Source organism: Tyto alba, unplaced genomic scaffold, assembly GCF_018691265.1.
Source record: "Tyto alba isolate M040663 unplaced genomic scaffold, T.alba_DEE_v4.0 Super-Scaffold_1000006, whole genome shotgun sequence".
In the NCBI taxonomy this organism is placed as follows: Eukaryota; Metazoa; Chordata; class Aves; order Strigiformes; family Tytonidae; genus Tyto; species Tyto alba.
This window is the reverse complement of record NW_024881272.1, coordinates 22,980,883-23,102,778: the sequence shown is the minus strand read 5'-3', so window position 1 is coordinate 23,102,778 and position 121,896 is coordinate 22,980,883. Positions and strand designations below refer to the sequence as shown.

Sequence of the window (121,896 nt, the reverse complement as noted above, 5' to 3'; positions counted from 1 at the left end):
TGCTTGTGGTCAGCATGAGTATGTGGCAGGTAACATACATACATGCCTTAGCTGGGATAGATACAGAAGTACAGCTGTGGCACAGCATCCTTCCCTCCTAGGACTTCAGGGCTGTGCTAGGCTCAGGGTGCCTGAAACTGGCCCTAAAGAACAAGAGCTCCACCACCTGCCCAGATCCTAAACCTCAGGGAATCACTTGGTTCTGTGAGCCACAGCCTTTTCTTCCATCAGGCTCCATAAAGAGTCAAAGCATTTTATTAACTTTTAAAATACTGTACAGTGTGCAAGCTAAATACTCCCCACTCCCCACAACAGCCCTGTGCACTCATCGAATGCCCTGGTGAATAATGCTACTTTTGGCACTGTTTGCCTTTTCCTTCTCCTTCTTCTTTATGGGGTCCAACTCAAAACAGCGCCATAGCCGCAGTGTTTCATCAGCAGCTGCTGAGGCCACTGTTGCACCATCGGGACTCATAGTCAGGTTCAAGACTCTGGCAGTGTGACCTGAGGAGGAGGTGTGCAGTCAGGGCTGGGCTGATCACCACTTGCCCCAGATCCTCTGGTTCTGCCAGAGGTCACATTTATTCCCACATGCCCCATGAGCCCCACCAGTTTGCATAGCTGTCCCACACCATGCTGAACAAGCAGTATGAATTCACACCCTGGGTGTGCATTTGGGGAAACAGTGTTTCTTCAGCAGCCCACAGGAATGCCTCCCCCTTTCCAGCAGCATGCCCCTGGGCACCATTCTGCATCACTGATACTTTAGGCTAGACCACCAGTATGCTCAAACCAAGGGTTACATCTGACTTCAGCTTCTGGCAGCCCTCCCTTCCTCAGGCAAAGGGCCCAGCTTACCTCGAAGCTCAGTGACCTTGGCCATCGTTGGATACTTCCATATAACCAGCTGGTTTTGTGCAAAGCCATGGCCCGAAATGAACTCCTTGTAGTTTGTTGACCACAAAATAGAACAGACCTGGAAAAAGGCAGTAATGCAGTAAGACAAGCTGCTTATGCTGATGCTTACCACCCAGAGATGAGCATGGTCCCCTCCTTTCCCATGCCTCTGGGCCTCAGGAGGCAGTAGTTCTGTATAGGTGTCCTACCAGAAGGTGTCCATCTCCATGCTGATGTTCATGTCTCACCTGGGAATGGGCATCAACAGCAGTGAGGCAGGTGCCAGAACACACATTCCAAATGCGGATATGTCTATCACTAGTCCCACCTCCGGTGGCTAGAACATTTGACTGCCAGGGACACCACGCCACAGCCTGAAAGAAAAGGGTTAATTCCAAGACATGCAAGAAGCAACCTGTGCACAGCCGGTGCTGTGTGTCTGTCTTGCACAGACACATGCCCACAGCAGCCCTGCACTCACCTTGACAGCACCCTGGTGCTGAGTGAAGGTCTGTACAGGTGTAAAGTCTCCACTGTCCCCCTGGGTGCATGGCCAGATGTTCACCAGGTTGTCATTGCCACCACTGGCCAGGTAGCGGCCATCGAGAGACCACTTCAGTCCACACACCTCCTGTGTGTGGCCAGCAAGTGTGGCCACATGATGCTCAGCCACTCTGACATCGTGGTGGTGGATGTGGCCAGTCCGAGCCCCACTGCAGAGAGAAGGCTTGCAGGGTCAGGCTGGCACATATTTTCACCAAAATCCATTTTTGTCCTGTTGCAAGAATGCTGTACCTGCCACTGGGTTTCAAACCAGTGTTACCAGCATCACTACCCTGTTGGTGTGAGTGAAGCAGCCACAGAAGCTCTTCACAACTTCAGCACAAAGGGCAAGAGAGAAGAGAGGCCTTCTCCCCGCAGTCTCAACAAAACAGGCTAAGTAAGACTCCCAAGCTGGGACAGAAACTTGTCTCTGCCATCCCTCACCTGCACCACTCAGTGCTAGGATAGGAATCTGCAGCAGCTGGACACTGCCACTTTACCTGGAGAGGATGTAGCTGTTCCAGCTGAGGGTCCCCACACGGGAAGAATGGCTGGTCATATTTCGGAGACGTTTCTGCTGCTGTATGTCCCAGAGCTAGAGAGGGAGAGCAAAAAGTTCTCCAGAGGATAAGGAAACCCAGCCCTGTTGCTTTGCCCTAGGAGCCTCACTTCACAGGCTCTGGCATTCAACCTCATCAGTATGGGAGAAGAGATAGCTTCTATCACATAGCCTGCAGAACAGAAGGGAACTCCAGGTGCCAGGAAACCCCAAAACCAAAAACTGCCTAGCATGCTGCAGTTGGTCACTGGCTGTGGACATTTCCACTTCACACCAGTCAAGACAAGTCAGGGTGCACTGCATCCTTCTCGTGCTAGCCAAGCCTTTGTCCCAAGGCCCCACAGCTCCAGCAATCCCTAGACACCTCTAGTTTTACTCCTGCACTCACCTGGACCTCAGCATTACTTGTGCCAACAGCAAGGTAGTTTCCTTCTTTAATCCATGACACTGAGGAAATGTAATCATCTGGATGCTCCATCTGCAGCAGCTGGATAATCTCCCCAGAAGCATGATTCCACAGATAGACAGAGTTGTCCAGAGCCACTGCCAGGAAGTTCTGAGAGCTCCAGTCAATGAGATTCAGATCTACAATTTGGAAGAACAATGCAAGTCACACTGCTTACCCGGCGAGCCCTGCCCTTCACTAGTGTTTTTGCCAGATCTTCCACCTGTACCAGGTGTGTGTGTGTGCGCACATGCACTTACAGGTAAGGGGCAGCCTTCTGGCTGTCACCATGCCCAGCTATGGGATCAGGTAGCCCTCATCGAGTCACCTACACAGCACTCTGGACCACTGTTTTTATAAGGCTACACAAGGACACTCCAGAAGCGGTCCATGCCAGCCTGGGTGCATAATATACTGAAACAGCCCAGTTACACTGTCCTAGGAACTGCACTCCAGTGCAGAATGATCTCAATGCCCAGCACTCAACATTGCAGCCTACTTACAATAGTCATTGCGGATCTCTGGTGCATCCAGGATCCGGTCTGGCATGGAGGGAATGTATCTGCCGTTCTTCTTGCTGGAGCCAGGGGTCATTTTCTGACTATAGAGCACTTTCAGGTTATTCTGATAGCCTGCGCAGAGGAACAGATTTGATAAGCTGAGTTACTGTTTCCTCCCAGCTGAGCACTGCTCACCCAGCTAGAAATCCGTTCCAGTGAAAATGAAGTCCTGAGAGAAGAGATAGTTCAGAAGAGCACGGTGTGCTAACATCACTGGCAGTATGACGTGCTGAACCACGGTGAGCTCCAATTCCGTAGTTCACAGGAACAAGTTTAGTTGACAAGCAGTTGGTTTTCTGTATCCCATTATATTTAGTGACAATGTACACAGCAGAGAATTTGAAGTTTTTGCAGACCTCAGAAAGGTTTGCCACCTACAGTACAAGTGAACAACTGGCAGTCATTTCAACTTCTGTAAATTCACTGTAGCCATCACGCAGCCCCTCAACCTTAGGAACCCTAAGAAGGGAGATTCCAGTGTGCACAGGAGCTCTGAGAAGACACCAGTTGATGTCTCCCATGTCCACACATAGGGCCTCTGTGTTGCTGTTCCCCTATCCAGATCTCTACAGCTGAGTCAACTCCCACAGGCTCTGTATCATACCTTCTGGAGCATTCTGTGGCTTTCCACTGAGGCGGAGGATCTTCGCCTCTTCTATATCAAAGCCATTCAGATTCACTGCCCAGGCTTTCTGTTGCTCCTGCAGAGAGAAACCACCCTCTGTGAGATACATTTGAAACACAAAGTCCATGCTGCACTTAAAACTGCAGCTGGCAGAGCATAGACTTAAGCCCCCTTCTAGAATCAGGAGATGTACAGCTATGCTGGGGGAGTCAGCCACAGACAGTCAGGTCAAAGTAGTTTTTCCTCATAGATTGGCACACTGTCCTGCTTACATTTTCAAACAGAAGAGTGGCAAGTTCGGTGTCTCATGGCCAGTGGGGGTAGCCACAGCCACATGGGATCAAATGCTTCATAAACAGATTTCAGAACACAGTATACACATTCCAGAATAGTTCCCCATATAGACATTGTCCTAGAATAGCTACCACCAGCAGTTTGGCTGTGCATAAGCTCACAGCTTTATGTCTCCATAGCCTGCTATATTTTAAAGCCTCATTAGCCCAAAGTTGAATTTTGCTACCTGAAGCAGCACAGGCTAGTGAATAGAAGCAGAGGTGCAAGGCTCTTCCCTCTGCCTAGGGAAACAACCCTACAGAGCAGCTATGCTCAGGCTCCTACATAGCAGCTGTGTACCTATTCCATTTGCAGGCTCTACGGCCTCCACCTCATCCTAGGCTCCTGAAGCCTGAGCTGGAAGTAATGATGGCTAGGGCCATCAACCTCTTCATAGAGCTTAGTTTGCTTTTCTGAAAAAGGCCAGGAAGGATTAGGTGTTTGGTAGTGATCATTGTAGTAATTGTAACTTAGCAACATGCTCACCTTCTTGGTAGGGGACTCCTCAGCAGGGTCATTCTCTTTGGTTAGGAGGAAATTGGCCATATCCATCTGCATGGTGCTTCGGCTGGGAATGTAGCGATCACCCCCAGCCTTTGTTGGGGTGCTCTGGATTTTGGATCCAGATTTACCTGCATTCAAATGGATAAATATTGTCTTAGAGCTATTAAACAGCCTGTATTAGAGCTTTCAAGAGACAGCAAACCCAGCACTCTTCCACCTCACACCTACCAGATAAGTAGGACTCGGAGAGCTCATGTCATCCAGCCACAATTAACTCATATTTTTGCACAATCCCCTCCCCCCCGTGTAACTGCACTAAGCTCTGCTTATGGACTGCCAGGAGACAACTCCTTGGGTCTAGCGCAATAATTCCAGAGTTCACAGATGAGAGGAGGATACAAAAATACTGTTACAGCATGTAAAGCTGTCAGCAGACAGTCCTACCCCCACTCATCCCAACGCAGCTGTGCCAGAAAGGCTCATCTGGGGCACTAGCAGGTCACCTAGCCCCAGTGCACAGAGCTCTGTCCACCTCACGCTGGGGAGAAGGTGGGTGGCTTCCCCAGCCAGGCAGTGTAGCCCACCTCCTCGGGCCTGACCAGCGAGCCGGCTAGGCCAGCCTGGCAGAGCCCCCAGTTACAGGCGAGCAGCCCGGGCGCCGCTCCCCCCCCAGCCTACGCCGCCGGTCGTTGCCGCTCACCGGGTGTCCTGGACGGCGTCTTGCTGGAGCTGTAGGAGCGATTGGCAGGCTTCATGGGCGACAAGCCGGCGGCGGGGCTGGGCCCGGGGGCGCCACTCTCCTTGGCCTTGCGCTGCCACCGCGCGGGCGGCGCGTTGGGGATCGGCGTGTCCAGCTTCAGCAGCCCGTGCAGGTCCGCCTCGAACACGAACTGCGCCATGGCGCTGCGGGACGGGCCGGTGTCAGCGGGGCTACGGCCCTACCGCGCGGGGTGCGCCCCCCCGCCGCTCCTCAGGGACCCCGCCACCTCAGCACACGCCCTCCCCGCCCCCCCCGCCGCTCCTCAAGGGCCGCTTCACCACGGCCTTTCCCCCCGCCAAGGCCTCGCCTCAAAGGCTCCCTTCGCCACCAGGGTCTCCCTCACAGCCCCGGTCACCTCACAGCCCCGGTCACCTCACAGCCCCGGTCACCTCACAGCCCCGGTCACCTCACAGCCCCGGTCACCTCACAGCCCCGGTCACCTCACAGCCCCGGTCACCTCACAGCCCCGGCCACCTCACAGCCCCGGCCACCTCACAGCCCCGGCCACCTCACAGCCCCGGCCACCTCACAGCCCCGGCCACCTCACAGCCCCGGCCACCTCACAGCGCACCCTCGGGGTCCCCTGCGGCGGCAGCAGCAACCGCCGCCCCTCACCTCCGCTCCACGGCTGAAGCGCTCGCGCAGCCCTCACCCGGCGGCACCACTTAAACCCCGCGCGGCCGCCCCTCCCATTGGCTGCTTCAAACCCAACCGCCGCGCGCTGCCATGGCGACCACCGCGCGTCGCGCCGCGATTGGCCGGGCCGCGGGGCGGGGCTTCTCCCTCAGCGGGAGGCGGAGGGTGCCGGTCAGTGGGTGGGTGGGTGGTGGGTCTCGGAGGGGGAGCGCGGTGCCGCTCCGCTTCCCTAGGGGGCCGGGGTGCCGCCGCGAAGGAGAGAGGAGGCCGGGTGGTTGCCAGTCTAGTTTATGTCGGGGCGGGGGGACGCAGCTCAGGGCGGCCCGCGCGGCTCCCAGCCGCTCATGAGCAGGTAGGACTGGTTGGCGATGTCGGTGCCGGGCAGCCGGCCGGAAGCCTGCTCCGGCGGCGGCGGCGCGCCCGCCTCCCGCCGCGGGCCGGGCAGCACCTCCAGCAGACAGGGCAGGACGGCCTCCTCCGGCGGCTGCTTGTAGAAGGCGTTGGCCTGGGGGGGGCGACACAGAGGGGGCGCGGTGGGGGCTGCGCTTGGAGCTGCCCTCGAGGAGGCTCAGCCGCGCGGGGCCCTGGCCCGGCCCCCTCACCTGGCCGTGCTTGCCGCTTTCGTGCAGGAAGCTGCCCAGGGCGCGGTGCAGGTCGGGGACGGGGGGCCAGAGCTTCTGCTTCACGTTGCTGGGTGTGAGGAAGGGGGCGTCGAAGGCAAACCCTAAGTCCCGGAGTGCCCTGACGCCCCCGGGCAGGGTGCTCAGGCCTGGTGCTGGACCCCCTCACCTGCCCTAGGCCCAGCCCTTACCTGTAGAGGGAGGGGAAGGTGCACCTCAGCCCCAGGAGCACTCCTGTGAAGAGCAGCGGCACCACTGTAACACTCGGGATGATCCAGCCTGCATCAGAGGAGGAACTGCAGACCTGCCACCACTGAGCCCTTTGCAGCCCTGTCACCCTCTGCCCGGCGCTTCCCATCCCATTTCCAGCACTCGGTCTCCTGTGTGGCTCCTCCGGCCACAGCCCTCGGTCCTACCCTGTCCCTTACCCGCATCGGCCGCAGCATCAACCACGACAGGTTTGGACCAGGCGCTCCAGCTGCCCTGGTACCACGGCCCGCTGGGCTGGGCCCGCACCTGGGCATGGTAGCGGGCGCCCGGCCGTAGGTCCAGGATTTCTTTCCTGGCTGCCCGTGGGACCTGCAGGACCTGTGGGGCAGAGCCGAGCTGGAGACTATGGCTGCTGCAGGGTGGCCGAGGGGCAGTGCTGGGGCGTGGGTCCATCCTGCTTGACCCCATGCGGGCCATGTGCTGGCAGCGGAGGCGAGTGGGGCTGCTCGGGGGAGCCCTGGTCTTGTCTTACCTTCCAGTCACGACTGTTCTCCACGGCATAGCGGACCTGGTAGTCCAGCTGCTCGGCCAGCGCCTCCAGGGGTGGCAGCCACTGCAGGCTCAGCCAACCCTGCGACACTGTCGCCTGCACGAGCTGTGGAGCGTCTGTGAGCACTGTTGGGCACGGGGAGGTGTCATTGCTGTGGAATGGAACACGGGACGCTACGTCCCCCCACCAGCCAGGCATCGGCAGGGGCACGGGCCACAGTGGCACTGGGACTCACCGGCCTGGTGCAGCCAGAAGGGCTCCTTGAAGAAGCTGAGCACGGGCGGTGTTTGGGGCCGGGTGACGTTCACTAGGACGGAGATGGCGCTGCCAGCCCTGGGCTGGAAGGTGCAGGCGTGGGTGCCCTGTGCCCCCACGCTCTCCTCCTCACAAAGCTGCCATGCATCTTCCCTGCACGAGGAGTGGGGAGCCAGTCAGCCCCACCGTGGTGGCCTCGCTTCCCTTGCCCGGTGCCAGCCCCAATCTGGGGCCACCCTGTCCCCGCAGCCAGCGCTGCCTCGCTCCTTCTGTGTTTCCCGGGAAAGCCAGCGCTGCCCGCAGTTGGAGGGGCTGCGAGTGGCAGCGGGGAGGTGCGAGGTCAATGGTGGCAGGGCACAGCATCGGGTGGCACAGTGTGGAATGTGGGACACTGAGCAGGGCTGGCGGTCCCTGGGATGTGCCACCACCTCTGCCTGAGCCCCATGTGCGCACCATGCCCCTTACCTTGTGCTGGCCTCGCTCGGAGGTGGCCGGTAGAAGAGCTGGTGGGAGCTGCGGGGCTCTGCGGGGTCCCAGCTCCACTCGCAGCGCACGTGCCGCAGGTCAGGGGTGCTGCAGCACAGCCCGATGTCTCCTGGGCAGGCAAGAGCCAGGGCAGGGAGGGGGCTGCTTCCCCCTAGCCTCCTAAAACCTGGGTGCTGCACCTCACCTACCCCAGGACCCCCATCCCTCGTGGCCCCGGGTGTGGGTGCCTTCCCGCTGTGCCTGCCAGCACCCCGGTGGTGGGGGCGGCTGCTCACCGGAGGAGCGGGGTGTCTCCGCAGCCACTGCCTGTGACCAGGGCCCCCAGACGCCGTCCAGGGAGGTGCCGTCGGGCTTGCTGCGCACCTGGATGTGGTACCTCACCCCTGGCCGCAGGTCCCGGAGGACCACCCAGGTGTTGGCCTGGACCAGCCCCTGCAGGAGAGGGGCCAGGCTGAGGAGCAGCTGCGGCCCCCAAATCCCCCTGCCCATCCCTGGCCCCCCTGTGTACCTGTCCCGCTCCCAGGGAGACTGCAGCTGCCCTGGCCGTGGGTGCATGGCTGCTGACTGCTGGGTGGATGGAGGGGTCCCCGGGGTGCTGCCCACTGGGGTGCTGCCCACTGGGGTCCAACGCGGGGCTGCAGGGCGTCTCTGGGGAGCTGGCAGGGCAGCACTGCACCTCGTAGAGGAAGAAGTTCAGGTAGTCGGCGAGCGGCGGCTGCCACGACACGCAGAGCTGCCCCGCGGCCCCAGCCCAGCGGGCCGTGATGTTCGCCGGCGGGGCGATGAGACCTGCAGGGAACGTGCCAGGACGTTTGCTCTCCTGCGGCAGCCCCTGCCTGGGCACCCCCTGGTCCTGCTGAGGGAGGGACACCCGGGCGTCTCCCCAGGGCTGCCTCTGTGCCTGGTGCATGGGCAGGGGACCTAGGCCTGGGGACTGTCCCGGTGTCCCAGAGGTATCACCCAGTGGGAGAGACTCACCCACCGCGTCCACGCTGAGCTCCCGCCAGTACTTGGTCTGATTGGTGGTGGCATCCAGGACACGGAGGTGGAGCTGGATGAAAAGCCGCACGTCCTGCCCGGGGAAGACGCAGGCGTGCCGTGTCCCGCCAGCCCCATGGTGCCACGTGGCGACCGCACACGCTGTGGGCACATCCCTGAGGAACGAAGAGTGGGGTCCTGAAACTCCCCACGCCTCCTACCTGGGGCCAGGCTGGAGGAGAGGGGACCTGGGACATGGCACCAAGACCTCGGTGTCACCAGGTCTCCCTTCCCTGTGCCCCCATCCACTGCAGGGCACCATCCCCATGGGACTGAGGGACAGCCAAGGTCCCAGCCCTGCCGCAGGGGGTGAGGTGGCTGCTGCCTACCTACCGTGTGTTCTCCACCATTTCTCCTTGCAGCGGGGAGCCATGGGGCTGGCACAGAGAGCTGTGGCACCCCGGCCCTGCTGCTCTCTGTGCGGCAACGGGGAGGCAGGGCTGTGTCCCCACCACCTCCTACCTGCTGTACCAGTAGTAGAAGTGGTGCATCCCGCTTGCCGCCGCCTCCTCCTCCTCATCCCAGAAGCAGGTGAGGTCCTCGAAGGAGCGGGAGAAGCAGAGGATGTCCTCAGGCACCCCCGCCAGCAGTGCAGCATCTGGGAGGAGCGTGGGCATGAAGGAACCCTTGGGCACAAACCTGTCCCCACGCCCCATGCCCACTGGCCTGCTCGCCCCTGCGGCCAGTCTGTGCAGGCACCTGGCCAGCGTGGGCATGGCCGTGGACACAGCTGTGGCACAGGTGTCCCCCACCAGCTTGGCACAGCAGGGAGGGACACGGCACGCGTGCAGGCCGCTGGCTCACGCCGGGGTCCTGGCTGGCTGCAGGGCTCCCCGCCGGCCGGCCTCACCGCTCCCCCCAGCTCGGCACGCGGGGTCCTTTGGGACAAACAAACATCCCGAAATAGCCCTGTGGTCGGAGCAGGGCTCAGGGCCCGGTGATCGGGGGGAAGCACCCTTGCCCTGCTCATGCCGGAAGGTGCGCGGAAGTGAGATAAGGAGGAGCAGAGCCCCGGGGAGAGGGAAAGGGCCTCGGGGCTGGTGTGGGGGTCTGTGGTACTGAGCAGGAGGGGATGCTCAAATCCCAGCCTGGGGACCACCTGGGGGGCTGTGGGTTTCTCTGCCCCACTCAACAAGCTGCCATCCCTGTCACTGCAAGGAGCATCACACTCTGCAGGATCTCGGTCCCAGCAGTGGTGGCTTTATTGGCACATGGGTGCCTGTCCCTGTTGTCAGGGAAAAGGGGAGAGCCCCAAGATGCAGAGGTGTGATGCGCAGGGGTGGCCTTGCTGCCCCAGCATTGTTCCAGCACTCCCTTCTTCCCCACTGCCTCTGCCCTGAGCCCTGCTCCAGCTCCCTTCCTCCTCTTCCTCCTGGGGTGCACCCCCGTTCCCAGGGGCTGCCTCCAGCAGCAGGACCCCACAAATAGCCTGCTGCCAGTGCCTGGCCCTGCTCCCTGTGCTGAGCGCATCTGTTCTCTGCTACGCACCTTCTGCGCTGCCCTTTGAGACCACCCTGGGCAAAGAGTAAGGGACAGTCCCCAAAAGTCCTTGCCACCGTTTCAGTGTCCCCTTGCACTCCCAGTCCCCTCCCTTGCCCTGACCCCCCCAGCCCTGTTCCTCCTTTCCCAGCCCTGTGTTGCCTTCCTCCCCCAGCTCATGTCCCCTCCCCACAGACCACGGCCCCCCTGCGTGCTCTTCCCTTTTTGCACCCCATTACCCCCACCCCAGAGCTCATGCTGGCTCCGTGACCCCCTCAGTTCCCAGTGCCAGGGGTTGGGATGGCTGGGTCCCAGCAGCCTGGTGGCACAGGGACCCATGGCATCAGTGGGAAGCCACGTTGTTCCTGTGGGCTACCAGATCATCTTTTCTGGGCGTAGGCTGTTTCCTAGGAAGCGTGGCCGCGCAGCTCTGCAGCCCACATCAGCCATGCTCAGGCAGCGTGCTGCCAAGCCGGTGGTGGGCTCGGGGCAGGGTGATGTCGCAGAGGCTGCGGGCAGAGGGAGGATGAGCCCAGCCCCAACCTTCCTCCCACTGCCCCTACGGTGGGTGACACAAAATGTGCTCCTGAGCCTGCTGCGGCCAGAGACCTGGGGTGGGGCTGAAGAGCCAAGCAGATTGATTTTGTTCAGTTAATGCTTTTTATGGTGTTATATAAATGTTAAAAGGGCTAAGGAGGGTCTCAAAGAAAGTGTGGACAAGCCTGAAATGGGAGAAAGCTGGGAAGCGTCTCTGCCAGGTGCAGCAAGCCAGGTGGGGGCCAGCTACCAGCTGAGCTGAGGATGCTTGGCGGGGCAGTAAGATCACAGCAAGGCTGGCGCGGGAGCATTGGGATTAGCCTGTTAGTGCCACCGTGTCACCTGCAGTGCACAGCCACGCCATTAGACATTAGCCTGAATTTTGCTCAGACCCTTGTCATTGTAGCTACAAGAACTTTTGGTAAGTGCTACCTGTGCAGGACTGGGAGCCCCAGATTGCCATCCCAAAGGAGCGCCCAGAGGCTGCCAGGTCCTCCCTGCAGAGAGCAGGGATGTCCCTTTGCTCCAGGCACCCCGGGGTGTCCCACGAGTGAGAAGGGTGCTCCATCGCCCACCCTGAACACCCCCCGCACACCCTCCTGGGACGCCCCTCTCTGCAACCCTGCAGATTTTGGCTGCTGTGGGGTGCTCACTGCCCGTGGCCGGCGTGCCAGCTCCTCTCTGTCCCTTCTTTTGGGGGAGAAAACGGCCCCAAGGTCCTACCTTGGGATGTCACCGGCTCAGTGGCCGACGGCAGGCTGCGGAGGCTGAGCAGGACAGCAGGGAGCAGGGAGAGCAGCCAGCCCCGGCGCAGGCAGGCTGCCATCCTGCAACCTGTGTGCCAAGGCCATGCGTGCCGCGCTCGGCCCTTCCGAGCGCCCTGGGAGCTGCTGCGGCTCCTCCGGGCGATACCTTTATCTGGGAAGTGGCGGCTGTGCAGCTCAGGAAGCCTGGCTGGAGGCTCCCCCCCGCCCCATCGCCGGCACTTCCCCGTGCCCGAAACCACCGTGCTGCGGCTCCTCCACCACCAGCCACAGTGCCAAGAGAGGCTGCTCCTATCAGATAGGCGGCACGTCCTGCCCTTTGTGGCTACCGGCATGCCAGGAGGCTGGGGTAGGAAGAAAAACAACCCCTGAGAAACCAGGGAGGCCCCTGTGTGGGGCAGGGAAGGCTTTTGGGGGCTGCAGGCATGTGGGGGTGTGGGACACGGGGCGGCTGCTCCTCCTCCATCACACCCTGTGCCACCTGGCACCGGTGTGCACTGGGTCTGCTCTGCATGGCCCAGCAGCCCTGTCCCCGTGGCGGTGCCGGGGGGAGAGCTGCAGGCACAGGGGCATGGGCAGGGCCCACACAGGTGCTGGTGGTGGTGGGGTGGGAGCAGGGCTACCACAGTGGGGTCCTGCAGGCGTGCTCAACCCCATCAGTCCATCACCACCGCTCGGTGTGAGCGGCCGGAGGGGGGTCCTGCCCTGCCGGGGCACAGCTCTGTGGTGCAGCCCAGGGAGCACCAGCCAGGGCACGAGGAGCCACTCGCACAGGCATCCCCACACCGCCCCAAGGGCTTCTCCTTGCCCTGCAGCCGGGGACAGCACTGGGGGCACTGAGGAGAGACGGGAGCAGCCAGCAACAATTTGTCACAGTCAAATTTTGTCAAACCAGTCCCACTTCCTCCTCCATCCGGCTACTGGGCTTTGCCATCAGGGAGGCAAAAAGCAGAAAGCCCTTGGTTCGAGCAGGACTGATGACGATGCTCAGACGCTGTTCCCAGCCAACAGCAGAGGTGCAGAGGCGGTGGCACGCATTGGGCTGCCAGTCCCCTTCACCACTTCACCAGGGACCTCAGTGATGGGGCAGAGAGGCTGCTCACAAATAGCTGCAGTCAATACCAAAGAGCACTGGAGGCCAAAATGGGAAATCAAAATGGTGTTGACAGGGTTAAAACAACTTCTGGGGAAGAAAGACTCTTGCCTAGCAGGGCAAATGCAGATGTCCCTGCCTTTGGCTGGGATACCAGGGTCCAGAGGAGCAGCCCTTGCTTCCCACGGCCTGCAGAAGATGGCTAGATGGGCAGCTGGATGTCACGCCTAGGACTTAGCAATCTGAAGCCAACAGAGGCGAAGCCCATCCGCTTTTTAACCCATTTGTTAAAACAGCAGCAGCGCAGGAAGAAGGGCTGCAGCCTGGGGCAGAAGCTCCCATGGGATGGTCAGCCCAGGCGATCCTGGAGGGACCAGCACGCATGAGAGCATCACCCCAGCAGTACACGTTCGAGCAGGCTGGTTGAACACAACGGTCCCTTTGCAAGATGCCTGACGGCTCGGTGCAGTGCTGGGCAGGCACCGGCTGGCCAGGGAGGGAAGGAGGGTGCGGAGCTGCACAGCCCTGCAGGGACCAGCCTGAGGAGCGGGGCCATCCCTGTGAAGAGTGGCCCACCAAGGGGAAGCTGCAGGAACAGGTTTCAAGCATGCAAAAGGCAGGGAGGGACTAGACAAAGTCTTAAACTGCAGAGGGGGAGATCGCAGTTGGATACTAAGACAACCCATCCCCACGGCACGATGAGACCTGGGGCTTGTCTGGAGGCGCTGGAGTGTCCTGGGGATCATCAGAGGAACCCAACAGGGACAGGATCCCAAGGAGTGCCCACCACAGGACCATCGGGGCCCCTCATCCTCTTCCCTGGTGCCATCAGGGAGGTAGAGCTGGGTCTCCACCTCCCCTCCTCCGGACTCGGCTGCCTGTTGCACTACATTTATTGTCCATAAGGCAGAGCTGGCACCTCTGAAGGGTTACTGCAGAGCTGGAGGCTACACACAGCCAATGCTGTCCCTTGTCCCTTTGCACCCACTGGGGTGGCCCCATCCCATGCCGGCAGTGGTGCTCACAGCCTCGCTGGCACCACTTCAGACCCAGAGCACCCTGAGAGCTGCAGGGCAGGCATCTGCCGGGTTGCTGCTTCCCCTCTTGCCCCAAACCTTGGGCATTTGTGTCCGCGGGCTCAGGCGGCAGCACCCTGGCTCCTGAGAGAGCCCCTCTCCTGCCCACTCTGCTGCAAGCACCCTGCTGCTGCTTGTCCTTGGGGGCCACCCCAGCATACCCCCCCCCGCCCCAGCAGCATGGGACTGTGTTGCTGGCCAGTGGCATGCCAGCATGGCCAGCACACGCTGGGTGGGTAGCCAGAGAGGGGATGGCAGAGTCCTGCTGCGGGGAAGCCACTCTTGGGAAGGAGCACCAGCGTTTGCCTGCTCAGCCCCGAAGAGGGATGGGCAGCCTCTTGTCCCCACACCCAGCATGCTGGGGCCAGCGGTGCCCCCCTGCACGGTGCCAGCGCGGCCTCACGCCTCCTCGGCAGTGGCATCGATCCCCGCATAGGTGAAGTTCTCGAACAGGGCCATGTTCACGTAGGCCTGTGGGGGGAACCCCAGTCAGGAGCTGGTTGTGACAGTGTCCCCATTTACCTCCCGCCCCTGTTGGCACGCTCGCGGGCGCTGTGCCCTGGGGGGAGGCAATGGGGCTCCCCACACCCAAAAAGCGATGCTGGAGTTACCCCCGTGCGTGGTGGGGTCACACAGCTTCTGCTGCTGGATGTCCCCCCCCCACACCCAAGGGATGCTCTGGCATTCGCACAAGCCCCGCGCGGGGCAGGCGTCCCTCCCGCTGAGCCCCCTCCGCTCACCTTCCTGGCCTCCAGCATGCGGATGAGCTGCATGGAGATCTGGGCGAAGGGCGGTCGCTCGTAGGGGCGGTCGCGCCAGCACTGCCGCATCAGCTCGTACCTGGGGACAGAGAGCCGCCGGTGCCTCAGCATGCACGGGGGGAGAGGGGGCAGAAAAACTGTTTGTGGGAGCCGGGGGGAAGCAGGTGGGAAACTAAAGCCCAGGAAGGGTGTTTGGGGTGTGGGACCACAGCTCATCCCCCAGTCACAGCGCAGAGGGGAACCAGGCAGGAGCCGGAGCAAGTTGGTGGGAGTCCCGTGGGGCAATGGGGTCAGGGGAACGTGGGTGCCACCATCTGCCAGGGCTCTCTGCCCACTTACACCTCGTCGTCACAGTTGCGTGGCTTCTCCATGCGGTAGCCCTGGGGCAGTTTCTCGTAGAGCTCGGCACACGTCATCCCGCAGTACGGTGTTCCCCCTGCGGCCAGAGACACACAGCTGGCTGTGGTAGGGGCGGTCCCCAGGGTGTCCCCTCTGGGGCTGCAGGAGGACCAGACCTGCAGGGACCCAGGTGGAGGCAGGGGACACAGAAGAGCCTTACCCAAGCTGACGATTTCCCAGAGCAGGACGCCGAACGACCACCTGAAAGGGCAGGAGCCGAGGCTGTGACGGAGCACCCAGCCGTGCCCTGCTGATGGGCACGGGGCAAAGCCCAGGGTGGAGCAGGCAGCCAGGGCTTGGGCTGAGCTGGCAGCTCCCCAGGGAGATGCATCAGCATCACCTCCTGCCCTTGCAGCACCCAGAGCAAAAGCATGACCGCACCAAGCACCCCGGAGACGGATGGAGGCAGCCATGGCCATGCCCCAGCCCCGGTGCCCCTGCCTGCAGGACTTACACATCGCTCTTGGTGGTGTACACACTGTAGTTCAGGGACTCGATGGCCATCCAGCGAACCGGCAAGCGGCCCTGGGCAAACAGAGAGTAACTGTCAGGGGAGGGGGGATGCCCCATGGACAGAGGGGCAGCCGTGACCCAGCCAGTCCTGGCATGGTGGGTCGCTCCCACCAGCGGGCCCATGGAGATGCTTCGCTCTTGCCTCACCATTGTTTTCTTCACATAGACCTCCTCCCCTCTGGAGAGGCCGAAGTCGGCAATCTTGGAGGCCAGGTTTTCTCCCACCAGAATATTCCTGGCTGCCAGGTCCCTGTGAATGAACTGAAAGGGGCCAGCAGTCAGCAGGAGCCACACGCTCCCTCCTGCTGGCCCCAGGGGTCTCATGCCCCGATGGTGAGTCCGCAGGGGAAGGGTGCTCTGAGGGGCTTGCTGGGGATGTACCTGCTTCTCACTCAGGTACTGCATCCCCTTGGCCACATCTGAAGCAAACTGGAGGAGCTGCTGGGAGGTGAGAGTGGAGGCAGTGCCATGCTCCTTGGCAAAGGCAGGGTCCGTCTCCAAGACTCGGCTTTTGCGGAGGAAGTCGAGGAGGTTTCCGTATGGAGCATACTCAATGGCAATGTACAGGTAGCCTGGGGGGCAGGAGGAGGTTAGGTTCGTGGGGGTCTCCCCAGCAAAGAGGAATACACAGCCGGGCAGGGGCCATGGGGCTGGAGAGAGGGAAGAGGGGGACAGCCCTCACCCTTGTTCTCACAGGCACCCAGCAAGTTGATGATGTTGGGGTGATGGCCCAGTTTGCAGAGCACCTCCAGCTCCCCCGCAAAGTCCCGATGGTCATTCTCTGAAGCAAACTCTGGAAGTAAAGAAGGGATGGACACCTCAGTCTTACAACAAGGGCCCTTCCTCTGCTCCTCTGCCAATGGCTCCTGCCCCTCCTCAGCCCCAAGCGTGGCCCAGGACACAGCCACATCCCTAAGCCCACCCTGCCTGCCTGTCCCCACACTCACCTTTCAGCATCTTGATGGCCGCGTTCATTTTCAGGCCGTCCTTTTTGATCATGGCCCTAATGACCTGCCCGAAGTTGCCCTCACCAATCATGTCCTCAAACTTGATGTCTTCCCACTCCAGAATGGGGTAGCTGAGGGGCTCGGGCTGCGGCTTGGGCCGGCGTGTCAGGGTCAGGGTCCCCGAGTTGAACTGCAGGATGGTCTCTTCTCCCTGGGAGATGGGAGCGGGTGAGGTTAGAGGCACCAGGCACCCCTCTGCCCGCACAGCAGTGCTGGCAGGGCAGGCGTTGTGGGCAAGGGCAGGCTCCGCACCCTCTCCGCGTGGAAGTGAGGTCTGGCTGCGTCCGGACTGGAGGCTACAGAGCGTGACCTGGATCGGGCTGGGACGTGGGGAGCTGGGGACATGGTCCTGGTGGGGCAGACGGCACTCACCGAGCCAGACTGGTAGGTAAAGGTGCGGCGCCGGTGGAAAAAATTCTTCTTGATGAGGAAAAGTGCCAGGAGGGCAAAGAGGATGGTGAGGCAAGTGACGGACACGGAGCCAACGATGGCCAAGAGCAGCTGCTGGTCTATTCCCGCCTGCTCGGTGCTCTGGCTGCCCAGGCTGGGTGGCACGCTCAGCGCTCCTGCCGAAAGGAGGGATGGAGGGTTGTGGTCCACGGCTGAGCCCTGCCCAGGCTGCCTGGGTGGCCAAACACTAAGACAGCAGCCCTCCCCCAGCACCCTGGGACCCCACGAAGACAGCATAACCACGTCCTGAGCTCCTATTGCCATGGTGGCATAGGGCTGAGGGTGTCACTGCCTGGGCCCTGCCACTGAACCCACTGGTTTCTGGGCCTCCAACCAGCTCTGGTTGCAGCCACCAACTCCTCCTGTGCCAGCTCTTCCCTGCTCCTCTAGCCCCTCACGCACTGTGTCACCCTCTGGCCAAGTCAGAACCACTCTGTGGGTGCCGTGCTGTCACCATGCCACCCCTGCCCCATCAGGACTAGGAGGAGCCAGGGAGCCGGATTTCTGAACACACCCACAAGTGTTTTGGGCTTGGGCTGCTGCTTCAGAGCCACTTTCTGACGTTACCACAAGCACCCCAGTCACCGTTTGCTGACCCAGATGCTGAGCCCAAGCTCCAGCAGAGCCATGAGCCCCCCACCTGCTGCGATACCCCTCTCACCATCCCCCAGGGTCTTGGCTTTCACGGGCTGGCTCCATTCCCCTGGGACGTGGGAGTTGGCACGAACACGAAACTGGTAGCTGGTGCTGGCGTTGAGGCCCCCGACGATCTTGGTGGTCTCGGCACCGCTGTCGGTGTCGATCCACTGGGGCTCACTGGTGCCCCCCACCTGCTGCAGCTCCACGATGTACTTGGTGATGCCCCCGTTGGGGTACTCGGGGACCTGCCAGGAGAGCTTGACAGCGGTGTCGGACATGGACTCTGCTGAGAGCAACCGTGGAGAAGAGGGCCCTGGGACAAGGAGAGGAGAGCGTCAGTCCCAGGACAGGGCTCCTGGCGCTGTGAGGGCTGAATGCTGCTGTGAGGACCAGACCCCGTGGATGGCAATGGCAACCAAAGCTGTGAGAGACCTCCAGGGCCCACCGGCCCCTGCTTGGAGGAGGTGCAGGAGGAGGTGGACCTGCTCTCCAGGTACAACAGTGGGGCAGGACCGTACCCTCAAATGCTCTCAGGCTCAGGCACCATCAAGCTAGATGTCTGTGTATTGACTAACCCTTGGAATATTTTCTTTCTTCAACCTTCCCTCACACACAGTGTTTCCACTGCCTCCTCTGAGCCTCCTCCAGCCTGCCCACATCTCCAACCCCAAATCCCCAAATCACACAAAGCTCTTACAAGCACCAAGCAGAGAAAACCTCGCATTCTCCAAGCCTGACACCCACTAGCCCTCCCAACACGTACCAGCACTCCTTCTCCCTTGGCTGCCAGAAAGGTTGGTCAGGCTGATGCTCCACCTCCCCACGGTCTCCCACCCACGTGGGGGGCTGCGTGCATATGTGCATGTGCCCACAGGAGGCACAGGTCTCCCCAAGCCCTACTGACCATCCAGCAAAATTACCAGGCAGCACGGTTAAAGTGTACCAAAGGGGAATAATTTTTTCACACAAAGCATAATTATATCGAGAAACTTGTTGCTACAGGGTGTTGCAAAGGCTGTAAGTATAGACAGGCCCATCAGGGCTTGGGCAAGGGTGCAGAGGACAGATCTGTTTGTGGGCATCACTCACGATGGCCTGAATGTCATGTTCAGCCTAGGGTGTTTCTCAGATGCTGGAGGCTGCAGGGTCTAGCAAGGAAAGGAGGACCCATTTTCCCCCAAGCAGCTGTTCATGCTGTATCAGAGATGAGATACAGAAGCCAGACCTGGGGATGGTCACTGTTACAATTATAACTGATTTATCATGGTAATTCCCTGTGTTCTGCTGGACCCACCTTTGCTGTTGATCATGACCTTGTAGAGGTCGGAGGGGGGCCCGAGGCTGGCACAGTGGTACACCAGCACCTCCAGCCCATACTCCTTGTTGAACTCCAGGTCCCCAATGCGGGCAGAGAGCACAGAGATGGACGTGATGTTTTTCTCACAGACCAGTCGCCTTGCAGAGTCAAAGAGGTGGACGATGAACCCGTGTGCTGGCTCATGGTTACTTGGCAATTTCCAGTTGACATGGAGTGTGTTTTTCTCCTCTATGGACCAGCCTTCAATCACAGGCTTGACTGTGGGCTCTGCAAACAAAAAGGCAGCAAAACCTCGTGGTGTATCAGCACTGTGCAGGGTCAGAGGTAGGATCAGGGTTAGGGTCAGGGTCAGGGTGAGGGAGATGGAGGCTCACCAAGGCACTCAGTCACCATGACAGCCTCGGGCCCCTTGCTGCCCTCCCCGCCGTTCCCTGGCCGGCTCAGCTGCACCTTGACGATGTAGGCTGTCACAGGCCGGAGGTTCATGAGGGTGATGTTCTCGCTGTTGTCCACTGTTGGCCAAAAGGACATATCAAAGCCACACCCATGACACACAATCTGCCCTGCCACTGGCATCCTCCTTGGCATCACCACAGGGGTCCTGGGATGGAGACCTCTGCCCACCGCAGACCCTCACTGGCTGGGGCAGCCGTCCCCTCCTGCCCAGGTCCTACCTGTGCCCCCCATACCTGCCACAGGCACGTACCCACAATGGATGACCATGCTGAGGTGTCATCCTTGGGCTTGTAGAGCAGCTTGATGGAGGTGATGGGTCCATCGCCAGAGAAGCAGTCCACGGGTGACACCACGAGCTGGCGGCTCTGTTTGGCCAGCAGCCGGGGAGGGCTCAGGGGTGCTGGTGGCACTTGGTGGGGAAGAAGGGAATGACACCCGTTGGACTGGTAGCAGAGTGTGGGTACATCCACCACCTCTTAGCTCCTTCCAGCTTTGTCAGAGAAGCCTTTTATCACCACCCAAACCTGTCTGCTGGCACTGCAGAGCACAACAGGTGGCACCCAATCCAGTTCAGGGGGTTTGGCATTGCCACTCCGTGCTGCCAGCCTCCTCCAGCAACCCCAGCTCACCCCGATTGTGCCACCACCCTTTCCTCACCTCGGATGTTGACCTTGACTTTCCGGCTGTCCTGGCCCCCGGTCGTGGAGACCCGGCACTCCCAGAGCCCCGTGTCTGCCTTCGTCAGGCGCTGCACCTGAAACTCGCAGGTGATCTGCCCCGGCTCGATGATGGCTTTGATGAGCTGCAAGCACAGAGGGTGCCTCAGCCCCCCAGCTCCTCACGCTGGCCTGAAGCTGCCCAGCAGCCCAGAGGGGAGACGGGTGCTTTTGAGGGAGCTGGCAACACAGGGATGTTGGTGGGGCAAGGGCACGGGGGCAGTACCTTAAGCACCGTGCCGTCAGCCTTGCGCAGCTCCACGCTGTCACTGGCAGGCAGTGGGTTGCCAGTGGCCACGCAGCTGACAACGGGCTCTGAGCCCAGGTTGAACTCCAGCTCCGAGGCCAGTTGGATGATCTGGGGGAACCGGTCTGGCACACAGAAATTGGCATTAGGGCTGACCCCGCTCCTCCCCAGGCGCAAGAGAGGCTGGCACCTTTCCCTGGGCCTGCCTGCAGCCAGACCCTGGCACTGGGGGGCTGGTGCCAGACACTGTGATCCAGCCCTGATTCCCACCCCACGCGCCGGGCTCAGCAATGCTATTGACACAGCTAATCTGGGGGGGGGGGCAGACTAGATGGTCCCCTTGCAGCACCCTGGTTTCCATAGTGTTGGGGACTATTTCTGCAGGCAAGGGGGGACTGCTGAGCCGGCCGGCAGTAGCCAATGACCCCCCAGTCACCGGTGAGGAAGGAGCCAGAGCCCACCTGAGTGTGGGGGACAGAAACCTGCCACAGCCCCCTGCCAGCCTTACCTGACTTCTCACAGTGCTGCCCGTGCCAGCCCGCCGGGCAGACGCAGCCGCTGAAGCGGTTACAGCTGCCTCCATTTCGGCATGCACACCCCAGGGCACAGTCGGGGCCGTAGAATCCTGGGGGACAGGCTGCGGGAAGAGGAGAGCTCCTGCTACCCCCAGCCGTGTGCGGGAGCACAGAGGCAGAGACCACGGGCTGCTGGTGCAGGCAGCTGCACTGCTCAGCCTGTGCCAGCTCTCAGGCTGGGAGAGGTTTGGATGGGTGCTGCTGCTGCTGCTGGAGAGCAGAGCCAGGCCCCGGAGGAAGCCCAGGCTGGATGGATGAGCTGAGGGATGCCCACGTCCCCGTACCTTGGCTGCAGCGGGAGCCACTCCAGCCCGAGGCGCAGGAGCAGCCGTAGGGGTCCGGCAGGCAGAAGCTCAGCCCCCTGCAGCCCTGGGCTCTCTGGCACGTCTCCTGGCAGTTGCGCCCAAACTGGCCTTCCCGGCAGGCTGCAAAAGCAAGCACGGTCTGTCCTCACCCCCCGTTCACCCATGCACTGCTTGTGCAGGGCATGGTGCCGGCTCAGGTGCCCTGAGCCCCGTATCACCACCCCGAGCAGGCACAGGAGCCGTGTCCTGCTGAGAAGGTGGATGGTCCAGCCCCGCACCAGAAACAGGGGCCACGGAGGGCAGAGAGGTGCTGGGGATGCATGTGGAGTTTCCGGCCACGGTGCTCAGGGCTGGGGGTGCAGCGGGGCCCCCCACGCATGCCCTGGGCACAGCCCCCGCTGCTGGGCAGCCCATCACCTACCTCGCTCACAGCGGGTGCCCATGAACCCCGGAGGGCAGACACATTCGCCAACATGGTCGTGGCAGATGCCGCCGTTCAGACAGTTGGGACAGTCCTTCTCACAGGACGGTCCCCATTTCTTCGCAGGGCAGGCTGAGGAGAGAGCGGAGGGGGGCACAGGGTGGCACCAGGCCGGCGGGCAGGGTACGGCTGCCTGGCCCCACGTCCCGGGGAGCCAAGGCCCCACTCACCTCTCACGATCAGGCGGTAGAAGGCGCTCCACAGAGGGCTGTCCCCCATGAACGTGGCGCTGTACACACCATTTTCAGTCACGCTGACATTGGGGAGAGTCAGGGTGACAAGGTCGCCCCGCACCTCGCCCCGGTCCGTGGTCTGGTAGTAGGTGCCTGCAAGGAGTCAGGGGGTGGCCCGGGGCTCCTCCATGCCCCCCCAGCCAGTGCCAGGCACCTGCTGGGAACAGCCCCAGCCCTGTGCCGGCTCTTGGGGCCACTTACCATTTCTTTTCCACATAACGTCTGTCTCCTTCCTCTTGAGGACCCTGGCAGAGAAGGTGGCCGGCTCAGCGATGTTCACAGACTGTGTGGCCTTCACTGGGAAGAGGTGGGCTGCAGAGGAGGAGGAGGAGGAGGAGGAGGAGGAGGAGGAGGAGGAAGAAGAGCCGCTGAGCAGTTGTTGCTCCCCAGGGCACTCACACCCAAGGGCAGTGCCAGCACCCCCAGACCAGCCACCCCAAAACGCAGCCCTGGCACAGCCCAGCACCCACCACACGTTTCTGCTGGGACATCATGACACTCTTCCCCATCTGCTCCGTGTAGGAGCTGGGACCCCCCCGAGCCTCTGCAGGGACAGGCGCTCCCTTCCCAGCCCCTCCAGCCCCCACGGGCAGACACCAAGGAGTGGGACGAGGCACCCTGCCCTCTGGCCAGCCCACCAGCCCTAGTCTGGCATGGGATGCCAGTGGCAGCAGCCTGGGGAGGTGAGAGCTGGGATAAATCTGCACAGTGCACCGTTTGCTTTCAGCTAGGGAGCTGCAGGGTGGCTGCAGGCAGTGACAGCATGGGCAGGGAAAGCAGGCGTGCGGAGGGACCAGTGGCCCTGTCATGGTCATTTTCCTGATTTCCCAGGTGTTGGGGCATACAGCAGCAACGAACGTTCTGAGTATTAATGTGAGTCAGCCAGAGTCCAGCTTTGAGCACAAACTGGGCTATAAATACACTGAGGCCTGGGAAACCAAACCCTGGGCGTGCCAGGACAGACACAAAAGAGGGCACAGGCAGGCGCTGGCTCTCGGAGCCTGCCAGCACGCCAGCTTGCACACAGTAAAAGCAGCCACGCCAGGCTGGAGCTAAGGTACGTCCTGCCCCGGCGAGGCCAGGGGCCAGGAGGAAGCAGCACATGCTGCAGACACCCAGGGAAGGACACCATGGGTCACACATCCTGGTAATTCTGCAGAATCACCTCCCCACTTATCCCTCCAGTCGGGGTCTTTCTACCACAGACTTTTCAACCCTTTGTAAAGGGCACACAGATGTGGCCCCCTGTCCTGTCTCACTCTGTCTCACTCACTGGAGTGAGAGCCTGACGTGTCTCCTGGGGATCCCCAAACACAGTGCTTTGTGTTTACCTACACTGAATTTCGTCACTCCTTTCAGCAGTGTCTGCAGCCCCCCAGAGCTCATCTCTCTCCCTGTCTCTCTGGGCAGTTTGGGGACAGCAGCCAGCACAGCCGCTTGTTCAGCTCTTTGTAACCACAACCGGTGGCACAGGTTCCTGTAGAGACTCTGTGCCACGCCAGTGGGGACTTCTCCATGTGACAAGAACCACAAATTAACTCCTATTCTTTCTCCCTTTCTTTTAGTCAGTTATTTACCCATGTAAAGACCTCCCCTGCCACCCCCCGGGTGCAGAGTTTTTCCCAAAGAGCTTTTGAAAAGGAATTTTCCCAATTTTCTTCAGGAACCCGAGCAGTCATCCACAGCATCCTCATGGCTGCTGCCCCAGAGACCCCCCCACTGCAAAATCACGCTGCCCCTTTCTCAGGGAGCACATAACCACAAATTCTGCTCTTTATTACAGTTTTTACTAATTTTCTCAGTTCTGATTTGGGCTTACAGGCCTGTAACTCCCTGTGCAGAAAGCCTTTAGGAAAGTCTGATGTCCCACGAGCCGCCTTGCTGCCTGCCCTCCGCTCACAGCCCCGGGGCCGTGGCACAGCTCTGCTCATGGCTGCTCCGTTTCGGTTATTTGTCTCCTGCTATCAGTGCTGGCATTTTAGACAGATTCCTCCAGCAAGTTTCCCCAACTTCTGTATTGCGCACATGGATGCAAAAATAAAAGAATTTTGGGTTTCTGCAATTGTTTTTTCTCAGCATCTTTCTGCTCTGGATATTGTAAAAAGTAGTTTATTGCCAGATTTAATCCCTTCTGAAATTGCTCCTCAGGATCTTTTTGGTCTGATTCACATTGTTTTTACAGCAAAACTTCCAAAGTTTATCATCTTTTCTATGTTCTTCGTCATGCATGACCTTTTGGGAGGTTCCAGCTTTCCTCTAACAGCATTCCCCACCCGCTGCTTCATCTCCCTGGCCTGCTTTGGTGTGCTCTTGGGCTTAACAGGAGAGACGCTGTGCGCCAAGCCCCCCTGGTGGATTCTGTACACGGCCCTCCTTCCCCCTGCAAAGACGTAATTTTTTTGCTTACTTTTTCCTTTATTTTTTTTACTTCTCCTTCTCTAAATTAAACAGAGCAACAGCAGCTTATTTGGCACTTGGGAGAAAAGCCACTTTTTTGGCACTGTAACTCCCGCAGGGGCATGGACCCAGACACCAACCAGCTCCTCCACAGTGCTATTTTGGCCTGGTTTTGTCAGCCCAGGAGTGGGGGGAGCCCCCCACCATGGGACACCCTGTCACGCCAATGGAGCCCCAGAGCTGTCACCTCCCTCCCCGAGGTACATACAGGGACATCTGGGGGTGCAGGGTGCCCTGTGCTCCTCGCCCCCTGCCGCCAGCCCTGCCCCCGTGCTGTCTCCTGGTGCCTCTGCCTCCCTCCCTCGGCACCTCTGCGCCGCTTTGCTTGCCCAGACTGGCTGGCTCCGTTTCCGATAGGACCGCTGCCATGTTCGGGTTGAGCCTCTGGCCGAGGACACAGGCTCTACTCCTTGGGGGATGCTTGGACCTCACTGGCAGCCTCTGTTCCCCAGCTTGGAGACCTTCTTGCTAAAGCTGTGTTTTCACACAGGCAGGGAAACTCCTATCCCCCTTGCTCATTCTCGGCAAAAGATCAATTGTTTCAGCCTAAAGGTTTTGAAAAAGCTAGAAAGCCTCCTGAGACAAACACCTATCACAGAAAATTTGTAGTCCTAATAGTTTTGCAAAGTCCCAAGCACGGGGGGAGCGGAGGTCGGGGGGACAGTGTGGGAGCGTGTTGTCCCGAGCGGTATCCCTGCCACCGGCCAGCCTGGGGAGGCCCTTTCGGCTTATACGGCCCAAAATGGGAGCGGGAGACAAGAGCCCAGCGCTGCCCTCGGCTGCGGTGCGCCCTGGCAGTGCCCCGCCGCCGCAGCGTCGTGCTGCTGCAGCGCGGAGCTCGCCAAGCGCCTGGGGAGGCTGCCAGAGATGCACCCCAGCACTGCCTCCTCCCTGGGAGCCTGTGGACGGGGGCATGGGGCTGGCAGGGCCCCGATGGGCTGCCCCTTGCCCTGGTTAATGATTTCCAGACCCCACTGCCTCCTCCAAGGGCGCCCGACTTCCTCTCGGACCTTGCCCTGCTCCCGGGCACCATTCCCATCCCAGCCGGTTACCCGTGCTGCCGTCCATCCCCGCGCACCTCTGCGGGGCTCGGCCATGCTCCTCTAGCTGAACGTCCCTCCCCCCTCCACCCCACTGGTGCTGGTGGACCCCAAACGTAGCCTGTGGGTCACCACCATCCCCACCCCACGCTGGCTGGGACTGGGATCGCGACGCACGGGGCAGGTAGCTCCCCTGTAGACCCAGAGGGCAGGCGGGGGGCTGCCCGCCACCCCCCCAGCCACTCACCGTTGTGGCTGTTGTGCACGTAGACCACCTGGGCCTGCTCAGTCGGGGTGCGCCCCAGGCAGTAGAGGATCCCCACCAGGTCGGCCATGGAGAAGCCCCGGGCCTGGACGTGGTTGCTGCGGTTGCGGTAATTTTGGAAGCCCGTCTTGGGGTGTGTCATCACGATCTTGTTCTCCCGCTCGATCTGCAGGTAGCTCACGTCACGCTCCCCCATGACGCAGGAGAGGAAGAAGTCGGAGTGGGACAGGCTCTGCACATTGGCGATCAGGGTGATGTCCAGGATGGTCCCTGGGGTGGGGGAGCACGAGGCCATGTCATGGCTGGGCAAGGGCACGGCCGTCCCAGCCCTGCCTCAGGGCCAGACCCCATCACCCAGATGTCACCCCCTTTCCAGGACATTTTTGCCACCCTCAGCCCAGGAGGTACAACCGGGTTGGGTGCAGACCCATCGGGATGACACAGTGGGCATTTCCACTCTCCTTTTGGAGACCCCCATGGGCTCAGCCCCTCGCCATGAGCCGAACGTGCGGTCGGATGGGGGTCTCAGGGCCCCTCTCCTCCCACAAGCTGCCCGCATCCCAGCCCCGTGCTGCGGAGAGGCAGGCAGGGGAGGGCACTGCTGGCCCCTGAAGTCTCCAAATGGCCGATCACAAAGGGATGTTTCCTCCCTCCAAACCCTGCTCAGATGGCGCCACTGAGCTCCCACAGCTGCGTGGTCCCATCAAGCCTCCCCGGGGCAGGGGCTGCTCCCTGGGGCAGAGGGAAAGCAACGATTTACCTGCCAGCCGTGGGAAGAGAAGCAGAAGATAAACCTGGAGTCCCATGTCCTTGGAGCGTGTCCTGTATCTGGCAGAGGTCAGAAAATCCCCAGCATGTCCCAGCCACAGTGGTCAGTGCCGGAGGCCGTGGCTGCCTAGGGGCTCCACGTGAGCCGCAGCTCAGGACCCATGCTCCCTGCCCGTGCCACCCATCTCGCCTCCACCCTGCTGCTTGGCATCCGGGGCAGCCAGGACCACCTCCTCTGGTGCATAGCCTGGGTACAGCGAGGAAGACGCCCCAGTCTCCGCTTGTTCGGTGGCCACCCAGCTGCTCAGTAGCGGGGCTTGGTGGCAAAGAGGCCACTGAGGTCTCCTGCCTGGTGGCAGCTCTCCTGGGGAGCAGGCGCACACCCCCACAGGGCTAGGTCTGCGTGCTCAGGGCTCCCCAAGCCATGCTGAGCCCCTGGCCCAGCTGGGAGGTGTCCCGACCCCCCTCCTTGTCCGTCGTGCAGAAGGTCTCATGCCCGAGACCGCCTGGGTGGCAGCATCCCCGTCCCCTCGGTGTAGCCCTGTGGCTGACGGCTGTGGGAAGGGCTCTCTGGAGCAGGGAAAGGAAAGGGGCCAAGGGGCCGTGGCTGGCGGCGGCGGCGGAGCCAAATCCTGTTTCCCATGCAGCGTTTCCTGCTCTCCACCCATTGTTCAGAGACGGCCCTGACTCCAGGAGCTGGCAGGAGCTGCCCTGTGCAGGCCCTCCCCTGGCGAGCGGCGTGCGGCAGCGCTGAGGCCGTACACACCTTGTGACACCCCGGCCTCCCGCCGCCACGAGCCGGGGTGCCGAGGCACGGCCCCGCCTGGGCTCCATGCTGTGCCGGGGCCTGATGCACACCAGCAGCAGCCCATTGGAGGGCTGGGTTGAAAGGGGCTGAGTGGGAGCACAGGCAAAAAGACGGCCAGCTCACACGGGAGGGTGGCCGCTGCTGGGGGGGAAAAACCTCCATGTTGCAGCAAACGTGTCTGGGAGGAAGTGGAAAGCAGCAGAAAGCCTGGCTTTCCCTGAGCACTTTCCCATGCACAGTGCCGGAACGGGCATCGTCACTGGCAAGCGAAAGGCATTCTCCAGGAAATCACTGTAAGCTTCACCCATCAAACCTCATACTGCTTCACAAATCGAACTGTTCCCACGTGAAAGCCAGGGCTGCCGGGGAGCAAGCCTCATGTTTTGGTATGTCCCGAGCCCGTGCCGTATCCGGCCAAAAATCTAAAGCACACATGGAGAGGAAGGGGAAATCCATTCATCGCTTCCGACTATTTACAGCGCGCTCTGGGGTCGCGCGGTGCCCACGGTGTGCTGAGGGAGGGATGGCAGCGGGCAGGGGCTGCCCCAGCACAGCCACCCCACGACAGGAGGGATGGAGAGGATCTGAAAAAGAGGGACACCAGATGCAGCTGCCCCCGTTTGCCTGGGGAAACTAAGCACAGTGCTTTGCTGTGGGCTGTGCGTAGCCGAGGGTCTCTGGTTTTGAGAGAACCCCCAGGGTACTTGAAGCACAACCATAATGTCAGTGTGGAGCACGAGGCTGTCCTGCAGCAGGGCACGCAGGGGCTGGGCAGCCAAGGCTGGTCCCTCCTGCCATCAGTGCTCTCCTGTGGAACCCCACATCCCCATTTGCCTGGCCAACCCCAAGCTCATTTGCAAGCGCATTGGGTCGGGGACTCATCTGTGCACTTAGTACAGCTGCAGGAAGGGGACAGATACACAAATAGATAAATAAGTGGCTTCTTCCTTTAGTTCACTGGCTGCAGAGGCCAGTCACGCTCAGAACTGTAATTGCCGTCGTGCCGCCGTGCGTGTACGTGTGCTGTGCCCCGGGAAGTAACTCGTCCTGTGTTCCCCCAGCAGCACACAGAGCTGTGAGTTATGATGCACTCTGTGAAATGTCCTCTGACACGAGGATCCATTTGAGGACAGGATTATTTGCACCGAACAAACACGCTGTATGGGAAGGCTTTGCAACCTCAGTCCCTGCAGCGTGCTCCTCCAGGGAACGCAGCATGGATCCTCTTGCTGCCTGAGGGGAACCGGCGCGTTTCTTCTCTCCTTTGGGGAATGGGAGCCAGGTGAGGTCAGATCTTCACACCAGGTGATGGCCAGGAGATATCAGGGATCCACTGAAGGCTCTGACCCAAGCTGATTTGTCCCCTTGCATTTTTTCTAGGATCATCTGGATAAGAGGTGTCTATTTGTGCAGATCTCTTGGATTAGAGGTGGATTAGGAAACTTCTCTGGGAGGTCTTGTGGGGACACCGAACTAGGACCCTACAGCTCCAGTTTAACCTTATGTATCTCCAGAGGAGGGACCAGGGAGCCAGGTGCAGCCGAGCCCAGCCAAAGCAGCTCACCACACTTGCTCTCCTGTAATACAAAAAGCTTCAGCTGCCCAACCCACAACACAGTGAAAGCACCTGGATTTCTGCTGAATTCACAAACCTCATCTTTTTTTGCTGAATCATGACAGACTAAAAAAAAAAAAAGGTGACAAAAATACCCCTTTTTGTTATCATTTGCACATTCTAATGCATGGCACCGCATGCCAGAAACCATAGCACACCGATACATTTCCTGTTAGGAAATGCAAACGCCCTGCAAATCCACCCATGAGCTGGGCTGCTTCAGCAACATTTTCTAGCCTTGCTCCTCTGGCCATTTGTTTTGTTTTACGTGCACAGCCGGTCCTGGGGACCCTACAAGGCTGGGTTAAGGGCTGCTGCCACCAGGCATAAGAGCAGCCCAGGAGCAGGGTGGCCGAGCACCCTCAGCCCTCCTGGTTGCATCAGCAGGGTAGCTGGGGAGCAGGCAGCTGCCCGGCTGTGTTGGCATCCACCACACACTCTCAGGATGAAGGACAGGCTGCTGAGAAACCCTTTCCCCGAGGAAAGGGTGGGACATGCGGCGGCAGAGGAGCCCCTTGGCAGCTGGGGGAAGCGGGGCCGCCCTGTCCCGGCTGCCACCCGCGTGGAAACTGCAGATCCGAAGTGCTCTTGTCGGCAGGCGGCTTCCTGCCACTGAGCAGGAGTGGAAACAGGGAATGGGGAGTGGGGAAGAGAGCTTGGGGCTCCCTTCTGCTGCAGAGGCAAAGGTGGGAGCGGGCACTGCCAGCTCTTCCCCTGCCCGGGCTGCGGCTCTGCCAGGCCTCTCCCACTCACCCACCCCAGCACCCGTGGGCAGGGGAGCATATCCCACCCAACTGTGTGTCAGCAAACACCCACAAGATGCTGCTCTGACGTGATTTCCCAGATTTTCACTGACTCCACAGCAGGGCTGGCGGGGGGAGCACTGCTGATGAGCGGTGGGGCTGCGTGTGGGGTGCCAGAGGTGGTGGGGCACCCCCCATTCTCTGGGACCTTCACAGGAGCCCTGGGTGCAGCTCAGGGAAGTCGTATTTTTATTAGCAGCTCCCTGATCCTGGAAGGCCAACACTGCTGAGCCGCTGCCAGGCCCAGGGACCTGAACATTTGTCGCATGTTTTAAACACCTTTCTGCCTGAATCCCAATAAAACTTTTATTTTCCTGTAGGACACTTTCCTGCTGCCTCAGCCCCAGCTTCTCTGGCCCAGGCTTGCGGCATGCCCCTGTCCTGGGTGCGTAGAGCTGGGCCCAGGCTGCTCTCCTCGAGCACGGCCATCTCAGGGCGGATGCCACAGAGGTGCCCCCCTCCTCCTCTGGCCCCCCCCCCCAGCACCTCCTGGTGCTCTACTCCCACTCAGGCAGCCCCCACGGCACCCCGCGGTCCACCAGGCAGTACCCTGGTCACCCGTCACGGGAGGCAGCGGGTGGGAGGTGGCGGGGCGCGGCGGTTAATGTGTAACCGGTGCCACCACCTTCCACCCGCGCGCAGCCGTGGGGAGGGAGCGGGGCTGGCTCGCAGGCGCTGGTGGTCCGTGGGGCCGAGCGGCCGGGGCGCGGGGGGCTCGGCGAGGGGCCCCCAGACTGTGCGGCTGCGGCCACACCTCGCCCGGCACAGCCGGCTCCACCGGCTTCCCCAGCTTTCCCTGAGACTCGTTTTTCTGCCTGGCGGTTTCCTGGAGCCAAATGGCTCCTGCCTGCCTGCTCGGGGTCTGCGGCCTCCTCGGCGCCTGGTCAGTGGTGATGGGACACCCCTGCGGTCTTGACCACCAGGTAGGGGGGGCTGAGGGGGCTCCCGTGCGGGCAGCAGCTGGGGGTGGGCAGGGACACCCCGCTCCCCGTCCTGCCTCCTGCGGGGCAGCAGGACCTGGCAGGCAGCTCCTGCTCCGCACAGGTGGAGAGGCAATGAGCAATGAAAACCCACGGGAGCAAGCAGAGGTAACTGGGAGATGTGCTGTGCCAGTGGCCACCAGCCACGGGGGTGGTTCACCCACACGTGGAGCCTGGCTGTCCCGCTCCCAGCCCCACGACACCCCTGCTCCCAGCCTCGGGCTGAACACCTCATGTTGTCCAGCCCGTTCACTGGGGCATGGCAGGGCTGGCGAAGCCTTGTGTGGCGTTTCTGGCTCTTGGGGTCTCTTGGCTGCAGCCATAACACCGCCACCCACCAGGGGTGCAGGGTGAGCAGCGGCGAGGCACATCCCCGAGGGGCTCCCAGCCCCTCACTCCCTTCTCCAGTGCAGAGTGATGCAGGGACTGAAGCCAGGGGCAGGGCAGCCATGGGGTCAGGATCCCTGTGTGCCTGGCGAGGGGCAGGAAACAGAACTAACCCATCCCGCCGGGACAAGGGCTGCAGCCAGCAGCTCGGCTGTGCCGGGCAGGAGCCGGGAGGAGGCAGGAAAAGCGGCTGTCACGGGCGGATGGCACAGGGCAGCGCTGCCCACCAAGCTCTCAGATACTCCCTCAAGAAGTTTACACTGTTTTCCCCAGCCTCCCTGAACCTAGCCCTGTTTGAGCTTAAGACAGGACCTGTGTGGTCTCCCAGTGGCACGGCCCCGTTATAAGCCAGTCCTCAGCAGCCCAGGTTTATAAGTGCACATCTGTTCCTCCAGCGAGCAGAAGTGGCAGGGCCTGAAAGGAGATTTAGGTGAACAGGAGGATGAAAGGAGAGGTGATCACGCAAGAGGCAAAGAAATGGAAAGGCCGGCGAGCTGGAAGGCAGCCAGACCTAGAAACCCAGGACTATGGACTGCAGCAAACTTCCAGCATGGCCTCTCTGCCTGCAGGGCCCAAACACAGCACTGAGGGGCCCATGCCTGCCCAACCAAACTTAAATTAATGAACTTAAATTTTCAGAGAAAAAAAAATATCCCTGCATGCGTGTTGATCGATCCATCCAGCACACATTGCTGGCTTTTCGGGACCAGCAAATGGTCCCTGGTCTGTTTTGTTTAGTAGCCTCTGCCACTCGCAGTGTATCCTCAGAAATGCAGGGTGCAATATCCAGCTCTTGGCGTGGGGGCCTGGTGCAGGTGCCCACCGCTCCGCAGCCCGGCTGGCCGCCGCTGCCTGCCTGCCCCTGTAGTGGGCAGGGGTCTCACCTGCTGCCCTGCCCCTGCTGGGAGGATGCCCTGGGGGCTGGAGGTGGGCATCTGGGGAGGAAGAGGAAGGGCCTCTGCAAGCTGACCCCGTATAACAGCTGCCCTGTAAGGCAGGACAGAAGGGTGACAACCTGGTCCCTTCGCACCCGCCTCGTCTGTTTGGGTTCCCCCAGCTCTCCATGCTCCTCTTTTACTCCTTCAGTTGACTGCTCCCAGTCCTGCTCATCTGTCTCCAATTACCATGGCCCACACTAAACTGGCAACTCATGTGTTTCTTAAACACGTGTCTTTGCTATTTTAAACTCTGCAAGGGCAATTAATTAAGAGATTTGAACTTCTGGGGAGTCTCAGTCTACAGATAGCCCAGCACAGAGAGCCCATCTCAGACAGCAGCTCTTTTCTCAGGGATGGGCTGACTGCAACAGGAAGAGCCTCCTGCATGCTCCAAGTTCCCTTCCAAGCAACATCACCGGTTTGGACCTCTCCTTCAACTCCTTGGTCGTGCCCCATCACGGGACTCTCTTGATGCATTTCCCTTCCCTGCACTCCCTCAACCTCTCCAGCAATGCCCTGCTGGTGCTACGCCCAGCAATCTTCTCCAACCTCAGGGCACTGCGTCTGCTGGACCTGAGCAGCTGCAGCATCACCTACCTCCACACGGACGCTTTCAAGGGCTTGGGAAACTTGCACACACTGCTCCTAAGAAACAACAGTCTGCAAGAGCTTGAGGTCCCTTTCTTCCTGCCGCTGAAGGCTCTTTTCCACCTGGACCTGCAGCACAATGTGATGGTCTCTGTGGACACTCGGAGCCTGCAGCTGATGGAGGCAGTCCCGTGGGTCCAGCTGGAAGGGAACCCCTGGGCCTGTGACTGCGGCGCGCAGCCTCTGCAGCAGTGGCTGCAGCGCAGGCAAGGTGAGCGGACAGGGGCGGGTGGCAGGAGGGGTGTTGGGTGGGAGGGACCCTGGGAGCAGGGGTCCCACTGCATTCTTTTGCTCCAACCCCTGGGCAGGCTCTGAGATGGCTCTCCAGGGACCTGTCCCACCCTGTCGAGGGACAGCAAACTGAACGGTGATGTGTCTGTTCCTCGCTTGCAGTTACACGTGATACCAAAGATTTCTAGGAATGACAGCAGGATAATTTAGCCACGCTTCTGGGAAAGGGGCTGCATGTGCACTTCAGCCCCTAAATCCACCTGTATGTGTCTATGTGGAGTGACCACATTTTCAAGAGCTGCTGAGCACTTGGCAGCTCCTCCTGTGGAGCCAGATCAGCTCCTATCCTGGGAGCTCAGCTCCCAAGTGAGAGCAGCCCTGTGACAGTGGTGTTTCTATTAGTATCCATGAATTTGGCATTATCCAGTTAAAAGGAGACTGCTAATCAGTCACACACTTGCACGATTCCTTGGTCAGGGACTTTTTTCTTTGGTTGTGCCTTACAAAGTGCTGAGGGCTGGCGAGTCTGGAGGGCAGAGCCAGGAGCACCTTGTGATGTGTCCCATCAACTCAGGAGCAAGCAGGGATAGTCTTCTCTAAACTGGGGAGGAGATGGGCAAGGACCCCCCCGTCCCACCTTAGCCCATGTGTCTCCCAGCTGTGCAGGTGACCTGCGCGTCGCCCCCGGGGCTGCAGGGCCGGGAGGTCGCAGCTCTGGATTCCCAGGACCTGGGCTGCCCGATGAAGCGGCGGTTTCCTCGGTGGGTCAGCACGGCGCAGCAGATCACAGTGACCCACAGCAACAGTAAGTTGTGCAGCTGTAGAGGTGTCCGCAAGGTCTTGCTCCCTCCTGCCCTCCCTCACCCCAGAGGAAACCGCAGGTGGAGACCCCCTGCTCTGCCCCGCGGTCCCAGGGGCTCAGGCTGCCCGGCTGCTGCCGGGGCAGTGGCTTGGTGGGGAGGGTGGCCCCAATGGTGGCGTGGTGGGGAGGGTGGCCACCACCCGGAGGTCTTTGCTGGCTTTGCAACAGAGGAGTCAGCAGATGCCACAAAACCACACAGAGCACAGACTCGATGGTGATGGGCACCAGTATCGGAGAACCGCCCAACAGTTTTCCCCGCAGTGTTCACACGCCCTTGGTAACTAGCTCTTGGTGAAGAGCATTTATATTACTCCTAACGAAAGCAATCCAGAGCTGGCTGCACGCTGCAGGCATGCACAGGGCTGGCTGCTGAGGAGCCCTGGGTATGCCGCAGGCTGACCCGCCGTGCCCTGATGTGCCTTTCCTGCGCCGCAGCCACCACACCGCCCGCCGGGAAGGGGGGAAGGAGCTGGCCGTACCTGGTGGGCTTCCTGGTGGCAGCAATCGGCATCTCCATCCTGATTGCGCTGGCTGCCAAGTGCAAGCTCTTCCACAAGAACTTCGCCAGCTACCGCCACCGGCCGCTGCCCGAAACCAGCTCGATTGGAGGCAGCCCCATGGAGGATGGCAGCAGCTGGGACCGGGGCTCCTCAGGCCGGGGGGACTGCGAGAGCCATCCCATGCCCCGTGCTGCTGACCTGCAAGCTGAGGATGATGACGGCTTTATTGAGGACAACTACATCCAGCCAAGTGAGCAGCTGCCGGAGGAAGAGGAGCGGGAATTGCACCTCTCCATCTGAGCCTGCAGCCCAGCCTCCACCCCCTCACCTCCACCCTCTCCTGCCCTTTCCCACCCTCTCTCAGCTTTTGGCCCCACCAGGCTGTGGGCAGGAGGAAAGGAGGGGACAGAAGGGGTGGGCTGGGTGTGGTGACGGAGGCTGAAGGCAGCCGGCTCCACAGTGCCCCAGTGTGATGCCAGTGGAGCTACACTGGCACGGGGACGGCAGACCCGCTGCTGCTCTCCCAGACCTGCTTGGATGCTGAGGATGAGGGAGATGGTGCCTATCCCACCTGGGCAGCCTGGTGGGGTGGGAAAAACAGCCTGCCCTGGTGCTCCTTGCGAGGTCTCAGGCACTGGCCCCGCTGTCCCACGGTGCTAGAGCCAGCCCTGCTCTGTCCCTCAATGTGTTGTCACTCAGGGGTGTGATTAAAGTATGATTTAACCCTGCCTCTGCCTGTGATGGTTTGTCAGGGCTCCCCAAAGGCGGTGCTAGGGGGGAGACTCGCCAGCCCCCCAGCTGGGGTGCGGCTTTTTTTGCATGTGCTTTCAAGGACCATAAATACATTCCTCGTTAACTATGGCAGTGAGAGAACAGGTCTGTGGCACGACAAATGCTCTTGTACAAACAAATCTGTCACCTGCTCTGGTGCAGGCAGCCCTGGTGCGTCGTTGCAGGGTTTCCATGCATGTCTCTCCAGCGTTGCTTCCCGCCACGTCACTTCTCTCTTTTCCCTCTTCCCTCTCCGGCAAGATGTGCTAGAAAGGCACTTACCTTTCCATGTCAGCTCTGCAGAGCTGAGCAAACTTGTTGGCGGTGCCGGTCGTGGCGTCAGGCAGGCACGTGTGCTGGGGTGAGACAGCTCTGTCCCCCGGCACCCATTACAGAGTCCCGGCTGTATCTCTAACTGTGGAGTTATACGAACATTGTAATTTTTGCATTCCTGTCATCTTTGTGGTACGATAAACAGCTCATGAGATGTAGGTATCTGCAAGTTGTTTCTGCTGTAGCCGGTCGTGTTTGTGTGGGTCATGCTGGAGTTAAAAGCAGGGAGAAGCAGCGGCATTCACCCTCCTTAGTAAGTGTTTGACAAGGCTGGTACCACTGAACTGGGAAGATTTTCTAAGGCACAGCCCAGTTGTTACAGCCCCTAATAACCCAGGAATCTCTCCATCATGCTCCAGAGCATGAAGTGTCATCATAGGGACAGCATTTCTTGCAGCCCTGCTGCATGACTAAGCCCTCCATCTCCTCCAAACCTCCATTTCACTGTAAAGTGCCTTTCTATTTCCCTCTTTATTAAGTTATTTATAGAACACACTGTACACAAAAGTAAATAATACACGTCAGAGAATGTAAACTAAAGGGAATGACGGGGTCAGGCGTTGGATGGGCGATACAGGCCAGTGATTTAAAGCAGCTTCCAGAGAGGGAACGTGCCATTTGAAGCGAGGAGGAGGAGGAGGAAAACCTGCTGGCTTGTTTCGGTGGTCAGCCAGTTTTCGCTCCTAAATGCTGTAGTTATAAACTGAGCTTTACTTGTGCAGTCACTACCTCATGTTTTGCCTTCCAGCCTCATCTTAACAGCTACCAGTGAAAATACAATATATGCTGTAATTTTGGGAAATTTCTAATATTTTTCAGGTAAGATAGGAGACAAATCTGAGGGCTGGGAAAATGCATTTCAGTTATCTTTTGGAGGGTATTTTCTGGGCTTTTTGACATGCTTTTCAATCACAACAACTTGTGCTAGATGCAGTATTTTACTTTTGGTTTCAGCAATGTCTTAAAAGAGATTAAAACTACAATTGCCCAGGCTTATTTATGCAGGATCTCGCTCACTCTTGTCCCTCAGTACATAGTGGTGGTTTGCTTGTCTACTTTGATGCTGCTGGGAGGCCTACCTGTTTCTTTAACAGAGCAGAAGTGGCTGTTTTTCTGGTGTGCAGGGGACCCCAGTCCTGTAGCAGTTCCTCTGCCTCCTCCCCAGGCAGCTCCAGTGCAAGCAGGCAGGAGCCTGGCAGCTTGCAGAGGGGGAAATGCATCTGGCAGGCAGAGCTGGAAATACAGGGGGGTCAGAGCAGAGGAGGAGAAGCCTTCTCGAGGAGGAGTCCCCTCAGGAAGCTGCTGGAAGGACCGTGGTTGGGGCTGGCAGTAGCAGGCATGCGGGCAGACTGGTTCCCGGCTCCTTGCAGGCATCAGCCGCAGCCGCCAGGCTCAAGGCTTGGCCCTACTGCAGGGCGAAACAGCTTCTCCGTAAATAACCCAGCCAGCACTGACATATTCAGGAGGCTTTGCGTGCTCCACGTGAGCATCTTTCAGGGGCACGAAGAGGTCTTAGGTTCATAGAGCAGTAGTAAGGGGGACCGGCTATGTTTGGGTCCTTAAGCAGAAGGAGATGCACACGCATCTGGAGGTGGGAGTTGTATATCAGGAAATGAGTACATGTGTTTGGGGGCTGTGGTGGTGGTGGTGCCGCACTAGCTGAGGAGCCAAAATCACAGCCTCAGGAGGGACCCTGGGCTGTCATGGTTTCTGCCCTGGGCTCAGCCTGAACAGAGGCCAGCTCTGCACAGACCTGCCACCTCCTGCTCCGCCGAGGCCGACGTTCAAGCATCAGCCTTCAGCACAGTTGGCTTCTGTAACACTTTATTATGTGTTTCCACACACAACACAGGAATCAAGAAAGGAACAAGCCAGTACCGCTGCTGCAGGGGTGAGTCAGTGACTGGGGCAGCACCGGCTGTTGGTCTGAGCAGCTGGACACCCAAACCGCCATCTCTGGGGACAGCCTGTTCTCAGCCATTATTTCCCTGGGTTGCTGACACGCCCCACGAGCATCCTCTTCTGGCACAACTTGTGGGCACTTTGGGCACATTTTGAAGGGGCTACGGAGGGGATGATTCACATTGGCATGCAGGCAGCACGGAGCTGCGAGCTGGGCACAGTCACACACCTTCACAGAAATGCCCAGATGTGCAAAACAGCTGGTGTGCAGGCAGCTGTGGCCTGTCCACACATGCAGGCTGGGGGAGCTGGGCGTAACTGCTAAAGCACTGATGCAGGTAGAGGCAGCGCAGCTTGGCTTAACTGCACATGCACTGACACCGACATGCGGGACAGCAGCAACAGTGATGGTGCAAAATTGTGCAGCTCTGGCCTGTCCCTCCCTGTGCACACACAGGGGTCCCTGCTGGACCTGGGGTGAAACAGCCCAGAGGGGAAGGACAGCTCTTTGCTTTGCAGAGGATTTAGCACAGAAGGACCTGAGCTTAGTAACACTTTATGAACTCTTGGGCAGATTAAGGGAAGTGGTGCAGAGAGAGGAGGAAAGAGCAGTTTAAGAAAATCTATGGGTGATGTGAAAGTGGCAGAGGAAAATGTAGAAATATCAGACATCCAGAAAAAAAAGCCAAAATGATGTTCCTCTACTTTGAGGAAGACAATCCAGGGCTTTGGTGGAAGGAAAGCCAGCAGGAGCCGGGCAAGAGCGGACGAATACAGAAATGCCCTCATGCTATCTGAGTGCATCGGAGATGGTGTGGTCTGGAGCTGCAATGGGATGAAGACCTCATTGTCCAGCGTGTAACTGGTGGGGTTCACTGATGCTGAACTCTGACACTGCCTCCAGGTGCAACACGGACAGTGATTGATTGGTGCTGTTACTAAGGGAATGAGCAACATGAGCTACCATCCTCTTCGAAATAAATTTGCTACCAGGCACCAAAAAACAATAGCTCCATTACAGAGGGAATTTAGCTAATCATGAGCAAAAATAACAGCTGGGGCAGAGCAGCTCAGGTGAGGAGGAGATGGGAGCAGACAGCAAGATGAAGAGGAAGAGCAGGGTGCACAGGTGCAGCTTTGCTAGGAGGTAAGGATCAGTGTCTATGGAAAGGTCAGTGAAATCGCTCATGGGAGGAGATGAGAATTTTGACAGGTAAATTAGCCTCAAGTCACAGGAAAAGCTCCCGGAGGCAAGTTGTTAGTCTGCCTCTGGGAAAGACACCTCAGTGATAGACACCTTGTAGAGATAAAACATCAAAAAAGCTCCAGGTAAGGCCCAAGTGGTAGGAGAAGACCTTTTCTGCCCCACACCAGCTGCAGCACTTGAGAGACAGAAAACTCGTGGGAGCAGGCAGGGACTGGGGTGAGCTCCCGTGGCAGTGGGGGTGCCCCTGCCTGGGGTACTGCTCTGGGAGGGCGGCAGCGCTGCCCCCTCGCACCGCCCCTGCAGAGCGGCAGCACCGGCCCCGGGATTCGGGCATCCCGTCACCATCCCCCCTGCCACTGCACCTTGGTGTTTGTGACTCGTGTGACTGGAGCACACTGGCATGACAACAGAGCCCCAGCACACAGTCCAGCACCGATAACCTGTCAGGGGCTTGATACCAACACCCTTTGATCACCGCTTTGGTAAACCACAGAAGGTGGTGGGCTGCAGAAATGCAATATTGGAAAAGATCCTGGCGTGGCAAACACCAGTGGCATTTCACGTGAGGTCCAGCCATGCTGGGGCTCTGGCACACAGAATCCCATGCAAATCCCACAGACACACAGGTGCTTTCTCCGGAGCAGCCCCTGCAGCCGTACCTCCCACCAAGCTCCCGTTGCTTGCACTGCCTGTCTGCTGGCAGGCAGAATGCTTCCTGCCATTCATCAGCTGCTAGAGGCTCTACTTCGCTCAGGAGTTGGCAGCTCTGCACAGAGCACGGGGTGGTTTTATACCACCTGCAATTACAGCTTCTCTTGCCAGGAGAGTGCACGACACAGCTCCGGGAGCTGCAGGAACTAAGCAAGTACTGGGATCCCCAGGGGTACAGGACAGGCTCACCTTAACTCTGACAGGGGTCACAGCTGGGCAGGCAGGCGCTGTCGCAGGAGGCTTTGTGGAGGTAAAACACCAACCAGGCCAGTGCTGCGCTCCTAAGGCGCCAGGTCACAGAGCTCGACCAGGCACCCCAAGTCTCTGCTGCGCCGTCAGCCTGGGGCAAAGCAAATGCCAGTCATCGCCGAAAGAAGCACAAGGCACACCGCAACGCTCGCCCTTCCTGTGGGAAAGGCCGGCACAAGCCCTGCCAATGGGTCATATCCAGTGAGGCTCACGCAGGGGTGTCCTGGGTCAGATCAGGTTGGCCATGCTGGAGGTGGGAGGAAGCCGCCTGTTTGCAGCGAGGCGGCCAGAGATGGTGAAGACACGGATCTCGCCGGTCTCCAGGCTCCGAGGAGCAGCCTGGTGACAGGAGGTGCAGAGCAGGTAGAGCAGCAGGCAGAGGAGGATGGCACTGCCAGCAGCCAGGAGGACAACCCCGCTGGTGAACATGCTGGCCAGCGGCCGCGCGGGGCTCGGCTGCATGGTCGTGGTGGAGAGGATGGTGAGCACGACCCCGCAGACCACCAGCACCAGGGCGCTGAGCAGCAGCACCAGGCAGTCCGAGAAGCCCCCACTCTTCAGGAGCTCGATCTGATCCCGGCTGCGGATGCAGTTCATGTCCTGTATTGCAGAGCTCAGCAGCTGCTTCAGCAGCACGAGCAGGGCCAGGAGGCAGAGCGTGGTGCCCACAGCCAGCCGCCACTCCCCAGAGCGGCTGCTAGTGCTATACAGCAGGATGATGCCCCCGATCCCGCAGGCCAGGATCAGCACCACTGCCATCCCATAGCACAGGATGGACTTCTTGGGGTCCTGGAACCACCAGAGCTCCACATGCTCCTCCAGGATGTTCCTCTGAATGTGGCCCGCGTCCGCGGGGGTGCGGGGGCTGCTCAGCTCTGCCAGCTCCGGCATGGTGGGCAGCTGGGTGCGGAGGGCACAGCGGGGTGGTTGCACAGGTGAATCTACACCCTTACAGTGAAGTGGAGGGTCAAGGCAGCAGTGGTTGTGAAGGCAGCTGCATTTCTCAAGCAGGGATGACTCTGTCTCATTCTTTAGAGCCTGGTGGAGCTCCCTTCTGCAGCAGTGCAGCCTGAAGAGCTATGGTCCATACGCTGGGGCTGAGCCCACCCCCCGGGCAGGGCTGCAGGACATGGTGGAGCATCCCCAGAGCAGCACCATAAGGAAAGAACCAGGGCTGCGTCCTTCCTTTCCTGTGTCTTTTGTCTGAAAGAGTCAAGAAGAGAAGATATCATTAAACAGAGACCCTGCTCCCCTGTACAAAACAATCCCCTGCCAAACCCTGGGCCTTGGTTGCTCCAGGCTGCCTTGCGGACCTTCCCCTGCCTCCCTCACAGCAGTCCCATGCGTTGGAGCAACAGATCAGCCACACACGTCTTCCCGGGAGAGCTCCACGCACTTCGGAGAGACCTCAGCCTGCCCCAAGGGTGAGTCTCCTGCCTGCCCAGCCCCGAGCGCCCCGCTCAGAGGCTACTGGCACATCGCTGCCCATGGGACTCTGCCTGCAGCTGGTGCTGGCAGCAGGGCAGGGACGGAGCAGAGGCAGGTCCCTCTTGGGATAAAGGCCCATTCACAGCTGCGGCTTCACATGCTCCCTCATCAGCATCAGCCTCTTGTCACCAACTGGCTCTGCTGCCCAGAATGACAGCAGGAGGTGGGGGTCAGGACCGGGGCTTAACCCTTCCAGTCCAGTCACTGGAAAAGCAAGAGCTGACCTTGCTGAGTGTTCTCAGACCTGTCCCTACGCTTGCACTGCCGGCGGTTCCCCATCCCAAGTTCCCCACAGAAATATGATGGTTACATCTCCAATAGTCTCAGCACTTCCCTGGAAAGAGCCCCCAGACAACGAGGACCTGGCACCCCGCAATTTTGCTCTCCTCTCTGCTGGTCCCTGAAGCACTTCACCACGGGAGGGGAGCAGGAGAAGCGTGGCTGTGGCTGCAGCGTGGAGGCAGGCTCCGTGGTGCTGTGCTTAGCTGGGCTCCCCCCGGCACAGCACCTTGTCTCAATCCGCAGCCTGCCTTCCCAGGCTTATCACCTCCCCAGCAGCCTGGCCCCCCTCCACCCTTCTCTGGGTACAGCTTTACACCAAGAGTGGAAACCACTTGCATTTCTCTCACATAATATCCCACCCCAGCATCTGAGTGCTCCGGCTGGTTCTGCAGCACCAGAGAGAGCCTCCAGTGCAGCTAGTGCCCAAAACAAGGAGAGGTGCTGGGGGGGACAGCATGGGAGTATCTCAGGCATAGCGGAGCCTGGAAACCCACGAATTGCCTCCCTGGTCAGGACAGGACAAGGCACCCTCAGCCATCACGGGCACACACACACACAAACTGCTCAGAGTCCCCCAGGAGCCCGTGGCGGGGACAGGAACTGATGCAGATCCCCTGTGTCAGAGCTGTGTCATTTCTCCCAGGCAGGGGTACAGCCACACAGCACCCTGCCTGCTAGAAACAGCTCTCCAGGAGCCTGTCAGCCCATGCCAAACACACTCCGTTTGTCTTTGTGCCCTGCTCTGCATGGCAGCGGGACCCTGAGCTCATTACTGGACTCTGGGTGGGGACGGTTTGTGACCTCCACGCATGGCAGCTCTGCACACACCAAGGATCTTTCCTCCCACAGCAATCTGCGTCCTCAGACAGTCTCCACAGTCCGCATCCCCTTATGGCAATGCCTTTGCTACCAACAAACGCCTGAAATTCCCCCTCCACCGGAGACACGCCAACATGGGGTGGGGGGAGAGGGAGGACAATAGTGTGGGGGGTACCCGAACCAGCCACCGCCTGACAGTGTCAGGCCAAGCTCCTCCTGAGTCACTCCCCGGCTGTGATGGAGCATGAGGTCACTTTGGACGTGGCTCGGGGCATGCTGCCAGCTGGCAGCACGTGTGCAGGAAGTCTCCAACCACCGCGGGTTTGCTGGCGCTTGAACCGCCTGGGCAGGGAGCGGGACGGGGCGCAGAAACTCACCCGGAGGCCCGTGGGAGATCTGCAGCTCCTGGCTAGAGCCAGAAAAATCAGAAAGCATCAATTAGAGAGAAAAACTACAGCTGTGGTTGACTATGCTGATTTATGCCTGCTGGGACCCACTTTGATTTTGCATGAGACAGCAGATAGCTTGTGCGTCTGCATGTGCCCAGGACACAGGTCCCCGAGGAGGTGAGGATGTCACCGGGCACCTTCAAACTAGAGGGGTGAAAAGACATTGAACCTGGAGACATTTCCCCAGCCTATGCAAACCAGCTCAGTGCTAAGCACTACTTCCTCCTGCCTTTCCTTCTCCGAGCACAGAGCTGCCTTATCTCCTTACCAGCAAATGAGTGAGTCTAGTAGATAGCAGGTTTGTAGATTAGATTGAGATTTTGGACTTAGAAAACAAAAAGCTTGGAGAAGTGCAAAGTCTGTGGCCTTCTGCTGCTTGACCGAAGTTGCGCACACAAGTTGTGAGTCAAACAGTAAGAAAAAAAACCACAACAGCACAAATCACAATGACGGAAAATGTGACCAAAAATCAAGCTATGTCACTGGATTCTTACATTACTTTTTTAAATTTAACCATTTTAATTTTTATTTGCTCAGAAGAACGTCAGGGAGCAAGATAAAAATGTTAGGGTATCTGGCTGCAGAACAAAATACGGTGTGACCTCTATGAGCATGTATTTTCCAGTGTTATATTAACTTCTGTTAAGCAAATGATTCAGAGAGGCAAAGGCTTCCACTGAAATGTGCCTCCATGTTTCCTTGTGTCTGTTTTAAAATGTTCTGGGAATATAATTTTTTTGCTTTATAAGCAACCATACTTGCTTGGGCTTCTCTAGTCCATGAGGGTTTATGCAGCTAATAACAGTATTTTTACTCTTAGAATCACAGAATAATTCAGGATGGGACCTTGCACAGTCACCTAGTCCATCTACCTGTTTAAAGCAGAGTTAACCTCAGAGTCAGACTGAGCAGCTCAAGGCCCCATCCACTTGGGTGCTGGATACTGCCAGGGATGGAGGGTCCACAGCCCCTCTGGAATCATTCCAGTGTTTAACCATCCTCATCACAAATCATTTTTTCCTTAAATCTAACTACAGTTTCCCATTGCTCAGCATGGGTGCATTGCCTTCCATCCTTTTAAGAAAAATCTGACTGTCTTTATATGTTAAACCAAAGGAACCCTATCCTGGGCTATCACCCACCACTCCTTGGAGAAGGAATGAAACTAGATCTCGCAGCAACTTTGATGATCTGGCTTCTTGGCATTATGCAGTACATCAGTTTGCCCAGATGAAATTGAGAGAAAGGAAAGGGTGTGGATCCCTGCTCTGCCATGAGGGAGAAGGACAGCCTTTCCACAGCAGTTGCCCCGTCTGTAGCTCTTCTTTGGGCTACCTGGTCTCACTGGTCTGGGATAGACCATAACACAGACCCTTTGGGAGCTCAAGCCAGTTAGCCCACCAGAATAGACAGCCTGATAATGTGTATCTCAGGTCATGAATCTCTACCATTTACTTACTACCGAATCCAGTATCTTTAGTGCTCCCATCTTTGTATACAAGAGAAAAAGGAGGAGAGGACCAGCCCAGTCACACAATGCTTTCTGACTGAAGGTCGCATTTCAGGAAAAAATTGACAGGCTGTCCTTCCCCACTGCTGACTGGCAGCTGGGGAGGAAGAACAGAAAAGCACTGGGAATGCAGGAAAACAAAAAAATGTTCATGTTTTTCCTTTTTCACTCTTTTTTTTTTTTTTTTTTTTTTTTTTTTTTTTTTCCCTACTCTAACAGTGTTTAACTGGGAATTGAGGGTCATTATCACCTGGTTTCTGGCCACTCCTGGTTGCAGGTGTGGGAGACTCACGCCTGATGACTGCCAGAGAATGGTATATGCATTTATTTACTTATGGACTTTTTATGTCTGACTGTCTAATATCTGACATATAGACTGTATGTTAATTAACACTTTCATTTCAGAGCCACATACAACTCAGCTGTTGAAATGCTTCTCAATTCACTTGTATCCCTGAACCCAGAGTACACCACAAGTCATTGCTTACCCACAATGTTCAGGAGGGGCAGCCTGGGGGTGGGACAGGCTCCTGCAGCACTTCCAGCCTTGGAAGGGTTTTAGGCAACTATGTGGACTCTGTGAGCATCATGGAAACTGGGACAGTCAAACAATATTTGCTGTAAAATAACAATACATGAAACGATTTGCATGAGTAATCTAGATGAGAGCCAACAGAGCCTCACAACCTCAAACAGATACAAGCCATCTCCTTCCCCTGCTTCTCCAGTCCCTCACAGCTTAGATGCTTCTTGGCCAGGTCTGGCCATACCCTGTTTGGGATGGACTTGCCACCACTCTGTGCCTCACAGAAACCTCTAGTCCAGAATAGGCATATTTTCCCATCCTTTCATGTAATTTTTCCAACTTGGTCAGCCCTGAATTGTTGTAGGTCCCTTCCAACTGAAATAGTTCTGTTCTATTCTATTCTATTCTATTCTATTCTATTCTATTCTATTCTATTCTATTCTATTCTATTCTATTCTATTCTATTCTATTCTATTCTATTCTATTCTATTCTATTCTATTCTATTCTATTCTATTCTATTCTATTCTATTCTATTCTATTCTATTCTATTCTTTCTATTCTATTCTATAATTTTAAATTTCAGCTGGAAGGGACCTAGAACGATCATCTAGTCCAACTGCCTGACCAATTCAGGGCTGACCAAGTTAAAGCATGTTATTAAGGGCATTGTCCAAATGCCTCTTGAACACTGACAGGCTTGGGGCATCGACCACCTCTCTAGGAAGCCTGTTGCAGTGTTTGACCACCCTCTCAGTAAATAAATGCTTCCTAAGCATATTCTGTTCTATCCTAACTCCCTGGTAGGCTCAAAGAGAATGAAGCTCATATATCTTTATTTATGACTGAATTACTGCCAATACACAAATCAGAAGCTCTGAATGTTGTAGTGCTCAAGGCCTGTCTGTGCTCCTGGGAGCAGGGACACTGCTGCCCTGGGATGTGTGGGAAGGTCCACTCTCTTCTCCTGTGAGATCAGGAGTGGGGACAGAGGAACCCACTGGGAATGGGGGTAATGGGGCATTTATGTGGCATCAGTCTGTCTCACCCAAAATCTTAGAAAGAGATCCACACTCCTTTGGCTGCTACATCAACCACCAGTTCCCAAAGCTCCTCCTTTCTGGGGCTGTTCAAAATCCAGGCAAACATACGCTGTCTAATCTGTATCTTTGGGGAGAGTCCACCCTCTCTACCGTGCCAGAGGGATAATGCTTTCCCATAAACAAGCATCTGTCCCGCCAGCACTCCTGGTGCTGGTTCCCAGAAACAAGCATCTGCCACCAGACATCTTTCAGAAAGCCTCGGGGAAGCCCTGGGTGATGGTGGACCGTCCCTTCCTCTCACTAAGCCTAGGAACTCTGGGGGTAAGGATGGTGGAGGGCTTACTGTAACAGAGCAGCATGCAGCTGCTTTTTACAGAAATCTAGATAGTTTGGGCATGCTCCATTATAAAGTTTCGTGTTCCACTTCCTCTCTATATGCATAACAGGCATCCGTCATCCTGATCCCCCAGAGCCTGTCCTGATACACCTCTGCCGAGGGAGGCCTGGGACTCCCGAAGGAACAAGAAACTCCCAAGCCTTACGTGCCGAGAGGAAACATGATGGTGCAAGGAAGAAATGATGTGGAGGTAAGAGGCAGGATCTCTTAAGAAGTATGTCTGAAGCAGCCCCCAAACCTGCCCGCAGCTACTGATGAAGTACGGCCCTTCCCGCAGACGCCCAGGTCCCGGGGAGGGCTCACTCACCTGCAGCAGACACTGCCCACACACCACAGCCCGGCACTGTTCCCTGCTCCTGGCTGACAGTAATGGTTTTTCCTGGCTCTCCTTCCACTGGATCAAGCTAACGAGGGAGCTCACGGGGATCTCTTCCCTTCCTCCAGCAACCGCCTGCCAAGGAACAGGTACTGCTGCCGGCTCCCCTTCCTGGTGCGGCGCGGGCAGCACCGGCGATAGGCTGCGAGCCCTCACCCCTGGCCCGGGCAGGTGCATTCCCCAGCAGGGTGGTGTCTCAGCAAACCTGCTGCTGGCCTTGGAGAGGCTCCAGAGCCGCGCCGGTGCGCAGGCACTACCCCTCCCTCCCCGGGCAGGATCTGGCCGCGCACCAATCCTGGAGGGTAGCTCATTTCCCCCCAGCTGGAGGTGAAGGGGTGCCAGAGCCGGGGAGCAGCTCCCAGGCAGCAGGTGAGAGGAAGCCTGCAGCCAGGTCGGCAGCGCTAGGGAAGATTTGACACATTCGGCAAGTATTTGGCATTATGTGTTATTAAATAAAATAGCTCCTGCGCTACTGCATAGGCTGGGGCCATCTGGTCACATCAGGACTGGATCTCCGTATGGCCATTAGTCCAGGTAGGGACTTAAGTCAGGCAAGATGTCACCGCGGTGCCATCTCCCCATCATCAGGCAGCCGCAGTACCACCCTCCCGGGAGACAGTGGCATCAGCAGAGCCTACCATGCTGCAAAAGAGCTGACTTCCCGGTAATGCAGCAGAAACACAAGGGTGACCACTTTGAGAGAAGTTAGGGAAACAGAAAAGGATTAATTTGAGAGAGGAAGACGAAAAAAGGGAGTAGCAGGAACATTGAAGTCAGCAGGGGAATGGGACTCCCAGACTGAGTGTATGCCCCCTCCTTTGTGGCTGGGCTTAATGACAGCAGAAGGGACCACTGCTGAGTCTGAGAGGCTGGGAAATCTCCTGGGAGATGTCAGGAGAGGAGAATGGGGCTGAACAACAGCTCTTTCCTGAATACTGGGAAGGGAGGCTCAGTTAGAGTTGCGTGCTAGTTTTTTAGCAGGCTATGAGAGGGGAAGCTTAGGATATGCTAATACAGTAGACATGGATTAAGGTGACAGCTTCGGGAATTTGTCTGAGTAAAATCTGACCGATCTTTTGAAACATGTGAAATATCACCTGTCCAGTGGTTGGTGCCCTAAACCTGAAATAACAAATGGGATGTGCTGGATTTCTCTATATAAACACCCTTGAACAATGAGCTTGCCCCTACTCAGAAAAACCTTGTCCTTTCAGTTAGGCCAGTTAACATACAAGTCATCCAAGGGGAAACCTTACTCAGCTTTAAAGATAGCCATATATTCACTTTGAAAAGTGGGCTGTAACTTTATAAGAGCATGAGATGTTTACCAGCTCCTTTAGAGAGGTACCAAGAGGAGAAACAGACAATGCAGACTAAGAGAGAATGAAAGTGGAAAGTGCCTGAGAGAATTCAGAAGGCACCCTGAGAGAATTCAGAAGACCATTAGAATACAAAACCATAATCCAGTTACAACTTAATTCTGAAAACATTTCTACAGCTCATGTGTGGGAGATTGACCTTGGTGTAGTTTTCCCAGTATAGAAGTGGCTTGTACCTCTATTTTGCTTCCACCAAGTCCCTGATAAACCGCAGTTGTAACACTTTGCTGTGCCTGAGCCTGACTTCTAATGTTCTCCCTTACAAAAAATGTTTTAGCTGCCTCTTAGCCACCAAGATCAAGTTCAAAAATCTTCCTGAACCTAGTTTGCCAGCTGTCTACCTAGGCTTCATCTGACAGGCCTTGTATTGCCTTTAAAATCTTTCTAATGAGGGTAACACAGGCATACTTTTAAGCCACTACTAATCAAGACATAGAAATAATTCTTCACCTATATATTCTTCTTCCTCTTACTAGGACAAGGTTCTTCTTTTTCAGAAAGATTGATTCAATTTCTCTAAACCACAGCTATTAAAGCAGTGGCTTCTACAACTCAGTTTATTCTGATAGAGAGAGGGGGAAATTATACCACATGAGAGTCTAGCAAATTAAAATGGGTGTGCTCTGAAAATTTAAGAGGGAACTAGTTTCTAAAATATTTGCTAATTACATTAATTACATCCTCTTTCTGTACAGGAAGTATCAAGATGATTATATGGGGAGGGGAGGATGAAGAAAGGGTGTTAAGCTATCATACTGACAGACCGATTCCATCGTAACTTCTTTCCTTTGCTCCTGTGAAACCTATGCTTCATACACATTAAAGCTGAAAAATGAAAAAAGTAGGACTAAAGAATCTTAATTCCATGTTCATGGACAAAGCACTCAACTGAAGTCTCCCAGGTCACAGGAGCTCATGGAACCATCTGCTCTGCCATGGTGTTAGCCTGCAAATGAATCTGGTACCCCGAATGGTAGTAATAGCTTACACATTATCCAGTCTTGGCACCACCATCTTCTGTATAGTATTATTATTAGTATGTAGTCACTTCTCTACAATTCAGGATAGGAAACGGAAACAGTAATGTACTGTCTGTTATAATACCATATAGTTCCATGCTCAGTCAGCAGCTTAAACTTCTGATATAGGTGAAGCATTCCTCAGTAAGACAGTGTGTCATGCACTGACAACAAAGGATGAAAAATTTACTTTTTTTCCCCCTCATTATTAAAGAAATTACTCCCTGCCTTTTTCTACACATGAGTACTTTGCAGAGTGAATTTTTAGGAGAATTTCACTGAAAAACTGAACTAAAGGGATTGCAGATGTTGGAAAAAAGACAAGCAAAGATTAATTTATCGAAGTTATAGGAGAGTTATGACATAAGGTTTGGACTTTATTCCAGATTTCAGAGGCTGAATCTGAGCTGCCTTTTTGTCCTGCTGAAATGATTGTAACAGATGAGACAACACATCTCTGGACAGGAGGCAGAGACTTGAGCAAGGGCTCTAGCTTAGGTGTGCTTGACCACTTGTAAAAGGTTGTTTTCACAAGGTAATTTTTAGTTTGTGACTGGATACCTGCTTGGAATAATACTGACATCTGTCTTAAGTGCAGGCAGTCCTTTGTATGGACACAGGCAATTCAATACTGGAAAATAAAAGGCTGATGTTGATTTTTGCAGCACAATGATACCAAATAATTCTAGCAGAAAAGGCTTCCAGAGTTTGACCAGCTCTTCAGAACTAGGACACATTATTTTTCAAGAGAAGGGTGCATACTTGCCCTAGCATGAAGGCACAAAGATCAGTTTTGCACTAAAACATATTTATTATTTTTTCTCTTGGCTCCTAGGCCTCATGGAAAGGGCAGATTCCAGGAAAGTAGAAGGGAGTGAAGGTTGCTGCCTTGTGTTCAGAGCAGTGAGTGTTGCACAAATGCTTCTAGTGGAAGAGTATAGGATCATGGAAGTCTAATCTATGCTGTTGCATTTCTGATCTTGACAGAAGAATATAATAATGTAAGGCATCCTTGAACCAGCTCACTGTTGCTGTGTCTTGTGGCTTCTTTCCAGGTTCAGATTAGGAAGATTTCCAACTAAGAAAGGCTGAACTGCAAGGACTTGCCCCTTCTCCTGGATTTGGTCTCGCAGGTATTGAATTTCTAGCTGCTGCATTTCTATGATTTTCTCACTTTCCTTCTCTGCATTCAACCTTAGCACAGCTGGGCTGGACTGCAGTTCACTGGAGGGAGCTAGAAGATAAAATCAGAGAGGACAGGGCAGAGTAACAAAGGTCCAGCTGGCAGAGTTCTTTAGCATAATCAAGGAAAGGCATCTTTCAGGGATGAAGGAGTAAAGCTAAATAGTAAGATTCTGCAATATTTAGCAGTTTCTACAATTAACATTAAAATATAACAGGTACCAGCAGGCAGACAAGCTGGAATGATATGGAGACAGTAATAGAATTGTTCACGAAGGACAAAAAGGGCTTCTGGAATGAGAACAGACAATATGGGAAACATACAAGAAGCACTATTCACCTGTGTCTTGAATTGCTTGTTTTTTCTTGGTTAATCTTAGTGTTGACTGAAGGTCATGTACCTGGGTGTGGGCCACCTTCAGTTCTTGCCGCAAGTCATTAATTTCCTTAATTAGACTCACATTTTCCTGCAAAAACAATATACCCTATGAGGAAAAGCACAGGTACCATCTGGCTTGGCAATATGTATCTTCATATCATTGGGAAGGACACTGGACAGCATAGAATCACAGGCAGAAGATACAGGGAAATCAGTATAATACACAACATTTCAGCTAATGCCACAGTAGATTTGACACAAAATATGACAGTATTCAAACCATGTTAGCTCAGTAAGCTAATATTTGTTTTGCTTTTCTGACTGCAGCTGCACCCCAAGGTATCATCTTCCTTGCCAATTCCACAGGGAAGCTCAGGTCCTTTCCTGGATTAATTAATTCAGAATTAATATGGAGGATTGTAATTTCTCCTTCCAGTGTTTATTATTTTGCTTTTCATTTGCCATATTGTGTCTATTCACTTGTTATCTGTGTCTCCTTGCAGTTCTTCAAAGCCTTCTTCATTAGTTCTGACAGACATCACTTTCCAACACCCCTTTCAAATTATTAAGAAATATATGAAGCATATGGAGATTTGAGATACCTACTGCTAACATGCTGTTATGAGGAAAAGTTAGCCATGTATCCATCTTCTGTTATTTTTTTAGTCAGTTTTCAACCCATAGAAGTTCAATCCTCTAATTTTTGTAATAACCTACCATAAAGCATCTTGCTGCAGGAGTTGTGAAAGTACAAGTGAATGTACTTTATCCATTGTTGTGACTGATTCAAAGACTTCAGCAAAACCAGTATGGGATAATACTCATAAAGGGTGATGAAACTGTTGCTCATGATTCAGAAACAGGAGCACCATTAACTAAATATTTATTTTCTCAAATCAAGAGAAGTGGAACTGTATATTTGCCTCTTACAAAGACACTGAAATACCTTATCACATCAACAGCTAGTGCAAATGTTAAACAGCTGCCATTATACTCAAGAATAGCAATGATTTCAGCTACCTGTGGTGTTTTTTTAGAAGTGTTGGAGCATGGCACCATTCCAACCCCTGGAACTTCATCATAAATGGAAATATTTTAAAAAGACAAATGGCCTTTAGGCATGCTTTGGGTACCTCACATAATACCAGTCTCAAGCAATAGGGAACCCACTAAAACAACAGGAAATAAGAACAAGGGTTAATGATGTTTTCCTACGAAAAAGGTGTCTTCAAATTTTGATTTTTTTAAAAATTGTAATTTTGGTTGGTAGAGATAATTAAATTGTCATGAGATTTATGCAAGGCATACGTTTGGGTTCTGTACAGTATATTTATAAAGTATTGGCACCACACACCAGAAAACAGGAGCAAAATGCAATGCTTACAGCAATTATCTGTATATAGATGTTCTCAAGGAGTTCAAGTTGGCAGCAATAACTCAAGGTGTATGTGTGTGGCAAGAGTCTCAATACTTCACACTAAGACAAGTACACCAACTGTGCTTTAGTTTCCCCTCAGCTGAAAGTCACTGACTGGAGGAAGACTGTGTGATGCCTTAAGGTCTGAACTTGTTGGACAAGAACTGTTGTTCTTGCAGTGGTTGTGTTGCACTCTAAAAGCAGCACAGGTTGGTGAGCTCAGGCAGCCTGCTTTGAAACCACAGTATTTTGTTGACTCTGACTTGCTTAATTCAAGTCATTGAACACAGATTAAATTTGACTGCTATGCATTTATCCCAGAGCTTTATCCTGAAAGGAATACATGAAGAGGATAACTTCCAAGAATGAGTCAAGGTAATTTTCTTTTGACCAGCTTTCAGGGTTAGGTCACAAAATTTCTGTTTAGGTGTACACTTTAGTCATGAACTACTTTAGTCACGAATGTCTTTGTAAATTCACTCCAAATGCTTGAATGCTGCTATCAAATTAAGATCTTGCTTTTGGTCTATTAGACAGTATAATACATAGTATATTGTGTGAGGCAAAATGGGCTATGTAGAAATGTCTTGTCTGGTTTCCTGGGTTCTAAGAGGCTGCTGGTTGATACTGATAATATTTTTCTGAAGAGGCATGCTATCCAGAGAGATTAGCCTTTAATTCAATCTTTGCATTCTGACAAAACACTTGCACTGCTATGCAGTGATATTGCAATGGATTAAAATAAAGGTTCATAGTAAAACTCATTGTCATGGGATGTTGTGGCAAAGTACCAATTGTTTCAGAAAAGGGGTTGATCGAACACATGGAGGATAAGGCCATCGGGTACAACTGCATATGATGTCTGGATGCAATCTACAGCCCAGGAAGCCCCTACAGTGATGACTGTCAGAGACAGGTAGGACATATTATAGAAAAGATCATCCTATACATGCTTCAGTTCAAGCAGCATTACTTCAAGATTATTCAGTGTGTCTGTTCTTATGTATATCAGTGACCAGAGAAGCCATTACAAATACAGAGGGCTGGAGAGAAAACTAAGAGTCTAACAACACACAACTTGCCAACTAGTAAGAATAATTAAAATTATCTTGACAGTTCTAATCATCTGTTGCAGCAGTCACTAGTGTAATGTACCTATGAATAGTCACTCAAAGAGGAATGCAAAGCTCTGAAAAAGTAAGCACAGCTGAGAAATAATAGAAATACAGAGCTAGAAGGCCTCCAAGATGTCATTTACTTTTTCAAAGCAAGTCCTGACAGGAGTTTGTCTAAACTAGTCTTAAAATCCCCCTATGAAGAACTGGAAGACCTTGATAATTCCTCCTGGCTGTAAAGTCTCATTAATCTACCAGACTTCAGAGAAATGCTTTTTCTTTGAAGAAACCAGGCTGGTTAGAACCTTTAATATCTTCATCTTCCAGATGTTTTATTAATTTGGTTTTAATCATCATTTCATGTTAGGTTTACTGATCCAAGACATCAAGTATTATCATTATGAGCACCATCTGTCACTATATTCCGGCAAGGAAATTCTTCAGGTTATTTTCTGAAGCCATCTCCTTCTGTGCCAAAGGAAACCTCTAACTCACAGAAGGAGTCAAAAAATTAAAAAAGGGTCAGGGAAGAAGATAATTGCTGCCTAGTTCTGAAGAAGGACTATAAATAAATAGCAAAGAACAGATGACTTAGGAGGGGACTGAAGTCTAATGATCCTGAAGAAGCATAATAAAGTAACAATGAAGAAAGGGCTAGTGAGGGGAAAAGGAAATGCTGACTGAGCAGAAGGAGATCATGGTAAGAAGAGACTGTAAAAGAGCTGTCTTCCTAGGATATTTGCTGTGGGGCTTTAGATCTTTTCACTCTAGATGAAAATGAATTGTACCTTTGGCCCCCACAGTCACAAGTTTGCCTTGCCTTGTAAGAAACAAAGATTCTGAGCAAGAGATCTTGGTACAAATAGGCACATTCGTCATGCGTTTTTGAACTTCCTTGAAAAACCTGGATGTGAAAAGCAGAAAGTTCTGAATTCAGACCAGTAAGTGTGGGACTATGTGGCTAAAGAAACTAAAGAAAGGTTTTAGTTTTTTTTTTTCTTCCTCCAAACTTACTTCCTAAACACTACCACACAGCAAGTACAGCTTGTCACTCAGACAGGAGCAAATTGACTATGATGGCAATTATAAACAGTTTGAAATAAAAAATAAGTACACTAATTGCTTAAAAAATATCCAGACAGCAAAGGTCCCCTATTTCCTTTTACATTAGAGTGGGAGATAAACAAACGTATCCACAAAACAGCAGCAATTTCTGACTTCAGATATCTTGCTCTTTCTGTACAGAAAATTATAGAACTTTAGTAGCTCAATTAATATTACCTTGAATGGAAGCACCTGAAACACTTAGAAATTTCTGGCAAGGAAGCAAACCAAAACTGTTTCAAAGTCCTAAGAAACCATAGTGATAAGGCTAATAAAGTCTTTTTTGTGCAGCTGCTTCCTTTTCCCCCTCTCCATACCACAAGGAAAAAGGCTTATTACCTGCACGATGCGCATGTAAGCAGCTTGGTGGATTTCCTGATCCTTCACCACCTTCTTTTTTAAAGCTGCCAAATTCCTCTCAAGATACTCTCGCTGTCTCATGTACTCCTGCTGCAAATCTGTGTCTGCTGCTTCAGTCTCCACCTGAGGGGGCACAGCATGTTGCCTCAGTAATTACACTACCAGAGAAGTTAACCTGCAAGAAGAAGGCAAAGGCCCTGACTCACCAAGTCTGATTGTTGCACGTACTTGCTGTAGAGCTCACGGATCCCATCCTTCATTTTTTTTGAATCCTGAATGAAGCCCACGCAATTATGAAGATCTGTTTTAAATCGTTTGATGAGAGTTTCCATATTTTGTTTCTGCAAAAATGATGTAGGTACATTCTTAACTGGCTAAACAGAGCACTCTTATCATGTGCAATTTCCTAGAAAGACTAGTAGAACTGGTGAAAGCTCTCATATACTTTACTTCCCTTAATTAAAAAAATAAAATTCCACTGGGGATATAAGCACTACGTGTTGAAGAGCAGTGATAAGTTTTAGCAGTAATAATCCAAAATACTTGCACTAGATAATGCAAGTGCCAGCATCCAGAGATCTCGTCTGAAAACCAGTTGTTCATTAGCAGGAATGCTATCTCCCACTGTCCCTTCCCAAACAACCTACATTCTTATTTAGAAACAACATGCAAGGGACAAAGCACATACCAGATACATGCATAGCTTGATGATTTCACATCAAGATTGCCTTCTCATTCTCACTTGGTTTCTACCAGGCTCCGCTATCTGTCCTGCACTGCCTGCTAAGCTCCTTCACCTTCACGTGCAGTCCCTTTTCCTCCCTCATGACTGACATGCTTGTTGTGAAACAAGGGGTCCTTGTCTCCTCTGTTGGTAAGACCACCTTTCATTTCATACGACTAATGCCTACATATCATTGTAGGTGGTAGCCTACATGCTGCTCCTGTTTAGGCCAAGTGTCCCCACATCTCAAGCTTGGGCAGGAAAGGGTAGTCAGTTAAACATTTGCCTCACTGCTCTGTTAAACCCAGGAGAATATGTACTGATTGAACAAACTGACACATAAATAACTGGATTTTTTTTTTAAATATCAACTCTCTAACCTGGTTGCAGGCTTGGAAGCTTTCTGTCTTTGTCCCCACTGTTCAAAGACTCCTGGCCCTTGGACACAGTATCCCTGAAGTACCTGTTTGCTCAGATTAATGCTTCTGCAGTGTCCTGTCCCCACAAACTTTGATATGTAGGACCTGCACAGCGGTTGTACCCCATACCTTCTGCCTCTCTCTGTGCATCTCACTATCAGTTGCCTTTAGTCTTTGTTGCAGTTGTGTGATGTTCAGCTTCAACTGTGTGCTCTCCTTGTGGAATCGTTCCAGCTCTCCTTCCATCTGAAAGGAAGCAGGAGGAGGAAATCAGGACTAAAAGGACACATGAAAAAACAACACGTAACAGGAAAACCAGACTGGAAATACAGACTTGGAGTAGATCCCCCTTCAGGTTGAATTACAACACGAAAAATGTCAATTTTGGAACAATACTGCCCTCTGTCACAACATACAGAAAACACAAAAATGGATACTCCGTTTTGAGTTACAGGCATTTAAGTGACATGATGCCCCTTAATTTCCTTGAGCTAAACTGGAGCTTTACTGTTTCATCTGAATAAAAATGGGTGAGATGGAAATTAACAGTCAATACTGGAAAGAATAAGTGTGATAAGAGCAACCTCATACTGAAAAGAAACAAATACATCGAAAAGCTGTGGTTACATATGTAGGACACAGGGAAAAAGCAGTAAGGATACTACAGCATTTACTGGCATAAGATGGTGACCAGAAGAGAGAACAGGTCTTTCATCATGCTAGTCTGACGTACATACAAATAGTTCATTAGTTTGCATTTTATTTAAAAGGCTTTTGTTCTGAATAAACAGACTTATGAAAACTATTAGGTCACTGATTAGCTATGTCACTATAGTCCTAATTTGGTTGAGTTAAAGGTACATCTATGGAGAGATAATAGTAAGTTTCTATCATAAGTAAGTTGCCTCAATTAATTTGCTGCAAGCTAAGTATGATTACATGGAAATTTTCCACGGATCAGCTGATGAACAGTATTTTGTCTACATACTAACCCTGAAACAGAGTTATGTGTGTATACATTTGCAGCTTTCTGAGAGAAGTTCACTCCCTCTTCCTCCAGATCAGTAAAGGCAGTGTCTTGCAAACTCTGCAGGGTATGGGGAGGGCAACCACATAAGGACAAGATCTGTTTTTAAGCAAACCTGGTATTACACTGAGTCTAGAATTAAATACTGAAGCAGGAACTTAAATAACTGTGTTGATCACTGGTAGCAAGTGATAGAAACTTAAATGGCTGCTGCTGTGTGCAAATATTTTTATTAGCTGTAAATATATTGAATCAGTGCTATGTATCCTTGAAAGAAGTCAAGGAACAAACAGGGTGGAGTCTTCCATGGAACTTGCCAAGTCATCTTTGTATTCAAACAAAGGGCTTAGTAGCAGAGGCCAAATGAGAGTTTAACTCACCTCACAGATCTGCTCCTTCATTGTTTTAATATCATTTTCACGTGACTCTATTTGCTTCTTAAACTCCTCTATTCTGTAATCCAGTACAAATTTGAACTTTTCCAGTTCCTGATTTTTCTTTTTTAGGTCATATATATTCTTCTCCTGGGACAAATAGGTACAGAGATCTGAATCAGACACAGGACTCTCAAACAGATCCCTGGGACAAGGCACAAATATGGTAGAGGCAGAAACAGTAGTCACAGATCTAGTGGAAGACTGAACTTCAATTGCACAACTACACAGACTGAATGGGAAGGAACAGGGCAAATAATGCAGAGAGCCATCTACAGATCCCAGAACAGGGGACAAGAAACTCAACATCCTGAGCTTGAGCTCCCCAATAAAAGCTTAGAATGTAAACAAAAAAATAAAATCCCAAACTAAAGATCGCAAATTCTTTAAGTTAAAACTGAGTTTCCAGTCATGTGATACTATCACAACATGCTATCATTAAAATAAATATCTGTATTAAATTAAGGGAGGGTGACTTTGATTTCAGCCAATTGTCCAGTTTCTCACCTTGTCTTGGATAGTGTCAGCTCTCTCTTGAATTTCTGTCTTCAGTGCCAAGATGTCATTCTCCAGTGACTTAATGATGCCTTGCAGCTTCTGCTGTTCCAATCTCATTTCCTCAATGTCCCCGTTTCGCTCCTTGAGCTCTTTCTGCAAGCTGTTCAGCTAGAGAGGCAAACAAGTAAGAATAGTCTCCAAAAGCTGTGCATTACTTATCCATCCTACTCTGCAAAATACCTTGTAGACAGTGTGGGAAAAAGGATATCAAACTGAGGTATGATGAAGGAGCATCACATCACTTAAATACCTGTAACACAAAAAGGGGTTGAATATCCATTTTTACATTTTCTGTATACTCTGACAGAATACTCACTGCACTACAAGGAATCAAGGAATTTGCATCCAGAAGCAAGAAGAGTATGGATATTATACCCAAACATCAGCTTCAAATAACACTCAAGCCAGGGAAATTTTTTAAGGTTATCATTTGTCATACATCTCTAAAGATATCAAAAGTAGACTCGAAGGGTGCCTAGTTCATAGCTCTTGGGTACCCTCAAAATCACTGCCTCAATACTAAGATCTGTGAAGCCAAGAAAGTCAGAACCAAGGAATGGTGCTGGTCAAACTGTGAGGACCCATGAAAAAATTCCTGGTGTCTAAAAGACAATGAAACTGAAGACAGTACCATAATAATAGAGGCTATGAAGGAAGAGAACCTCTCTGTCTCCAGATAGATATTGAAGGGACTGAAAAGAAAAAATGTCTCTCTAATATCCCGAGGCAAATGTCATACCCAGTCAATAAAAGAGCTGAAAGGTTTTATGTCTCCTTAAAAATCCTAGTAAAACCAATAAAAAATGATGATGCACACAAAACACATAGTGTTTATTGCATCAAATGAAGTAGCAGTATTTTTCTAGCAAACACACTAGGTCTTGCAAAAATGAAAAGGTTCATTTCTTTCCCATCACAGAATGAACAGTATTATTATTTATAATTTAAAACTATGTAAGATAAAAGAAAGTGTCCTAATAAAAACACACCTCCTCTATCATCTATCTCTAATCATATCAGCAATACAATCAGCACACAGTTGCTTCTTTTGCCCACATATTCTAAAACAATCAAACTGATGTAAGAAGGGGCTATTATTCTCATATGAAATACCACATATTTACAGACTAAATTAAGACTAAACTGACATGCCAGTAATCACATTCAATCCTCAGCTATAGGTCTCCACATGCAGGTTTGGTCCTATCACAGAATAAGAGATACCCTTTTATTCATGACTCCTATTTCTCCTTTCAGTTGCAGGTTTGATTCCTTTTCTTCCAAGAGCCGTCTCTCGTACTTGATTTTGATTTCCAGGATTTCTCGGTCTTCGTCTTCTTCAGTTTGTTTCTGAATTTCTTCATGGGCTTGAAGCTGCCGCTTCATATCCTCCTCTGCCTGCAGTTAAGGAAAGCAAACATCAGAGAAGACAACAGTAAGAGACCAATAAAGAAGATAATTCTTTATTTGTAACTGTGTTTCTCTTGGAAAGATCTATATTTAGTGGACTCTTCAATTGCAGCAATATCATTTAAGGTAACTTAACTTCTTAGGGGGTTAAAGTAACTTTAAAAACTGTTAAGACAAACAAAAAAAATTTTCTTGAAAAAAATTATTCTTAAGTCTTGGATGCTTCAAGTTAGGAACCTGGACCAAATACTAACATCAGCAAACTTGTTCTGGCTGCAGAAAATGCAAACATGAGTAACACCTGAGATATTTTAAAATTGCTGCTTCTGATGCATTAGGACCAATAATTGCTCAGGTTTGCATTAGTCTCTATACACCTCTCTTCTCACATTCATTCCTCACATTCTTTATTTTATTGACTTTAGATATATGAGTATCAGTATCAGGTATCTGGCTGCCCTTTCTCAAGCCAAGTCTTTGACCTCAATGTGCAGGAGTTTTTGAAGTAGACAGGGTATTTCTCTTTGTTCCCCAAATTATGCAGGTGGGAACGTCAGGGACTCAGGAATGGAAATCACCATTTTAGAAATGTTATCTCTTCACTGGAACGAAGTGATTGAATCTTTCTTTCTTCAATTATAGTAAATGTATCATCTAACCCACATTAATAAACAGAAATTATTGGATCTAGGAGAAAGAGAGGTGAAGCCGAGAATGCCCAAGGATATTTATCCTAGCAGGTTACTTACTCAAGGTATGAAGCCCAGAAAAGTTGGTAACTCAGCTAGGGTTTCCTCATTACTATTCAACCTGTTAATATATTTCCCCAAGTTCACAGGCAGATTAGGATTTGCATGGAGGGAGCCAGCCTCTCCTGTCCTAGGGAACATTTTATCACAGTTGGAGAAAAACTTAGTCAATAATTCAAACTGCAAATCAAGTTTCCTACCTCTTCCAGCAGAACAGATTTCTCATTAAGTTTTTCCTCATAATATTCTGTTAGCTCCTTCACAGTCTTGCTTTTGCTTTCCTCCAAACTGTGCAAATGTTTCTCATATTCCTCCTGCATCCTCTGGGATTTCACTTGCAGCTCCTGGTATTTCTCATTTTCCATTAAGAGTTTCTGATTACTGTCAGATTCTGGTAACAGGAAACATATGGAACGGATAAAACTAATAGAAAAGAGAGGTGTATTCTACCCTTCTACAGTCATCAATGTCTTATTCTCTATTGCCTTTTTGGCAGCTGGTTGCAATTAAGTTACGCTAGAAGCACTTCATCACTTTCTTCATCAGATATACAGGGGTTTTAGACTCAGTGGCCATACAAAATTTCACATCAGAAAACTATCTCTTGAGTTTCCTGCTCTTCCTTTTACTTCCCACTTCACTAATAATGCCTGTTCCAAATCTGTTATTCACCTTTCTCTGTTGTGTCTCTGAAAATTCTGCTATATCCTTGATTGCTGCATCAGGACAGAATGTTGTTCTGTTCCAGCTTGAACAAGTCTAAAACCTACACCAAAATCTCCTACTCTGCCATTACAACAAATGAACAACAGCTAAATTAGGCATTTCCTTGAGATGACAACCATGACAGAGGTGTATAAGCACAACTGTTACAGAGTATGAGTAAGCAGTGGACTCATTTATGGGTGGACCTGCTTTTTGGTACTAATCTGCAGTATTTCTGTTTTATCTTGATTACAAATCTGGGGTCCAGGTATTTCCAATGTTGTACATCAGCCTCCTTGCTGAACAGTATGACCTCACTATTCTTGCACAGTGAGCTATAAATAAATGAAGAAATTACTAATTTTGAAACCCAAACATCTAAGATACAGTGCCCATGTGCAAATTCTCATCATGGTCATGTGTGTGGTGCAGTTTAGACAAATGTTTGGTCTGAAATACCTATATGACATACATGCATTTTTTCTCGTACTCTAGTAGTCAATCCCTGTCACATTACTTGCTATGAATCTAATGCACTTCTTCCAGATTTTAGTTACAAACACTTCTTATAGTCTAACCTAGCTGTTGCACCTCCCTGGCCTGTTTATTCATCAGCTCAGACAGTTGAAACTGGTGTTGTAGCTCCTGTTTTTCTTTCTCTGCCTGTAAAATCTGGGAAAAAAAATAAGAAAAATACATTTTAATTTGAAACTAGGCAAAGCAGTGTTCAAACTGTTCATGCTCTTGCTCATGGTGGGGAACGCATACACAACAGAACCTATGTTTAAAGTCTCTCACCAAAATTCAGATGTCACATGTCACCAGGCCAAGTTTTCCCAGAGATTAGTTTGTTACAAGTTACTATGGAAAGCTAAGGGAAAGTAGCAAATGGAGTTCATATAATACAGGCTACAAAAGTGTCCACTTTTTTGTGTGTGCCTGCTTGAGGAGAATTTGCAGTTCCACAAATTGTTGTCTAGATATTAAAGTTAAAACTGCTTCCTGTCTCATTTGAAGGAACCTTGAGGTCCTAAAACACTGACATTTGCACCGAATGACATAAACCTAAGCAAAATTGAGTTCTGAATGCCATTTGCTTGGAATGTCTGACTATCACTACAAATGACTTAATCTTCTAAAAAAGCACAAAGAACTGAAACAAGAAAATGAGTGACAAATTTCCCAGAAAAGTTGGGAATTGCACCATAGGTACAATTTTTTCGCTTTATTCTCGTAACAACTGTATGGGTTTTGCATAAGCAGAAATACTCCATTTACCTGCTGGACACAACAACTAGAAAGGTCAGCCCCAAGCCGCTCCAAATCTGTCATTCAGTTTAATCTTAACATGTACTGACACTCGGACAGGAAGTACAACTTGCCGGCCTAGAAAACTTTTATTCACCTTCAAAGGCATTTGCCTGCAAACCTATAATCAACAAGTCTAAAGAAGTTTCAGTGTAGCTGAGATTATTATAACTCTACAGTCAAGTGCTACCTATGAAAAGACCTGAAGAACTGCAGAAGAAAACCAGCACAGATAAAACACAGGTAGAGGAATCTATAAGTAGTGAAATGGCTTTCTTGTAAAAAGTTAAGCTGTACAAAAATGAGGAAGAACAGAAAGGTTAAAGCTCAGGTTACTTCAAATGCAAAAACCACAATGAGAAAAGCCAAAAAGCCTGAGGAACTACTTGGAAGAAAGCATTAAAATGAATAATTAAACTTCCTCAAACAAATCAAAATCAGAAACCTGCCAGAACATTTGTAGGGCCAAGAGAGAGAAAGGTATAAAAGGAGCACTTGAATATTACAAGACCAAAAAACAATAAAATTCGTAAGTAACTTGGCAAGCTTTCATACTTGAGTCCTTCTTTATGTGGAATCAAACTGAGATGCTGCTTGAAAGGACTATGTACAACTCAGCAAAATAAGCAGTAACAAATCACCAGGGCAGGATAATATTCATCCAAAAGCTCGAAAAGAACATGACATTGACAGAATTGAATCATGTGATATGTAATCTCTCATTTCAAGCCATCTAACTGCCAGAGAAGTTGCTATTGGATCACTTGCCTTCTAACTCTAAAAAGCGTCCAGTTGGTGTGTGCACCAGACAGATGGACAGAATAGAATTAATACACACAGATAAATAAGACACTGGGAAGAATTATCGTGGCTTTTGCCTTTCAGGGAAGTCCTGCTTCATGACCACAGAAAAATCAATGAACACATGAACAGAAATATATTTTACTTTCTATTTTATATGGCCAGGGCATAAAAAAGGCAGCATTTAGAAGAGTAATTGTTGGACCCTGCAGCGCCTTAACCTTATGTGATAGAGCTTTTAAGGCATGGTCCCCTTTCTACTGAAGGGTGATACAGCTTACTGATCCTTGGACTCGGGCAACATTTATTGCTGTAATTGTTTTTATGTGAAGATACTTACAGGCTACCTAGGAGAACTCTTGCAACCTCTTGTATTTACAAGATACTTGACTCAAAGGTAGCTTCATGCTTTACAAGTATCAAGAACATCTTTATTGGAAAGAAATGCTTAATTTTTCAGATGCTTTATGGCATTCATACATATATAATACAAACTTGAATTCAACTCTTCGGTGAAAGATTTCTTGGTATTTGGTTCTCCAATATGAATCATACCTGGTGTTTGGTTTTAAGGGAGCTTATTTCCCGAGTGAAATTCTCTTCTAATTCCTTTATTTTTTCATTACAGTATAGGTCCTTGAGATGTAGCTGGTAATCATTTTCTGTCTGTAGCTCTTTCACACGAATCTGCAGATCTAACATTTCCTGATTCTGTTAAGACATGGATGAGAAGATAGTTTTAACAGAGAGATTATTTGCCATTAGCAACAGCTTGTTAACAATGTTTTATTTACATGCATATATTTATGAAAGACAGCCTTTGCAGAGGATTTTCAGACAGACCAAGAAGCAGTTCCAAAAGTAAGGTTCCTTTGTTATCTTACAAGATGGTTTACAGAAATGCAGCTTCTGACTTCTCTACTCCAATAAAACTGTTTTCAAAGGATTGGGGAAAGTACTAGAGAAAAGCCTAAACTTTTCTCCACACCCACTGTTCATACAATGCAGTTTCCATATTAACAAGCAACTGCAGCTACTTGCTGTAACCTCTTTTTATGACAAAAGCCATGCAAGCCCTCTTAAACAGAAGGCCATATAGGAACAGCTAGTCACAAACATCACGCAAATGTAATACATAAGCTATACACTAGGAATCCTACAGTTAATGTTCACAAGTTGCTCCTCCTACCTTCTCTTCTATATCTGCTCTCGTGATCAGCACTTCCTCAGCATACTCAACCTCCTTTTCCCATTTCAGTATCCCACCTCCTTTATCATACACTTTCCAGATAAATATAGAGCCGTCCTCTGAGGCAGTCAGCAGAAATAGGTCATCATTTGTTATGGACATCTTCGAAGGAAGAGGCAACAAAATAACAGTAGAGACAAGGAAAAATGGAGACACAGTTTGATTTTGTACCAGATTTTTCTCCCCACTCACACTCCCTGCCATTTCTACCACAGAAAGTCAGTGGAAATATTAATATATCCCCACTACCAACATTTTTACTATGTTCTCTACTCTTGCTCCACCCTGGTCCAGACAACAGGGGAAAGGAAAGTAAAGAAGAACATGTAAAGAAGACACTGGATCCACTTCTGCTCTCAAAGCTGTAGGAAGATTTTTAAAAACCTAGAACAGAAAAGACCTTCTAGACTGTTGTAGCACAGACAGGCAATTTATATGACAATTACAAAGTCTCTAACTTTTTTAGTTGAGAAGTTGTTTGAACAACAGATGGCTAAACATCTTCTTTTGAATCTGCAAATAAGCTCACCAAGAACTATCTAGCAATAACTGCTGTCACCTCCCCTGTGACTGGGCATGGCCTGGCATAGAGTACCTGGGAATTGACACAGCTTATGAGCGAGGTGAAAATAGAGTTCCAGTAACTGAAATTCATAGACTAATTCTGGACTGGGCAGCTTTGAGTCAAGGTGCTGTATTTGACAGTGATACTTAAAATGCCAAAATTACAAGCAGTTTTAACAAGACGGAACATGTGGCTTCCTGGAGAAAGTGCACTGAAAAGTTCCATGGTTGCAGGCTCTACTCACCATATCCCCACCTTTCTGATGCTGTTCATTAGCTTTTTAGAAAGACACTCTGGTTAGCAGACCAGCACTGCGATCTCTTCTGCTCTCTACCCTGGCAGCAAGTTGCTGAATACTTTTATCTCATTCCTCCTTCCACTCTTACAAGAGATTTTTCAAGCCTGCATAACTTTATCTTCCTCTTTCCAGAAAGAGCTATATCAAAGTTCTCCATCAGGGATATGCCATGTTACATATCCTGGTGCAAGTCACTTTTTAGCCACCAACAGCTTATCCAGTAACAACTATTTCTAGAGACAGGACTTCTATGAATGCTGTAACATTCATCCTCCACATGCAGGCTCAACCTTACGTTAACATATGCTATGAAATGGGAAGGAGAATCGGTGCTATAGGAAACATGTGCAGCTGGTATCACAGGGAAAAGAAAGTACGTTACCTTTGTAACAGCACCTGCATGGGCCTGATACTCGCTGAAATCCCTCGTCAAAGGTAACGGGTACTTCATAGCTCGGATTGTCCCCAGAGATGTACCAACAAATACTATGTGCCCAGAATGAGAAACAGCCACTGCAGTATAAACAACACCAAAAGCAGGCACTTCCAGCTGGATCTAAAGAAAAAACCAAAACAAAACAGAAAAAAAATCCCCCACAAAACCCTCCACTCCATTACATTAAGTTCCCCAATACTATTTAATTACTTATTGCATGAGCAATTGTCATGCCTCTGCCTGCAGCAAAGAATGCAGTTAAAAGAATCTACATGCCTATAGGAATAAAGCCATGAACATTAATTAGTATTAAGCTTTAGAGATACGCACTCTTCAAATTTCAAGCCAAGTTCCACACATTGAGCACTTCTGAAAGATGTAATGGTTATCACATACAATTTACTACTTTTCTGGACAAAAAAAAAAATGCTTGCAGCTTACAGTGGTAGATTCAATATGCTTTTATTTCAGCAAAACAGCTGATACATTATTTCCAAGTTAGTTTGTTAGCTGGATTAGAAGATTTCTAGGTAAATCCAAGTAAAGTTATAAAAATACAAAACTACAACAAAATTCCAGGTTTCACAGTGAAGGACATAAAAACATAAGAAAAGTGTCAGTAAATAGCTCAGCTATCTAAACCAGACTGATTCCTACTTACCAAATGAATGATAAAGAAACCGAAGCGCTAGTATAGTACCTGACCCAGAGAATTTAGCAAAATCCCTGAGTGCTTGTTAGCTCACCGAAGACTCTGAAATTTCTTTGAGAGTTTGGTCAGATCCAACAGCAAAGATGATTTTGGCATCAGAAGACAGGGCAATGCTGCTGTAGATGCAGGACTTGAGCACACACTCTGACTCCCTTTTGCCTGTCAACAAGTTCCACTCATACACAGCACCATGTGTGTCACAGGAAACAAATTTAGTATCATCTGCACTCCATTTAACTGCATGTATCTGGCAAAAGCAAAACATACCAACGAGCCCGATGTGTAGGTTACAGACATACAGCATGGAGTCATTTTACTGGTAAGTCCATGTCAACTTTGGAATCATACTTCTAAGTCTTGCTTGAAAAACCCTAGATGTTTCTCAACTAATTCCACTTCAGCATTTAAAAAAAAAAAATAAAAAAAATCAGTAAGAACTACTTTATGAACATGTTGTCAAGAAAAAGTTAATTTCAATAGTGTGTAGCACGTTTTATTTTTATAATTTATTACTGAGATATTTTTCCTGGTTCAGCTGCCTGCAATCATTCACCTTCAATTTAAGGACAGACTCTTTAGATGTATCTAGTGCATACATACATTGGCTTCTGTATTTCTATTTTAAATTTTTGGGCCCATTTCTAATCCAAAATCACACTTTACCTTTTCAAAATGCATCTTACCAACTAGTTCATACTTTAATGAGTTGTACAGTATAGGATTTGTTTACTAACCTTCCCACTATGCCCTTTCAGATTATTAATTTTCTCCAAGGTGATGCTGGAATAAATTTGAATCACATTTCCATTAACTGCAGCAAAAAGATGGCCACCATTACTGAATGAGCACTGCAAAAAGAACATAACAACCCTTTACTGTAGATGCAGTAGGTAAGAACATTCATGCATTGAATTCCAATGACATCATCTGATATCAGAATGTTACACAAAAAGAAAACTCCATAACATAATTAGCCTCTTACTCCTTTCTTAACTGGTGGTTTCCCCTGTAAAATTCAGTCCTTCAGTATTTCTGAGCGAACTACCCCTTCTGCTGCTTCCCAGGTCCACAGTTATGCATCAGTCTCAAGGCTTATTTTCTGATAGTCGGAATCCTTTTCTCTATGCTTTGATAACCTAAATCCTACTAGAATCTATTGGAGAGATTTCTATCTTCCTTCATGTTCTTCACCACTCTGCTCCCTGCAACTCCCCAATTTCAGTTTTACATCACTTCTTACCTCTCTACACTTTCTCACAGAAAACTCCTTGAAAACATGCATGTCCTCATACAGTAGACTTATAAATCGCAGTTTATCAGAAAACCCAACCAAACAGAAAAGGCCAGTGGGATGAAGTGATACTGCGTATGCCTCCTCCCGATATTCCTTACACAGCTCCAAAGTGCTGAAAGAGAAAACCATTGAGCAGTATGGAATAGTACAAACTCCCTATGCATGCCTGACTGGACATTATCTGGCTCGGCAAGGACACTTGCAGCTACAGTCTGACTCTGCCTTGTCCTTGAGGAAATGTGTTGTCATTCAGTTAAGTAATGATCACACAGATGTTACAGGAAACAAAGGCAAATCTGAACTTTCTGCTTCACAGAGGAGTTGTGGAAGGTGCAAGGGTGCATACTTGTTTGCTGTAATATAATGAAGAAGCTAAATGAACTGCTGATTGCAAACCTACACAAACTTCTCTTCTGAGAGTTGTTTTTCTCCACCTCTCCCCTCCATAGAACCTTAAAAGCTGGAGTCATTTTGCTTAGGGACTGTAGTTATGAAGCAGGAGATGGGACAACAGTATCTTAAGACAAAGCTGAATGAAACATTCCTGAAGATTTTTTTTTCTGACACACATGAGAAGTCTGATGCAAATATGGGTTAATAGAGAAGGCTCTGGATTCTTTTGGCATGGGTTTTAAAGCACTGCATATTTACACTCCCCAAATCATGTCAGTAAGACCATTTACATCCCACACCACACAAGAATTTTACCAGAACAACACTCTCATTCATACAAGATTGCTGCTGTTGCCTGCTAAATACAATATACAAAAAAGCAAGAGGTAATAACAAACACAAACAGCTCTTTACTTTGTCTTGTAATTCCAGATGCGGACAGATCTATCCAGGGAACAAGTCGCAAGAATGGGTTTCCAAATACAGATGTCCAGACCAGTGATTGAAGCAGAATGCAATGGGAAATTCAGATATGCAAAATAAGCTGTCTTCTTCTGAGAAGCAATGAGAATGTAAAAAAAATCAGATATTTCACTGCAGGCAGTAAGTCAGGTAAGAAATCTATCATAGCTCTTTGCATACAGTAACTAAATAGATTTGAGGAAACCACTTAATCCTCTCACTGCACCAGTATGAATATAACAATGTTAGAATCAGTTTTAACTTTATAATTAATAATCAAGAAAAGTGATGCAGGGAAGATTCATGCTCCATAGTTCTCATACACTAGTGAGAGCAGAACATAATTACAAGTGACCAAAGAAATGCAAGTTAAGTAAATAATTAAAACTGGACCTGCGAGAATTCAGTTAAAACCATCTGGTCAGGCAGATATTGAAAAATAATCAAGTGCTGAGTGATAAGTAACTTAACCAGGATGTTTAGTTAGTACATGCTGGAAATGAAGCACCAATAAAATTTTAGGCTGCATGCAGAAAAAGGACCCTTAATTACAAAACCCCTTCCTGTAAAGATCTTTCCTTACGCTTGTACACAGGCTATGTAACTCCATACAAATCTATTTAATGATAATACATTTGTCTTTGTACTATTTAATTCCTTTAGAGTAGGGAATGTTTTTCATTATGTTTGTCCTTCACAAGGAGGTTTCACTTCTAACTTGGACTTCAACAACTATTATTCTAGAGTAACATGAGTAACATGAGTTCCCATGGCTGTTTCAGCTTTATTGTTGCATTAAAGTTTCTGCTATTACATTGGGGCATAACGACTAGTTACAGCAAAAATCTCTCTGTTAAAGCCTTACTTAAGTAGTTCAACAGTGACACACACCCTTAAACAGTCTTAACAGTGTCCTCTATCATTCTGCTGCATAACATCAGGTATTCATATAGAGGGATGTTTGAACAAGGGGCTACTGAAATACAGCTCTCAGAAGCATGCAGAGCATTTCATATCAGATGCTATTTCATAGATTTGTGAGAATGAATCATTGAAAGTGACACTGAATAGCCTGTGCCATAACAATACACCCCTTACTGGACATGTTGTCTGTGGAATGTGATAAGTTTACTCACCTTCATAAGATCAGTGGAGAGCATAGTAAACATGTAAAGCTGACTTTTATTTGTGTTAACGACCATCATTTCCTCAGAGGGACTGAAGCATATACATATAATGTCCTGTCTGCCTGACTTTTTTGGCTCACTGCTGAACAGGTCCTGAGGAAGCTGCACAAGAAATGAAACCCATGGGATATTCCAAGTCTCCATGTATTAGTAGTAGGCGTGTACACACACACAAACTTTTGCTGTAATGCTACTCTAATAAGCATATTCATAATATCAGTACGACAACTTGGATATTTAATAGTACATAAGATAACCTAACAGTATCTATAGCATTACAGCTGAAGAAAGCATCAGAGGACATTTCAGTAGTAATCTTAAGTACTGCATTAAACATAAATGAAAACATTTTTCAGCAGAAAACATTGAGAAAAAAACCTAGCAAGTGTCTGAATGAAAACTGCCTGAAAACTGTGATCTCAGAATAACAGTTCTTTACAGTGTATCACTCAGGTTGGTAACGGTCTTATTACAGGGTCTCATGCAGAGGGCAGATCTGACCTTTTAGGCCCAGAGTATGAAGGTGTGACCCACTCATCAGAGTTAAATGTTCTTATCCAGAGATTGCAGTAAGCCAATGCATACAGCTCGCTATAGAAGTTAGAAATCTTACTAGATTACTTAAGAGCAAGAGTGCACAAGTCCCATGACAGCTATAATAGCTGAGGGGAGAAAAACTTTGCCTTGGAAAAAAACTAGCAGCCTAGTTCTTCAAAACTGACATAGACTACTTCTTAGCTCCAAAAGTCTCCGTGAAGTTTCTTAAAGGTTTCCTGGAGTTTAGCAGCCTCAAAGTACATTTTACATGTGTGAGCATGAAGATCTACCTTGCAAAAGGACATCTGCCACTGACTTTAAGTGTGACCTCTGACAACTCCCTCCCTTTCGACATCACCAGGAACTAGCTAATGCTTACAATGTAATTTAGAGATGTGCTAAAAATTATTAATAATAGCTGAATCAGAAGCACTCCCACCCTTCTAAACAGCCCTCTGCTGCATAATTGCTTGGAAAAGCTTTTTTCTTCCCACCCAGATTTCTTGACTCTCCTTGTAGACTTCCTTTTCCTTGGTCTTCTCAAACAGAAGGACAACTCCTGGGCTACATGAGCACGCAAAGCCTTTGGAATAAGCTGCAACTGCAGATATTTGAGGCAATGAATCCTGTTGTGAACAATTATCTTCAGAGGCCAGTCCACAAAAGACATCAGAACTACAAGCAGGAAATTAATAAAGAAGGACAAAACAAAAAATTCTTATCAGCAGCAATCAAAATATTATAACCCATTTGTAAACTGGCCAAGAAGGAAATAAGTGAATGGTCTGCAACTAATCTGCATACACAAACATGAAACTATTAGCAATAGTATTTAAAAGATTTACCTCTCATATTCATTTGTTGTTACATCTTCTAGTTCCCTGGGTGGTTTTTTGTAGTCTACACTTGTCTCCCAGTGCAGTTTTCCAGTTTCAAACAAGATAAGCTTGCCTGTGTCAGTGCCACATATAACTTCCTCCTTAGACAACCAGGCATGGCACAAGTAGTTTTGTGGCTCTCCCTTTTGTAAATTCATCTGCTTCAAAGTTCCTTCACTGTACTTAAAAAGTTTAAAAAAGCCATTTCCAGTGATACAAACCTGTGTGTTGTCTTGAGGACTAAAGCTCACCTATGGAACAAAAAAATTATTTTATACAACTATGTTCATAAACAAGCAAGTATTATACCTGTTTTGAAGACTTTCAATTACCAAATAGAGGAAAACAAACAAGGGAAGAAGGTTCACAGAAACGTATAGGAATATTGAAGAGACTAAGAAATAACCAGGGGCTCCCAGCCACTCTTCCTGGGCTACTCCTCCGATCTGCACATAGTACAGACTGCAGGAAGGAAAAACCACATGAGCATGCCAGGAGCTTCTGAGATGCATGTTACATGTACCGAGCACAGCCAATATATATGAGTGTTTCTGCAGGGAACACATTGCACACTCACTGGCAAGTGGTACTGGCCCCATACCATAGATCTCATGTGATAGAAGAGGATTTAATGTGATACAAGAGATGCGGACGTGTCCATTATGGGTCAAAGCAAAAATTTATTAAGCCCAGTGTCCTATTGCTGAGGAAGGCCAACAGCACATGCCAGGAAAGGCTGCACAGACTATATAAAATCTACACTGGGGAGCCGCCTCTTCCCTCTCTTGCCCTGGATAGAAGCCATGTGGCCACGGGAAAGCGTGCTGGGCACACAGCCTGCAGACTGAACTTAGGCTCTACCTGGTACCCAGTGCTGGTTGAACTGAAGTTTGGTCCTTTTATCCACCTCCCTGAAGGAGTGCAATAGGCTCCCTGAGAGCCAGTCAACCGTGAATCAAAACCGTTAAAAATAAGCCGCAGAGGCGCAGGCCCAGCTCCGTTCTGGAGGCCGGCGTGTGCACCCTTGTACCCCGGCGAGGCCGGGGGGTGCCGGACGGGCCCGGCGCGGGCCCGAAGCCCGTGAGGGCGGCGGCCGTTACCTGGCAAACGCCGCAGCCCGGGGCCTCGATGCGGACAGCCGCCATCAGCCGCTGCTTCTCCCACAGCCAGAAGGTGAGGTGCCCCTCGGGGGGGGCCGCGGCGGCCGCCAGGTAGCGGCAGTCGGGGGAGAAGGCCAGGGACACCGCCTCCCGCGCCGGCAGCCTGGCGGCGGCCAGCGTCCTCCGCCGCCGCGCCGACCCCGCCGACAGCTCGCAGACCGTCAGGACTGGCTGCTCCGCTACTGTCTCCGAGACGGCCAGGTACCGCCGGTCGGGGCTGACGGCCAGCGCCTGCACGCCCCGGCTCTTCTCCGTGCCTGCGGAGGGGAAGGGGGGGGAGAGGGGTCAGGGCGGGCGGGGGCCGGGGCCGGGCGCGGGGTCGGGGCCGCGGCCACCTGGGATGAACTTGTGCCATTTCTGCTCGAGGTGCAGCCGGAGGCAGCCCGCCCCCGCGGCGTGCAGCACGACCTGGTCCTCCACAAAGCAGACGCCGCCGGCGACCCGCGGCCGGCAGCCGAAGACGGCCACGGGCTGCACCGCCACCGTCGCCATGCTGCCGCCGTGGTCGCCGTGGCAACCGCGGCCCTCACACCCCCGGAAGCAGCGGCGGCGCGCACGGGCGGCCGGAAGCGGCGGTGGCGGCAGCAGCATGGCGCGGCGCGGCTCCTTCTCCGACTCAGACTCCGGCTCGGAGGATTCCTCCCTCTCAGACTCGGAGGTGAGCCCGTGGCTGCGGTGGCGGGGCCGGGGTGCGGGCCCGGCGGTGAGGTCTCCCGCGGCAGCAGCCGCGGGGTAGTGCCACCCCGGGGCTCCGGCGCGGCCTCACCGTGCGGCCTCACCGTGCGGCCTCACCGTGCGGCCTCACCGTGCGGCCTCACCGTGCGGCCTCACCGTGCGGCCTCACCGTGCGGCCTCACCGTGCGCTCCCCGCAGCTCCAAGCGGCCTTCTCGAGGGGCGAGCTTCAGCCGGGGCTCAACGTGGTGCTGGAGGAGCGGCCGAAGCCACGGAACGACGCGGTGAGCGGGGCGGGACCCCCCCCCCCAGCGCCCGGTGCGGGGCAGAGGAGCCCCCGCGGGGGTCGGGAGTGGGGAGGGGGGATGGGGCTCCTGCGCTGCCGGGGTGACTCGGGGTGTCGCCCAACGACCTTGGAGGAGCAGCCCGTGGGCAGAGCCGGACACCCAGCCGGGCCAGGCGGTTCTGTGCGGTGGTGTGCGGAGCTGTGCTTCCTTCCCAGGGCGGCCTGAGGCAGTGCCTGTCCGAATTCAGGCAGCAGCTGGATTGGGTGGAAAGGTTGGATGTGACTCTGGGCCAGGTCGTGGATCCCATCTCACAGAGTGCTGAAAACAAAGATGCTGTTGATCCTGAGAATGATTTCCAGAGAGAGATGAGCTTGTAAGTCTCAAAAAAGGAGATTTCATGCAGGGTCTTGGCGTACTGCTGCGTGCCTGGAGCCATGTTTCACAGGTGTGCTGCAAACGGCCATGCTGGCTGTCACCAGTGCCAGGTCACTCTTGAGCCACGTATATTACATTTGATGGCCCTGAACGTTTTCCAGAATAACTAGAAATTAATGCTAGTTTATTTAACTTGTCTTGTGACTAGAAATAATTTCCCTCCTTGCAGCAGACTTCCATCCTTTGCTGAAAAGCTTGTTTAAAAAGTTCCTTGATGGCTGAACTCTAGCTTTAACACAGGATATGGATTTTTTTCTTTGTGGATTTGTTTTGGTATCATTACAGTTCTCTTATTTTACCTTGCATTTTATAATCCAACATATAAAACTGTAACTGAAAACTAGATAATTGTATGCATGCAAGATGGAGGCATTAATATTGTACTGGTACCTAAATTGCTTTTAGTAGTGCTGAATGCTTTAGAGCACAGCATATTGATATAATTCTAGATCAATGCTAGTTAGGTCTCAGTATCAGCTTACTTGTGTGAGCAGAGTTTCTGTCAGCACTGTGAGATGCCCGGCAGCCAGTGACAGAGCTGGTGCTGTGCTGTCTCCCCAGTTACCGGCAGGCTCAGGCAGCGGTCCTGGAAGCCCTACCTAAGTTGTGTAAGCTGCAAATTCCTACTAGAAGGCCAGATGATTACTTTGCAGAGATGGCCAAATCAGACCAACAGATGCAGAAGGTACGTGCTTTTTTTCCTGTGTTATGTGTTGTTTTGAACCTGTGTTAAGGGTTAGCTTTAAGGTGTGATATGTGAATACTTGCCTTCCTCTGTTTGACAAATGCCTCTGTGACTGTCTTTGAAATTTTATTTGTGGCAGGAGATTTCTTCCTTTTTAGGTATTTCAGTGCAGTGTGGGGATTTCCATAGTAGGTTGGAACATAAAGTAGAAAAGCACAGTTTATATTATGTCCTGAATGTATTTAATATTAAAAATGGAGACAACTTCTCCATATGTGTGACAATGGTTGTGAAGTTGGCAGTGTTTATATTCTTTGGCCTAAGTCAAGAGTCAACTGTGTCATTAACATGATCCTTTTTCCCTTTAAAGTATCACCCTTTGTTTATACTTAGTGTGTTTTGATTCTCTGTGATTTTAAATGGTGTGTTATTGAATTAATCTATCAAGGATAGTGTAGGAAATAATTTCATGAACTTACTTCTTGATTGTGGTTGTTATTCAAAACAAAACCCGAATTTTAGTTTTGGAAGATAATACTACATTGTATAAGTTAAACAAACATGAACTGGAGTTTAATTTGGAGGTTCATGTATGACTTCGTCACTGTTTTAATGGCTAATTGTCTTAGAGAAGATGGAGATTAATAATTGTCTTGTTCTGAGGCTTAAGTCAGTCCTGCATGTTACCATTACCTTCTTTTGCTGGCTTCTGTTTGAAGAACATAGTTTTTATCACTTAATGGAGTCACAGACTGAATCCAGCAGATATGTGTTGAAATCTTTGTAGTCCCTTGTAATGCAGCATCCTTACAGAAATGTTCATGAACAAGGAAGGAATGAAAACTATGTTTTTTATGGCATTGAAGGATTGTTGACTCTTCTTCAGTGCTTTACTTTTAATACAGGAAAGAAACTATCAAGTCTTCTACAGTAGACTGACGAGATGTGACAAGATACTCTTGTTTAGCAGTTCCATTAGAGCCCCTTATAAGGCTTTGTCTTATCTCTGTGAGTTTTGTCTTTTTAACCAGATTTTGGCTATGGATCAGTTCAGAAGTTTCTGTAATAACTGTTCCAGCCTCAAGTTGAAACAACTTTATGTCTTATAAAGCATTATGTGATTGAGAGATGTTTTTGTTTTTACACTCATTGATTATTGATTTCAGGAATTCACAGCAATCGTAAAATTCTCATATTTTCTTTTGTGTTACTGATAAATTTTGTCTTTTCTATCCCCTAATAAGATTCGACAGAAGCTTAAGAGTAAACAGGAAGCAATGGAGAGGTCTGAGAAAGCAAAACAGCTCCGTGCAATGAGAAAATATGGCAAGAAGGTGAGGGGGAGCTACAAAAGGGACCTGTCTGACAATCTAGAGACTGAGTGAGGAGTTTAGAAAGTGAGACCACAGGAGTCTGGCTAAAATGTATGGAATCTGTCTAGCTGCTTTGAAGAAAAACAGAAAAAGATGGGATACCTTAAAAAAAAAAAAAAAAAAAAAAAAAAAAGACAGGACACTACAGGGAACAACACTAACATTATGCTTCTGATCTCAGGTGCAAATTGAGATTCTGCAGAGGAGACAAAAGGAGAAAAAAAATATGTTGAATGCAGTCAAGAAATACCAGAAAGGTAAAGTTAACTTGTCTAAGAGAGAATATTTGTAATGGGAATAGTGACGTGTGAGCAGTGTAAGGCAGTGTGATGTGTGATGTCAATCTGTAGTGCTGGACAGTGAGCTTGAAAGGCTGCTGTGGTGCAGAATCATATGCTAGTGGCAGTGAAAATCCTCCCAAGTAGCTGTTCTTCAGTGAGGGTGACTTGTTATTACTTGCTTAGACTGAAAATTTGTATTTTCTGTGGTGGTAGCTGAGCAACTATTATGTCTTCACTCATGCAGGTCTCTCTGACAAGCTGGATTTTCTAGATGAAGAGCAGACGTCTTCTCAGGGGAATAAAAAAGGCAATGCAAGTCAACAGATAAAGAAGGGGTGAGGCCAGAAAAGAGTGGTATTTAAATGCAGAATCTCTAATTTTTTCAGTCTTTTGTGGATCATTTTGTGGAACAAGAAAGCTGTTCTGATTAATGTTCATTAAAATAAGTCTGAGGTGGCTTTCTGTCCCTAGAGAGGAGGAAGACCGTGGTCAGAATGGAATGGAGACTGAAATGTGCTAATTTCTGTCTCTTCATTAAGAGGGGAAAGGTTTATGATGGCTGATGGGAGTCTATCAGCAGATACATGTGCCGCCTTTAGAGCTTCCTGAGGAAAGGAGTATAGGCAATGATGCTGTTTGATTGTTTTTCAGGCCAAATGCCAAAAGGCGATACAAGAATCAGAAGTTTGGTTTTGGTGGGAAGAAGAAGGGCTCAAAATGGAACACAAAGGAGAGTTTTAACGATGTATCCAGCTTCCGGTCAAAAGTGGCTCACAACAAAGGCCCGGGAAAAGGAGGGAAAAAAGCTCTCAACGTAAGTTAAATGTCACATTCAAATGACCCTGGTTGGCTAGGAAGCCAGCCCTGGTCTGCGAGGGAGAAATGAGTATATGGTGCGTGCCTCCAGCACCTGGAAGTGACAGTGTCTGTCTCTGGGAACCGAACATAATTCAGTTGCAGAGTTAAGGACAGCAGTTTGGTGTCTGAACAGGGAAACGAGGTGGGGGAGTTAACAAGTACTGTTTGTTGCTATCTGTGTCCCAAAACCTCCCTCTCCAGAGGTACTGACAAATATCCTCTCCTTGGTATCCCCCCAAGCTATAAAGCTAGAACAAAGATTGAGGACATGAAAATAAAGATCTGAATCTGTCGTTTTTTTTGCAGAAGAGACCTGGAAAGAGAGCAAGGCAGAAAATGAAGAGCCGAGCGCGATAAGAGTTCTGTGCTCCCTAGTGGGCTTCCTGTGTTTCTGCGTGTTGCAAGATGTGTTTCTGCGTGTTGCAAGATGTGTTTCTGCGTGTTGCAAGATGTTTCTGCTGTCATCAAGCAGCGAACCATGGAACAAGCTGGATGTTTCCAAGTGGCTAGAAAAAAAAAGTCAGTGGAGACTAGTGCCTTATCACTAATTTCTTCTTGCTGTCAGTTTTGTGAAGGATTGTTTCCTTCTTAAACATTTGGTGTGTGAATGCATTAAATGGTTTGCACAGAACAATGTCTCATTCACATTTAGCTGTGTTATGAATGGTGGCTGAAGCCTGCCCTTTGTTTCCTTCATTCTGACAGTTTTTTCCACAGCTACTGTTGACGTGTACTTGGTGAACTTGAGTTCTGGGTCGTGTTGTCAATGTCAAAATAAGAACTCTGAAGCCTTTCAAGATGTTAAAGTATTTTTTAAAGTATTTTTGCTATATAAGTGGGCTTATATAGCAGTGAGACAAATGCAGCAATCTTATAAATAGGTTTACTTCTGTAACTATGGTCAGGCTGCAAACCTGGACAGACTGAGGTCCTCTATTGCCTTTTCTCGCTATCTTCTCTTGACAGAAATCTACCGGACTGGCCTAACGCCCTTAGATGTCATTAACTGTACTGCCAATCTGTTCCTCCCCGTGCCCCATGGCAGCCATTTATTTAGTGATCTCTGTTCTCCGGCATGGGAAGTACAGTCTGCGATCAGTACGGTCCATAGGAATCTGGGAAAGAAAAATGATTAATAGTCATGAGCTTTTAGTAGAATTAGTAGTAGTAGCCCCTCCTGAGAAGTGACACATGGTGTTCTTGCTGCCGAGAAATGCCCAAGTGAAAAACGAGCAGGGTACCACTCATTTGAGAATATACTGCTTGCTGCTGTGTTATGATAGAACCTGGTAGAAATGGAAAACTTGACATATGAAACAGCATCATGAGTCCTGACTCTATAAATTTAACTCACTTCCCTACACATGAATTGAGTTGCCTCTTCCCAGTCTAATCCTACCACCCGTATCTAACAGTGTGAAGCCCTGCTGGGATGTCTGTCTCTAGCCTTGTCACGAGTAACTAGTTTACCTGAAGCGTAATATGAAAAGTTGTAGAAGACAGTCTTATTTTCTTATTTATCTTAGTTTTATTCGTAAAAGACCAAAATTGATTAGGCCCTCATTTGCCTTTCTCGAAACACTAATCTAAAGTCAGTCATTATCACAGCTATTTGTCATATACAGTTGATATTTCTGCTTGTTAATAAGATTTCTTTTTCTCCTCACACTTCCCCACATGACTACTCACTGGTATATTCTGCCTTGGGTATACTTTGCTGATCATTAATTTTATGGTTCTTATGATTTGTTTGAAAGATACTGTACAGCAGCACGTTTCTTTCACAGTATTTATGCATGTCACTTCACATTGCTCGCTACATCATTTCTCATGGCTGAATGCTTTAATAAACAGCCATGACTACATATGTGGTATTTGGCAATATGCTTGGGGCTGACTGTCACTGTAGATACTTTGCATACAAGTTTCTCAGGGGAAGTTTACTGTTTCTGTGTTCACAAGCCTATGTCAGTGTGAAGAGTCCTCTTAGGTGTAAATTTTAAAAACTTGTTATCCATGAACAGCTGTGCTCATTCCTAGTCATTCCTGTTTTCCATGTTTGTCACAAAATTAATTTCTTGCATGAATATCTCTCAGTGTGATGGGTGAACCTCTCTGAATCCTACAATGAGCTGAGTCCTTAAGCACCCTACTCACCAAAGGTGTTGTATTCCAGCCAATTTCTTGGCTTTCAGTTTGTGGCTCTGAATATTTCTTTGTTGGCTCCAGTGCTGCATGGTGAACAAGATTCAGAAACTTGGCTGTTGGTTTAAGAGACACAAACACAAATGAGAGAAAACATGTTTAAAAATCAGTCACCTGTGGATGTGTGTTAGAATGGGACATCCTAACGCTGTCCAAGCAATAGCAAGAAAGCCAACCTCTGTATTTCTACAAATGACCTGGTAAGAGGATGCAGGGTGACATTTCTACTCAGATTTATTGTGATGAAGTTTCAAGATTTGCCTGCCTATACTGTCCTGTTAATTCTGTCATCCCTGTTTACTCTATTGCAGCATCTTAGTTTTCTTATACTGCATCTGCTATCAACCAGTGCTCCATGTGAGCTCTCATCTTTCTCAGTTGCCTGAGACCTGCTGCCTTTCCCTGTTTTGGTTTTCTTTCACCCCTAATCCTTGTCTAGAACAGGCCAACCTTAACTGACTATTAAGGTTTTTAGATGAAAATGATGTGTTAGAAATAAGGGAGCAGTTGCTATATGGGTTGCTGTTAGTGCTCTAAAGCAAGACTCAGCAGCTATTTTAGCAGTTTACCTTATGTGGTGGTTAGGTAGAATCTGCAATGACTGGCAACACGTATGTATAAAACATGTTTCTAGATTTTTTTTTTTTTTGTTTCCCCTGAAAGAGGTTTAGATTCTCAAGCAGGATTTTATAGTATGATAACTAAAACCCCAAAACCATAATTGCATGAATGCAAGCTTGTATTGATAATGAAAAGTAACGGGAAAGGGCCTTCAAGTGGGAAAAAACCCTGTCTTATGTTTAAGAAAAATCATGAATGAGTTTAACTTTCTTATATTGTCACAGGAGTGTTTATGTGTGTGTCATCTTTTAGACTAATTGGAATTTTATAATCTTACTAGTCATTTTCTTATGTAATTATCACAAGTTGTTGAGACTTCTTACCATCTGCTGGCTCTTCTATATTATCATGCCAAGACATAGGTTTCCTGGTGATCGTGTGAACTGGAAGGAAAAGATGTAGGTAAATTAATGTGAATTTAGCATCACAGCCAGGTAGAGGATATATATCATTTCAGGTGTTCTTTCTGATTATTCCCTGGTCCGGGCCCAGCTCTTTCACTGAAGTTGTAAAGGAAGAACAGCCTGTGAACAGAACAAAATGAGGGTTCTGACTAATAGCAACTTCCTAGAAAGGGAAAGGGGGTTAAGCATGCTAACGGCCTGTCTACTGGATGCTGCCTGCGTTCCTCACAGCAAAGTTCCACCCCACCCAAGTGCTGGACTGCAGAGTGCCAAATTTCAGGAAATTATTTTCCTTTGGTTTGTTTTATTGTAAAAGCTAGACCTGAGTGAATCTATTCATATCACCTGTCCATCTCAGCAGGTTATGATACTCTGTGACTGAATTGGCTGGTAGAAATCAGCCCAGGGGCTGAAGAAACTTAGTGTAGCACTGGGGCTCTCTACCCCATCTTAGCTCTGTTGTTCGCTTAGGATCCATGGATTCCAGATCCGAGATAGTTGCCTCACTTCTACATGTTTACTAAGGCACCATCTAATCTGAGCAGATTGCTCACGTCTCCATTCTGTCTTTGAGGGTGCAGACTGGTTCCTTAGTCAAAGCAAAAGCCCACTGGTCGCTCCTTCCAGATTGACCCCTCTCGCTAGCCACTGCTGGCATTCTTGGGTGCGGCTGCTGGTCACGCAACTGAGTGTGCGGGACCTGCCGCTGCCCCACGCAGCCGGGCCCCAGGAGCCGTCCCTCAGCCCTGCGGCTCGCTGCAAGGCCTGCCTCGCCCCTTTGTGGCCGTGGGGCCGCCGGCGCGCCGCCTCACCGGGGTGGAGCGGGTTCACGCTGTACTGCGTGTGCAGCCTCTGGCACTGCAGCTCCTTCCGCACCCGCTCGCACAGGAGCTGGTTCTGCCGCACCGGGTCCAGCGGCTCCTTCTCCCCGCGGCGGGCGGCCATGGCCCCGCCGGGCTACGCGGCGTCCCGTAGCCTGGCAACGCATCACGTGGTCCCCCGCGAGGCTGCTGGTTGGCCCGGCTGGTGCTCCGCCCCGCCTCCCTGGCAGCTTTCCTTCCCGCTTCCTATTGGCCGCTGCCTTAAAGCCCCTGTCGCTGATTGGCGGCGGCTGCGTGCGGCGGGTTTGAACGGCCGGTGCGGCGGCGGGGGCAGGATGGCGGCCGCGGAGCTGCGCTGCACGGTGGCCGTGGAGCAGCCGCTGCCGGGGGGGCAGACCCCGCGGCGCCGGGTGATGCGGGGAGCGCTGGTGCTGCTGGGCCGCAACGAGCTGCGGCAGCCGGTGCTGCGGGTGGTCGGCGGGGGGGCGACGGCGGCGACGCTGAGCTTCGCGCTGGCCGGGGATGCCGTGCGGCTTTTCACGCGGTTCGCGGGCGAAGGGCGGGCGGCGGTGCGGGTGGGGCCGGGCGGCGCCCAAATCTTGCTCTCCGACTGCCCCCCGGACGCGCTGCGCCGCTTCCTCCGCCTCCTGCGGCTCAAGGTGGTCGCCGGGCCGCGGGAAGCGCCGCGCAGCTCCCGCCTGCTGGACCGGCCGCCGCCGGCCTTCGCCGCCATCAGCCCGCTGCAGCAGCGGGACCTGCTGGCGCGGAGGGAGCGCCCGGCGGAGGTGAGTCCCGGGGTGAGGGGGGTGGCCCAGGGTCCCGGTCCGGCCCCCGTTCATGGCGCGCCGCCCCCCGCCCCGCAGGTGCCCGGCACGGAGCGGCGGCCCACGGCGAGGCTCTCGGCGGAGCAGGAGGCGGTGCTGGGCGCCGTACGGAGCGGGAAGAGCGTCTTCTTCACCGGCTGCGCAGGTGAGGGGGGGCTGCGGTGGCTGCCACCGAGTAAAGCCCTCGGGCCTTGCGGCTGAGCCGCTGCTTCTCCCTCCGCCAAGGGACCGGGAAGTCGTTCCTGCTGAAGAAGATCGTGGGCTCCCTCCCTCCGAAGAGCACCTACGCTACCGCCAGCACGGGAGTGGCGGCGTGCCACATCGGTGGTACCACTCTCCACAGCTTTGCAGGTAATAGTCTGCCTGACAGCGAGGGGCTGGGACCTCTCACTCCCTTCCCAAAGAGGCAGGAGCTTCTCGTAGCTTTCAGTTATTAGCTTCGAAGGTTTGCTGCTTTCTCCCCTGCCAGGGATCGGCTCTGGGAAGGCACCGCTGGAACAGTGTATTCAGCTGGCGGAGAGGCCTGGGGTGCGCCAGCACTGGCTGGCCTGCCAGCACTTAATTATCGACGAGATCTCCATGGTGGATGGCAAGTTCTTTGACAGGCTGGAGGCAGTGGCGAGGTGAGTGATCGTCAGGTCAAACAGCTAAGAGAAATTAATACCCCTACATTTCCAGGCTGTTTCCTTCCTCTGGTTATGTGCCTGGATACAAGGCAACTACTGGCATGGGACTGGAAGGAAGCATGAAATCATATCTAGCATCTGGGCAGATCTTTATCTTGAGATAGGTTTTGATTACGTCCCCTGCTCCTTAGCTGTGGCTGTTCTGGTTGCTGTTTCTATTTCTGGAGCCAAGTGTTGTCTATAGAACTGAGTCCAGAATCCAGCTGTTTATTTATGCTGTGACCAGCAGTTCTCTCTTGCAGAGAGAAGCAGCTGTGGTACAACAGCTACCAAAGAACCAAGACTGGTAATGACATCTGGGGTGGGTAAGCAAAGCAGATTTTATGTCTTGTGATAGCATTGATTAATTATTTGAGCTCTTCTGACATAGCTGAGGATAATAATCTTTTACTGCAGGTGGTATATGCTTGAATATGCTGACAGACTAAGAAGTAACTTCTGAGACCTGACTATATCCAGGTCCTGGAGGGCACTCAGAATTTCCCCTCTCTTCCCTCCCTTTCAGGGCAATCAGAAAGCGGGATGAGCCTTTTGGAGGAATTCAACTAATCATCTGTGGGGACTTCTTGCAGCTACCCCCAGTCTGTAAGGCTAATGAAGAAACCAAGTTCTGCTTCCAGGTGCGAAACTGTCCCTAAACTCATTCTCATACTTGAATTCTGCCTCTTTCTTAACAAAACAATGATTTTCCAGGCAAAAAGCTGGAGGAAATGCATCCACATAAACATGGAACTGACTGAAGTGCGGCGGCAAACTGACAAGACATTTATCTCACTCCTGAGTGCAGTCCGTTTAGGCAGGTGAGGAGAAATGAGGGTCTATTTGTAACTTCTGCTCCCTACTGATGGACCAGAGGAAAGAGGGGTTTGTTACTTCTCCAGGCTCTGTCAGGAAGGCGTGGCTGGGGACAATAGCTATAAATGCTTTAGTTAATGTAAGCATGTTTCATATATGCTACTCTGGGGACCCTCTTTGCAACTTCTACAAAATAATTCAATGGGTCCCAAGCTGGTAATGGCCAGGGCAGGGCTGGGGCACACACTTGCACTACTCTCCAACTTTGTGTAGTTAGCTTTCTCTGTCCTTCTCTCTAGAGGCCTGGGGCTTGCACAGCCTGATCCAGCTGTGCGGAGGTTACTGCTGCTCAAAACCTGTTTCTGATCACTTTAAATAATAATCCCCTTTTCCTGGTTACCAGGTGCACAGAGGAGGTTACCAGACAGCTGATGCAGACTGCTGCTAACAGGTCTGAGCGTGATGGGATCCTGGCCACAAGACTCTGCACCCATAAAGATGATGTAGAACTAACTAATGAGAGATGTTTGCAACAGCTGTCAGGTGAACTACTGGGAGGAAACTGCTGGCTTCGGGCTGAGCTCTGAGTGGATGCAGTGGGGATACTCTGGTGTCATGAGGAACTGGAGTTCTGTCACGCACAGCAGCACTAGTCCAGGCTGTGTGTGTTGGAGTTGATCTGCCTAGGGAAAAACTTCACAGCTTTTTGCTTAAAAATCCACACTATTACTTCTTGGTGTGTAATAGACAGCAAGCTCCTTGCTTGCTGTGAGGTAGGGAGAGTCATTTATTGCTTTCATGCCTCTGCTTTTTTTTTCTCTAGCATCTCAGAAAGGCAGTGCTTTATCCAGCCGTGACCTGAATTAAGGGCTGTTTAATTTCTGCCTCCCTGTCTGGCACTAGGATTCTTTCTTAGTCCTCTTCAGAGATCTAGTGTTGGCAGCAAGTGAAATTGGTCATATGTTCAAAATGGTGAATGCTCCGTTCTTCTAGTGCTCTGGGAGTTATGCTGGCAAGAGAGGCAATGGTGAGCTTTCTGCTGTTAGATGTGGCAAGGTTTGTGTGAAGATGTCCTACCAGCAGAGCAGAATGGATATTAAAATAGGAATTGCTCTTAAAAATAAATGCAGAGCCTCCTGAAATGCTGTGTAGAATACATTCAATAGTTGCAATTTGTTATGTCTTTCTTTCCTTAACAGGAGAAGTGCACACTTTTGAGGCTTTGGACAGTGACCCAATGCTAGTGAAGTTAATTGATGCTCAGTGTCCTGTGGGTGGTAGAGTTGAGCTAAAGCTTGGAGCTCAGGTAAGTGTATGAACATACATTTATGAAAGACCAGTGGATCAAGTGGCATAAGAAAAATAAAGGAATAGCAGATAGATGTAGTGTAGGTTAATATATAGAATGCAGATTCTGTATAGAACAGCCATGTCAGGCCAACAGAAGACTATCCCAATCTTGGTATCCTTTCTGCTTGGAATCTTATCCAGAGAGAGAATTAGTTTGATTTGAATGCAGGCCCATGTCTTGTGGGCAGTGGTGACTGCTATGACTTTTTGGCTGTTTGGTGTTTGGGGAAGGAGACTCTATTCCCTGGATCTGAGCTCACAGCTGTGGACAGAAGCAGCTCAAGTGTTCAGTACTGCAAAATGATGTAGTTGGGAATCCTAGGGAGGAAAGGCTGTGAAATAATTTCAATCAAATTGGAGAAGGTGCTCTATCCTGCAGCAGGATGATGTGGTGTTTGCTTATCCTTCCTGGCTAGAAGCTTAGCTGCAGGTGGCTGAACAGGCTGTAAAACCAGTGCATTTAGGAATTTTTCTTCTCTGTAGGTGATGCTAGCTAAGAATCTGGATGTGTCTCAAGGGCTGGTGAATGGGGCACGAGGAGTCGTTGTAGGATTTGAAAGTGAACAAAAGGGTAAGTAAGATTTTTTGATCTCTTGTTTTGTTTTTTCCTCCCCTTTCTTCAACAACAAAAAATCATTGATGACTGACTTGTTCATTTTATTTACTGCTTGGTAAGAATAATTTGATGGAAAGCAGGAAGGTCTTCTCTGCAGTGAGAGGATTGTGGCTCTCATGAGCTGTGATGTCATGTGCTGCATCAGCTGTAGCTATCTAGCTATCTGTAAGGCCTCTTATGTTTGCTTCTCTTTATTCTCTAGAAGTGTATGCTTGGTTGTTATTCCTGTATGTTCTGTTGAAGGAGGTCTTGGTGGTTGGTTGGTTTGTTTGTTTGCTTTTCTCAGAGAATAATGTTCTACCTGCAACATGTATTTTTCTTTGCATCTCAACTGACAAATTACCTGACTTCAATTCTCCTGCTTAAGTAGGTCCCAAACACCATTTTGGGGCATCCTATTTACTGTGTGTGGATTTAGGTTTTTGTTGTATATTTGTTTGTTTGTTTTTTTGTGTTGGTGTTTTGTGTGGTTGGTGTTTTTTTTTTGTTTTTTTTTTTTTTTTTTTTTGTTGTGTGGGATTTTCTTTCTTTAATGCAGCCCTAAAAGTTATGAAAGACTATTATGGGGAAGGCAGGGGGAAAAAAAAAGTGTTAGACTTATGTCTTTCTGGCTGTTGAGTGTCAGGAATACATCCTTGTTTCTCTCCTGCTCCCATTCCTACAGGGCTGCCTAAGGTGAGGTTTCTCTGCGGGGTCACACAGGCCATCAAAATGGAGAAATGGGTGTTCAAAGGACTGTCAGGAGTTCATCTGAGTCGTCAACAGTTGCCTTTAAAATTGGCATGGGCCATTTCCATTCACAAGAGTCAAGTGGGTGTTCTTATACAGCTGTCTGTAGACTTTTACACCATCATAAGCCTTATTTCCTGGGTGAGCTTGCATTGTTGCTTAAAACAGGAGGGAAAACTGAAAGGCTCTTGTGGGGGACCTCTAGAATATGTGTGTGTAGCTGCAGAGAAGGCAGCATCTCTTCTGCTTATGATGCTTGTCTATAGGATCAAGGATGGGCTAGCAATACTGCTGGAGTTTCCGTAAGGGTGCTACCATCTGCATAGTTGTTGTTAGACTCTAAGCAGAATTATTTACCTCTGTGGGCTGATCAGGGTAGTGCTTCCCTGATAGTTGGCATTAGTGACCTCGAGGCTTGCAGTGTACCTGAGGAAGCTGTAGGAGTCACAGCTGTGCTCTTTGGGCTGAAATCCCCCTTTGGTGATGTGTGGTGAGTTTTTTCAACGTAACTAATACAGTTCTTACCTTTCCAGAAGACCTCATACACTTTGATAAAAACGTGTCTTGGTGTTAGACCCGTGAGTTTGTTCCCATGCCACTGCTTAAACTGAGCTACGTTGTAAATTCTGCTGCCTCCTGGGATGTCTCTTGGTGCAGACAGGGCTTGCCAGGCCTAACTGTCTCAGTTGGTCTGCCTGAGGACTGCTTAGAGGCTGGTGGCTGTTCCGGTTAATTACTGGGAGTGAAAACAGCAAGACTTCTTTCCCTGCTCTGTTGATTATATGGGATTTGTGGAGCTTCACACAATGAGAGGCTCACTGGAATGACTTTGGACCCTACTGTCTGCTAGCAATTCCATGACAGTGGAAAACTGTCCTTTTCTTTCTACTGATCCCTATGTTTTAATCAGTTACATAGTTAAGCAAGACACTTCTTTTTTTTTTTTTTTTTTTTATCAAGTCCATATGCCAAGGATGATGCCTTTGACAGACTTACAGGGCAGGTTAGTGTTGATACAGCACAGTGTTCTTTGTTCTTTAACAAACTTCTCCATGTCTTTGATAGGGCATGTCTTTAGATTGTGTGGAAATCTCCTTATCTCGCGTCTTTGAAAGTGGGCAGGCATATGTAGCCCTCTCCCGAGCCCGTAGCCTTGCAGGTCTCCGTGTTCTGGATTTTGATCCAAAAGTAGTGAAAGCTGATCCTTCTGTGTTGCAGTTCTATAGACAGCTGAGACGTCATCAACTAATAACCCAGGTAAAGAAAAATCCATTTCTATCAAAGCCTGACTTGTGCAACCAGGATGAGAGATGCTTGCATTGAGATGATATTCTTTCTTATTAAGCAAGATAAATCAAAATAAAGCTTGTAGTGACAGGAGAGAGAGAACTGCATAGAGGGAATGTGGTGGGGCAGCTCTTGGTAAAATATCTATTGTAGTGCTGGGATTGTATAATACTACCTGCCCATGTGGGTGAAAGGATGGGTTTGGATTCTTTGATCCTTCTTTTCCAGTAAGGACTGAAGGGGAAGTGGGCACATAAGATATCTCTATCTTTGATTTTTTTTTTTTTTTTTTTTTTTTTTTTTTTCTCTCTCCCTAACAGGATTCACTACATACCAATTCAGGTGCTGATGAGAAGGAGAACTGGAAATGCAGCTGAGAATGCTATTCTGGCTTTTGTGACATATCTGCACAAACTGCTGAGTTGCAGCAATATTGAGTATATTTGATAACAGATAAATTCAAAGGAACTTTTTTTTTGGTGTTTGCTCCATTCAGCTGACTTTGGATGTGTAGGAGTATCCCTGTCTTGTGCCTCTGAAGTTTGGAAGGCTTATGTAGTCCCTCTTCTGGGCCCACAGCCTTGAGTACTTCTGTGTCATAAAAGCAACTCTAGCAAATAAAATGACTGAACAAGGATGTGCCTGAGGGACCTTCCTATGGTTCTATTCTGTCTACCTTGTTGCATTTTATTCTCCACATATGTAGACTGAAACTTGTGTGTCTTTCTTCAAGTACAGTTGGAAGGTGTGTGTCCTCTTTGCCTGGATGAATTGGATCTGTTCACAAGAGCTGCTGACACACGGAGAAGCAATGCTAAGTGTCTGGAGTTCATGCCCGATTCTCCTGCAAGCGAGGAGCTGCCAGGAGCTGGGCTATCACTTCAGAGCATGCTGGCATGTTCTTGCCTTCCAGATGCTTACCACCAGGAGGCTTTGCATAACTTCTCCCACAAGCAGAACTATAAGAGTTAAACATTGCTTGTTATGCTGATGCATAGCCTTTTTATTAGTCTTCATATAATAACATGCGATTTTTTTTAATTATTATTTTTTTAACCTTCCAAGATGAGCTGGCACTGTTTCAAAATAGGAGGAAGTCCTACATCCTGTATCCATAGTTATGGAACTACAGGAATTGTGAAGATCCATTACCCCATTAGCAAGAAGGGATGAGAGGAAATGGGTGCTGATGGGAGCCCATCTCATTTAAACACGAGGCTTGCTCAAATGGGACAGAGCTTCTGCTGAAAACAACACATCTGACCAATAAGATGGAAGTTGAATGTGCAATAGAGAATACTGGCCAAGGACATGGGAAGTGAGCTGTAACTTCACCTGTTTCAGCAAAAGCAGAGATGAGCAGTACTAATATACTGTCTTTTTGAAGCTTTAATAAAGGAGAAGCTTTTTAGCACATTGCTTAAAGCTTAAGTGACATATATATTTTAAAATGTTTAACATGCAGGCGTAATGTGAAATACCAACACTCAGCTGGAACTTGTCTTTTGCAGGGGAGTGTCTCTGTAACAAAGTCTCTGTAGTTTGGGCAAGTTAAAGGCCACTTGGCAGCTTCTCCCCTTAAAATGAGGGAAGGATGTTGACTAGCCAGTGGTTAGCATAACAGAAAACAGATTTTAGTAGGATTTCAAAATGCATTTTTTTTAAGTGGTGTTTGTTTTATTTTGTTTGTTGGTTTTATGGGCTTGAGGGGTAGAGTTTTAGAGGAAGCAATATTAGAAGACAGAAGTGCGAGAATTATTTAGAGGTTGCTTACTGTAAGAAGGGATTTTTAATGTATTGGCACACTGGTTCTTCAAAGAAGTCTGAGTAGATAGAAGTTGCTGAAGCTGGGGCTGGAGTCTGGAAGGTGAGACCCTTCCCCTCACTGCGGGCTGTTCCTGGCACTATCTCTGGTCTTTCAGACTCTCCATGTGTGTGTCAGTTATTTTTCTTTTTTTAAGCACCACCTTCTAATCCTTTGAGCTGGACTTAAGCTGTTTGTCCACCATGGGGAGGAACTGAAAAATGACTTTTCTGTGCCCATATGCCTGGGAAAGAGGGTGCTGGCAAGCTAAAGCAGGCATGCTAAAACATCACCGCTGGGGCAGATGATCACTGAGGTGTGATTCCTTGCTCTGTGACTCCCAGAGCCTCCACCAGACCTACTCCGGGCATCCTCACCCAGCCTGCAGGCTCTGTTCCCCAGTGACTGGGTGGCAATACCCAGCTGGAGTGGCTGTGAGCATAGGGGGTGATCAGGTTCAGCCCTTTCCTCCTGTGGTAGCACACATGGAACGCAGGTTTTGCAGGCTGGTCCCAGCCTTTCCTTGGACACCTTGTTCACGGGGCTGTCCATCAGCCCTACTCTGCTGTGCATCCCCATCTCACAGCACTCTTGTCCTTTCTTCATGCTGCCATTCCGCGGTGGATGCCCTGGCTGAGCCTTTGTGCTGTGCAACTCATGCTTCCTGCATCATTCCAGCTGGGCCTCAACATGCATCTTCCACCTTTGTTGTGGGTTGAGTTCTTGCTTTAGCTCACCTTGTTCCATAGACCATTTGCTGTCTATCTTCCCCTTGTGCAGGTGGTCAGAGGCTGTGGGTGCCCTAATTGTCATGGGCAAGGCTGGCTGTGCAGGCAGTGCAGCCAGATGAGTGACCTAAAGGCCAGTATGCTTGGCCAATGGGCTGGGGCCAGTTTGTACTCTCGTGGGTTTTTAGAACTAGGATGCTGCAGTGAGGGCTCTGTGTTGCATTGTCAGTTGAGGTGTGGGACCTGAAATGCTTGAGGATGTTAAAGTGAGTTTTACTGTTGGGGTAGACAGAAAGAATATGCCAGGTACTTCCAGTTAGATGCAGTATGTTGATTTATTGGCAGATTGTACACGAGTAATGAGATAATGTGGGCTCGAATCCTTTAACACTTCTTAAAAAGTTCCTGTACCACTGTAATGACAAGATAATTTAGCATATAAGACGGTTGATTATGTTCAATGCAAATAAACTTCTAATTGCGATCTTGTGAAACACTTCACTTATCTGCAGTTTTCATGGGTTTAGGGACTGAAATCTTTAGTTGTATAGGAGTTTTTTGGTGCCAATTTGAGGTTTGAGATAGAACACTAAACAACTTAAAGCTGGAAAGGGTAATTAATATTTCATGTTTAATATTAAATGTACATGAAATATTGTGGTTGCCTTCTCAGAGGTGGAGCAGTGGGAACAGAATAGCAGTGGCTTTTGAAGGGTTGGCAGCTGTCCTAAGGTCCAAAGGGGTGGGTCTGTGTAAATTTTGGATGTTCTTGCTCCCTTCCAGCTAAAGCACATGTTGGGATGGAGGCTGAGGCTGAAGACTGCTATTTAAATTCTAAAAAGTGCAGTCAGGACAAAACTTGAGTTGTCAGGGTCTGTCATGGCTCCCATGCAGTCCGGATTGTGACAAGGTCTTTTTTTCACAGAACAATGCTTCCATGTATATGAGGTAAAAATATCTTGCAATACAATAAGAATCTCTTCTTCTTCCAAATACTCCTTAATATGTTAATTTACCTTGCAGAGGGATATTAGTCTGTAGCTAGAACCCAGTACAATAACACAGGGTTTTGGTGTGGTGTGTTTTTTTTTTTTTTTTAACTTTTTTATTGCAGTGACTGTACTGGAAAAACAGAGTTGCTCATCCTCTCTTCATGATTAAATAAAATGAAGAAGAATCTGAAGAGTAAGCAGCTTTTTACATGATGCCACCACAAGCTGTCTTCAAAATGTCTGGTGATGCTGTTGCTTTCACCTGCTGAGGCACGATGGTCTTAGCAGGTTGGATTTTTTCAGGGACATTTCACATGGCTTGTGATAGACCCAGTATATGTACTATTATCAACTTATGTAACCTAGAGCTCATGATTTTCCCCTGCCCCAGTATGGATCTTCTCCACAGGCTGCAGTCCTTCAGGAGCAGCTCTGCTCCGCTGTGGTCTCTGCAGGGGCTGCAGGGAGTCTCTGCTTGGGCACCCAGAGCTTCTCCTTCCTCTGACGTGGGTGCTTGCAGGGCTCATTTCTCACTTTTTTTTCCCTCACAGCTGTGCAGTTTTTTCCCCTTCTTAAGTCTGTTACCACAGATGTTCCACTGGCGCCAGTGATGGGCTCAGCTCTGCCCTGCAGTGGGGCTGCTGTGGAACTAGCTGCAACCAGTTGGAACCAGCTGTGTCAGGTGTGGGACCGCCCTGATCTCTCCTCACAGATTCCCGCCAACACCTGGGCACAGGCACCTCATGCACCAAGTACCAAGTGTGTTAGCTTCTTTCAGAATTGCCTCTCTGCTCTCTCTTGTAGATGCTCATAACATTTGCATGGTTGGATACCCTGGGATACAGAGGTAAGGCTGGAGGTGCTGTGGTAGGTAAGAGGGGAAATGGCTGGTGACGGAGGAACCGCCATTTCCGTGTGGTGGATGGCGGGAGGCAGAGGTAGGAGGTGGCCGGCAGTATGGCTGGAGTCCAGCTAAAATGGGAGGCACACCAAGAGGGCACACGGCAGTGCAGCAAATGGCTGGGCTTTCATTACTGTACTACAGTAAGTATGAGAAAATGAATATTGTCTCTCCACTTGCACAAACTGAAGGAAAAGTATTTAAACATGGCTTTTGCCTTAACTTAACTGCATCTATAATTAAGTGAATTAAACTACAAGTTTGATTCATAATCGGTATTTCTGTTACCACAAAGTACAGCCATTCTCTTTTCAAATACATTAAGCCATAAGAAACTGCTTTATACCAGCTAAAGCTTCATAATACATTTATGTGTTATTGGAAGTATAATTCACATGCAGAGCGTTATTAAAACCTTACCAGCTTCCAGTTTAAATTTTTGTACAGTGATTTACCTCCCTTCTTGTTCTTTATGTGACATTTTCATAATAATTAAACATGAATGTGTCCTTACAGTCTATACCCAGAGGTCCTGTGGTGGACAGGAAAGGCAGCAATAGTCCTGTTGGTCTCAGATGCTGTAATAAGATTGTGTCTGTGAATTAGATCTTCCTATCCAGAATTGCTCTGCGTAGATCAAACAAATGCTACTCTTAAGTAATGGAAATGCAGTACGTTATAGGCTATGCTATGAATGCTAATAATGTCATTTTTCTCACAGATATTAAAAGTTTCTCATTTTGTATTATGCTGCTCTGTGACATGCAATTGTCTTCTGCTGCTAAATCTAAGCAGTTCTATTATTAGCATGAGAAAAACCTGAATTACTAGAGATTGCATTTAGATGTGTAAAACCTCTACCTTACTATTTCCTGCATGATTATTTTATGCTTGTTTCTATTACAGATTATAAGGATGTTAGATGGCATTTTTTAGCTAAACTACTGACTCATATATAATTTATGAAATCTGGTTATACAAGTAAAAGTTGATAAGTCTAAGAGTAAACTTCTTCACTTATTATTGAATAATGCACTCTTTGGTTTATTTTTTAACAAATGTGTTATGGTGTTGATACACGGGGTTGTCAGATGTGACACAGAACCTTTAAGTGGCCTTTTGGGATGGCAGCTGGAGGCTGGGTAGGCACCAAGAGCATCCTAAGTGGTACCACATGTATATGTGCAGGCAACAGAATTAAGCCTGTAATGTTCCAGATGTAACCATAACACATGTTCTTATTAAACTGTTTATTACGGCCTTTTTGCAAGAAGGTAGAGCTATGATAAAGATGCCACTGACAGAAATTTGATTAAATTTTTTATATTTTTTTTTTATTATATGAAGTTTGGCACTTCTGAAGGTTTTTTCTAATTTCTTAAAATATATAGTTTTTATCAGTAAGTAGGTGAATATGCATATAAATCACACCTTCCATATACTCTTCCCCTGTCACTAGGTTATATTAGTTTTCTGTAGGTACATAATATTTTAATTATTTTTTAAAAATTATTATTAACACCCTGAGAATTATTGGGGGATTTCCCCAGACTTTCAGTTGGGGTCAGGAGTTAGTCCAGGTCTTCAAAGATTCTGGGTCCTGCTTTGTTTGTTGAAAGATCTGTGATTCTCTATCATCAAATATCAGTTTAGATAGGATATAATGTATTTTGCAGGTGATGGTAGTCATTAAAGTAAAAACATAAGTAAAGCTTATTAAGACTATTCCAGTAGCTATTAATTAACAAAAGCAAGGCAACACATCTTTTAGTATAGTATCTCCAGCACCCAGCTGAAGACTGGACAGACTTATTGAATAAAATAAATCAAATATGAAAAACACTTATGTGGATTAATATAACAATAACTTGGTTTAAAAAATAGCTTTTAAAACTTTGTAATTTATCTTGGAAGTAGTACATAATTATCATCTTGGTCTTTAAGTTGTTCTGTGAAAACATTCCAGGTAAACTACCTTCATGTTTATGTTGGATTAGTGGGATACCTTGTAATAAAATATTTTACCATAATAATGCCAGGTACTTTCAAATGTCACTTTGCAATACAAAGTAAATTTTTAAAATAGCTCATTGCTCAAGATTCAAAATCTAGTATTTAATTGCCATAATTTCAATGCATAATGCATTAGGCAGAGGGATGTTACCAGAATGAATTTAATAGTAAAGAAGGAAGTTTTGAAATTGTTTTGCTTTTATATGTCTTCTCTCCAGATGAAAGAGACTTTACAATAACCTTAACCACTTTACTTGTGATAGTAGCAAGTTATGGCTATTTTAACATAAAATCCACACTGAAAATAGAATATATCAGTTGACTCAGGTCAAAATGACAAACTTCCATAAAACGTTGTCCCTTTTCTTCATTAACCATAATTGTTGCTGCCAGCTAAACTTTTAGATAAATATTATGTCTTCCTTTTGTTTTTAAAACAATGGATAAAAATTACTCAGTGTACAAAAAGGTTAAAATTCACGTTAGAGATATAATATTACGTTTGGCAGATTGCTGTGTAGTCTAGTGCACCCTCAGATCTCAAAAGTACAAGGTTAAAAATATTGTTTCTGATGGCCTATCCATTTTAATAGAAATAGTGTCAAAAGAAATGATAATCAGATTTTGACACTTGTCGTGGGAGTGTCATCAAGGGCCTCCATAAACCATAACACATCAGAAACATCAGGCAAAAACTCTTATGTGTAATGCGCATTCAATACTTCTGTAAGGTATAGATCATATTACAGTGCTAAATTTTGGGATCAGGTCACTAATATGACAAAGAAGTATCAGCCCCTTGACAACCTTTGCTATTGGTTTCAGGAGATGTTTATAAAAATAAAAATTAAAAAATGGAAGGCCAAAAACTCCCCCAAACAAACAAAAACCAAAACAACAAGGCCATTTCTCGTCATCAATGTGACTCGAGGCATTTCACTGTCAACAGAAACTAGGGCTTGAGGAAGCCTCAGGCATGCAGACTGCACTGGATATTGCTTTTCCTGCAGTAGAAGGAGGCCTCAATGAAGAAAGAATTCAGCACTGTACCAAGTTGTAACAATACCAAGTAGGGTGCTGGGAGCAGGATGTCAAGCTAAGGTGAAAGCTGTGTCAAAAACTGAAGATGAAAAGAGCACATGACATCTGAAGGACTCTGTCTAGAACTGGAGAAACTGAATCATAACCTCTCAGAGAGAATATGACATGCACTAAGGCTTGTACAGATGCCAGTGTGAGACAAATCATGTGGACTGCCTGTAAGATATAATAAATATTGCATGCAATGCAAATTCTGTTGACAGAGATATCTAAGGTAGAATGGAATTCTTATCTAGCTATTTGAAGGACTTTGCATGGAAATGAACTACTAGTAGTGCTGTAGGAGTTGCCATATTGTTTCAGACCATCAAGTTTGATTTCTTGCCCTTAGCAATGCCTACTGTTTTATAATCTGGTTATTTAGAGAATGAAGGATTACCCTTTTAAGAATACACCCATCTAAATCACAGAGTGAGAAGGGATACTTGTTCAGGGAAGAGGGGTAAATACCTTTTTTTTTTTTTTTCTTGCAAGCTGTAACCTCCTTCCCTGACAGATGAGATTGCAGTATCCTTGAAACACCTATTGACACAGCTATAACAGGTGTAATTACTGTACTTTAAAAAAAACAAACAAACAAAAAACAAACAAACAAACAAAAAACAACCAAAAACTTTCTGAAACCATTTTGTGTCCAGTTTCTTTAACTACAGTTAAAATAACTTTTTACCTGAGCTATCTTAAATATTCTCATTTTCTAGTTTATCATATAATTTCCATGTACGCTAACTGAAGAGGAGCATAATTTTCTTATCACATTTCATTTTCAAATGCATCAGTTAAACCCCTTTATTTTAAAACCCTTTTTAAAATGTGACTAGTGTTTAGAAAGACACATGCATTCTGGGGCCCTAGCTACTGGGCAAGGTAGATCAGACCTCTATGGACTGCAGCTGGGAGCCTGGATGCACAGAGTAAGCTGCGCTATCTTCAGTCTGGTCAGAATATAACTAGTGTTTAAACATTTACTGCTTGTATTTTAAGCTAAGCAAGCATAGTCCCAATGTAGTTTATCAATTTACTGATTAGCTCCTCTGCAAAGTATGAATGTTATGACTAAATGGCATGTAAACATCCCCTGTAGGTATCAATGGGAGTTTTGCATAAGTGTTTGCATGCAGTTTTATGATCTGCAGTAAATATTCATCACATGCAAACAGTAATAGCACCACTATTAGGTTATCTTTTATCCTAGAGAAAGTTGTTTATTCTAAGTACCTTTACTTATGTTTATTTTCTGATTGTTCTTTTTCCTTCAATTTCTTACAAGGAACATTCAGGATGTGTCTGCAGTCCATTTCATCCAAGTTTATGTCAAAGCATGTGGAGAAGCTATATATATAAGAATTAGACTATCAGAATATAGCTTTTTCTTGCAGTTTTCACTAACAGCTGTTGAAAACAGTAATAGCTAGTGAAAAAATAGAAAGACATGTGGGTCTTAATGCCCACTAAATACAACGTTGATTAAATTCATAACAAGATCACTTCCTGTTCAGGAAAGCTTGCTCATCCAGCTGCAGAAAAGAGGAGAAGACATAGATATCCACCCTGGCTTTATTTTCAGTACTCAAATCTTGTGTGTTTCATCCTCAAGGTTCAGCAGTGTGTTTATACTAAAGCTTTGTTGGGATCTGTATTAATGAAAGCCTGTCCTGGAGAGAAGCTCACAACACATTACTGCAGAAATCACCCTTGGCAATAGAAACTTAAATGCAGCTTAATTGCATAAATATAGGGAAAACTCAATGCATCTACATGCTGCATCAGGGGCAGTTTAAAATAACATATTCACAAACTTCTCAGTTCTGGTAATGACTGATAACCAGCGTTAATGCATAACACTGCAAAACAATTATTTACATTTATATCCATCCCCTCTCTACAAGAAACTGAAAATGTTGTTCTTTCAAAATGCTCTACTACAGTGTATGCTACTTGACCAGATGTTGCTGTGAAGAGATAACTGTTTAATTGGGGCTTTAGCACACTAGCAACTTACTTATCACAGTATTTAGGATTCGGTGACTAGGGAACCATTAAATATTATCTTTCCTGAAGAACTTGAAAATGGCATGGCCTTTCTACTCGCTTTCCTTTAAACCTCTTCTTTTGAATATGCTATTTACCTTTTGGAATATCCTTGTTTTCTTCTGTGTCTAGTCTCCAAAGGGAAGCTTATCTTGGAGTTTTTTTCCTAGGTTAAATATATTGCCTCCATCTATTTCTCTAAATAGATGAAAGCCTCTACTTATCTAAAGGGGTTTGAGGCTGTATTAACTTGTGCTTTTTCTCCCTCTACAATATATTGCCTGCATTCAGAAGGCAGCCACAATCAGGGAAGCATTGGGAGTTTACTGCTTGGAAGGTTTACAGTGTGGATCATGCTGAAAAAAAAAAAAAAAAAAAAAAAAAAAAAAAGGAAGAGTTTTGTGTGGATGTCTAGTGATTCTCACAGGTTCTAGGATCTTCTCAGTTTCCAGATGTATATGATCCAACTTTTCTTATTAAGTGATAGGAAAGGTGAAGACAATAAATTGGAAGAGCTACAAACTAGTTGTCTCTCCCAGTTTTATATTCTGCATCTGATAGAATGGGGCACTTTGTTACTGCTGCATGCTGGTTATGGTCCAGTTCACTCAGACTATCTTTGTATTTTCAGAAGTAAAAAAAAATTATCACAATAGGGAATCATCAGCAGGATACAGGTGAAGGCAGTGCTTGCTGCTATATGGTCTTGAGGATGAGGAACGGTAAAGGAAAAGTTTAAAAAGAAGCTAAGCATTGAAACTCTCCAGTCTGACAAAATAGTCTGAAATACGCTGCTTCATTTTCACGTTTATGGAGATTGGTGATCCTGTCCTGAGCCTGCAGTTTGACACAACTTGGAATGTGCTAATTTACAAACTGAAAGTGCTTGTAATTTTTTTGCTGGTGTTTAAAATACATGTGTTCAATTCCTCCTTCATGGTTATCAAAAATACAGAGCTTTATTCGCATTTCCTTTTGGTTGGTAAGGGGGAAAAGAGTAGAGGGTCACAAGTTTTTAGTATTTAGCAAGTGTTTAGTATTTTAACACTGTATACGCTGCATAATGAATATCACTAAGATTGTCTTGATAGAGCTGTAGCTGTTGTTGAGTGAGGCAATTACTAAGTGAGGGCATAGAAATACTCTTGAATCAAGACTCTGCAGTAAGCTGTCATATTTATGTGTGCTCGAGATAATACATTTCATAGTAAAATATAATTTATTATATTTATGCAGATTTGGAAATTGCTGAACAGATGGGCAGTCAAGTTACAGGGCTGCGTGCATGTATCTGCTTGTGCTTTATCCCCTGCAGCAGTAGAAGGATTCCGACACCACCCGTTTGCAGAGATGGGTTCTACCAGTTGGAGAACATAATGGCCTTCCCTTAGGTACTCCCATCAAGCATCTGTTCAGCAGTCACTCTAAAAACCCAGCTTTGAAATGCTACTTCACCACTTACCACTTTTTTCCTCTCCACAAATATTTCTCACCACTGGATTCTTAGAGTGCTGAATTTTATGCCTTTCTGAGGAGCGGGACATGGAGAAGATAATTTTGTTGACTTTAACATGTTTTCCCAGAATGCTTGACTCTTACTGACAGTCATTGTTTTCCATTCTTTCATCCCACTGGTAGGCTTTCTGTGCCTCAGGATAGTCTTTAAATCAAAGAGCCTGATCCTCTGATGTGCTGATCTCCTACAATTCCACTTGGCTTCAGCTGGCATTGTGAGTGCTCAGCACTAATGAAAATTAGCCTCCAAGTGTGTAACTGGTAGCATGTGTTCTTTGTTAGCACTGGATCTGGCTCACTTGTGCTGATTTGCTGCTTTAGTAGGTTTGAGCTTTCTTAGGTCACTGAATCACTATTCATTTCCTATTGGAATTTATAATTGTATGGGAAAAGCTTTGCCTTGTGAGAGACAAAGGGAAAGGATATACTGGGTTTGAGTTTCTATTTGTTTTACCCTTCCCTTCCTGTTACCCTCTGTGTTAGTGACCTGAAGGGTAAAAGTAAACTGTTATACAGAGGAAGCAAAATATTTTGTTTTAAATTTTGTTTCCACAATGTGAAGAGTTGCTCACCACTAACATTTCTACAGGCTTATCGAATTTGAATTCAGAGGGCTAACTGGGGTTGAATTTTTCATCCTGTGTTTTCCTAACAAAATTTTCCTAACTTCTTTCCAGTTACCCAGATCAGCGCCACATATTACCTATAACCTAAAGATGACCAAGACACTTTCTAAATCATATTGGCTCAAAAGTGTAGCTGCTTATATGAACAAAGATCAATGACATTCTGCAGTGGACAGGCCTAACGTGTCAAGACCATCTCTGTAGTCACATAGTGATGTTAAATAAGCTGAAAACTAGCTATAGGTCTGACCTTCATGTAACAAATATGGCAAGATTCACAGGAAAGCTACCAGCTTGCTTTGAAAAAATCTCTTTGCCATTTAAGACACTGAACTTCTGCCTCTAAGCAGGCTGGTAACTGGAGGCAGCTAAGGGTGCTGGCTGCAGCTACCTATGCTTGTTCTCAGGGGCCAGCATATCTCAGCTGGAAATTCAGTGCAGTGACAAGTGCTAAAGGATGAAAATGGATCCTACTAAATGTCCAAAAATTATGCTGTTGAGAGAAGGACACTCAGACATTAACACTTTACAAGGATTTTTGGAACACACTGAATTCAGCACAAGGAGGAATATTAATGGGTACAGTTTACCACGACATCCTTCTGGGACACATGAAAGAGGCCCTTGAAATTGACCCAGGATAGGCCAACTTGCTGGTCTCCAAATAGATCTTTTAAATAGAACACCACAGCAGTTGTCCAGCAGATTATTTCCTTTGGGACAACCTGTACACCCAATGGTAAAATTTGCATGGTGAAAATTTTCCTTGATCTGTGCTTTCAGGTAATTTGACAATTAAGAATGCAAAAGGCAAGAATATAACATTGCATTACTAAGGTTCTTGTGAGCAAAGGTTGCTCATGATGTATGCCATCTAAGCTTGTTTGTCTGCCTGTTCCAGCTATGTGCTCCTGTAACCCAGCACCATTGCTTCTGCAGGAGTTAGTTGTTTTGGCACGCTACGTGGCAGTGTTTCAATCATGTAGCACAGAGGATGTAAACTAATGGGATTTTACATTCTTTCAATAAGGTGTTACTGGAACTGGAAGACCACAGTGGAATGGCAGTGGGGCAACTATCTGTAGCTATATAAAAGAGATGGTGGGATGCACAATAGCTGTAATGATTGCCTGCTTAGCATACACTAAGATAATTCATCCTCACAACTTTGTCCTATGATAAAGGCAGGTTAAATGATGTTGCAAACATTGCTTGGACAGAGAGATGGCACTGTAGTCTTCTATCTGCGAGTGCCAGTAAAGACAAACTGTGTGTGTAAAAGCTGGGGAAAAAGCAACTTTTAATTGTTATCCTTTGTATTTATCTATTTCAGCTGAGAGTAGTGCCTTCTAACTGAACCAAGATAATTTCAGAATGGAATAACACCAACATGGACTCAAGCGAATACATAAAAGGTGAGCTGAGGTTTCTACACCATAGAAACATATTTTTTTTTTTTTAAAAAAAAGCTCCATTTCTGCCCTCTCTTAATCCCCCCCAACATCCTTTATTTGCACTAGAATGGCTTTCTATTGTGTAGTATCATGTGATCTGTGATTATCTATTGAAAGAAAAAAACTACAGATCACTCAAGTCACAATCTAAAATCAATGTGTGAAGTACAGTGGTTGGACTATTTCTCATCCTCCATGAATGTTTGTGGTGGTAATGATAAAAAAACCTTGGTACTTCCAGAGCAATTAATGTTCTATAAAAACAATTAATTAAGCTTCCCCAGGAAAAAACATCTCTGTGTCTTTTGCCTCCCACATCTTTCCCTTTTGCAGTCAAGTTTTCAGCCCTGCAGATCAAGGAGACAGTTTGTATGAAAGAGTTTGGGAGACATTCTTTTATGTAGCAGATACAATTCTCAGGGAGGGTGAAAAATGTCTTTATGTTAATTTTTCCACTTACATTTTAGCTATTGAATAGACCAAAATAAGGTAAGTTAGGGGCTGGTTTGGTGCATGGCTGACGCCACAGTGATTTTCTGTGGTTGGCTTTGTGTTTAAGAGCAGCATTCAGCACTGCAGATGCAGCCCCAGATGTGCCAGCCCTGTTTAGTACCTGACCCTTCCTCTCTGTGGCAGGAACTGGGTAGGCGTGTTTAAGCTGTCCTAAATGACTCATTTATAGAGGATGTTTTCCTCCTGTGTAGTTGAAGCTCTCTAATATCCTGTTATCTTTTCAGAGTGACATGTGAGGGAGTGAGGTGGCCTTGCTATGTACAGAAAAGTTGCCTTTGCTAAACTCGGGCAGTTTCTGAATTTAAATTTGAAATAAGAGTTTCTCACAGTATCTGTAGGAAAGTAATCAACTGATGGCATCAGAAGCATAGTTTGGTTACCTAAATTAGATTCCAATTGTCCACCTTGGTTTTCTAGCATCTACATTAAAATTAAATTAAGGGTGAAATGCGATATCGAATGGAGTCGCAGCAGTAAGCAATAAATGGCAATGGATCTGAACTATGTAAACCTAACATGATGGAGAGAATAAGTCAGTACATACAGAGAGTGCCACGGAAGGAAAAGAGATCCTGATTGAAGGAAGTGACACAAATGAGCTGTTTGTATCAAATCCTTAGAGTAAATCTAACTGGAATTGGCAGATGATAGATTGCACAGAATTAAGGCCTAGAGCCACAGAGATAGATGTCTGGCTCTGATTGTAGTAAATGAGTTATATGCCTAAATATTTTTGAAAACCCAGTCTTTAAAATGCTGAAATGTATACAGCTGTTGTAGAATTTGTAAACCTCCCATAGTTACTAAAGAAGTGAACAGGTAGGACAAGACAAGTACATTGGCTTTGGCAAAACAGCCACAGAACAGAAGCTAGTCACAGCTGCCTTGTGATTACCCAGGAAAGGGTGAGGTGGTTTCTTTACAACTGAATGCTTAACAAGCAGGTTGACCTCCATGGCCAATATAGCTTTAACCCAGGTGAAAGAGCTGCTTTCTAAATGGACAGCTTTTCACTGGCATTTACACTAGGGAGAGCAAGCTGAGAGTTTGTCTGATGGAGAAGTGTGGAAGGAGTAGAATGTGCTCATTAAGGTTGGTTTGCATTTGAAGATGTACTGAGGTGTTACTAGTAGTCTTTCTGTTCTCAAAATATGTGTGTGCAATGCTAGCTTTCTAATGCTAACACATTTTAGAATATCTTAATTTGTGTGGGCTTTGCTGTCTCTTAAACAAGCTTAGTGCTTTATGATATCTGCATGTTCAGGATAGTGAATGAATGATGTATTTATTTCCTTTTTGGAAAGATTTTTTTTTTTTCATACTTAGTAGAAATCCTTTCTCTTTGTTTTAAGTTATTGGACTAATGTGGACCTTGAAGTGCTACGAGGATTAGTTTAAATATTTGTACAGTGCTTGCTTTGAAGATGGAGAATATTCTTTAAGTGCTAAGATTTAAATATGGGCTGTGAAGAAAATGCTGCTGATTGGATTTTCAGAGGCAGTGTGTTAGATAACACCGAGTTTGTTATTCAAAGGTAAAATGAAAGCCACAGAAAACTCTTCCAAAGTATGAACAGGAGAGAAAATATCTTAATGACTGTAGAAAATAATATGCCTCTGTTTTTGTTTTATGGATGTTTAGAAACCTTTAGGGATCAATATGGATTAGTAGATTTATACAGAATATGTAAAGGATTGTGGTTGAAATGGCAGTCAAAGCCCCTCACAGTCTGGGATTATCTTTTGTGTCACTACTGATGCCAAGAATAATTGACACTTAATATTTTTTTGTTGTTTTAAGTTTTGATCCATGTATGCAAAACTAATGGATAAACAAACAAAAGCTTTACTATGTGCACTACAGCCCAGAGAACGAGGAAATACAGATGAGCAGGCCTTAGACAGCAAGATTATAATTTTTTTCTCCGAATGAAATATTCTTCTGTAGAATTCTATAGCATAGATATGAAGGGGTTAAGGCATTCTGTTAAACATATTGTTAAGGCTATGGAAAACATCACAATTTAATTCCGATTTTCTTCAGGGGGGAATACAAGTACATAGATTTTGGTGTTGTATTCTGTGCAGCTGGCATAAACCCCATCCTGTAAATTTCCTTTCATTAATAAATAATTATAATGGAAACTCAATAGTATATGCGCATAAGGATTGATGTGTTTCTAGTTTTTCTTCTTTAAACAGTGACCATTTCAAAGTCTGCCTGAAAAACAGTATTGATGACTCATTTGCAGAATGTGCAATTAAACATTTAAAATGTTTCCTCTCTTAGCTTCTTATGCACCCACATTTCAGAAGGTTAAAAGCTTTAAGTATGAAATGCTTTATTCTGACTTGACTGGCTACTTTTTTGTTTGTTTTCTCCCCCAAGAACTGAGAATATATCAGACTAATCTGAAATGAGTTTTTGTGTTCCCCAAGCAAACTGCAAAATCAATTATTTGCATAGCCCTAGTCTTAATGTGTATCATCTGCTATTGTGTATTCTCAGAAAGACAGTACTCCTCTGATGTGCTGGCACATTTTCAAACAGCATAAGTGATAGTTTATACCAGTTTGATTCTGTGATTTATTATTTCAACATAAAGATGGAAGCAAATCTATTTTCTGTTTGTTTCAGCAAGAAGCTTTGTTTCACATAACAGTATTTTACTACACTTCATCTGACAGAATAATCCTTGTAACACATTCTGAGTAGTATGCTGGACAGATGTTTTAAAAGAAAGGGAAAAATATGTTCTCAAAGGGACAAGCACTTCTAAAGAGAATGAAAGGCCAATAAATAGTTAGTATTTCTGTCTCCTTTTCATTTACCTTTCTCAAGAGATTTAACAAACATTTTGGTAGAATACAGTTACCAGCACTCTGAAACACAGAAAGCCCAGATCTTGCCAAAAATGTGATGTCATAGTGCAGAATCTGTCAATAACAAGATGTACTTTCTATTCTGGAGGACTCCTTAAATCATGAAATGGAGTGAAAAATCTAAATCTTTTGATTCAGTGCAGGCCTGGACATAATTTAAGCACTATTTTTGCCGATTAGCTAGAGAAACAGATGCTTCATGTGCAAGTGTGCTGAATTTGTAGAACGTGTAACTGTGATAAGAGTGTGGCTGCATGAAAACATCTAGGGATGGCTAGTACTAGGTAGAAAGCATTATATTGGCTAGCAAAGCCAGATATCAAAATAAGGAGGACTATATACAGCATGTATGTATTTTGTACTTGGTAAGCTAATCTTTGATCTTTATGATACGATGGATATTTTTCCTACAAATTGGGGGTTCATTCTCCCCCCCCCTAATTTCACCGCAAGGTTTCAGTTTGAAGTCACAAGACAACACAGATGATCTGACTTGCTGTGCTCTGCATCTGGTAGGTAGGTACACCCTTTATGAGGCTTTGGCAAGGGATATCTGGAAAAGGTGGCCAGTATTAGGAGTCCATTTTATGTACTGTCAAGAAACTAATTCAGAAACTGGTTGAAACAGGCTGCTACATGACCTGGAGCAGTGACAGGAGTGTACCATTGTGATAGATGGGCAACAGTGCAATTGGTTTTTTTCCAGGGTCTTGCCTGGCATTGATTACCTTAGTATTCGAGTGCTTCCCAAACATTAAGTGACTTGTATGCAACATTCATTGATTTGCCAGCTGGAGCCAACAACAAAAGCTCCTACTGTGGAAGCTCTTGGTGGAGAACAACACTGTCCAAGCTTCGCTGATGCATGTGAGTGACTTTTACACACATTCTAGTTTAACATTTCAGAGTAAAGCAGGTAGGCATCAAACTCAATTTGCAGAATTTTAATTTCTAATTCAAAAAAGTCTGCAGAAACACATGACCACCTTAATATGGTACAAAGAATCACAGTAGATATGAAGAGTGTGAATTTTGATTTCTTCTGTTTATTTGCTTATTGGCACACTGTGCCATTAAGTTGATGCATGTGAATTTTAGCTATCTGCATTCACATGAATATGTTTAGGTAATTACTTAGCCCTGTATGTAGTCACATCACTGTTTTGAGACTCAGTTGTACAAATATTGATGTTCTGGTACATGTCAAATAATGCATCAAGATTGGTATGGTGAAGACCCTTGAGAGTTAAATGTATATAACAGAAGAGATGTTGTTTAATGGCAACACTGAGAAAGGATTTCACAATAAATCATCTTATCTCCTGGGGTGTACAGGGAAAATAGAACTGATGAATGGTGACAACCAGAAGCCAGCCTTGGTTTGATTTGAAACTGAGAGACTTTAGTATAGAGAGGAATGTTACAGGTATACGCCCACATGGAATACAATGCAATTGTTTGTAATCTTGGTTATGAAGTACCTTATAAATTGCTTTACTATTGGATGGTCCTAAGTTAAAAATAAGGTATTATGGTAAAAGTCAAATCAAGTTGACAATAGCTTTTACAGACTTCAGAGATGATCAGCCTTCAACTCCAGAGGTTTAGCTGAAAGTGCTGGATCAGAGTCATGGGAAGCTTGAGTGCACACTGAGTGTCTGTCAGCCTGTGCTGACTGACTGGTCTGGTGTTTGCATAGACTACAATGCAGTACTGAAAGCTAGAGACATTTGGTGTTCTGGTGGCTAGCCTAGAGCTAGACCAGAGAACTTTTTGACCTGCACTGTTCTTGAGACATATAAAAATTATTTTGCATTTGTATTCCTATGTTACCTGTGGCCCCAGCCAACGTGAGCAGGGACCCCTCACCAACAGAGGGATAACTTCACTGGTCTCCACTGATATCCTTGCCACATGGTGGCCAAGTTCAGCATGTGAGATGGAGGATGCCCCTGCTGAAGTATACCTTAAAGCAAGGGTTGCTTTTATGTCCTCTTTGAAGGTTTGAATAACCTCTGGCTGAGGAGAAAATTGAACAGAGGTCTCATATTCACTAGCAGATGTTCTGTAGCTGGTTATTAGGCAGGAAGTAGGCAGCAATACCTCTCCTTCCCACGTTTTTAATGAAACAGATTTTTCCAAGATAAGTTGTAAGTATCTACTCTTGGCAGAGGGATGCTGGATTTGGAGTGACGGAGAGATGTTCTGTGACTACAGAAAGTGCTTGTAGGAGATCTTCAAAGGCATGGCTTATGAAGTTTTGTAGCAAGCTGAAGGCATTGTTTTTGCTAAGAGTGGGAAGCTCATTTAGGAAGTAAAACAGAAGCACACTGATTTCTGCAGTAATCACTGTCCTATGCCAGCTTGATTCTGGAGGCTAACATCAGTCAATTCAAGATTGTGCAGCCTCTCAAAATAACAGGAAAACATGTAACTGATATAAAATATTACCTCAAAATTCAGTAGTAGGAGAAGAGAAAGTGCTAAGATTCAGTCTGAGGCTTTGCTTTCGGGTAAGGGTGACTTGATTACTGGGAAGCATAAGAGCTGTAATAGGTAAAGGCAGTCATCTTTCCAAAGAAATACATTTTTCAAATAAATAAACACTTTCTTACGGGGTTATGAGTGTTAAGCTAGGGGAAAGGAATTCTGGAAGTAATTAAAATAATTATATAAGCATACATGAGTATTTATTGTTTTCCTACAGTGAGTATGCTGCAAATGGAGTCCATCCAGCATGGCTCAAAGGCTTGTTTGTTTTGTTTTTATCAGCTTGTAAGGGTCACTTGTGAACTCATAGCTTCAGAAAGCAATCACAGAGAGGGTCTCTGGTGATCAATGGGAAGCCACAGATCACAAATCTGAAATTGCTCATCAAAGGCAGTTTATTTCTGATCTATTTCTTAAGAGGACATGAATCTTCAACTGATTTCAAGTTTCACTCTCCAGGGTGTGTGAGGGACAGCAATGGGGGAAACAGGGACAGTATTCTTCTCAAAAATACCAGGGAAGATGACAAAAAAAGTAATTAATTACAAAGAACAATTTCAGTGAAGTATATCACTCTTCTCCAAGAGGTTACCTATATGTACATTATGAACTGCTGCCACACCAGGACTGTGGGTGATGGTAGGTATAAAGTCCAAATGACACAATAGATCAACTTAAGGAAATTTTGAAAAAAGAAATGGAAAACTTACGGAGGCAATATGAATGCCTCCTTAGTGTGAGGAGCCAGACTACAGCACTACAAAAGGGTGGTACCTTCTTTCTGCCCATCTTGCATCATGTTTGGCTAGTCGCAGGCAATGGTATTGCCATGTTTTGTATCCCCCCAGTTCTTCAGAAAAGGTGGTCATCCTTCAAAACTGAAGGATAATTTGAAACATGACTCTGTTGAAGGCTTATTCATTTCTTTTAAGCACATCTATTTTTCTGTGGTTTATCCCATAATTACTGAATACTTTAGTGGACAATATCAGCTATTTCCAGCTGTTAACAGAAGTTGGAAGTTCAGATAGACAAGCCCACTCCATTATTTCGTTCCAACAAGAAATAGTAGACTGGCTCTTGGTCCATATTTAATGTGCTATTGGTATTTGCTCTAGGATGCCTGATATCTGTTTTTTCTTTATTTGTTTTCCTCCTGAGACTGATTTCAAAGAAAGAAAAGATAGGCCTAGATGATCCTGCTCACCTTAGTGTGTCCCAGACAGTTTTTGCTTTATGATCTTCTAGCTGTATAACATAACCTGGTCCATATCATTGAATGCCTATAATTATTGTTTGGTTTTTTTTTTTTTTAATAAAAATAAATTGGTTTGGCCACAGGTAATACATGAATACAAATGCAAGATCTGTTTTAATTATTATTCTCTAGATTTGTGGAACTATCTGAAGATATAAAAATACATATAAAAATACATTTGGATAAATCAGGCTGAGTTCATGTCTTCTGTGCTATCAGAATGCTGAGCTTGAGACTAGTAGAAAGGAAAGGAGAGCAGCAATGCTACAAAGGGCACGTTAGAAAGCTCTGACTCGGAAAAGTAATTCAATCTTCTCACCTGGAGCGTGTCTGTTAAGTACAAGCTATGAATTGCACCGCTGTAGTTCTGAATGGTATTTAAGAACTGCAGCGAGCTGTTGTACCTAACCAAATACCATGAAGGGGAAGGGAGGTCAGTGTATGTGCTTGGGTGCCTCTTGAATTTGTCATTTTAAAAGTGTAAATTCTCTGAATACTACCACATGCATGCCCCCAAGCAAAAATCATCAGTGGGAATCGGAGTGTTTGATGCCAACAAGTTTATTCTCCAATGTTATTTTATGTTTTATTGCCCTTTTGCTGAAATCTTGACCAAAATGTACTAGTTTTTTTCCATGGCAGCGGTTTGTCTTTGAACCCACAAGAGGAAGGCCATGGCTATAGAAATTTGGGTTAAAGCACTCAGTCTAAAAGCACAGCATAACTGCATCACAATCTGACTTGGAGGTCACTAATGCCAGACTCTAGTATTGTTGTTGTGCTCTGTTATTGCTAGAGTGCTGGTTGACTACAAATGCTGTTTATTATACTTTCAGAAAGGTTTCTTCTCTTATACTTCCCAACACAAACAAATCTAAGCATTCGCTTTTAAGCTCTTTCCTCATTAGATAACTAAGCCATTTAAGTCTGTGACACAAATATCATAAAACAATTTTGAAGACTTATGTGAGGAAATTTAAGCATGTTCATAGCCACAGAAAACAAGATAATAATATGAGGATTTTATATACATATACCCACAGATGCACACATGCGCACGCACAGACACCCACACTAGTGGCTAATTGTGTTGAAGATTATTTAATAAGCTTGACTCTTTTGGATCCTTCCCTAGTTCTCTGTTGCAATGTCCGTATAGGAATATCTGATGTGAAATATGCCAATCCAAGGTGAAGAAAGAAACCACTCTAGCTTGTCATGACCTACACCTAGTAATATTGTTACATGATCATCTCATCTGTATTTCAAGTTTCAAGACATTTTTCCTTAAAAAAATGAAAGGCTCATAGCATTTTTTCTCACATAGTTCTCTTAGCATTTGCAGAACAACCCTGGTTGAAGTGTTGTGTAAATGTAGATGTTGAGCTTTCAGAGCTTTGTTTAGTGTATCGGCCACGTACTGTTGCACCACATAGTCATAGCAGTGTGTTCAACCTCTGGTCAGGAGTCCCTGTACTGTGCCCCAAGTATTTCATTGCAGACCAAAAACCTATCATAATGCCACTTCATTTTTATTTTACAATTATTTTCCTGGCTTTTTCCAGATGACAGATGCGATTTTAACCGTTATTGTGTTAGTTTCTTTCTTGTTCTCTTAAATCCATACACCAAAATTTTATTTTGCGTGATGCTGGATCTCGTGAGGCAGATCACCGTCTTGGTCATGTTGCTGTGACCCCACTATAAGCTTAATAGTAAAACGTGTTCTGCTTTTTTTCAAAAGTGGACAAGGAGACACTAATGTTATCCAGCAGTGTTGGCTGATAAGTCTACTAGAACTGAGAATAACTGACATTTAGGCCAGTGTATTTTTTTTTTCTTTGGAATTTACACTGTCCCAGTGGTCCAACAATCATGACTGCTTATGCTGGTTGGATGACTTTGCTTCCTTTTCTTGCATGATTCTGGGAAAGTATTTATAGCTATTATATCACATTCCCTGATGCCTTCATGTTTATTTTATATCCCATTTTCTCTCTGTCTGATAATGTCATGTCTTGTCCTAATCTGAGCATTAAATATATTTTGCTGGCTTGCACTGTGTGCTCTTCTCTTACGTGCAGAATGTCATCTCTGGATCATTGTGCAACTCCTTTATATGGCACTCTTACTCCCCTTATCACCTGTAGCTCAGGTGACCCTGTACTCAGAATACTTTCCATTATCACAGTTCTCCTCATAATTCCCATGAGCGCTACCCTGCATTTAGGTTTCCCTCCTATTCTACATTGTATTTGTTATCAATTTTTTTCATATTAATTTTTGTTCTTTCTATGTTTTTTTTATAGCTGGTAAATTAATTCTCTGCTCTATTTATGCTCTTCACTTGGGATGTGAGTTTTGAGCTTTGCTTACTTGATTAAAAACTTTTGTGGTCATTCTAAGGGTTCATGGCATTTTAAGCAAATCTAAACAGTCACTGCTCTGTCCCCACAGCCTTTACTCAGTGTTCCTGTCTTTCTCTTATGCATACTCCCATGCACACGCATTTTCCTTCACTAGCGGTAGCACTCCTGCAACCTGGAGTTGATCTTGCTGAAAATTAATCCTGAAGAGGAAAGAGTTTAGATTAGTTCAAGCTGTAACAGAGCTATGGTTTGATTGTCCCTATAAAAACCTGTAATTAAGTTGGTTCATCTTGTATGTATGGGAAAACAGCTTCATGCAGTTTGCCATTCTACTGTCTCTGTGACTGAATAGAGCTATTCACAGTAAATACAACTTTTGGATAGGAAATGTATATATATATGTTTGGGGTTTTTTTTGTTTTGTTTTTTTTTTTTTTTTTCAAATAGATCCTCCTGCTCTCCTGTTCAAATGTGCCAAACTTGGTACATAGTGCAGCTGCTCTTCCTTGTATACTTACTTTCTGCAGTTCTGTGCTCTTTACATTAACCTCCAAGGGCTTCCCAGTACCTCTTTTATGTCCAGGGGCCTGGAACAACCTGTTGTTCTCTATTGAAAAACAAGTTCTCAGTTTCCAATTTTGCATGCATACATGAACAGTTCCTTTCTGACATTTTTTGAAAACAGAGGAGAGTTGGCACCTTCACTGCTTACCCTGTGCTGTTGTTCCCTCTCAAGCACCATCCAGCAGCAGAGTTCAGGGTTTCACCGCTGCCGTTACCGAACAGCACGGTACAGCATGAATGCCACCCAAACAGCTGAGCAGACAGTAGGTGTTGCTGCTCTTATTGATGGCATTACCTGAGTTCAGGAGTCCTCCCTGTCCTAGAAGTGTATTAAGATGTCTCCCATTGCGAAGGTGTCTGCTAGAACAGAGGGAACAGTTCTGCTAGTGTCTGGGAGAGCTGGCAGCTACACATCGGTCAGCCCAGCCCCGGGCTTGCCCGGATCCCAGAGCAGGCTACAACCAGCTTGATGTTGTAGAGGAAGAGGATGAGCAGTGTGGTTCTTTGCTTTCACTGTTCATGTTTGCAGATCTTGGTGTAATGATAAGTAGAGAGGGTTTGGATCAGCAGCGTGTTTTCACAGGTGTTTTCTATTTTTAAAAATACGCCTAGCTTTTTTAAAAATTATTGGTTCTATTTGTACCTAATTATTGATAGTACTATGTGCAAGAAACAGGAAACAAGGATCCTGTTATGTCTGGGTATCAAGGATAATCCCACAGAAGAATATTGCATTGAAGCTAGAGTACACTGAGGCTTAAGCAGAATAATCTCTTAGTGGGAGTACTTGTTGCTGAAGACAAGTGTCTCTCCTGATGATAAATTGACTGTGAAAGTAGTTGCCACTGTTGCTTGAATTGCTTCATGATGCTATGCAGGTAACACGTTTACACCCCAATCTGCTTTTCAGCCATGTCTTAAATAGTCAGTTATAAGTAACAGCACATGTTTGGCATAGAGGGTGGTTAAATAACTTTTTCTTGTGAGAGAATTCTGTTCTAGCAGTGCTAACTGCTAGATCCATTTGTCATTTACCTCACTAAAAATGCACATACTTACTGTGAAAGAGGTAGGTGACACGAACACCTGGTGGGGCTTATTTTTTCAATGCGTAGATAATTTATCTGTGCTTTTGGAATCAAATGTTCCAATACTGACACTGCAGCCTGAAACAAGAACTGAAAGAGTCAATATAAACCTTATCCCTAAGAGATCTTTCTTGGGATTTCATCACATGCAGTATAGTCGGTCGCTGAATTTAGTGTCCTATGTTCCTAAACTGTTTGAGAGCAGATCCTGACTTCTGTGAGTGGTCACATCACATTAGAGCACATTTAGCAACTTCTTGAGCAGTTTCTGGTGTTTTCTTTCTCCCTGGGATTAATCATGATAGTGTTTGCTTACATTTCAGCCACAATTAGGAAACTTTCTGACTAATCTTGGAATAAATTATTTAATTAATTTAGATTGTTCCTATAAATAGAATCCTGTTTTATTTGAGAACATTTTCTGGTGATAGTCACATATTATTGAAAATTCTTGCATGGTTTTAGAAGAAAACTGCAAATGCGCACTAAACACCTGAGCAAATGCCTCCTGGAAATGAAAAATAAGTGAATATAGAAAAGATGTAAAACTTTACATTTCCATCTGTGTCATGGTGAGATTTGGGTGTTAACAACTTTGTCTCTTGGTCTTCTCTCTCTCAGGTTCATCCCCCCAGACTTTCAGAATCCTGATCTAGTATCATTTTGCCTCTTAAAAGTGTCTTCACTGTTTTTGTGAACTGTAGCATGTAAACAGTAAAGCAGAAATGTTGACTTTTGGAGATTGTTGCTTGCTTTCCAGCTGAAATAATTTCCTCTGACAAGCCATCTTCCCTTGCTGTATGCAAATTATTATTTTCCAGCACTTATTTACCTAAGTACATTAATATGATACTACATGGGCAATCTCTGATACCCTTCTATCTTGGCTGTCATTGGTCAGTCATCCTTGCTACTGCTTTGAGCTGGTTTGGAGAGGGAAGTGTGGATAAAGAAAAGCAGGAGTTGGGGGAAGAATCCCACCTATCTCTCTGCAGCTATTCTCGAGGAGAGACAGAATAAAAGGATAAAAAGATCTGTTCAAAGCAAGGCAGAGCTACCGTCTGAAATGTATTCAAAGTTAAATTCATCTGCCCCTCCAGTGAACTTATTTTGTGTAACAGTGTTTGTTTTGACTGTGCATGAGAAAAGCTTCAAGCAATGCAAATAATGGCTGCCTTCTGAAATCCAGATAGAAATAAACTGGGGACACTGTAGAAATGTAAATGTCACTAAAATCTCAAGTGGTTTTAAGATACTGCTTTGAAAATTCACAGATTTGCTCTCACTTACCCATGGCTTATGTTTGGGAGGCTACATTAAAGGAAGAGAATTTCACTTTAAAAAAACCGGTTTCCATTTTTGCTTGTGAAAACAGAATTAAACACAAATCTGTCAGGTCTTTACCCAGCCCTGATGCCAGTCAATTTAACTATGCTAGTCAGTGGACTCATGCTTTTACCTTTCTAACACAGAGCTGCTGTCTCCTTGGAGGAATTGCTGATGCTTCACTTTGTGGGATTTAATAATAGTAACCCGGGGAAGGAAGGAAGATAATGCTCTCAGAGTTGCAGTAGGGGTAATTTCCTGTCTGACTGCCATTTTCCTGAATTCCTCCCACCTCTCCCCTGCCCAGTATTATCCCAAGTGCTTTAGTCCTGACTTAAACCTTATTAATGTTACAGCCCTTAGACTACAGCAACAAAAGCAACAGCACAAAGCCCCATGTCATTCCTGATTTTTCCAAAAGGGGATCTTTTTACTGGTTGCTATTATAATAGACTGAGATTTTCACAGGACCGCAGCAATGTGCAGTTGTCTTTATTCTTATCAGGAGACAATAGATAAATATTAACTTGCAAAGCAAACTGTCCAAGAATACAAAGGATTTGACAGAGCTGTGTCCTTACTGGCACTTCTGAACCAGTTGCCTCTCAGTTGTTTATGACCTCACCTAAGGAAGATATAAGGTTTGTATCTTCTAAAGAAAACTCTCTAAGGGTTGCAATTTCTACCAAGAAGGACATAAATGTTGTCCTGGGCAAAGTACAGTGGATCTGGGCATTTCTCCTGTGGCATCCACTTCTGGAATGATACTTCATTAAGGGAAATAAAGGATAAGTTAGTCCAACATAATAAAATATCTCTCAACCCCCAACTCCAAAATTATGCACGCCTACTTTAGAAGCCTTCAACTGCAAAAGATAACTTTATTCCAGATCAATAGAACGGAGGAACTCTGTGTTTGCAGATAGGTGTTGCATTTAGTCTCACATAAAAAAAATCTAGACTATCCATGTACGCTGACACTTTCTAGTGTTAGCAGCCATCCTGCTTGCATGTGGACTCCAGAATTTAAATTGAATCAGTCCTTAAAATCCTTAATTTAACTTGTCCTGAAAATTCCTTGTTTCCATGGCTGTTATACAAAATGTCTAAATGGGCATCAAGTCAATCTTAGTTCCTGCTATGTATTTTTTTCAGAGTCAATGAAATCTGATGCTGCGGTTTCTCCAAATGCTATTGTAAATTTTATTAAAATGAAAAGCCAGACACAGTAAATTTATCTCCAACTATAAAGCATTTTCTTTATCATGTACTGCACCATTTTAAATAGACAACTGAGCTATGGGAAGACTTCTGTCACATCTTGATAAGGAAAATCCTAGAAGGCTTTGAAAATAACAAAAATGTTACAAAACTGTATTACGTTGTGCATGATAAATCACAGGCTATTTTTAACTTTGATACTTTCTGGTGAATTAACAGAAATACTGTAGTTTTATTAAGATTAACACTAATTCTAGTAACAAATCTCTGGGGGAAAATGAAATGAGGAGCGTTACCCACCTGAGGATGATCAATATTATTTTCTTTCCAAAATGTTTTCTATTTAAAATATGTCTCCTCATATTTATTTTGTTCCCTCCTTAGTGTTCACATACAAGATTATGTGCACTTTTGTTGCTAGAGAATCAGGGTGTTATGTGATTTGTAAACACTAATGCCTATGTTATCAATAATAAGGACAGACATAGAAAAATGATGTGCTGATAATCTTGAAAATATAGGGGCAGGAAAGCTCTTTACTTGTCTTGCACATTAATATTAAAAATCTGCATTACAAACGTGTTTCACTTAGATGTTCTCAAATGTTTTTAGCTTCAAGTTCTGATTCCTTTGCTACTGGGACGTAGGCTGTGACTATAGGTCAATATTAATGAATATGTACTGAAACTGGTGAGAATAATTTTATGAGGTCTTTAAATTGTAGTGAGCGAGGAATGATAGTTATGAAGGTTTGTAAATGACTGTGTGATTGCAGACATGGTAAATTTCTCCTGGAGATATACAACTTGCTTCAAGTGAAAATGTTGCAAATTGAATTATCTTTGCAAAACCTGGTATTTTACACCAAAGGCCACTGAGTCGATAAAGTCCCTCACTGTCTTAGGCTGATATATGGCAGGATTATATTGCTCAAAAAATTGGCTTTTTAAAAATAGTCAGATCACTAAATCTTTGTGTTTTATCACTATAAGGGATGTATGCGTCGTCCACTTTCAGTCTGGTGAAACTGTTAGCAAGAGGACTTAATGCCTTTTTGAAAATTCTAAAATGACTTTTAGCAAAATATCAGGATTATCAGAAGTCATAAATCATCAAAATTAACAAACATACCACTTTTCTAATTGTCCAGGGATGATTGTATGGACTTTATTTGGACCCTTAAATGGACTTACTCTGAGACTCCTTGTTTCTTAAGTTATTTGGACTCTTAAAAAAATGTGGGGGCTTTAGTTTTGTTTTCTCTTGGTTTTGTTTTTTGGTTATGTCCTGGGTTTGAGTGAGTGATGGGGTTTTTTGGTAGCAGGGGAGGGGGTTGTAGGGGTGGCCCCCTGTGAGGAGCTTCTTGAAGCTCCCCCAGCTCCAAGTCAGCTCCACCTCTACATGAAAACTGAGCCAATTAGCTGCGCCTCTGCGATAACGTATTTAAGAAGGGACGTGGTGATGAACAGTGGGACTTGTGAGGAGGAGTTGTGGCATCTGTGTGAACACCAAGGTCAGTGGAGGAACGAAGGAAGAAAGGAGGGGGTTGGTGTGCTGGAGCAGAGACCCCCCTGTACCCTGTGGTGAGACGGCAGGTCAGCCCCCTCCTGCCACCCATGAAGATCTACAGTGGAGCAGATGTTGATTTGTGGCATGTGTTTTTCTCCTGGATGATCAAGCTGCTGTGTCTGAAGAAGGCCGGGGTCTTGTGGGAAAAACGTAGCCCCCGCTGCTGTATTTCAGTGCTGGGAGGATTGCAGCATGCAGGGGTGTCCCACTCCAGAGCAGCTCAGGAAATGCTGCAGCCTGTGGAAGGGAATCCTGTTGGAAAAAGTTGGTGACACACGCCAGAGCAGTGTAAGGAAACACTGCAGCCAGTGGGAGGGACTCATGTCAGAGAGAGTTTGTGGAGGACTGTCTCCTGTGAGAGGGGGGGCCACAATGGAAGAGGGGGAAGAAGTTCCAGAAGCTCCCCCCACCGAAGATGGAAGGAGCGGCAGCACTGACTGCACCCCCCGTTCCCTCCCCCAGAGCCACTCACGGGAGAAGGTAGGGATATTGGGAACAGAGCTGAGCCCGGGAAGAAGGGAGGGGTGGGGGGAAGGTGTTCTCAAGATGTGGCAATGCTTCTCACTGTCCTACTCTGTTACTTGTTGTTAGTGTCTGTAATAAATGTATGTTCTTTTTTTCTTCCCCTAACAAGTCTGCCTTTTGCTTGTGACCATAAAGGGGGATTTTTTTCCCCATCCCAGTCCTATCTCGAACACCAAGCCTGGCTCTCTGTCCCTTCTTATTGCCAAAAGAGAAGGGAGAGGGAGCTGCCACATGGTGGTTGGCTGCTGACTAGGCTCAAACTACGACAGGTTATTTGTTTATTTGTTTGGGTTTTCTTCTTAAAGCATAACAATGACATACATTCTTTCTGTAGCTTATAATTGAGAAAGGTTACCTTGATAGCAACAACTTGAGTGGTATCTTATCAAATGGCAAAGCTGGTGTAGATTCAGCAGTGTGTATTAACTAGATTGGGGCTTGTCATAGGACGGGATCTTGCCTTTCTTTGCTGCTACCATGTTATCAGGAAAAGGTTGTGTCTTGTACTCTAGGTCTAGAAGTGAATGCTTTTGTGTGAGTTGTTTGTTCCTGAGGAGTGGTGTCTGGGATGGATCTGGAAGTTAGAAAAATTTACTGGCAATTCTGTTGACTGCCACTGTAATGGCAGGAGAGATGGGATTTGTGCCTCTGATTTCTGGGGTACTAAAATAAAAATAGTATTACATAACACACTTAGGCATTCAAAAGTTTCAAATGCCAAGCTGATTACCTCTGTAGTCTAAATTTGGTCAAATAATCTCCTAAACATTAGGCATAGTTTTAAATAGCATGATCAATAACAGGGATTTTGTTCTAATGCCCCTGATTTGTTTATGTGCGCAAGTTAGCCAGATGCAGGTGGAGAGCAGCTGTTTAATATTCTGTTTGCTTCTCCTTGCCCAAGTGTGGCCCTTTGCCATGTGTTACTTCATGAAGATGAAAGCATTTCCTGAAGGCAGGGTGCCTAATTTCTTAATGGACACTCTTATGCCATTCACTGTAATATGACATATCCACATTAAAAATTATTACTGTTTTTTAGGAGAGTCACAGAAAAAATAGTTAAAGTGTCCATTTATGCTGCTGTCCAATATAAAGTGTCTAGGATTTCTATTTTTTAGAGTACTTAGCATTATGTATCCATTAATATGCTCAAAATATAACTCCTATTACCTTCAATTGCAGCTGCAAGTGCCCAGTGCATTGGTGAATAAGCCCTTATGGTTTCAAACTGGGAGCCCAGAAAATGAGGGAAAATAATATTAGTGCCTAGCTATTAATTCAGAGAGCATTGCAAAGGATTTCTGTTAGAGACAAGTTCAGGATCCACGTCTTCATAGCTGCTTTCAATGATTTAAATCATCAGACTACTTCTGCAGTTTTTCCTTAAAACCATTTCTCATTCATTGTATAATTTTTAATACTTTCCAGTAAGTGAAGCAGTGATCCTGTAGGAAACAGCATATGCATGTAATGCTGATTCACTCTCATCTTTTCAAGTTCCATTTTTTTAACTAAAAAGGGGAGAAAAAATTAAAACCAAACAAAAGAAAACCAAACCCAAATAAAAACCCCAAAACTTCTTTTGGGGAAAGAATTGTGTGATCATGTAATTTAAAAATTCTGAGATCTGTATACCCAGGCTAAATTCATGTATTTTTTCATTCTGGTGTTTAATTCTACAACTTTAATTGCATGTTTTCAATATAATTTGTATGTAATTCATTTTTTGTGTTTGGAACCTTTAAAGTCAGGGTTAATGGTTATTCCAATAAAGACAATATTCAAAAGCTGTCTAACTCATTAAGCACCTTAAATCCCCTTACAGCTTAATCTTTTTATCTTCTAGTTCACTATTACACAGCAGAGTAGAAAACTGTCAAGAGGCAAGCTTGCTGTCAGTTATAAACCTGTACCATTATATCTGTTAATTTAAAACGTTGCATGGAATATATTTTGTTAAAAGTCTAATATGAAATCTGTCAGATGTTTCAGAAGATATAAAGGCTGCCTTCTTGAGAATACATGTTTATAGTTTGAGATGGACTCTTAAAAGTACAGCAAAGTTTTGCCGCTGGCAATTTTCATGGGTGAAAGTAGCTTTAATAACAAGGTAGATATTTTCCTCTCTTTAGATCCAGTGGAGCAAAGTCTGTTGACGTTAGGATGCAGCACAATGGTTGGCTAGTGTCTCTAAAGGCTTCAAGAAGAGCGTGGATTTAATAGGAAAGTCAGGTATCAATTTATTTGAATTCAGAGGAGTAAAGCTCATGATTCAAGATGTGTAGGCAGCTTTTACTGTTTCCATTTCTCACGCTGTGGCTAAGTAGGACCTTAAATATGCCAAGAAAGGAGTTCCATTGAGAGAATTTTAATGAAAGGAGTAGAGTTGGATTTTGTCATGATAGTTTGATTGGATTCGTTGCTCGGGAATCAAGTGAAGAATGGGGTTTAAAAATGGGAATATGTGGGTTCTAGGGACTTTCTGACTGTCTCTGTAAATCTATATGACACTTCTCTTAACAAGAAAACATTGCTTAGTTTTCTGGTATATAAGTAATATTTTTTTTTTGCCACATGTCTAAACATTGGGGTCATAACTGAATAAAAGGTATCCAAGACAGAAAAAAAACTGTGAAACACTTTTTGTTCCTAAAATTAATGTCATCATGTTACAGATCCATTTATAGCATGCTAAAATAATTTTACTTCATAATGCTCAGTGAAAAAAGACCACAAGTTACACTTGCTGCTAGTTTACATCCTGTGCATACTGCTAGCTTTGGTAGAGTCTGTGAGGTAATAAAGTGTTGCAGAATTGGACCAGTCTGATTACATTTGTCTGGCTTTCTGTTGAAAGCTGCTAACTACAAAGAACTCTAACATCTGAGGCTGAGATTAGAAAAAGTCCTTTGATTGCTTTTGTCTTGCTGTTCTGGTTTTAATTAGAAATTTCTGGACCACAGGCCAAATCTGCCTTCAAGATCACGTTTTTCTGGACTCTAGCCATGTGCAGCCTCTGTCCTGGACTCTATCCTGCCTGTCTTGCTGCTCCATCTGTCTCTTAATAAAATGTTGGTCAGAAAATCTGTTGTCCCTGGTGGCATGGCACATTCCTCAGGCTTTCTCTTCATGGTAGAGCAGAGCCTGTTGAGCAGTGGCTGCTTTGTCTGCACTCAGAGCCCTGTTGCTGCCAGCCAGTGCAGGGGAAGACCTCCAAGAACCTTCAGAGGATGCTGACAGTGCTGGAGTCTACAAGGTGCCTCAAAGGATAATGTATGGGACACTGGGTAGGCAAGATGAGTGCCAGGGACTGTTTTTCCCCTGTTTCCCTATTTTCCAGCCTGTGAAGTAGACATGGGTTCCTGTTCTTCACAACCTTGCCCCTCCCTGGCAGAAACAGGGTTCTCAAGTTCCCATCTCATTCCCAGAATACAGATGGGTTGATTTATTTACTTGTTTTCCCTGGAGAGCAATTCTTCATTCAAGACCAGGATAGGGCTTTTAGGATTCAGTTTTGTGATGGTATGATGTGTAGCAGAATGTTGTTGAGCAAGGTGCCTTAGATCTGACAGTGCTGGGGCTGAGATCCCCTCTAGATATGTTACATGTGAGTGGTCAAAAAACCTCCCACACTTCCCACCCCCTCCCATGAACAAAAATAATTCACTCTTGCATTAAATAAATCTATCTTTACTGCCGTGCTTTTAAGGTTTTAGTTTCAAGCACAGACAAAGATTAGATAAATCCTCTGAAGGGATAGGGACAGTTTTTGGTTTGGTTTGGTTTTCTTTTTTTTTTTTTTTTTTTTCAAAAGACAGGCAGTTTGGATAATAACAGAGGTTAGCCCATAAAACAAGTAGCTGGTTGGATCTCTGGAGGAAGCACAACAGGGAACAGTCTTTTCTTCTGCAGTTCAGAAGAAGGTATTCTAAATTCAAATGCTGGATTTACATTTTCTGTTCCAATTTAATGCCTTCAATACTGTGATTGAAGTTGTCGCTGGTTCCTTTACCTAAGCTCCTTTTGTGTGAACAGCTGTATTCTACAAGATGAAATCTCATTAGAGGGCAAATTGACATGGTTGTATCTAAGTGTGAAACAATGTTTTTGTGATGTTAGAATTAGATGTTATAAAAATATTGGGGTTGTAAGACATTGATAATAGGAGCAAAGAATGTAAAAAGTTATTAGTGGAAAAATCAAATACATCTTTGGCCGAAGAACTTGGAAGAAATGTCTATCAACCAACCATATTCTCTAGTCAGAAACATTACCTTGAAATGACAGTGTATTTTCATACATATCATTTAGCTTATGAATGCCCTTCAAGATATTATTGGTGGGTTTTCTTCTCCTAGAGACTGCAGTAAGTTACATGTTTGTTTATCTTACTATTTTTATACAGGCAAAACAGCTGGTGGCATAAGCGGACACAGCACTCTTCAGAGTTGCTTGGTCTGTTTTAATAAGAGGAAGGCTGCCTGGCAAGATGGACAGTATTCTTCTCTGAGCACATTTTTTTTTGCTGCATTTTAAATTACATTAATTCTCTTAAAACAAGTTTACAGATAACAGATATGACCCACTTTTAATATAAAATAGATCTATTTGCAGTTCAGTGTAAAACATTTACTGTTTAATAAGCAACTTCAAAACCAGAAACCTGAAGTTCTCAGAGGAGTTTGGAATGACAACATTCTGAAAAGCTTACTGATTTGTAGGGTTTTCTTTGTTCTGTTTCCAGGAACTTCTAGACCTTTGCATTTTAATCTCTGAATATTCACGCAGGACAGACTATATACTTTATATTCTATAGATAGAAAGTAGCGTAGTGTTCACTTTATTCAAAGATTTGTGTTAGAGAATAAAGAGAAACTATTTTCCTAAAACTGTTAGATCTGACCAACACTTGATATTTTTTTTTATTTTTGTACTGTTGGAGTTAGTTTGGGTTTTTTTAAGAATGTGTATTTGAAAGAAAGTTGGGAGGCATGGATTTGAATGTGTGTCTATGTGTGCATTAGAAAGGGACACAGGGGGTGGAGCTCAAGAACATGCAAGGTCTGAAAGTGCTGTGTGGCTATGCTAAATTGTTACCATGACACTGAATAATAGTGAGGGAGGTGATGAGCTGAATTTCTAATAGCACTAATGGTGCCAAGCAATCCTCATCTCCTGACAGTAAAACATGCAGAAGTATTTCACACCGAAACTTTTTTTTTTTTTCTGAAATGTGGCATGGTTGTCCTGTGGCTGAAAAAGGTATAGATGAATTGTACTGAGAAGGAAGTTGGGTAGGGCAATATATACTTCCGATTGGGCTTTTCCACTACTGTGTATATGGCATGTTTATTTTAAGCTGTAAAGATTTTCTGAGAAGTAAAGGTAGAATTCAGGGTGTATCAAGACCCATGTGTTCTCCTCAGCTTCTGGACTCCATACAAAGTGTAGCAGGGGTTCATGAAGCACACTAGCTTGGTTTATCCTCTTTTCTTACCTGAAAATTCAGGCTTATGAAAAGGTTTAAATTAAAATTACATGTAACATTTGGATAACCTGATAAGAATTCCTGTTCAATCATAGCCTGCTGTCTATCATCTGATCTTCTACCTCTGTCATGCCATTGGGCTGCCATGTACCTTGTATTGCTTACCTCTAATGGTGAGGTAAGGAAAAATCAATACAGAAGGTTGGGAAGATGAGATGTCTGGATAACAGTAGAGGAGATCTGTTACTCCACCACCGACTCAGGTTGCACCTGAAGGATGAGAAATGCCATCTTGTGTCATCCCTGTCTGCTAAAACTTTGTAGTGGCAGCAAGCGTAAAAATAGTTTCTTCTTTTTTGGCTCATTTCCACTAGACGAGCCAGTGTCTGATTTCAACAGCTAGTGAAAAGATGATAGTTTTCAGACTTTCTCTAAGCATGCACTTTTAAAATGCAGAGTATGGAACTAACAAATTAACTTAATGTTTAAGTCTGTTACCTATTTGTGAGGTTTTGGCTTTGAAGGTCTTATCATAGGTGAAAGTACAGCTTCATCAACTACATGATGTCCATTCCCCTAACAAACCAATCTAGCAATATTCATGGCACAGCCAAGCCCAGCACAACTAGCCACATTGGCAGTACAGGGAAACACTTACTTGAATGCTGGTATTATATAACTGCATTAATCTTTGCAAATTAAGGTTTAATCAGCCTTCTCCACAAAGGATTAATTTATTATGACAGAATTAGTTTCTAAGACCTAGAATTTAAAAGGGTTGCTGCCCAAACAATCATATTTTCCCCAAGG

At 47.6% G+C, this 121,896-nt stretch overlaps 9 protein-coding genes across 16 annotated transcripts; 3 read left to right on the top strand and 6 right to left on the bottom strand.

Annotated features, from left to right (window-relative positions):
* Positions 1-239: 239 nt before the first annotated feature.
* On the bottom strand, positions 240-5,885 carry CDC20 (cell division cycle 20). Its single transcript, XM_042785918.1, has 11 exons — positions 5,842-5,885; positions 5,167-5,369; positions 4,449-4,594; positions 3,609-3,705; positions 2,948-3,076; positions 2,388-2,584; positions 1,941-2,035; positions 1,379-1,610; positions 1,146-1,271; positions 859-976; positions 240-504 (listed from the first exon to the last, which is right to left on the bottom strand). Exons 2-11 carry the CDS (start codon positions 5,363-5,365, stop codon positions 326-328), a joined length of 1,518 nt encoding a protein of 505 aa, XP_042641852.1. The 5' UTR covers positions 5,366-5,369; positions 5,842-5,885; the 3' UTR covers positions 240-325.
* A 249-nt stretch (positions 5,886-6,134) lies between these two features.
* On the bottom strand, positions 6,135-12,024 carry MPL (MPL proto-oncogene, thrombopoietin receptor). Of its 2 annotated transcripts, XM_042784884.1 has the most exons (12): positions 11,761-12,024; positions 9,484-9,619; positions 8,962-9,137; positions 8,492-8,772; positions 8,259-8,415; positions 7,963-8,092; positions 7,478-7,650; positions 7,225-7,367; positions 6,911-7,070; positions 6,674-6,761; positions 6,465-6,552; positions 6,135-6,367 (listed from the first exon to the last, which is right to left on the bottom strand). In XM_042784884.1, the coding sequence occupies exons 1-12, from the start codon at positions 11,861-11,863 to the stop codon at positions 6,176-6,178; spliced, it is 1,827 nt and encodes a 608-aa protein (XP_042640818.1). In that variant the 5' UTR covers positions 11,864-12,024; the 3' UTR covers positions 6,135-6,175. The 2 variants fall into 2 exon arrangements, with proteins under 2 accessions (XP_042640818.1, XP_042640816.1); XM_042784882.1 differs by lacking the exon at positions 11,761-12,024 and having other exon boundaries at positions 9,484-9,896.
* A 921-nt stretch (positions 12,025-12,945) lies between these two features.
* TIE1 (tyrosine kinase with immunoglobulin like and EGF like domains 1) lies at positions 12,946-27,272 on the bottom strand. Of its 2 annotated transcripts, none has more exons than XM_042784872.1 (23): positions 26,593-27,272; positions 25,815-26,102; positions 22,272-22,382; positions 22,008-22,163; positions 21,778-21,909; positions 21,336-21,476; positions 20,985-21,113; positions 20,456-20,601; positions 20,171-20,315; positions 19,764-19,922; positions 19,432-19,569; positions 19,034-19,324; positions 17,762-18,052; positions 16,903-17,216; positions 16,591-16,801; positions 16,326-16,436; positions 16,025-16,215; positions 15,791-15,904; positions 15,585-15,655; positions 15,291-15,331; positions 15,071-15,167; positions 14,711-14,810; positions 12,946-14,441 (listed from the first exon to the last, which is right to left on the bottom strand). In XM_042784872.1, the coding sequence occupies exons 1-23, from the start codon at positions 26,636-26,638 to the stop codon at positions 14,370-14,372; spliced, it is 3,495 nt and encodes a 1,164-aa protein (XP_042640806.1). In that variant the 5' UTR covers positions 26,639-27,272; the 3' UTR covers positions 12,946-14,369. The 2 variants fall into 2 exon arrangements, with proteins under 2 accessions (XP_042640806.1, XP_042640811.1); XM_042784877.1 differs by having other exon boundaries at positions 17,023-17,216.
* Positions 27,273-30,491: 3,219 nt separating this feature from the next.
* CUNH1orf210 (chromosome unknown C1orf210 homolog) lies at positions 30,492-35,100 on the top strand. The gene is made up of 4 exons (XM_042808088.1): positions 30,492-30,749; positions 32,483-32,990; positions 33,669-33,815; positions 34,308-35,100. The coding sequence occupies exons 1-4, from the start codon at positions 30,663-30,665 to the stop codon at positions 34,670-34,672; spliced, it is 1,107 nt and encodes a 368-aa protein (XP_042664022.1). The 5' UTR covers positions 30,492-30,662; the 3' UTR covers positions 34,673-35,100.
* Positions 35,101-37,287: 2,187 nt separating this feature from the next.
* TMEM125 (transmembrane protein 125) lies at positions 37,288-46,783 on the bottom strand. 3 transcript variants are annotated; one of them, XM_033000698.2, is made up of 3 exons: positions 46,365-46,783; positions 44,582-44,711; positions 37,288-40,748 (listed from the first exon to the last, which is right to left on the bottom strand). In XM_033000698.2, the coding sequence occupies exon 3, from the start codon at positions 40,434-40,436 to the stop codon at positions 39,774-39,776; it is 663 nt and encodes a 220-aa protein (XP_032856589.2). In that variant the 5' UTR covers positions 40,437-40,748; positions 44,582-44,711; positions 46,365-46,783; the 3' UTR covers positions 37,288-39,773. The 3 variants fall into 3 exon arrangements, with proteins under 3 accessions (XP_032856589.2, XP_032856591.2, XP_032856590.2); XM_033000700.2 differs by lacking the exon at positions 44,582-44,711; XM_033000699.2 differs by lacking the exons at positions 44,582-44,711; positions 46,365-46,783 and adding an exon at positions 40,859-41,092.
* A 2,835-nt stretch (positions 46,784-49,618) lies between these two features.
* CFAP57 (cilia and flagella associated protein 57) lies at positions 49,619-72,186 on the bottom strand. Of its 3 annotated transcripts, none has more exons than XM_042804112.1 (22): positions 72,030-72,186; positions 71,635-71,951; positions 70,502-70,785; positions 70,151-70,331; positions 69,069-69,221; positions 67,885-68,024; positions 67,024-67,189; positions 66,518-66,631; positions 65,818-66,030; positions 65,018-65,191; positions 63,713-63,874; positions 63,079-63,234; positions 60,993-61,086; positions 59,910-60,100; positions 58,775-58,948; positions 57,500-57,658; positions 56,939-57,082; positions 55,661-55,777; positions 54,595-54,729; positions 54,368-54,511; positions 50,354-50,480; positions 49,619-50,065 (listed from the first exon to the last, which is right to left on the bottom strand). In XM_042804112.1, the coding sequence occupies exons 1-22, from the start codon at positions 72,184-72,186 to the stop codon at positions 49,854-49,856; spliced, it is 3,714 nt and encodes a 1,237-aa protein (XP_042660046.1). In that variant the 3' UTR covers positions 49,619-49,853. The 3 variants fall into 3 exon arrangements, with proteins under 3 accessions (XP_042660046.1, XP_042660049.1, XP_042660051.1); XM_042804115.1 differs by having other exon boundaries at positions 67,885-68,021; XM_042804117.1 differs by lacking the exon at positions 65,818-66,030.
* A 97-nt stretch (positions 72,187-72,283) lies between these two features.
* Positions 72,284-77,273, top strand: EBNA1BP2 (EBNA1 binding protein 2). Its single transcript, XM_042805988.1, has 7 exons — positions 72,284-72,352; positions 72,870-73,027; positions 73,651-73,774; positions 75,019-75,108; positions 75,642-75,763; positions 76,080-76,242; positions 77,253-77,273. Exons 1-7 carry the CDS (start codon positions 72,284-72,286, stop codon positions 77,271-77,273), a joined length of 747 nt encoding a protein of 248 aa, XP_042661922.1.
* FAM183A (family with sequence similarity 183 member A) lies at positions 76,652-80,482 on the bottom strand. Its single transcript, XM_033000554.2, has 4 exons — positions 80,329-80,482; positions 79,436-79,495; positions 78,444-78,547; positions 76,652-77,401 (listed from the first exon to the last, which is right to left on the bottom strand). The coding sequence occupies exons 1-4, from the start codon at positions 80,459-80,461 to the stop codon at positions 77,336-77,338; spliced, it is 363 nt and encodes a 120-aa protein (XP_032856445.2). The 5' UTR covers positions 80,462-80,482; the 3' UTR covers positions 76,652-77,335.
* Positions 80,483-80,672: 190 nt separating this feature from the next.
* PIF1 (PIF1 5'-to-3' DNA helicase) lies at positions 80,673-89,640 on the top strand. Of its 2 annotated transcripts, XM_042804122.1 has the most exons (12): positions 80,673-81,122; positions 81,201-81,306; positions 81,387-81,512; positions 81,631-81,784; positions 82,353-82,467; positions 82,541-82,647; positions 83,046-83,185; positions 83,842-83,948; positions 84,476-84,563; positions 85,273-85,418; positions 86,403-86,594; positions 86,945-89,640. In XM_042804122.1, exons 1-12 carry the CDS (start codon positions 80,673-80,675, stop codon positions 86,999-87,001), a joined length of 1,788 nt encoding a protein of 595 aa, XP_042660056.1. In that variant the 3' UTR covers positions 87,002-89,640. The 2 variants fall into 2 exon arrangements, with proteins under 2 accessions (XP_042660056.1, XP_042660060.1); XM_042804126.1 differs by lacking the exons at positions 85,273-85,418; positions 86,945-89,640 and having other exon boundaries at positions 86,403-86,539.
* Positions 89,641-121,896: the final 32,256 nt, after the last annotated feature.

Bases quoted from the DNA above. Each gene is read 5' to 3' on its own strand.
- CDC20 (XM_042785918.1), bottom strand. From the start codon at position 5,365: ATGGCGCAGTTCGTGTTCGAGGCGGACCTGCACGGGCTGCTGAAGCTG. The intron at 3,706-4,448 runs GTGAGCATGTTG...TTCTCTCTGCAG, and splicing joins AGGAGTCCCCTACCAAGAAG to GAGCAACAGAAAGCCTGGGC. The intron at 2,585-2,947 runs GTAAGTAGGCTG...TCCAAATTGTAG, and splicing joins AGAGATCCGCAATGACTATT to ATCTGAATCTCATTGACTGG.
- MPL (XM_042784882.1), bottom strand. From the start codon at position 9,737: ATGCCCACGCTGGCCAGGTGCCTGCACAGACTGGCCGCAGGGGCGAGC. The intron at 7,368-7,477 runs GTGAGTCCCAGT...CGTGCCCAACAG, and splicing joins CTTCTGGCTGCACCAGGCCG to TGCTCACAGACGCTCCACAG. The intron at 6,368-6,464 runs GTGAGGGGGCCG...CGCCCCCCCCAG, and splicing joins AAAGCGGCAAGCACGGCCAG to GCCAACGCCTTCTACAAGCA.
- TIE1 (XM_042784872.1), bottom strand. From the start codon at position 26,638: ATGGGACTCCAGGTTTATCTTCTGCTTCTCTTCCCACGGCTGGCAG. The intron at 21,114-21,335 runs GTACGGGGACGT...CTCTTCCCGCAG, and splicing joins TGGCTCCCGCTGCAGCCAAG to CCTGTCCCCCAGGATTCTAC. The intron at 20,316-20,455 runs GTACTGCCCCCG...CTGTGCTTGCAG, and splicing joins CTGACGGCACGGTGCTTAAG to CTCATCAAAGCCATCATCGA.
- CUNH1orf210 (XM_042808088.1), top strand. From the start codon at position 30,663: ATGGCTCCTGCCTGCCTGCTCGGGGTCTGCGGCCTCCTCGGCGCCTGG. The intron at 30,750-32,482 runs GTAGGGGGGGCT...CTCTTTTCTCAG, and splicing joins CCTGCGGTCTTGACCACCAG to GGATGGGCTGACTGCAACAG. The intron at 32,991-33,668 runs GTGAGCGGACAG...TGTGTCTCCCAG, and splicing joins GTGGCTGCAGCGCAGGCAAG to CTGTGCAGGTGACCTGCGCG.
- TMEM125 (XM_033000698.2), bottom strand. From the start codon at position 40,436: ATGCCGGAGCTGGCAGAGCTGAGCAGCCCCCGCACCCCCGCGGACGCG.
- CFAP57 (XM_042804112.1), bottom strand. From the start codon at position 72,186: ATGGCGACGGTGGCGGTGCAGCCCGTGGCCGTCTTCGGCTGCCGGCCG. The intron at 66,031-66,517 runs GTTAGTAAACAA...TGCTTTTGCCAG, and splicing joins TGAAAGGGCATAGTGGGAAG to ATACATGCAGTTAAATGGAG. The intron at 54,512-54,594 runs GTGAGTCAGGGC...GTGCCCCCTCAG, and splicing joins ACGTGCAACAATCAGACTTG to GTGGAGACTGAAGCAGCAGA.
- EBNA1BP2 (XM_042805988.1), top strand. From the start codon at position 72,284: ATGGCGCGGCGCGGCTCCTTCTCCGACTCAGACTCCGGCTCGGAGGAT. The intron at 75,109-75,641 runs GTGAGGGGGAGC...CTGTGGTGGTAG, and splicing joins TGAGAAAATATGGCAAGAAG to CTGAGCAACTATTATGTCTT. The intron at 75,764-76,079 runs GTGAGGCCAGAA...ATTGTTTTTCAG, and splicing joins AGTCAACAGATAAAGAAGGG to GCCAAATGCCAAAAGGCGAT.
- FAM183A (XM_033000554.2), bottom strand. From the start codon at position 80,461: ATGGCCGCCCGCCGCGGGGAGAAGGAGCCGCTGGACCCGGTGCGGCAG. The intron at 79,496-80,328 runs GTGAGGCGGCGC...TTTTCCTTCCAG, and splicing joins CGTGAACCCGCTCCACCCCG to TTCACACGATCACCAGGAAA. The intron at 78,548-79,435 runs GTAAGAAGTCTC...TTAAACCAACAG, and splicing joins TATAGAAGAGCCAGCAGATG to CCAAGTTTCTGAATCTTGTT.
- PIF1 (XM_042804122.1), top strand. From the start codon at position 80,673: ATGGCGGCCGCGGAGCTGCGCTGCACGGTGGCCGTGGAGCAGCCGCTG. The intron at 82,468-82,540 runs GTGCGAAACTGT...ATGATTTTCCAG, and splicing joins AAACCAAGTTCTGCTTCCAG to GCAAAAAGCTGGAGGAAATG. The intron at 83,186-83,841 runs GTGAACTACTGG...TTTCCTTAACAG, and splicing joins ATGTTTGCAACAGCTGTCAG to GAGAAGTGCACACTTTTGAG.